General features: G+C 41.5%; 2 protein-coding genes across 6 annotated transcripts in view; one reads left to right on the top strand and one right to left on the bottom strand.

Moving 5' to 3' along the window:
- Positions 1-49,350, top strand: part of LOC117724597 (solute carrier family 5 member 4B-like) — a 50,078-nt gene extending 728 nt beyond the window's left edge. The window contains exons 2-15 of one of the 2 annotated variants that reach the window (XM_034524497.2): positions 35-106; positions 1,323-1,427; positions 3,060-3,119; positions 5,550-5,654; positions 12,911-13,016; positions 13,765-13,845; positions 22,803-23,023; positions 32,523-32,658; positions 34,646-34,753; positions 36,072-36,222; positions 39,038-39,206; positions 40,834-41,049; positions 44,229-44,331; positions 45,629-49,350. In XM_034524497.2, coding sequence (XP_034380388.1) covers positions 35-106; positions 1,323-1,427; positions 3,060-3,119; positions 5,550-5,654; positions 12,911-13,016; positions 13,765-13,845; positions 22,803-23,023; positions 32,523-32,658; positions 34,646-34,753; positions 36,072-36,222; positions 39,038-39,206; positions 40,834-41,049; positions 44,229-44,331; positions 45,629-45,843 — 1,848 coding nt within the window. In that variant the 3' untranslated portion in view covers positions 45,844-49,350. Of the gene's footprint in view, positions 1-34; positions 107-1,322; positions 1,428-3,059; positions 3,120-5,549; positions 5,655-12,910; positions 13,017-13,764; positions 13,846-22,802; positions 23,024-32,522; positions 32,659-34,645; positions 34,754-36,071; positions 36,223-39,037; positions 39,207-40,833; positions 41,050-44,228; positions 44,332-45,626 lie in introns of both variants that reach the window. The other variant, XM_034524496.2, reaches the window with a different exon arrangement.
- A 25,190-nt stretch (positions 49,351-74,540) lies between these two features.
- LOC117724589 (solute carrier family 5 member 4B) lies at positions 74,541-125,422 on the bottom strand. Of its 4 annotated transcripts, none has more exons than XM_034524489.2 (15): positions 125,280-125,422; positions 124,590-124,661; positions 123,269-123,373; positions 121,578-121,637; positions 119,077-119,181; positions 107,863-107,968; positions 107,022-107,102; positions 94,502-94,722; positions 92,366-92,501; positions 90,185-90,292; positions 88,716-88,866; positions 82,382-82,550; positions 80,582-80,797; positions 76,752-76,854; positions 74,541-75,454 (listed from the first exon to the last, which is right to left on the bottom strand). In XM_034524489.2, the coding sequence occupies exons 1-15, from the start codon at positions 125,412-125,414 to the stop codon at positions 75,240-75,242; spliced, it is 1,983 nt and encodes a 660-aa protein (XP_034380380.1). In that variant the 5' UTR covers positions 125,415-125,422; the 3' UTR covers positions 74,541-75,239. The 4 variants fall into 4 exon arrangements, with proteins under 4 accessions (XP_034380380.1, XP_034380381.1, XP_076772608.1 ...); XM_034524490.2 differs by having other exon boundaries at positions 74,541-75,456; positions 76,758-76,854; XM_076916493.1 differs by having other exon boundaries at positions 124,556-124,661; positions 125,280-125,300.
- Positions 125,423-144,179: the final 18,757 nt, after the last annotated feature.

Below are 144,179 nucleotides of genomic sequence, written 5' to 3'. Positions count from 1 at the left end.
CTTTAACCCCCTTCTTTTCTTCCTTCCTTCACAGGCAATGCTGAGAAGCAACAGAGGCACTGTTGGAGGCTTCTTCCTGGCTGGTCGTGACATGGCCTGGTGGCCAGTAAGTGGGCCCGAGATTGCTGGGGATAAATGGGGTGTGTGCGTGTGTGCACATAATCTTAAATACATTAATCAAACCTGCTCAGGCTATGGAATGTCACATGTACGTGTGCTTTCAGAGTTGGTTGGTTGTAATTGGATGACCAATTGCATGGTTTTCCCTGGGGAGAACTATTTCTCCAGATCTCAGCATCTGTTAGTTGCTTGTAGTTCTCTATCCAGGTTCGAGGCCTCATGAGATTTCCTCCCTCCACAATACCATGTCTACTGGTGGTGCCCTTCTTCAGGTCATGTTCAGGAGGCCATGTTGGTAAGATTCCATAAGTATAGGTTCTCTGACATTTCTAGGAGATATATGCTCATAGAAAATGTCTTCTTCCTCTGGCTCTTACAATCTTTCCAACCCTTCTTCAGCACGGATCCCCACGCCTCAGCTGCAAGGATTGGGCTGTAAATGAAGCAGTTGGCCCTGGGCTCTACAACTCTGTATTTTGATCAGTTGTGGTTTTCTGTCATGGATAAGACCTCTCTTGACTTGTGAGTCTTAAGAACAGAAGACAGAACTACATAGAGGGAGATAAATGGAAAGAATGGTCTATGATGGAGGTCGGAGAAGAAGCCCCTCATTCTGGAGTATGAAGTCCTTAAGACTGATTTAAGTTGCAAAGTCTGATAAAGAGCACTAGCAGTTTTGGCCAAAGACAGGCTCCTTTCACAAACCACTGAATAGTCAAAGTGCCCTTAAGGAAGGTTCAATAAGCTTGTCTGATGAGCAAAATTGTAAGTGCATTCATTAGACTGTGTATGCTGCATAATATTCAACAACACAACCCTGCCATTGCAACACGATCAATAGTAAAACCACCAAGCATAATTATCTTCCAAAATGTTACCACTCTTGTCATTTTTTAAAGCAAGTTCCCGAGTCAAAAGCCTTAAGTAACATCCTTCAGGCAGTCATGTTGAAGAGCAATTAGACTTGTTCTGTGTCATGCAAGAATGCACTCTCACCAATAGGGCAACATCAAAATTCATTAGATGCAATAGCTCTAGACATTCCACCCAAACGATAAAGAATCTACATTCTTCTAACCAGCTCATGGGACTTTCTCCAAAACAGACCATATATTCGGATACAAAGCACCAATTTCTATCTATTGTCAGTAAGTCTACTTTGGATCTCTTAACTCCAGCCACAATCTCTGATTGCATTTCAGATGGGCGCCTCTCTCTTTGCCAGTAACATTGGCAGTAACCACTTCGTGGGCTTAGCTGGAACAGGAGCGGCTTCAGGAATCGCTATTGCAGGTGTGGAATGGAATGTAAGTGGTGCCAAAAGGTTCTCCCTTAAACAAAGGCCATATCAAGGTGTTTCAGTCAAATTCATATACTAGATATTCTGAAAGGTGTCTACAGGATGTACTCCTCTTTGATTTTCTTTCTGCTTCTCTTTATGTTAGTCCCCCTTTTCCCTTAAGCATCCCTAACCCGGTGACCACATCACTACCTCCCTGTGACCAGTCTTCTGAAGTTACCCCTCACAAAACCATGGTCTCTAAAACTCAATGTTCTCTATCATTTCCCCATTGATCAACTGTAATAGCAATATTCTCTCTTCTTCCTAGAATCTAAATTTGTAGCCATCAATTATATAAAATACAAAATAAGTGGTTACCCCTTGTAGGAATCTTCTAGATGAACTCAGCAGTGTAGAATACACTGGGAGAAAATTGTGCATATTGTTTAGGTTTTACACCTTGGAGTGTGGCTCATAAATAGTGGAGAGGACCTGGCACATGCTTCAGGAACTTGATCTTATCTCCCCCAACCCCAACCCAGTATTTTCACATGTCGTGTGTATGCATACAGGCACTACAGATGAGAGGAAGACACAAGTGTAGCATAAAGTCAGACCATGGTCGTAGTTTAGACAGACCATCCCTGGGTGGACTTAGGAATGACTAAGGATCATCACAGATACCTTTGCTCTGCCCTTATATATTTCTTCTCATCTTACATCAGTAGCAGGAGATCCTGCAGTGTATATACCCAGCCCCCAGATGTGCCCTTTGGCCAGAGTTTGATCCTGATAGCACCACAGACTTTGCCTCTAGAGTCACGTTTAGATGGCCTTCTTGGGTGTGACTCTTAGGATTCTGCTCAGCTCTTCCCTTTTAGCCTGGCATGTGGCACTGTCCTTGCCTCACCTCTGTGAGGTGTGGTTTCCACCTCTATAAGATAAGGAGAACTGCCTAAAGTAGCCGTCATCACTTGCTGTTGAAGCAACGCAGTCACACCTGTCAAGAACCTGCAAACACATGGTCAATGTTTGGTTGTGTCTTGGCTTTTGTTTTGTCTGGGGAGTTACGATTAACCTCATCAAGAATCATCACAAAGCTTGAAATTTCCTTTTCATTTCTTTATCCACTCAAGAATATCATGTTCACAACTTGCCATCCAAGGCCAATCCTTTCTGATAAAAATTGGATGCATTTGCAGTGGTCCAAGTAGGCCCAGTCTGTCATGTTTGTTGTCTGACAGTCTTTTCTCTCACATCTTGGGTCATGCCTATTTCTGAGAAATTATTGGCTTCTGGGTCATAAACTCAGAGGAAAGGACATGATAGCTGTCCAAAGACCTCAACTGTTTCAGTGGGACAAGATTTAACAAAATAAGTTCTTACTGCAGTGTTTCTATGCCATGGTCCATGTCTCTATCTGCTGACCTCCAGATAATGCAAGGTCTCTCATGATGTTGAGCTTCTGTGTGGTTTCAATGGATCCCAACACTGTCATGTGAGGTGCCAAAGATGAACCTCGTGAAACCTTTGAGAGGCAAATCAAGTCATAGAATTTTGTCCGTGCTGTCTGAAGATGGTGTCTTTCTCATAATATAAATGATGTCTCACAAGCAGTGCCTCTTTAACTTTACTTCCTCTCCCTGGTCTCTTATAGGCCCTGCTTGTGGTGCTACTTCTTGGGTGGGTGTTTGTCCCCATCTACATCAAGGCAGGGGTGAGTATTCACAGGCCTACAAATGAGCCATCTAGTTGGTTTTCTTCACTAACATCTTCGTAGCAAAACTCAATACTCAAACTCCTCATGGCCTACTGCTAAGAATATGCAGGTGACAAAGCCCCCATCCCTCCCCTGGAAGGGCTCAGAGCAGGATGTGGCCACATATGGGTAAGAAATCTGTAAGGCTCTGTGTAATGGCCACTATGCTTGTCTTTACCTGGTCTAGGAGCCTAAATCTAGGACCTTCCATGTGTTTTTAAGGGAAGCTCATTAGAAAAAATCAGAAATGACCTGGCATTATCTCGAGGGACATCACCCTTAGAAGCAGGAAAAAAATCAGTCCCAAGGGGGTAGAGAATCAACACAGAAGCTAAACATCATGAGAGACCTTGCATTATCTGGAGGTCAGCTGAAAGATAGAGAGAAGTGGACCGTGGAGTAGAAAAACTGCAGTAAGAAGCCATTTTATAGGAAGTGGTAGGGGATAGATGTGGGTCTGCATGGGTGGGGGAGGGGAGGGGATGTTCAACTGTAATAGCCATGTATTCTCTCACCCCTAAAAAGTGAGCAGCCCAGGCTTCCACAAATGCAAGGTTCATGACCAGATTGATATTTTAGGAGGCACTACTCAAATCAGTTGAGAGGACACCTCACACGAGCAATAGGCCCATGGTAGACACTCTGAGAAAGACAGACATTATATTCATGATTTTATAGGAATAGGGGAAAAGGGAAAGATAGACTCTCCTGGGTTAAAAGTAACACATTTGATACCAGATTCTAAAAGTAAGGGGTTGAAGAGAGAAGCGTAGGAACAATTTGAAGACTTGATGCTTCCTGTTCAGGCGGTTTGCAGCCTCCATTAGTGGGGCTAGAAATTACAGACAAGAGGCAAGTGATGGGTTAACAGGGAAAAAGTGACTCAATTCAAAAATGGATGTTTGGTGCCTTTTGGAGTACACCTTAGTGAATTTCGTGTACGTATCAAAAGGCCAGAAGGAGAGTCCTTTATAAAGAAAACACGTTTATTTAGATCACAGTCATGGAGGTTAATCACCATTGTACCCAAAATGCTTTAGCCTCCACTGTGTCAAAATATGGTACAGAAATGGAGAAGGAAATGGTTCCCTGGGGGGGGGGAGTCAAGCATGGACCTCATCCTTGCTTTATGACGATCCATCTCTGAAGACCTCAGTCACTCCTATGAGAATAACATAACCCACCTGTGATGGTGGAGCTCCTGTTATCTGTCTTCCCACTCAGCTCTGCCTCATACAGATAGCACAGTCCAACATCCTCATGTGAGGCACTGAAACTGAACCTCCTGAGAACTTTGGGGAAAAACATCAAGTCATAGAATTCTATCTGTGGTCTCCAAAGAGTGTGTCTTTCTCATGATACAACACATGCTCATTCTATGGCAGTGGTTCTAAAGTCTGAGGTCATTTTAGAAGCAGCTCAATTTCCAAAGTCTTATTGGAGACTCTGGGAAAGTCTTAGGGTTGCTGTGACAAAACACCATAGTCGTAAACAACATGAGGAGGAAAGGGTTAATTTCACCCACAGGTCCACAGCACACTCCATCATTGAAGGAAGGCAAGGCAGGAACCTGAAGACAGGAAATAAAGCAGAGGCCATGGGGGAGTGCTGCTTATTTGATTGCTCACCATGGTTTTCTCCAGCCTTCTTGTTTCTATCATCCAGAACCATGGTCCCAGGAGTGGCAGAGCCTGTGGTGGGGTGGACACATCCACATCAATAATTAATTTTAAAAAATATACACAGGCTTGCCTACAGGGCCATCTGGTGGAAGCATTTTCTTGATTGAGGTTGTCCCTCTTCCCAAATGACTCTAAGTTGTATCGAGTTAACATAAAAGTAGCCAGCACAACACATAATGGTGGTTGCTTACTTACAAGTAATGTTGCTCTTAAATGTTGCAACACTATCAGTAAAAACAATATAAATGTGTATCTATCTATAAGTCATTTAGAGTTGTAGGTACTCAATGTCTACATATACATATAGGACAATAAACCCATACTAGGGCTGAGCATGGTAATATAGACCTACAACCCCAGAACTCGGGAATTACAAGCCAGAAGTTTGTGAGTTCAAGATCATCCTAGACTACATTGTTCGATTGTCTTAAGGAAGGTAGGAAGGAAAACTGGCTCACTTGGCAGGCAAGGAAAAGAGATATAAAACTATTTGTCAAAGGTCACAACTTGTAGTAAATGTTAGGAAGACATCATAAGATGGTCTGTCTCCAGTCTGCATGATCATTTTAGCCTGTAACTCTACCATGAAGCTATGCCTTTCTTATGTGGTTATTCCAACATACCTAATGCAAGGTTCTTAATTGTCCATAGGTGTTTAGCAGATGTAGACTCTGTGGAGAATTCCTGTTGATGACTGTCTCTGCAGGTGATGACCATGCCAGAGTATCTCAGGAAGCGGTTCGGTGGGAAGAGACTGCAGATTTACCTTTCTGTCCTCTCCCTCTTCATCATGGTGGCCATTCACATTTCCGTGAGTTCCACACCTCCTGACAGCTCAGCTGTATGAGGTTCCTTGATAGAAAGACAGGATTATAAAATGGGATGTGGTGTTTCAGCAGGCTGGAGCCGTGTAGATGCCTTAACCTCTGTCAGTTCTTTCTACAAAGCATTCATAAGATAAAGGAGAATTTTAGGACTGTTAATAGAAGTATAAACCATCTAATCCTACTAGCCTTCAGCTATGATGACTGGATATACACAAGGAAAATGTTTTCTCTTTAAGTGATAGCTTAAATGTCACTGGAAGTAACAATATAAAGGACGTATCTTACCTTCTATTTATTCCCCTGTATAATATGAACTAGAAACTAAAAATGGGTTAAAAACAGAGACAACCTAATTTAGGTGATAAATGTATCGTGAAATCGGTAGAAACGGGTCCAGTTTGGAACTGATTAAATGCTTCACAGAGACAAGCATGGTTGGCTAATTGGGAAACCAAGAGGGGGCGTGTGGCTCATCATTCTTTGGAGATAAGCAAGGACTGACAGGAATCAGAGTGGTCACAATGTTTGCAGATCTATTGGAATATCTGTGCCAGGGAAAGACTGCTCACTCTGGAATCTGTCTGGGCTAGGTGAATATTTATAAAGTACTGAAAGTTTTACTCACATACCTTATAAAGTACAAAGACTTCCATGAGAATATTTTTACATTCTCTTTAGCCATTGTGCAGACATCTTGAGCTCTGTTTTCTCAGTGATAACCCTTTCATTCTCTCTCATGTTAATATTTCAATCCAGATTAATATTTTTTTCACGTGAACCAGAAGGGAATTACTTTGCCCAATTATACACTTATTTTTCTAAATTCCACCTTGTTCTTTTCCTAAAACTTCCTCTTTAAAATAGATACCACAGTTAAATGTTACAATAGATTCTTTTTTAAAATGTGTCTTTGAAGATAATTGAAAAGAAAGAAGAAAACATTGAGGATTCGGCACCCAGAATAGAATATATGGAAAATGTAGTTTGCCCCATGTGTATTTGTGTCTAAAGATACATTATCAGCGTTACAACCCACTAGGTGTCATAGTTTTTATGAGAGAAAGGCTGGCCTTAACCTTCGCTTTCTGCCTGAGCTGAATCATTGTTACAAGCAAATCAGCCTCCAGGTTAGGGTAACATAAACATCTGCTTACAGATGAATGAAATTGTAAGTTATCCTTAGGGAGACAGCACTGACATCGCTGGCAGAGAAAGACAGTTTGGAGAGAAAGAGGGAAGCCAGTGAGACCAGGGGTGTCAGGGGTGTCAGGAGCCGTGTGCTTCTGCGTTATACAATAAAGGTACCCAGTTCCCCTCCAAGTCTGACAGTTAGAGCTCAGTCTAAATGCAAAGGGCATTGGCTGAAGAATCACAACTTAAGAAGTCCTCACAGGATGTGCATCCCCAAAATGAGGGCCTCCTGATGATGGAAGGGGATGAGGGTGTTAGTGAGCCAACTGGAGGTACAAAGACAAAGAAGCCAAGAACGTATGTGTTGGACTGTGAAGGATCTGTGGTCAGCCACAGTGATGCAACCCCAGGAGTCAGCTTGCCTGCAAGAGTGTGTCTTAAGTGATATCGGTGATGTTCACTTAAGACATGGGTATCTGTGCCCTTGACCTTTTGCATCTCTGTTGCTGTAATGAAGACCATGACTATCATGGTTTGGGTTTTACTGCTGTGAAGAGACACCATGACCAAGGCAAGTCCTATAAAGGACAACATTTCACTGGTGCTGGCTTACAGGTTCAGAGGTTCCGTCCATTATCGTCAAAGCCTTCTAACATTTCTCAGATGCGTTTCTGGTTTTAAATCAAGGTCTTTTATCCAATTGGAGTTGACATGTGCATCGTGTAAGAGATTCAGATTTATTTTCATTCCTCTGAGGATGTATATCCTATTTTCCCAGTACCATTTGTTAAAGAGCATTGTTTTCCTTTTTGGTTTTTTGATGCCCCTGTTAAGATTAGGTGTCCATAGCTTTGTGAGTTTACCTCCCATCTAACATGAGACTTCCCTGGTACGTGCTGTCTTTATTACTGTGGCTTTGTAGTATAGTTGCAGGTCAGGTAATGTGATGTATCTCTCTAGCTGTATTCTTTATGTTTAAAATTTCTTTGGCTACTCATATGGTGTGTGTGTGTGTATGTGTGTGTGTGTGTGTGTGTGTGTGTGTGTGTGTGTGTGTGTATCTGTCTGTCTGTCTGTGCTTCCATACAAGCACTTGGACTGAATTTTAGTTCTGTGAGGAATGTCACTATATTTTGATCAGTATCACACCAGATCTGTAGATTGCTCTTGAGACTATAGCCACGTTCACAGCATTAATTATACTGGTGGAAGAGCACAGAAGGTGTTTGCATGACCAATGTTTTCCTCCACTTATTTCATTCAGTGTCTTAAGGTTTCCCCTATAGAAAGAAGCCTTTCACTTCCTTGGTAAGGTTTAGTTCTAGGGATTTTTGAGGCTATGATGAATGGGGTATTTTTCTCAGTCTCTTTTCACTGTTGGTGAATAGAAAGCTACTGGATTCTATATGTTGGCTTTGTATCTTGTTACTTTCTGAAAGTATCAGGTCCAGTAGATTTTTTCTTGTTAAAGGTGAACGCCATGGAATCTTTTCAGTATGAGACCATGTCATATGCAGATAAAAGTAGATAACTTTTTCCTGTCTTATCTTCATCCCTTTTAGCTGTTCAAGCCAATCTATCTTCAGTGTGATCTAGCACTGAGATGTCTTTTCTGCTTTTGATTTAAAGGATCTGTAGATCTGTAGACTACTGGAGTCCCCCATGATTATTGAGTTTGGGCATATGTGGTGGTTTTTGCCTTAAAGGTTCTTCTATGACACTGAGAGCAAGAGTTGGTATATAAATATTGACAAAGCTATGTGCCTTAATGAATTGTTCCTTTACAATCTGTAGTTGCCTTCTTTATCTTTTCTGATTAGGTTAGGGGTTTAAATTTTCATTATCAGAGATGATCATTGCTATGCCAAATTGCTTATGGCTTCATGCAGATTTATAGATTACTTTCTAACCTTTGACACTCAGTTCATAGATCGATGCATGTTTCTTGGAGTCAGCACATAACTGGGTCAGTGTTTTGTTGTTTTTTAAATCCAGTCTGCTAGTGTGTGTCTTTAAATTGGTGAGTTAAGGCCATTGTGCTCACTATTATGAGCAAGGAGGGTTTTCTGTTGCTTGTGATTTTGTTTTGGTTGTTCTGGCTGATGGCTAATTTAAGTCAGTCATATCCTTCTGTCCTCATGGTGGTTCTGGGTGTTTGCCAGTTTGCTATGTGACTATGACTGGCTCCTCCTCCATTCTCCTTCATTGTCCTATTGCTTTCAGGCACTGTACCATACTCTTGTATATAAAACTTTCTCCTTCCTCTGTGTACAGCATTTGTTCAAGAATTTCTGTACTGCTGATTTGTTTTCAGTTGCCTTAACTTGTGTGTGTCTCCAGATATTCTGATCTCTTCACCTATTTATTTTATTTTATTTATTTTATTTTATTTTATCTGGAAGCCATCAAGCATCCGCGATCTTCCTGCCTCTGTCCTCCTCAAAGCTGAAGTCACCAGGTTTTAACTTAAGAGACCTTTAATACATTCACAGGGCATCTTTTGAAATGGCACCCAGTTTCTTCCAATTCACTGGTGGCTCTTGCAGCCCATTTTAGATTTTTTAAAATTATTTTATTTATTTACATCCCAAATGTTGCCCCCCTTCCAGGTCCTCCTTGGAGAGTTCTTCTCTCCTTTCTCCCTCCCATTTGCCTCTGAGAGGATACCCCATCCCCTCATCCTTCCTCTCTCCCTGGGGTATTAAGTCTCTACAGGATTAGGTGCATCCTCTCCCACTAAGGTCAGACAAAATAGTCCTCTGCTACAAATGTGCAGGGGTTTTCAAGCTCTCTTGCTGTTCCAGGCCCTAAGTGCCCTCCTGACTCCTCAGGCAAATCTGCACTGTCATTCAGATGTGTCCTGTAACTCTGGGCTTGGGTTCCCTGTTGGCTCCCATGCCCTTGTGCCTAGGTGTCTCCACAGGCTCTTCTAGCTTTAGTGTTATGAGAGACCTGCTTTCTGAAACAGCTGCATAGCCTCATGTGGAAACTGCATGCAAGCCTTCCACTTTTCTGAGTCTGCACCTGCATTTGTTACATTTCTCATGCATTTGTTACTTTTCACCCTTTTCTCCTACATTTGTTACTTTTCTCTTGCATTTGTTACTTTTTACCCTTTTCACCTACATTTGTTACTTCTCTCCTACATTTGTCAATTTTCTCCTGCATTTGTTACTTTTCTCCTGCATTTGTTACTTTTCGTTTCTTTCATACTAGCTATTCAGACCTGAACAATATAGCATGTCTGAGTGTGGTTGGGGTTTGCATTTTCCCGCTGATTACCAATGTTCAACTTCTACTTAATAAAAAGGTTTTGTGGGGATGTGCCCTGGACCGCAGGGGATTTGAGGAAGGGGCCGGCAAAAGAGTGAAAGGACAATAGACACAAAGAAGGAGACCAGGACAAGTTTTCTGATCAAAGTCCATCAAGCTGTATTTTCTCAGGCAATTTATACAGGCAGGGAAGGGGATAATTAGTTTGGGGAAATTTCACAGAAGCTGGGCATTCTGCCACAGCAGATATCTTGCAATGGCAGATGTTTTTTGTCTGGCTCAGGGCACAGCGACTGCTGGCCACCTGCTTTCTCAGGAGTAGATAGCTGAGAAAAAACAAAACCTTAAACTGTTCTTTCAAAATGGAGTAAGGTTGGCTCCTGGCAGGAATGGAGAGATGGTTTGTTGGTAAAAAGTACTCACTGTTCAGAAAAACCTGAGTTCAGTTCATTTCCAGGGAGACTTACAAAGATATGTAACTCCCATTGCAGGGAACCTGGGATTCTTTTCTGGCTTCCACTGATGCCAGGCAGGCAGGAAGTAATTTTACTTTCAGACAAAGCATGCATACACATAACAAATAAGTAAAATGTGAAGAGTTAAGTAAATTTCATGTGCTATTAATATCTATCCTTGTAAGAATGATTTTTTAAGATCATTTATCCATTTGTAATCGGCTCCTGTGTACCTTCTGCTGTTGAATTCTTTTAGTGTCTAGTTTGTAAATATTGTCCCTATTTGTCAGGTCTTCCCTTTGTTGAGTTTTTTCCCTTTTGGGGTAGTGGGGTGAAGGTGAGGGCAAAAGCTTTGGTACGAGTTATTTTTAACTGGTGTACAGAGTGTCAGTTTTCCTAGGCAGTTCCACAATACTTTGCTTGGGTTGAATTCACAAACCCCCATATCTCTGTCCCCTATTCGTACCCCTCCCAGGATTCCCCTTGCTGACTTCCTGTTGCATGTGTTCTATTACCCTCTCCTCATAACCCCTTTAGAGCCATTTTTGATGTTTATGAGCCTCTCTCTGCTTTTATAACCTCTATTCACACTCATGCCCATACATATAAACAAACACACTCTCACACATACACACATATACATAGATACACACACACACATATGTGTGTGTGTGTATGGTTATGTATGTGTTATTTTTATTCAAGTTTACTATATATAATATTGATAACATATTATTAACATAACATTTATATTATTTCTATTTGTATATAAATTAGAAGCTGGGATCCTCATATGGCAGATAACATGTGATGTTTATCCTCCTGAGCCTGGGTTGCCTCATTTAGCATATTTTCCAGACATTTCTTGCAAACTTCCTGATTTTATTTTTCCTTATGGCTGGATAAAATCTCACCATGTGTATCTACGACACTTTCCTTATCCATTCATTAATGGGAGGATATTTCGGTCATTCCCATTTCCTGAACTATTGTGAACTGAACACAGCCACTGGGTCAATGCACACAGTTGATCAAGCTCTGTGGAGTGGGACGTTGACTCCTTTGTGGAGATGTCAAGGAGCGGTATGACCAGGACAGGTGGTAGGTTCATTTTTAGTTTTTTGAGAATTCTCCACACTTATTTCTGCAGTGGCTGGTACAGTTTGCAACCCCACCCATGCTGTGCAGCGGGGGTTCCAGTTCCATTTCTCTTCCCCATCCTCTCCATCATTTGTTGTCATTTGTCTTGTTGATCTCTGTCTTTCTGACGGGTGTAAGATGAAATCTCAAGGCTGTTTTGATTTGCATTTCCCTAATCACTAAGGATGTTGAAAAATATTCTAGATCCCTCTTGGTCATTTTTATTTCTTCTTTGGAGAAATCTCTCTTCAGATCTATGGCCCATTTTTTTTAACTGGGTCATTTGTTTTATTGACTCTTTTCATTTTTTTAAGTTCTTCATCGAATCTGAACATTCATATTCTATCAGAATCTACCAGATTCACCCTCTAACACATATGTAGCTGTAAAAGAATGCCCCCAGTTCCGTGTGCTTCGTTTTTGTTTGGTTGACGGTTTTCTTTGTGGTATAGAAGCCCCATTTGTCTATTGTTGACCTTAATTCCTAGGCAAATCGTGTTCTGTTCAAAAAATCCTTTCCAGGGCCTGTATCTTACAGTGTAGTGCCTATGTTTTCTCTAGCAGGTTCAGTATTTCCTGGCTTACCTGTTCCCCCCGGCTAGATTCTAGCTACCACCCCAGCTTCCCTTTCTCTGACCAACTTTGTTCCTCAGAAGAAAAACATTCAGACAGCTTTATTATCTTTGAACTTGCCATATAACACAATTGCTGGGCACAGAATCTCTTACCCTAACCTTATTGGATAGCCTGTATCAGCCATCCACCAGTGGCAGAGGTCGCTGGTTCTAGCTACCCCAAGATCGTACATGGCTGTTGTGTGTTTCTCATTCCAAAGCCTGGCCCAAAAGGCCCCTTGTCTTTCCTCGTGTCCCTTTTCCTCCTAAGTACACCGAAATCCCACCTTTACTTTTTGCCCAGCAATTGGCTCCCACCTTCTTTATTGACCAAGTCAAGAACCAATCAGGGAACCAGACCTTACTAATAGCACCTCCCCCTACAAGGATATGCCACTTCCTTTATGTAGCCTTTGAACAATGAACTACCTGTGGTGAGTATACAGAAGAGATGGTGAAAATTATCAATGACCTACAGGGGAAATTGTGGTGGGGACATCTAAGTGGACTCTTGGAGGAGGAGCAGGTGTCTACCAGGAGAGCGAGGAAAGGAGGTGGATGTTAGAGCAGGAAACTCAGAGACCTGAAATCCATCTTTCTTTCCCATCCCCACTGTCGCTTTCATAGTCGAACATATTTTCCGGAGCCATATTCATCCAGTTGGCCTTGGGACTGAACCTCTACCTGGCAGTCTTCATCCTCTTGGCCATCACCGCTTTTTACACGGTGGCTGGTAAGTCTGCCTCTGGCTTTACTCACCCATTATATGTTCTGTCTGTCCTCCTTGATCTGTGATTACTAGTATTGGTGTTAGCCTTCCGAGGGCCAGCTTAAGGATACTATCCCATTGACACTGTGAGAATAAAGCACAGGACAAGAGCAGCAATTACAAGAAAGACAACAGAATGTTTATTGTTAGATATAAGAAGATTGAGGTTGAGCAGGTTACATATAGAAATATATATGTATATGATGTACATGATGTATATGATATATATGATGTATATGTATATATGTGTACATATATGCAGGTAACAACAATTAGTGGGGAAGAGGTCATGAATCTGAAAAGGAGCAAGGATCTATATATAGATATATAGATATAGATAGATAGATAAAAATAGATAGATAGATAGATAGATAGATAGATAGATAGATAGATATCCCAAATAGGGGTAATTGAATAGATTATTATGGCAAGCTGTCAGTTTTCCCTTACCTAATATTCAAAAACTCACCAACATGAAACTCCACCAATAATTCACAGAACTTTGTATCTTAGTAAGAAAAGAAAATGAATTAAATATGTTAATAAACACTTAGAAGAAAATGATGTCAAGACAAGCCGTGGCTCACATGGGACCTGTGATATGTTGTCTGCTGACTCTTTTCTATGTTTGGGATAGAGGAGAACCCAGAGGTGAAGAGGGAAATCAGGATGTGTGGAAAAAATGTCCTGCTCCATTATTTTCTATCCATAGGGGGCTTGGCCTCAGTGATCTACACAGACTCTCTGCAGACTTTCATCATGCTGGTTGGCTCCTTAATTCTCATGGGGTTTGGTAAGTGAAGAGTGTGTGCTCTACCTTGGGCTGGGGAATTATGGGAAATGTGCCTGTCTGTTTGTTCTGTAATGTTGCCTCCTGGTTTCACTGCATCATACTTCCATTTCATATATAGATCCCTTAATGGGAATGTTAACAGTCCAGTCATCTGGCTGGGCTTCTTTGGCTGTATTAGATAAAGACTGTGGGTAGACAGGGGAAGTAGCTTCAGTCCTGGCAGCGCCAAGCCCATTCATCTGTTGATAGTCATTGTCCCATGAACTTTGCCTGGGCAGATGTGAATTAACATCTAAACAATCTACTTTATCTTGAATGCTGATGTTCCTTTCTTCTTGATTCAGTCTCTTTGTAAAGCTTCCCCTTGAGTTTTCCACTTGGGTTATTGAGCTTTTCATTTTGGCCTGAGTCTTCTTCAAATTTCTGTTTCTTACTACATCTTGAAACCCTGTATTCTTCTCTTCATCACCTCCTCCAGCTTTATGTTGTGTTTTCTTGTGCATCAGCTCAGGCATTTCTCCTCTTTAAATATATTGAGATGCTCCTTGTGTCCTTCTTAGAGGTCTTGAAATTTTTGATGAGTTTATTACTACTGTTTTTAATTTTGTATCTTGGGGTTGTATTGTGAGAAATATTTAAAATGGTGGCATTCAACCTGGCTTTTCTTAATCAACCACCATGTTTCTGACTAGCCTGGGCCTGCGGCCAGGAGCAGCTGTGGCCATACTGCCAGTGCTCAGCTTGGGCCATCCATTCAGGCAGTCAGAGACACCAGCCCTGCCACTCAGGAGACGCCAGCTTGGGAGATGGCTCTGCCAATCTCTCACACTGTCCCCACAATGCTTGGCTGAGCCCAGACCATTGCAAAATCCATGTGGGCTTGGTACAAATGAGACTCCAATGCTTAGATTATCCAAAGGTTTTATATGTTTGGTAATGCTCAGTAACAAGATGCCCACACAATCAGAGGTGTAACCTAATACTCAACCTAGATATATCAACTACCTTTGACTGCTAGAGACATGCACACATCTGCTTCCATGTTCCCCCCCTCTCTCTGTCTGTCTGTCTGTCTCTCCCCTAGCTCTTCCTCTTCTTTCTCCTCTTCCTCTCCTTACTCCTCCCACCTTAGCTTCTCCTATGAGGTTAATCTAAGTAATTGTGTTCAAACAATGCCTGGAGCAATAAGTCAATGGGAAGGAATTAAAAGGATACAAATAAGAAAAGAAATCAAACTATGCCTGTTTGCCAGTGGTGTATTAGACATAAGAAATCCCAAAGATCTATAAGAAAACCTCTAGAAATAATCAACAATGTGGCAGGACACAGAATAAAAATTTAAAACTCAATAGCCTCTCTATATACCAACAACAAACACACAGAGAATGAGACCATGAATACACTCCATTCACAATGTCCTCAAAGGAAACAACATATCTCAAAATAAAGCCAAGCACAGAAATGAAAGACAACACAAAGAAAAACTTTAAACCTCTGAAGAAAGAGATAAAGGCACTGGAAAATGGGAAGACATCCATTGCTCATAGATTGATAGACTTGGCTTGTGAAGATAACCATATTACCAAAAGCTATTTACAGATTTAACACAATCCCAATCAAAGTCCTCATCTAGTTGGGATAGAAAAAACTATCCCAACATTAATATGGAAACACAAAAGAGAACAGATAGGTAAAATAATCCTGAGCAAAAAGAGAAATACTGACCGGATTGCTAGACCAGATCTCCAGATATTATAGGGCTGTAATAATAAAAAAATGTGGTATGAGAACAAAGACAGATGTGTAGATTAATGGAACATGTTGTCTTTTCCTAGCTTGTACTAGGACAGCCCATTACATCCTACTCATAGCATCCAAATGCTTTTATAGTCCCCAAACATTTTACATCCCCACAAAACAAACAAACAGCAACACAACACCATGATCTGGTTTGTCACAGAAACTTCTGTCTTGGTTATTTTTCCCTCACTGTGACGAAACACTAGAGCAAGTCAGCTTTTAGCATGAAGAGTTTATTTGGAGCTTGCAGTTTAAGAGATATAAGAAGTCATGACTGTCATGGTGGAAAGGAACGTGGCAAGCAGGTAGGCATGGTGCTGGAGCAGAATCTTTGAGCTCACAGCCTGATCCACAAGCAGCAAGCAAAGAGTACATTCTCATGGCTTGAGTCAAATCCCACCTACCTTGTTACATACCTCCTGCAAGTCCATACCTCCAGTGTAGTCAGGGTTTCTACTGCTGCAATAGAACATCATGACCAAAAAGCAAGTGGGGAGGAATGTCAAAGTAACTTAAAATCACCTGATGTACTTGTTGTCTTGAAGACTTACTGCTCAGTAAACTCACCCTTTCCAGCTCTTTCTGAATGCTGGCTGGATAGTTCAACTCAGCTGGTCTGGCTCAAACTCCTCTCCAAACTGACTCATTCAAAGTGCCTTCTCTCAGTTTCTGATTGAATTGCTCTGCTTGGTCTTGCAAGGCCCCCACATAGGGAGGACCTCACCCAAGCCTCAGGAATTCATGGCTACCCAATAACTCACAAGACACTGAACTCAATGCAATCAGCAAGAGGTATATTTTGATCAGCATGCTGAGGTCAAGACCCATGACCCATGCATGGGCAGTGGGGTCTGACCCCCCGGCTTTGGAGGCAGAGAAAATTTAAAGGCAAAAACCACAAGGTAAAAATCACAACCCAGGGGGGAAAACTACAACCCAAGTGGAGTGAAGGGGGGTTATTGGAGAGTACCTGTGGAAAGTCCCAGCCCATTATTTAGTTTGTGACAGGGTCCAAGGAACAGTCATGGGGAACATTTTGTATTGGCTATTCTCAAGAGCCTATTCATATTCAACCATCTATCTTGTGGTCAGCCAAGTTCCTGAAACACAAAGCTCACAACCAAGCTGACCTGCACTCTTGGTTCTGCTCAGCCTGTTAGGAGTTTCTGGAAATTTTTAACTCTGTCAATCTCAAACTAACTCTGACAATCTGTTCTAATCTGGCTGCTTTCTCATTCTATGGCTTGCTCTGTTGTCACTTGCAACCTATTTCTGTAACTCTTGGGAAAACTGCATCTACCCTCCTCTCTCTCTCTCTCTCTCTCTCTCTCTCTCTCTCTCTCTCTCTCTCTCTCTCTCTGTGTGTGTGGTGTGTGTATACTGTCTCTTAAGTCACCTCTCTTTCCTGTGCTGTTCTCCTGAGAGGTGTGCATATCCTATTCCTGATTCATTCTGTCAATTATTTCTCTAATTTGTCAGTTTGTCTGCCACTCAATTAGACATCACTCTCAAACATGGTTGCTTCCTTCTACAAATTAATCTAGCCTACATTGTTAGGGATTAAATATGTGTATTATTTACACATAGATCATACTGTAATCCAGGGAGTGTCTGCCTTCCAGCTGAATCACATAGCCTGAGAAGGTCTTTAGATGTGCCCTTGACAGAGCAACCATGTTGATGAATTAAAATTCCTCTACAGGGGAAAGGGATTATTTTGGATTACATTTTCATATCACTGTTCATCATTGAAAGAAATCAGGACAGGAACTCAAGCAGTACAGGAACCTGGAGACAGGAGCTGATGCAGAAGCCATGGCGAAGTGCTGCTTACTGACTTGCTCCTTAATGCTTGCTCAGCCTGCTTTCTTGTAGAACCCAGGAGCACCAGCCCATGGATGGCACCACCCACAATGTGCTGAGCCCTCCCCAAACAATCACTAGTTAAGAAAATGCCTTCCAGGCCTGCCTACAACTCAATCCTATAGAGGCATTTTCTAAATTGAGGTTCCCTCCTTTCAAATGACTTTAGCTTGTGTCAACTTGATATAAAGCTATCGAGAATATCTCCTAATTCTTACAAGCAGTTCTACTAACTATGGACAAAGTTTTAAAGATATGAGCCTATGAAGGCCATTCTCATTCAAAGTGCCACACTAACACTAAAGGCCTTTTGAAAATCCCTATAGAAACCTACTACTGTAGACTCATCCTAATAAATAGAAAGATATAAAATAAGTTTAAATGAAATTACCATATAATGGTAGACTGTATGTCAGTTGGGACAGGAACTCACACAGGGCAGGAATCTGGAGGCAGGAGCTGATGCAGAGATCATGGAGGGGTGATGCTTACTGGTTTCCTTCCCCTAGCTTGTTAAGCTTGCTTTCTTATAGAACCCAGGACTACCAGCCCAGGGATGGCACCATCCACAATGGACTGGGCCCTCTCCCATTGATCATTAATTGAGAAAATGCCTTACAGATGAATCTCATGGAGACATTTCCTCAAGGGAGGCTCCTTTCTCTGTGATAACTCCACAAGTTAACACCGAAGTTCAAGTTGACACCCAAATTCAGCCAGTACGTACGCCAAAGAATTATTTCTAAACAGGTCTACTTCCCCTGCATCCAAATAACCTTTCTTTTCCACTACCTCTGGTGGGTGGTAGGCTAGAGGGGAGGTTGAACCCTTATTAAAATAGATTGTGAAGGGCTGGAAAGATGGCTCAGTGGTTAAGAGCACTGACTGCTCTTCCAGAGATCCTGAGTTCAATCGAAGCAACCACATGGTGACTCACAACCATCTGTAATGGGGTCTGGTGCCCTCTTCTGGTGTGTCTGAAGAAAGCAATGGTAAATACATAAAATATATTTTAAAAAATAGATTGTGAAAAATATATACTAACACTCCTGCTTCAGCCTCCAAAGTTCAGGGCGTTTCTGTGTTCATCAAATATACTTTATGTTAATTCCCTATTGGAGAAATTCTTGGCAAAGATTTTCTAATATTCAATATACAGCCAGTAGCTTTTCTCCTAGATCATTCTGGATCTTGTCAAGTTGGCAAGTGTTTACAACTCTAGAGGTGGTGGGACCTGGGAAAATGGAGCCAGTAAATGAGGCAGACTGAAGTCTCATGCAGTGGCCAACTTTATTCAGAGCATCAGACAATTTATACTCTGAGGGTTAAGGCAAGTCATCTGAATAAAGTATAGAGTCACAAGAACAAGCTGCACATGGCAAAAACATGTTTTTCCATAGAGGTGTATAAACAAATCACAAGAGCAGGTTGAGTCTAACATGAACTCAGTCCTACCCACTATACCTGGGAGAGGCATGAAAACACATTACAAGTTCAATTCTGTGTTTTTGAAGAAATGGGGATCACAAGACTTGTTTTCCTGTTTTCTCACAAACACTCAGAATTATCCTACAATTCCGTTCTAGAATGTATTCTAACAGACAAGTACTGAACCATTGCACCCCCTCCATACTGAGCTACACTTCTCTGAAAGACTCTCCCTTGTGACTAGCCCTTGGCCTTGTTGCTAGCAACACTGACTGTCTGTGGACCTGGTCTTTACAGTGGGTTCCGAGCAAAAAAATGATAAAAGCAATTTTGGTTCTCTCTCTCTCTCTCTCTCTCTCTCTCTCTCTCTCTCTCTCTGTGTGTGTGTGTGTGTGTGTCGTGTGTGTCTCATATATTACATCCCAACCACAGTTTCTCCTCCCTCCTCTTCCTCTAGTCCCCTCTCCTGGCCCCCAACCACACCTCCTCCTTCAGTAAAGTGATATCAACACTTATGTTTAGTTGATATTCCAGGGATATCAACTAAACATGGCGTATTTAGTTACTGTGATTAAAGCTGGATGAGACAACCCAGTGGGAGGAAGAATCCCAAAAGCTCCACCAGTACTCAGGATTTTGATTCTTAAAGCTGCAGACTCAGAATTATCTCAAAATGGCTTCCTGGCATTGTACCATAAGGGAAGAAAAATATTTCTAGTTGCTAGTATGCTCTGAAGACTCCAGTGTTGGGGACTGCTCTGCCAAATGTTGGAACCTGCACTGCCAAAAGCTTAGGGGCCAAAATTGCTAGAGCCCGCACTGCCCCAAGCCTTGGGGGCTAAATTGTCCCAGCTTGTACTGCTGCTCCGGTCCGTGGGTCAGGGTTCAGCAAAAGAGAAAGTGAGGGAGGATGTGAAGAATGGAGACAAGACAGAGTGTGATTTGGTCCCGTTTATTCTCAAGTCTCTCCTCTTCTCTCTGTCCAAGTCTCAAGTTCCTAGTCCCTAGTTCCTAGTCTCTAGTGCCTCCAAGTTCCAAGTTCCAAGTTTTCAGTCCCCTCTTCTGTCTGCCTCTCACCTTTTATAAGTCTCACTTCTTAAGTCACACCTTTAAGTCACACACACCCAAGGGAAAATCCTGGGTATACAAAACAGAGATGTTCTCAGAGTGTGCTCAGCTGTTGTAGGCTGTTGAAAACAAGTCTCTTGTCAGGGTCTGTGGCTCAAGATGGCTGCACGGATGATAGCCGCCTTCTGTCGGCTCTTCACACTCCAGGATTTCTGTAAGGTTGGACTGCAACTCTGCTCACTGTTGAGTCTAGATTGAGTCCATGGGTTAATCATATTTTCCCAATATCCTGCCCTCCCCTCCCCTCATTGGTAAATTGTATTTTCCCAATATCCCCCCTCTCTTTTTCTCTGTGCGTGTGGGGGGTGGGGGGGAGGTGTCCTGCATCTACCCTACCACTGGGTACAGTCAATTAGGGAGCCAGAACACTACACTTATCCCTTGCTCAGGCTGGTACTTTGCTGCAGGGAAATGCCGAGACACTGCTCTGGGGATGGGAAAGCAGTCTGAGATGTGGGAAAGCCAGAGCTGGTTCTGGGGTCCCCGGGGCCTGTGAAGAGGTTCAGAGCTAGTGGGTTCTCTGACTCTTGGACATCCAAGCATCGCTGGGAGTCATAAAAGAGCCAAGAACAGAGTTGGAGGCTGCAGGCTGGGTACAGCATCTAGCCCAGGGCCAGGAGTAAGGGGAGCTCCAGTTTGTCCCAGCAGCGATTGTCCTTAGCTTGGCAGAGGCAGGCTTGGTGGTAGCTGTGTCTGGGAGTGCAGAGAGATCTTCTACAGGAGAATTAAGCTATGGTTCTGTAGCTGAATGCCTCCTCCATGGCTCCTCATGGCAGATCTTGATGAAAGAGGCAGCCCATGGTTCTAAACAGTTGAGTGTCTGTTCATGGTGGGAAATGGATGCATAATGTTCCATACACACTTCTCAGTAGTCCTGTGATTAAACATCTTTTGCAGGGAGGAATTTCTGGGAAAGGAAGCTTATTGTCTAACCCCTCCAGGCCTCTAGGCACCTCATTAGCATGGAGAACTGTTTTAAGCCTGCATGACCATGGGACACGTTTCTCTCTCTCTCTCTCTCTCTCTCTCTCTCTCTCTCTCTCTCTCTCTCTGTCTCTCTCTCTCTCTTTCTAAAGATTTCTTTAATTTTTATTTATATGAGTACACTGCAGCTATCTTCAGACACACCAGAAGAGGGCACTGGATCCCATTACAAATGGTTGTGAGCCACCACATGGTTGCTGGGAATTGAACTCAGGATCTCTGGCAGGGCAGTCAGTGCTCTTAACTGCTGAGCCATCTCTCCAGCCCAGACATGTTTCTTTTATATGAGAAGCATGGCTTGTGTTCCAGGCCAGGAGTCTGGCAAGGAGCAGGGAGTCATCTAAGTCTTAGGTGTGTGCTCACCGAGTCTCCAAGTATCAATCTGCTCTACCTTACTAAACTTCCTGGCATGGAAGTTTACCATCCAACCTCAGCATGTGTGTGTGTGTGTGTGTGTGTGTGTGTGTGTGTGTGTGTGTGTGTGTGTGTATGGCTATCCCTTTGAGTGTATCTGTCTCCCTCTGTTGTCTTTCTCTCCCTTCCCCATCTTCACTCCTTCTTTCTTCTTCTGTGTGTCTTTCTCTGTCTCTGTCTCTGTCTGTCTCTGTCTGTCTCTGTCTCTCTGTCTCTGTCTCTTTGTGTGTGTGTGTGTGTGTCAGTGTATCACCATTTATGTGTTTCCATCTCTGTCTCTCTCCCATCCCCCTCTCTCCTTTCCACCCTAATCCAGAGGCCTTTGTTTCCCCCACACACACTTGTTCATATAAAATTGTAGCTCCTACTTGGGTTTTGAACTAGAAAACCTGACTACAGTGAAACATATATCTCTAGGGCTTCAAGGTGGGAATGGAAGCCATGTATGCCTGTTCTCCTACTTCATCAGGAAGTTTGCAGAAAAAGCTGTGGCCACAGAAAGTATGACACTAAGCAAAGTGACTCAAGCCTAGAAAAATCAAACAGAAGACAAACATCGAATGTTCTCCTTCAGTGAAGATCCTAGCCTGCGATGTACACATGTATACATGGAAACATTGTAAATGTGGGTAGGGTGTAACTTAGAAATGTGATGGAGAAAGGTGTGACCTCAGTGATAGGAAGTAGAGAACACAGGAGTGAAGGATAGAAAGGTACTTTCTTCTGGTTTCAGCTGTCATGGTTCTGTGTGTGCATGTGTGTCCATACATTTGTGTCTGCATATGCGTACATGTTTGTGTGTGCATGTGTCTGTGCATTTGTGTATGTATGAGTATGTGAGTGTCTGTGAGTGTGTGTATGAATGTGTATACACATGTGTGTGCGTGCCCTCCTCTGTGTGTGTTTGTGTGTGTGTTGAATAAAAATGTAATTGACAGAGAACGTGTAAAACCATAACAAAGTTCTTTTGCTTCTAAATGGCCATTTTGTAACTGTGAACAGTCTAGTGAGATGTGTAGAGTTTGGTACTGGGCAAATGTTATTAAGTGGTGACCTTAATTGAACTGCATAAGTATTTTCTTATGTATGAGTTCATCGCTTTGCTAGGTGATTTACTTAAGAAATAAGAAAGAAACAATATTAAGGAATTATTTTCTTTGAATGCTCAGTGGAAGCCAGTATTCTATCATGGATGACCCCACAGGCATGCACCCGCCATTGCGGAAAGCACTGAAGCTGTGACCATGGTAACAGGAAGCACTCAGGTGCCTTCGCTGCAGTGGAGCTTGTGAACATGCGCTCTTTGAAATCCTCACACATTCTATCTGATGCCTTTCTAGCATTTGCTGAAGTCGGAGGCTACGAGAGCTTTACAGAGAAGTACATGAATGCCATCCCCTCTATAGTTGAGGGGGACAACCTGACGATCAGCCCCAGGTGCTACACTCCTCAGCCGGACTCCTTTCACATCTTCCGAGACCCTGTCACTGGAGACATTCCATGGCCAGCATTGATGTTTGGAATGACCATTTTATCCATCAGGTACTGGTGTGCAGATCAGGTGAGCATAGACATTTGCAGGTGTGACTGTGTTTATTTTATTTGTCTTGTTTGATGTAAAAGCATCTAGCTTTTCCTATTTTGTGCACATTGACCATATTTAAAGTGTCAGATACTTTTCTATGTCTTGTCTTGTAGAAAACAGATGACTTGTTCCCTCCTCACCACATTATGTTTTCTCCCCTCAGAGACACATTCAGCTCTTTCATTTAAGTTTTTTTAGACTTCTTTTCTAGTCTCTAAACTACTGTGTTTGGTATATTTTGTGACACGTCAGAACTGATATAATTTTTGACGGCAATAGGAATAGATACTCACCAAGTGTATCTCACATCAAATCAGGATCTTAAACTTAACAGGCCCCCAAATGACTCAAAGGTTTATATTTCTCTCTTCAGACTTTTTAGTTTTAGTGTTTTTCTCTTAATTGGGAATTTACCTTTCTTTCTTCAGTTCCCCATCTTCTATTGTCCCGACCTTTCTGCAGCTCTTGATCACAATTTTAGAGCATTCAGTCTATAGTTTTTGTCATTATATGAAAGTAATTATTTGCTATCACACACACACACACACACACACACACACGGATGCACATGTTTTGGCTCTGTGTGTGTGTGTGTGTGTGTGTGTGTGTGTGTGTGTGTGTGAGTGTGTTGCGGTTTTCTTTTTCTATTAACAATTCTTACTTTAACCTTAAAGTTTCTTGGCAATCACTACTTGTTATGTATCAAAACATCTGCAGATTGGTGGAACACCCTCGCAGTATTTTTTTTAACCAAGCTTTGGCGTCAGTCATATACCAGAGTAGGAGACTCCACTTCTATTCTATCTCTGTAAACAAAATAGCAAGACTTCACACTGTGGTTTCTTAGAAGCTGCTAAGAACAAAAACAGTGGGTGTTACAAAGAACCCAGGGGTGCACCTGGAATGAAAGGGTGAAAGGGAGAGGGGGGGTGCTCCCACTCAAGAACAGTTTACAGAAATCTGGAGACCTGACTCCTTTTTAAATACACAGAAATGCACAGAGGGTTTGAAAAAAAAAAAAACATGTAGAAACTGGAAAATCTATTCCAACTGACAGAAGTAAAATCTCCATAAACTCTCCATATTGAAATGGAGATATGAGATTTACCTAACATAGTATTCAAAAAGGATGCCTACAACCAAACTCAGGGAGGAGAGGAAGGCAATATATTGACAGACTGGGAACTTCACCGGATATCTAAAAGTGACAAGTCATTTAGGGGAAGGAGGCATAATTGAACCAGAAAGTCAGTGGAGGAACACAGCAGCAGATACACCAAGCAGAAACAAATAACAAACTTGGGGGGAAGAAAACCATTCAGAGAAATAGTGGTGGAAACGTCTCAAGTCTGGGAAGGGAACCAGAAATGCAAAGCCTGGAAGCTAACTGAACAGCCAACAGGATGATTCAAAAGATGTTCACAGGAAGACATGTTACAGTCAAACCATCAAAACTTAAATGCAAAGACAAAATACTGGAAGCTGCAAAGAAGATTTCCACACATGACGGGAACCCTCTGAGGCCGAACTGATTTTTTTTTTTTAAATGGAACTCCTGAAAAGCAGAAAAAAGTAAAATTTTTGTGTTTATAAATGCTAAATCAACCAAGAGCATCATAAATAAAGTTGTTGGGTCTCCAGATTTCTGTGGACTGTTCTTGGGTGAAAGCTCTCCCCCTCCACCCCTGCCTTTCATTCCAGGTGCCCCTGGGTTCTTTGTAACGCTCACTGGTTTTTGTTCTTAGCAGCATCTAAGAAATCACAGTGTGAAGTCTTGCTATTTTGTTTATGGAGATAGGATAGAAGTGGAGTCTCCTACTCTTCTAGACTATTGATCCCACGGTGCCCCAGCCTGCAGGGATTCAATGAGTCCCTAGGGAAGGGGTTGAAAGAATGAAGAGACAAGAAACACAAAGAATGAGAGCAAGTCTGGGGTTCTGATGAAGCTCTGCAACTTTAATTTCAGGGGCAGGTTGTAAAGACACAGCAAAAACGAGAAGTTTAGGCGAGGGTCGTTGCTTAGGGCTATCCCAATATTGAATTCTCCTTGTCTAAGACCATCCCACTGTCATATCCTCATTGCCCAAGACCATCCCACTGTCAGAACCAGCTCCCAGGAAATGCCAGATGTTCTTTGAGTTCCTGGGACCTGATATTTGTGAAGGTCCTTTCTTAAGCTTGTACTGACTAGGCTTTTCAGAACAGCAGGTAATTTATTGGGTTTGGCTCCCGTCATCTCCTCCCTTTTAACAATTTTAAAGGAGCCTGGCAGGCAAATGAGGACATTAAGAAATCTCATTAAGAGATGAGTGGGCATTAACCAGAGGGGGAATATATTGACCTGACTCTCCCAGTATCATTTGAAATGGCATCTTTTTTCGGGAGGAGAGGGTTATTTGTCTCATGGGCCACATAGGATATCAAGGGTCCTAGTTGGCTGCATTGAGACACAAGAAATCAGCACCAACCTCTATGCAATCAGGATTCCTTTTGGGGGGACTCAGAAGTGGACAATTTGGGTCCTCCCCTTGCAGTACCACATCATGCACCCCTTGTAGGTACCCACATTTGTCCTGGTTCACAGGTCAGGGTCTAGCAAGAGAGAGAGTGGGGATGAAAGGGAAGAGACTTGAAGAATGGAGACAAGACAGGGGTTCTGATCAAGTTCCAAGTCTCCTTTATTGAAGGGAAAATCCGGGGTATTTATACTCTTTGCCACGTGCCTTGCAGGCATGGATAACACATGTGCCCTGCAGCTGGGGGCACTAAACAGCAAAACAAGATATGTGAGAAAAACAAGATATATATCAGAGTGCGCTCAGCTGTTGTAGGCTGTTGAAAACAAGTCTCTTGTCAGGGTATATGGCTCAAGATGGCTGCAAAGTGATAGCTGATTTCTGCTGAGTTGGCTCCCAACACACATTGTGTCCATGCCATGCCGAACCAATGTCCACAGGTCTGAGTTCTATGCAGCTCCTAAAAGAGATATGTCATCACAAGGCTCAGCCACGCCTCTATCAGCCAGATCAAGTTTATGATAATGTACTTGTAGAGGTTTAGATGCTGTGGAGTCAATTTGTTGTTTTACAAAGCCAGTGAGTCTGTTAACAGCCCAAGGGCTGAAAGCCAAAAGGAAAAGGGGTCTGACTACAGGGCCCAGAATGAAAGGGAGAAGAATGGTAAGACAAGGAGAGGCAGAAAATCAGTTTCTCTTGTTCTTGATGTTTCTTTTGCCATTCTAATAATCTCTCTCTGATCTTGGCCACACTATCTCCAACTACCCCAGTGTGGTCAGTATAAAAACAGCATTCCTTCTTGAGGGTGGCACAGAGCCCCTCTTGCTGAAGGAAAAGCAGATAAGGAATTTTTCCAGATTAGTGATGCCAATCTCTAGCTGTTCGATGTCTTTGTCAATGGCCCATTGAAGTTCTGACTAATACAAGTCCTGAGGCCAGCATCAGGATCAGAACCTCCAACAGCAAACACCACGGGTAACTCATTTTTATTTGGTAAGGAAAAAGAAGGGAATTCTCAGGGAGATCTCTCTCCCCTGGATCTCAGTTGTTATCCATTTTATCTACAATTGGGTCTGGCTTTGTGGAGGTATCTGTTTGTTTCACTAATCTTTCTGGCAGCCATCTAGCCACGCCTTCTTTGGTGTCAAACAGACATATCAATCCTTGGCCCCATATGAGAACTGGGTCTGGGCCATTTAAAGGTAAGAGGGTCCTTTCACATAACTGTGGCATAATTTTTAATTAGTCTCAGGGTGCCAGAGGCGATCGGCAGCCGATTTGCCATGAACGGCCAGATTTAGAAAATTCAGAACAAAAAAGGCATGATGGAGGAGAATATTTTTAAGAGACCCCTTCTGGGGGTATAACTCACCCCCTTTAGTTTTTAAAAGTCAATTTTTAGAGTTCCTTGCAAAATAGAGCAGAAGCACCAGTAACTGCTCCTCCCACACTCGGAGAGTTATGAAGATATTATTTTAAAGTTCCACAATATCTGCTTCACAATACCTTGTCCTTGAGGATTATAAGAAATCCAGTAATATAGGTAATATTAAATTGTCAACAAAACATCTCAAATGTCTTACTACAATAGCCAGTTCCATTATCTATCTTAATCTGATATGGAATGCCACGCATAGAAATATAATGTAGGCAATAACTAATTACATTTTTAGTTGCTTCTCCTGTTAAAAGCAGTTGCAACTAGACAGCCTGAAAAGGTGTCAAGTCACATGAACATGTTTTAATTTTCTAAAATCAGAAATGAGTAACATCCACTTGCCATTATTGATTAGGTATAAGTCCCCAAGGATTAACACCATTATAAAAAAAATTGAGGATGCAGAGAACAAGTTTTTGCAGTTTGTCTTACACATTCTCTAGAAATACCAAATAATTGTCTCAAGCTATTATTATTTTGATGATGTAAAAAATAAGTTTGTATGACCAATTATTTCTATAAGGCTTATAATCCGCCTGGTAAACAAATCTGATGTGGCATTGTCCTGGGGTCCAGGCAATCCAGTATGAGGTCTTAAATGTCTTATAAAGTTAAGGAAGGAACAGTACATGTCTCTTAAATTAAGCTGTATTTGTAAAATCTGAGAATTACCGATATCTAAAAGAGGAACAATTTCAAGCAATTACAAACCATGAGCTACATACTGGCTATGAGTATACAAGTTGAAAGCTTGATTTTTCACATCTCAAACAGTGTCTACAGCATGTAATTCAATTATTTGTGCTGAAGCAGGGGGACACTTAAGAAAATGAACATGTGATCCAATTATATATACTGTCTTCCCATTAGGTGAGCTGTCTGTAAATATTTTCTGCCTTTGAATATTTTCTGGAACAACAAGCACTCCCCAGAAATTTAAAGCTCATTATATGAGTGTGAAGGCTTGCATTAAATCTCCTTCAGAGAGATCAACTAATAAAATACCATACAATGGATAATATACACTGAAAGATTCAAACTCTTAACTTCTTGTATTAAAGCAACAACAAATTTTGTACATAATGTGAGGCTATTGGTCATTCCTTGAGGCAAAACTTTCTAGTGATATTGCTTCATAGGCTCTGAAAAATTACAAGCAAACTTACTGAATGCAAACCTCCCACCTTCACCAGGATGTGTAGGAATGGTATAAAAACACTCTTCCAAATCTATAATAATTCTATGTGCATTTTATGGAATGACAGCTGCAGTAGGCATGTCAGGCTGTAATACCCCACAAGTTTCATAAATCTTAAGTTTGAACTTAGTTTTTGGATTGATTGACTAACCAATCCCCTGTAGCTGAGTGAGAATATCAGATAAAGGCCAAGTTGAAAGCCAATCTTGTCCTCTCGTACTCTTTGAGCAATTCTTTTATTAGCAGGCACAGCTATGCCATGGAAGGAAACAGGCATAATTTTAATTTCTTCAGCATAGTTATTATCTATAACTCCTGGCCCATGAGCTGTCTGTTGTGAATGTCTTTGGGTCTGAGGCTGACCTCTCCTCTCCAAGGAAGAAGCAAAGCCATAAACTAATTCCAGAAAACACCTTTCTAGGGGTTTGTCAGGGTGACCATGATGAAAGAATTGTCACACAAACTTCTGCTGAGCCCACTCTGAGCTTTGTCTTAAATGTAAATGTTCTTAATCTGGACCTATTTCCTGAGGCCTGGCCCAACGATTGTCCTTTCTGCACTGAGGACAGATTACAGGGGAGTGATTCTGCTGTCTGTCTATGCCTCTATTTTTTGGAAAATTTTTCCTAAAATGACCTATGTCCCCATACTTAGAACATTCCTTATCACCTCAGCACTGTGAAAACATGGCTTGGACTGTAGTTAGCATTCTCATAAGCCAATTGTGTAACAACAACAAAAAAAAACACCTGCCTGAGGGTCTCTAAAAATTCTGCCAGCCCTTTTAGCAACCTATCCTGAAGTGGTTCATCTGGGACTTGTTGGGTCTCAGATAAAACTCCCACTGAGATCTCCTTTTCAATCTTGGCGGTCTAAATTTGCCTCTACCAACTGTATCTAATAAAGCTGTAAAAGTGGCAGCAGGGCTGTACTGTGCTACAGCTGTTTTTAACTCTTTTATTACTCTTGCAATCATCTCCTGTTGTACTAATTATTTTTAAATGGCCACTGGTGAAGCTGACTATCTAAGCTGTGGCAGCTCTGCCTAGCTCAACCACATGGCCAGAGGCCACATGCATGCCACAGCTAGAAACAGCCAGCAGAAATACCAGCCCTGACACCCACAAGACACAAGCATGGGAGATGGCTCTGCCAATCTTCCACACTGTCTCTGCAAGGCTGGGCATTGCCCAGACCATCCCCCCAAACATGCAGGCCAGGTAGAAAACTGAGACTCTAATGCTTAAATATTAATCAAAGGCTTATATATTTGGTAATGATCAAAAACAAGATGCTCTTACAATCAAAGATATAACCCAATACCCAACCTAGATATACCAACTACCTTTGATTGCTACAGAGAAGCAAACATCAGCCTCCATGCCTCCTGTCTTGTTCTCCTCTCTTTCCTAGCTCCACCTCTTCCTTCGCCTCTTCCTCTCTTTACTCTTCCCACCTTAGCTCCTCCTACAATCTCCACCTGCTTTATCCTCTTCTCAACAATATACATGGGTGACTCAAAAATTCTTGAGCTCATGATTGAACTGCCAACTGCAGCCAACAGAACATTGGCAATTTAACTATATTTTTAAGTTTCTTTTTGTAATATTAGATTATAACCATAATTTTGAGAAACAAAACCAATTTTTAACAATGCAAACAATTCATTTTCTCTAGAATCAACACCAAGTGCATTCTTACAAAGTTTGGCTGCCAGTTCTTATATATGAATGTATGCTAGTGCAGCATTTGAGATCTAATTAAAGAGACATTGTTTTAAATCCTCTCCTTTATATATCTGGTTTCTGAATGATTCCAATCCTGAGTTACCAGTTTCAAGCCAACTTTCTGTTACCAAAGTTGGAAATTTTTAATCATACCCAATTACTTATAGACAAATAATCTATAACCAAGACATGCAGAACACATTTATACTTTTAAAACCAGTCAGAAACAAAAATGAAGTGGCTACACATCTTATATATTTTATCCAAACAAAATTTTCTTACTTTTTCCAGCTGGAATTTCAGGAAACATGCACTTTGTTTAACCATTTTTTTAACATGAAACATAGAACAACAATCATTCAAACAATGAAACAAAAACAGACAATTGATATATGTGGAGAGATTGATGCGCCAAGGACAGACAATAGACAAAAAGAGCAGACTAAGGATCTCTCCAAGTAGAAGCCAGAGAAAATGCAGGATGTCTTCTTATTTTTTCCTGCTCCCAGGAGGTCTCTAAAATAGCCTTTTCCTTCTCTTTTGTTAACATGGCCAAAGATCGGACAACTGCTTTAGCCCTTTCTCTCTTTTGTCTTCAAGGTTTAAGTTTTTATCTCCTCATTAGGAGGTATACCATTTTTTCATCGAGAGTCTCCTCTTGGGGAAATATCACCAATGAAATCAAAGAATTTTTTTAAGATCCTTTTTTTAACCCTTAATCCTCATGTCTTGAGGGACTCCTTGAGACCCTTTAAGAGCAAATCATGTTTGCTTAATGCTTGTCCCAACGACTGGGTTGCTGTATCTTACTTTAACCGGATCAATCTCAAAGGCGGGTGACTCTGTGGCGATCACAATGTGGATCTTCTCTCTTTACATGCCTTTACAGTAAAGCATTGATCCTATGCTTGAGTCCAGATGGGAGCAGCATTTGATTGGACCCCAACTCAAAGGCCACATGTCAGGAGCCAACTGCTCCAACCTGCAGGGATTCGAGGGTCATTGCTTAGGGCTATCCCACTATTGAATCATTACTGCCGGGAAGCATGGTAGCAGGCAGTCATATAGAGTTAAGAGCCCAGAGCTAACATCTTACACCCCAAACAGGAAACAATAAAAGCAAACTAGGAATGGTACAAACAATGGTCTTTATGGAAACCCACAAACAACCCAGGCTAGGGCCAAGGTTATTGGTTGTTCTACACAAACTAATGGTAAGAGCCCCTTGCTGACGACAACACCGATACAACTCAATGAACAGAGAAGGTGAGCTGGTAACTAACTAAAACCTTCACTCCCACAAACTAATGTTCATGGTACTGGAAGGAAAAATACCAGAGGAGAAAGGTAAACACCAGCCTAGCTGCAAACCCTTTGCTCTACAGTAGCCACCAGCCTACAAGATCTGCTGGTGCAACAGTGGAACAAAGCTTGTGAAAGTAACCAAGCAAGATCTGATTTAAGGCTGACACCATGAGAAGGAACCTACAGCCAGCAATGGTTGGGTGGCCAAGAACCTAAGACTAGAACATCCAGGGACCTGGGGTAAAACAAAATACTACTATTCTGTTAAAACTAAAATAATGGGGAAAAAAGAAAAAATCTAGCAATTTAAAGACTCCTGGCAACATTCTCCTTTACTCATACATCAGTGTCTCTCATTCCCATCCTCAGAAGCTTCCTCCTGAAGCCAATGGGAATACAGAGATCACAGCCAGACATTATGCAGAGAGTAAGAGACCTTGGAACACTTGACCCTAAATGGGATGTCTCCATTGAACCCTTCCCCTCAGGACCACACCAATTCTATCACTTTGACTTCCTAACTAGATGAGTTTTCAGGATAGTTCAAAGAATTCTAGAAATGAATGTCTCAATGTTCTATTGTCATGATTTCCTAATTATGGCATTTCCATGGAAACTGGCTTGACAGCCTAGAAGGAAGTTACTTGATAATTAGAAGGAAGATGTTGAGGATATATATGTACAACTTTCAAGACAAGAGCACACAGCTTGTACAGCACCAGAAGTGGCTTGAGGAACATGCTGCCCTACTGTGCTGCAATGTGGGTGTGACAACCATGCTTCAATAATAGAGATGTATATATTCTATGTACAAGGCTCATTTATATCTTATATGAAATGTTGAGAATATCCTATAAGAGATATTTCTACTTTAGGGATGAGAAACAGGAGATTTATAGAGGTAAATTAAATAGTAATACAAATCCTGATACTGCTATAAAGCCCATTGGTTTCCACTAAGCATTGCTTTTTTAAATGATTTTTTAATTTAATTTTATTCTATACATATGAGTGTTTTGTCTGCAGGTAAGTATGTGAACAATCTGGGTGCTTTGTGTCCAGGGAGGTCAAAAGATGGTATTAGATTCTTTCAAAACTGGAAATATGCTGGGAACTGAACCCTGGTCCTCTGCATGAACAATATCAAAAGCTTTCCATCTGCTGAGCCATGTCTTCAGCCCTGACCATAGGATTTCTTATTATATATAATATGAAGCCTTGAAAGTGTATTCTCACCCTCCTTAAAGTCACTAGCAGATTGTTGCACTAATATGCTGTGTTTCCCTGGCAGGTCATCGTACAGCTCTGCTTAAGTGGCAAGAACATGTCCCATGTGAAGGCTGCCTGCATCATGTGCGGCTACCTGAAGCTGCTGCCCATGTTCCTCATGGTGATGCCGGGGATGATTAGCCGAATTCTGTACACAGGCAAGCCGTGGATATATGAGTCCTCTTTTCTGTGCTTGATGTCTGTAGTTTTTAAGATAGGAAAAACTTTGATAGGTTAGAAGGAGAAATCGAGGGATGTAGCAGTAATTTTAGCTAGACCAATTTGTGTTCCTGGAGGGTCACGCTCCTGCCCACCTACCAGAGCACTCTGGATTTGCAAATGAAACACACACACACACACACACACACACACACACACACACATATGCACCAGGTAATTTTTGACATGCCCTGACTAGCTCAAAGGCTAGGCACTCCTAAATCTTCCCTGGCTGGCAAATGCTACCCTCTGGTACTCCTGAAACTCCTAAACCTTCCCATGCTACCCTAGGCCTAATAAGAGTAGTGGCCAATGGCCACTTATCTGCATTCTTACATGGTTGCTTGGCTTTCATCCTTGCAGCATTTATGACTCATTCTTCTCCCCTGAGTCATGGTGATCTCCCTCTCTTTCTTTCTCCTAGTTCCTAGCCCACACAAATCTAAAGGTCTATCTGCCCTCCCTTTAGCTGTTAGCTCTTTATTGATTGATTGAAAACCAATTGGGGACAAGGATCTTTAGCATTTGGACAAACAGATTCCCGAATTGGGGGCCTGATTAATTCAAAGCATTGGAACCAATCCCCAACAGAGGGAGGCACTTCTGAGACAAGAGTCTGAAGGAGAACATTCAGCAGATTTGGCACTCTTCTGTATCACTTTTGTACATCCTGTTCCAGTGAGTGGATCTGATGGAAGATAGTCCAGAAGCTCCCTGGGTGTTGAGGTGGAACTGAGCAAGGATGTGATAGCTGACTGTGGTGGTTGGAATACACTTGGCCCAGTGAGTGGCACTATGGGGAGGTGTGGCCTCACTGGAAGAAGTGAGTCACTGTGGGAGTGGGCTTTGAGGCCCTCCTCCTAGCTGAAGTCAAGGCTTCTAACACTTGTTAAAGGATGCTTTCCTCCCCTATAAGGCACATGGAAGAAAGAAGCTTCACCAAAACATCATAAGAACAATCTCCAGAGTTCAAATCACCCTCCACACCAATGAATGCCTTTCATCTTCCTACTAGGATGGCCCATTAAGTACCACTGATAGCATTCCATTGCTTTCCATTCCAAAGTCCCAAAATCTACATTACTCCAACCAAAAGCATGGTCAGGCCTAGCACAGCAATGCCCCAGTCCCTGGTACCAACTTCTGTCTTAGTTAGGGTTTTATTGCTTTGAACAGACACCATGACCAAGGCAACTCTTATAACATTTAACTGGGGCTGGTTTACAGGTTCAGATGTTCAATCCATTATTATTAAGGCAGTTAGTATGGCAGTGTCCTGCCAGACATAGTGCTGGAGAAGGAGATGAGAATTCTACATCTTGTTCCTTCTTGTCTTTCAGGCAGCCAGGAGGGTCACAGAGCCCACCCCCACAGTGACATGCTTCCTCCAACAAGGCCACACCTACTCCAGGAAGGCCACATCCACTCCAGCAAGACCACACACACTCCAGCAGGGCCACACCCACTCCAACAAGGCTGAACCTCCTCATAGTGCCACTCCTAGGCCAAGCATATTCCAACCACCACAGAGACCTCTTGGAGGCACACATGCACATCTTGGTCTCTGAGAGAACTTTGAAACTGAATCAATTGTCAATATTTGGGGAAAATTAATTTCTGAGTCAGATGAGGATAACTACTGCTGATTATTTTTCCTTGAGAAATTACTTTTTCTTGGTTAGGAAAGGTAAGGAGACAAGGCCAATCATTACTAAGGAACAGAAGACACATTTCTAGTGTTAATCCCATCACACAACATTCACTGTGTTTTCCCAACAAGGCATAAGTTTATCAAGTTCAAAGCTCAGCCTCCAATTTCTAGGCAAATATATCTTCTCCCATCTATGACCTTACATCTTCCCTGTGTCACAAGCTTGCAGATTGTACCTAGTCGTGTCCTGACCAATGAACTGTATCTCCCCTTAGATAAGGTGGCCTGCGTTGTGCCTTCCGAGTGTGAGAAACAGTGTGGCACTGCAGCCGGCTGCACCAACTATGCCTACCCCACCATGGTCCTGGAGCTGATGCCTGATGGTGGGTAAACATCCATAGCATGTCTAGAGGGATGCGGGGCCATGGGGGATCCATTGGGGAGGACTCTGGCAATACTTCCATTAATTCAGTCCTACTCATCACATGGTTCTTGAGAGTCAGTCACAGTATAGCAGTCACGTGTTGTCCGGGTCTGGAGATGGCAGACGTGAGCTAATTTCTGTTAGAAGAACACTGCTTAGGGTGAATGCTGTCTTCTGGCACAGTTAACATCAAAATGACTTGTTAGCCAAAGAAGAAGTTGTGATGCTACAAATGCATAAACCCAGAAGACTTGAAGTTAACTGTTACCTTGACTTTACAATATCTCAGTCTGCATGCTTTGTACCTAAGGATACACCATTCCTCCTGTGTTTCTTTGGCTCTTAAGATTTACCTGTAAAGTGACCATGATTGCCCTCCACCTCGAAACTCACTGTAGCTTTACAGTCTAGATAACAAGCTTTACTGTGAAGTCCTGATTATTAGAATCTCAGAAAGTGATCATTGCTGTGGGGACCATACACAGAGCACATACGGAGATGAAAAGTTTAAGTGGTCTGGGGTCTCGGTGCACACTTCTGTGCCATTTTTCCTCCTTGATATACACAAGGTCATTCAAAATTAAGAAACCCACAAACTCAATGTAGAATGCGTGTCGTCTTTATACTCTACTGGGAGGCCTGGAGCCATCACCAACGGGGGTTAGGAGCAGAAGTGTGAAGCTCTCACAATGATTGAAAACTTTCAGCTTTGCCCATGAAGTTTTCTCACCAGTATCGTCTTCCAGGACTCTAGTTCTGCAATTCTCAAAGTGTTCACAAAGCCAAGAGTTTCTTCTCCAAAGAAGGATGGTACCAGGTTCTTCCTTCTCTTACAAAGTTCCCAGAATGTGACCTCTAAGAAATATTTAGCTCTTAAGCTAATACTAAGCTGAACCAGAGGAAGAACCTCAGAAAATGTTTGCATTATAAATCCAGATAGTAACGTTCCTTAAGCTGATTTTAAGCCATAGAAGCTAACCAGCCACGTGATAGCTTTGTATTTTTAAAACTAAACTCCCAGATTAAAAGACAAGTTTTTCACTGCCACATCCTTTACCTTCAAATATGATGAATTTCACGAAACCTTGTTCTATTGTGGATTGATGTATTCACTGACTGAATCTGCAAGAAAAGTTCAGCACTGGCGTACACTGACAGCTGCATTGGGTAATTACTCTGTAATAGACAGTTTTATCCTCCATTGGCTCTTTGATGTAGCAAATCACTCATAAGCCACGACATCCACTCTGACCACAGCTTGCTCCCTCTGACCGCAGGACTTCGAGGCCTGATGCTGTCGGTCATGGTGGCTTCTCTCATGAGCTCCCTGACTTCCATCTTCAACAGTGCCAGCACCCTCTTCACCATGGACCTGTACACCAAGATAAGGAAGAAGGCGTCAGAGAGAGAGCTCATGATAGCTGGACGGTGAGGGAGCCTGGTGTCTGCCTAGAACCTCTCTGAGGAGGGGGCTAGAGACAGGAACTACAAAGCCATGCTTTTAGATTAGATTTTAGATTTAGATTAGATTCAGAGAAACTAAAAATGTTCTTCTACAATGGGGAAGAGTCATTAAGAGATATTCAACTCAACCTTTCTCTTCACAGACCCAAAAATTATAGCCATAGTTTTAAACAAAGTAGTTTAGTTTTTCAGACTCCCACTGTCTGATGGTTATTCATTTCTTCCCCTTATGATTATGCCTGCACCACTGCTTCACAAAACTCAGTCCATGTTTAACGGGATATACCTCACACTGTAAGTCTTATAGCTGAATGTCTTTCCTTTAACAGTTTCTGTACGTACCATACGGAAACAGTCAGTTACCTCACCCATGTTACACAGAGAAGTTTAACAACTGCATTCTCTAAAGGATGAACCATGCTAGACAGAGACAGAGCCTCAAGAGGAGACAAAATCCAAGAGACATCTTGGAGAGTTAGGAGATTCTGGGCAGACTCTGGGCCTTGAAGATGGTGAGATGGAAGGAAACAAGAGATAGCAGCCAATATGGTGTCCTCTTCTTCACTTAATTTTCAGGCAAAATCTATCTGCCATTTTGTACATTGCTTTAAAAATGAAAGTGTAGAACTTAGAGGGAGAACATGAAACATAAATAAATGGATAAGTTCTGTTTTAAAAAACTGAACGCTCAGGGCAAGAGAGATGGCTCAGCAGTTAAGAACACTGGCTGCTCTTCCAGAGGCCCAGAATTTCCTGAGGCTCAGGATGGAATAGTTCCAGTAAAAACTCATGTTGGAGAACCCCGCTATTAAGATTGAAGTCTCCCATGACCTGATAGCTCTCTGAGCTTGGTGCAGAATGAAGGACCCTTCTTTCTCAGCAGGGCTTCCCTCTCTCTGTCTGACTTTCTTTGGAGAGCATCCCTGAACACAGACAGGTGCCTGGTTTTATCTGAAGAATGACCTTGTGCTTTGCTGCATAATTTGGCACATAAATCCTTCTCTGTCTTCCCATCACATGGTAATTGGGAGCTGTATTATGACCAATTACCTCTTTCCACCTGTACCCCTAGAAGCCACTATGTACCCTACTCCTGGAAGAGTAGGTTTATCTCACTGCAGCAGTCTCTGTTTCCATCTGGTCCACCCTATGCTCCACCTCTGTTCCCTTTGTCCTCACTGGCCAGCCAGTGGCCAATGACCCCTGGGGAGAAGGGAGACCCCACAAACTCATAGGCATAAATGCTGTTAACATTTCAGCCATTATGTTAATAAGTTTTCCACCTATGCTGCCTAAAGCTTACAATTTATCATAACTAAGATATGAAAAAACCAACCATTGATTTTTTAAATTTATTAATGAGATTTATGAGTTTGTGCAGGAAATAAATAATTAACAACTACATTCTGTATCCTACAGCCATAAGTTCTAAGAATAAACTCAGAACAGGATAAAAAGATGTATCGAAGTATACAGTTACCTAAAGTGGTTTGAAATGGGTGTAGTGTGGGGTCCCTCAGCTTTCTAGGGAAGAACAATAATGAATCTATTCTTCTGGTAGGATCAGCGTTCATGAATCTGTTTTTACTTAATATTCAAATCATTTTCCTATCTCGCTACTTGTTATTTTCCTGTTTGCAGTGAGCTTCAAGTGACCCACTAGTACGATGATCCCATACTAGTGGGTCACATTTTTCCATTACCCAGGATCAGTTTCCAGATACTTTCAGGCCCCTGTGTGCATCTGTCTTCTGCTGGGCATCTGCTTGTACAGAGTGTATGAATGGGATGCAGTACTTTGGTCAACAAGACAGTCATATTAGGGCAGAGGAGTGTGTAAGAGACAACAGCTTAGGAGGATAGCCAGGAGGAGTGAAGCAGGCTCAGTTACCTACAACAGGAATTTTGATTGGGTTGGACTTGTGACAGAAGACACTGAGGCAGAGAGAGAGGCAGAGGGTGTAATTTATTTTTCAATGATAACAGTGTGCAGTGGGGATGGGTGGTCAAATTTTTAGTCCTTGAGGCATCACACTGAGACTGTTTGGTTTTCCCAATACTTGTGAGATCAGAGCAGCTTATAAAGCTAAAACGCTTGTCCTTTGACAGACTCTCAGTGACATGTCCAAAGCTCCCACCCACCACATTTTCTCAGGAAATCACAACGATTAGTAAACTTATTTACAATCATTTAAGATACTGGGTGTCGAATTGCAACTCATCTCCCATGGACCACAGATACCTCTGAAACCTTTTTACCTCCTAACAGTATTTTAACAAATTCATTTTAGCTGGTGAAATACTCGAGTTAAGAAATGTACATTACTGTTTCTTACCATGCCACACAACATCTGAGGTGTTTGATATTTTCATTCCAATCTCTGTAAACTGACTCAGTTTCCCTCAACTTGGAAAAAAGGAAAAGGAAATATCTGGCTTATTTATCATATAAATTATTAGGAATGGAGAGAAGAAGTTTAAGGTTTGTTTCTAATTTATCCATACCTTTAAAAGTACTCATCAATAGCCACAATTTGAGTTGATTTCGTGAATACATAGTTAATCTCATGAATTAAAAAAAATTACTGCTAATTTGGAAAATTTTATTCATTGACTTTTCTACTACCTGATATTCTACAGGCACCACATGGGTTCATACAAGGTCAACCAGCTTGCCTTTCTGGAAATCCAAGGGAAGAGCAGAAGATTCATGTCAGGAATGGTGGAGCTGGGCATACTGCTTTTGTTTAACCTTTAAATCACAGTGTTTTCCTGACAGGATATTTGGCATCATCCTAATTGTCATCAGCATCCTGTGGGTCCCACTGGTCCAGTCGTCACAGAATGGACAGCTCTTCCACTATATTTCCTCATTTGCTAGCTACATTGGGCCTCCTCTTAGCGCTGTCTTCACTCTTGCCATCTTCTTCAAAAGGGTCAATGAGCAGGTAAAAGTAACTTAAGGAATACATTTGCAAGAATGAAGTGAAATTTAGAAATTCCTCTGGAATAGAAAAGGACATTCTTTTACTTAAGCACAGTTGGCTAGAATATTATTCAAGGATATTATTCAGGAGCTTGTCTCAGGAAGACATCTTAAATCTAGACATTCAAGACCAACCAGGGCAACACAATGACAGCCCATCTCAAAAGTAATGCATTCTGTCCAATCTATGTCTGTCACTTAAGGCCTATTTCAACTTCACTTGTGGTAAGCTACAGTTTACAATCCTAACAAAAGTATGTGACCATGAATGGAACACACAATCATATTAACTTCCTAACATTTTTAACAAAGTATGTACATTTATTGCAGAGTACTTAAAAAAACACTAATTTTCAAAACAGGACTTCAACATCCAGTCGTAGTTCTACCATATAATAATATTGACATCAAGTAAATCAAACAACTCTGTCATATAGAAACAACTGTGTACCTACCTTATTTGAGTGCCAAGAGGTTGGAAATAGAAGACATGTAAAATGTTTACAAGAAAAAAGTCTACCACAGTAGTACTACCTGAAATACATTAAATCCTATTATTCTATAGGTGATTGATTCTTGTAGACCATTATTTTAATCCACCAACTCTATAATTATTCTATTGATATAGTCTCTGGTTAGGAACAGGTATGAAGAAGCTGATGTCCTGATGTCTGTTCAGTCTGCCATGTCATAGTAAGCAGGGCATTGAAATTCAGATGTAGTTTCCCACAGTCTAAAGCTCCTGTTTCTGGTCCCCTTGCCATGCCAGTTCCAGAAAGGAGAACTGAGAGCATGTGTTTCCAACACCATAGATCTCTAGAAAAAGAAAAGCATTGATTTGTCAAGCATACCTCTTATCAACCCTGAAAATTGTGAAAGTCATAGATCTACCTATTGGGCAAAATAAATAGTGAGTGTTTAAATCTATAGACAGGAAAACATAAACGAAAAAGAAAAAAACTTAGCTTTAGTCAGAGTGGACCACAGAGCTCTGGGATTCAAAAAAAAAAAAAATCACCATGTGATATCTAAGATGTGGAAATTAAGTAATTGCAATCATTCTGTAATGTGTACATCATAATATAAGCTAGTTGTACCCATAAGTGTATACAAACAGCATCGGTCAATAATGAATAGAATAAAATAGAAAGAAATGCACCGGTCAATAATGAATAGAATAAAATAGAAAGAAATGCACCATGTATACCTGGAGAGATGGCTCAGAAATTACGGGCACTTACTGCCTCTGTAGAGAACCCAGGTTGATTTCCAGCACCCACACCTGCTCTCAACCACCTGTAACTAGGTTCTGGGGCTCTAGCTCCCTCTTCAGGCCTCTGCATGTACTTCATACATGTGGTGCACATACAAATAAGCAAGCACATACACATAGACATAAATCAAAATAAATAGGTTTTAAAGGGCTCAGGTGTCTGAGAAACAAAGACAGCAATAGCTTACTAATAAAGACATATTTTCAACTTTCCTTACTCTGAAAACATGTGTTCTTGACTGTCCCTTATTGGAGCCAGCAAGCAGGGTGGTAACCTTTTTTTTTTCTTTTTTTTCTTGTTTGTTTTTTCTTGCAGGGAGCATTCTGGGGGCTAATGTTTGGACTTGTAGTAGGCCTGATCCGTATGATCACTGAGTTTGTATACGGAACAGGAAGCTGCTTGGCTCCCAGTAACTGCCCCAAGATTATCTGTGGAGTTCATTATATGTACTTTGCCATCATTCTCTTCTTTGTGTCCATAATAGTAACCCTGGGAGTCTCCTTCCTAACAGAGCCGATTCCTGATGTTCATGTGAGTAATGGTAGCTGCTATCCAGGCTTAGGCAATGGAAACATTGTAACTTACACTAGAGCTAGGATCCACTAAACGACTGCTTTGTGCCCAGCTTATACCAAGTGGCAGAGAATGAAGATGTGTGAGATTAGGAAATGAACTGGGAATTCACAGTTTTCCTAATACAAATGGGGGATAACTCCAGGCCATCCCACTGTTCCAAGATACCAGAATGACAGCACCTGGTGTTGCCTAAGAGACCAGGAAACATCAGAGAGCAGAAGAGGCACCTGGGATTAGCCAGGTTAGGAGCAAATCAAATATCATCCACAGTATGAAAGAGATGAGAACATGGAACATATGATGTTCATTTTGTCATATGGTATTTAAATTGACCAAAAGAGTATTAAATACTGTTCAGTGTTGGTAAGAAAGTGGGAAAATTCCTACATTCCACAATTGTTGGTGAATATGTGAATCTCATGATTTCTAAGAGGCCAAATTGTAGTTGCCAATTTATTAATTCTTAAATCTATGAGTAAAAAAAATATACTTTTAGTAGCTTATTTAAATATATGCAAATTAGGAAAATATTAATTTTTTCTTATCACAACAAGAACAATGCAGATTTTTTATCACTAAAAGAATAAGTATAATGGGGAAGCACTAGTATATATTTAAATGTCGATAACATGGTTGAATCAGGAAAAAGACCTGCAGAATCTAATAATATGCTATACTATCATTTTGGGACATATAAAACCAGGGAGACAAATACATTTGTGTAAGCATAGAAAAAAATTTTAAAACATGGGTCTGAGCTGTGCATGGTGGCACTCAGGAGATAGAGGTAGTTTGATCTCTAAGAATTCAAAGCCAGACTGCTCTATGTTCCAGAATAGTCAGGGCTAAATAGAGAAACACTGTCTAAACCAATAAATAAATAAATAAATAAATAAATAAATAAATAAATAAATGGACATGTAATTTTTGACAAAATTACCTGTAGAAGAAGACATAGTGTGGGAGATCAGAAAATGCTACTCTTTTTTTTTAAAAAAATATGCATACTAATCATTTAGTAACATTGTTTCAATTTATTGATAGCATGTAATAATACTTCTATGTATTTTGTGTTTATCATTCACATTCTTTAATGTTGTTCCAATTTGCATGGATATATATATGAAGTAGCTAGTACAGGATGTCTACCTTGAGAAATTGAAACATAGGGCAACTGAGAAAAATTAAAAACTTTATTAATGACACCTACCATAACTCATTACTAAATACTTACATTTGGTAGCAGAAATGAACAAAAGAACACAAGAAAGCACATATCAACAAAGGAAAATGTAATATAAAATTATGTGACTACAAGAATAATTATAGCTTACTACTAATTCTTAAGGAACTAACTTCCTCAAGGATCAATGAGATCATCATTGTGTTTCAATAAATTAACTGGGAGTCTTTAACTTCTGAAGTAGACCTATTAGCATTGATTAGCATTAAGAGCTATTTTAAAGATATTCTTGAAACCTGTTGTGAACTCATGTAGCAAAGCAGCACTGAAACAGGCCAGGTAAAAGTTTGGGGAATGAACACGAAGAAAGCTAATGCAAGTTAGGGTCAGAATTCAAGGACTCTGAAGAAAGAATTGTTAACAACAGTGCAAGGGAGAATTCTGGAATATTAAAAATTCAGGCACATTCTAAGAATGTGTTTTCCTTTGAAATCTAGGTATGGGATATGAGGCTGCTTCAGATCATCCACAGCAGCTGACTGTGATTTGTTTTGTGCTCTAGCAGGGGTGGGATTTTGCCAGCTGCAGAGAGTTTCTGCAATTGTGTGACATTTGGAATTCTAGGGACACTTCAGAGGGTATATATATAAATGCTAAGGCACTAAGAGTCTGTTGAGGGTTGGTGTTTGGTTGGAATTTGTTAAATAGACATACACAAAGAAGAAACAAGAACTCCATGTCCATAATCAGCGGATGTAGTCTAACTATAATGTCATCCTCTTTCCCCTCCACCCTTTTTTTCTCTCCTGCTTAGTGTTAGGGCGTTGAAAGGGTGGGATAAATGGGAAAAGAAAAAAGAATCCATGAAGTAGTTAAAAGTCTGGCTACAGACAACAAACAGACTCATTATGAGACATGCTGTTTTAATAGTATGTTATAACATAGCACATACAGTTTTTATGTCAATAGAAACAAAGAAAGATAAATCTTCACCAACTGATGGAAGACAGCCATGGATATGATTTGCATGGCTGAAAATACTATAATTATAAGTTGTTTTTTTTTTCCCACAAGACGCGGGAGCGGGAGGACAGGATTCGAACGCACGCACCAAGAGACTTGCGCCCTCTGCAGGCGGGTGCCTTAAGGGCCAAGCCACCGGCAGTTTAATTATAAGTTTTAAACCCATGGATACTCGACTCAGTGTCCTTAGAATGGCCCAAGACTAGTATTTATGGGAGTTAAATCTGTGGCAAAAAAAATTTAAAATAATGTTTTTGCTATTTACTTTCAATTTTTTAAATCATTTTTGAGGTGGGGTTCTTGCTACACAGTCCTAGTAGTCTGAACTTTGTTATTCAGAACGGGCTGGTTTTTCAGCTTCACGGATCTCTGCCTACCTCTGCCTCCCAAGTGCTGGGATTAATCAACAAGCACGAAGATATAAATTATATCACATATAACAATCAAAATGATATCCAACAGTTATAATATCAGTTTTTGCAGGTGAGGTTGGAAAGGTGTAAATCAAGAACAGCTCACAGATAACTGTCTAAGGATGATGCATCCTGAAAGACAAATTAATACAAACGTTTTAAAGAATAAAAGTAACTATTAGACTGAATAAAGTAATCACAATGTATTGCTCACACAAGGAGTAAGATAGCAAGTGTAGCCAAGGTTCTCTGTAGGACAGCTGAATCTATGCCCTTCCTGACATTGCAAACCCAGAAGTAGAAGTCTCAAAATACCACTTGGAGTTGTGGGCAAATACCAGAGTTAAAAACAGAAATAATTCAAAATGATTGATATGTTTTGGTGAGATCTTTCCTTTTAACCTATACCGCCCTGGCACAGTTATATTTTTAAAACCATACATTAACCAAGGTATTGTTGAGTCATTGTAAATATCTCCCCATCACCAGTGAACTTGTGCATTGTCTCTGGTTAGCTATACCGCCTGTGCTGGAGTCTTTGGAACAACACAGAGGAACGGATTGACTTAGATGCGGAAGAGGAAACTCAAGAAGAAGTTGATGGTGCTCTTGAAGGAGGTAATATCTGCCTTACATTTGCTTTAATGTAAAACACTGTGTGTGTTTGGCTTTGATGGCTTATGTTTGTTTTTAATCCCAGTAAATTCAGCTCCTGAGATTTACATGTATGTGTACAAAACTAAAAAATTTGAGGCATGTCCTCAACATCCTGATCATTTAATATGAGATCCACTTACTTATTCATCTCTAGTCCATCTGCTCATCCATCCATCCATCATCTACCCATGAAACTGAGTGCCAGCTGCCAAAATAACAATTACAGATTGACCCATCTCTACAGACTGTGCTCAACAGATCAGTCTTGATTGGTCATGTCTGAGTGTCTGACACAATCTCCTCTCCACTCTTATTCCCCACTATTCTCCCTAATATCTCTTCTCCTCCAGACTAAGCTAGTTGATTTGTTATCAGTGAACTAACTTTCAGGTTTGTTTCTCTTCTTTTTTGTCCTTCTTTGGTGATCTTTTCCCCTTAGTATACCCTTCCATTTACAGTATTTGAGGTTACTCTATTAAATATGATGTCTACATTAGGTTAGATGATACTTGGGTATTTCATTAATTTTCAGCTTCTTTTAGACACAAAGGTCATATACTTTCTACCACCACCGAAATACTTTTGTTATGTTTCACAGTTTTCTGCTTTATCTTCAATTATTTTTCATAGACTACTGTTTAGAAACATGTCTTAAATTTTCCAATGCCACCATGAAGAGCTTTGCACCAAATTCCTTGGTATGCGATCTACTGTACCATTGGGACGTATTTTTAAAAGTCTGACCAAAGGCCATGAGCATTCTCCATGGTCCCCTACTTGGGAATTAAATGCCCTTGCAACAACATTTAGCAGTTCTGTTTGCATGCCAACTTCCTAACACGAGTATTAAAAGGTTTTCAGTATTTACAAATGATGGATGCAAACTACTATTTCAAAGTAACTTAGTGCAAATCTTTCTTTTCTGAGTATTTTAATAAAGCACCTGTTACTGCTGTTTGAACTATTTCCTTCTTGCATGTTTACGTGAGGAGGCTGATGGTCTTTTCTTCTAATTATAAAATCTTATTGTGATATGTCAGTGTCCGCAACCCCAGTCTTTGATTCTTTTTATTTTGTTTATTGAATTCTTAACATGCAGAATTTTTGTTTCAGATAATCAAATGTAAGCATTTTCCCGTGGATTACCCTGACACTTGCAAGTGGTGGTGACATTGCTCACAGACATTTATACTGCACCAACAGTGATTTCTATTTCCTGTCTTTGGTGATAATTTATTGATGCCTTTTCTTGTTTCAGATGATTCTGAGCAATCTGGTGGATGTCTTAGGAGGGCATGCAGCTTATTCTGTGGTCTGCAGAATACAGGGCCCAAGCTGACCAAAGAAGAGGAGGCAGCTCTGAGGCAAAAATTCTCAGACGCATCTGAGAAGCCTTTGTGGAGAAGTGTTGTGAACATCAATGCAATCATCCTCCTGGCTGTCGCTGTCTTCGTTCATGCCTATTTTGCCTGAACCCTGAATGAGGCAAAGATTATTTGTATTGAGTTGGTTTTTATATATAAATTTGACTGTGTGACAAAGGTAAATGACCAGTTGGAAATGTTTTATTGTAGCCGCCTGTGGCCATGGACCAACTGGGTTCTCCTTAAAAGGGGGCTGGGAATAAAGAAAGGGACAGAGGGCAAGGGTAAGATGAAGCCAAGACAACGTTCTCTGATCAAGGCTCAAAGACTAATATTCAGTTCTTCAATTTAAAGGGAAAGCCCCACTAACCCACTTCTTGTTTCAGCTGTAGATGGGTGGGAGAACCCATCCTTAGTCACTGTTGGAGATGGGGGGGGGGGACCAATCCTTAGTCACAGCTGAAGATGTCTCAAGGCAAGCTCAGTGGGCAGTCTATTCTTCTAAGTTCCTATAGCATGTTGTACATGCAGCCAAGGTGGGTAACTCCACCTAGGTCCTATTATTTGGTCTGTTGTAAACAAGGTCTTTCAAGCCTGCTCAAGGCTGGGGGAGGGTAAAAGTCCTCCTTTTTAGTTTTTTAAGATGAGCAGTGCCAGCAGCTAAACAGGACACAAGATTTCATTCTATCTAGGGTAAAGAGTGGCTGGGCGACCGTGCCTTCCTTAGGTTGGCATCTATATTGCTCCTTATTACCTGTCATGAAGAACATACACAGCATTATTGATGTATGCCTCTGTCTTAGGTCTACAGGAGCTCAAGAACACTCTTACCTGTCTTTGACTACTGACCATCTTTGATGCACTCTTTCCCATACAGACCAAAACCACATATATACCAAAGGACTTGTGAATATGCACTCACTGCATTTCTTCATATTGATAGATAACTGCCATGATGAATAGCTGAGCTTGCTAAGAGTGATCCTGTGTAAAGGCAACCAATCTTTTTGAGATACAAGGTTCAAAGGTTAAAAGCAACAAGATTATCCAAGCAGTGTAGAAAACAAAGTTATAAGTGGGAATGTTCCAGGTATCTAATCCAGCTGCTAATTGGCAGGAATCAGACACAAAGTCTGGCCACCAGGTATATAGTGGGTGGCTTTAAGTATTGATAAAAAAAATACTTACTCTGCAGCAAGAGTGGAGACTATATGCCAAGTTAAATCAGTTGTCTGATAAGGATTTTGAGTCATCTTCATCATTAGAATCATAATCATTAAACTCAAGATCTGTGTCCACTTGACAGACCAATCTTTTAGGCAGCTATCAGGCTCCATTTATTTTGTGATAAAACACACAGAAAAATGGCCCCAAATTAAAACAGGGTTGGGACCATCCCATGTATTAGTTAGAAGTGTCTCTACATTTGACCCTGGCAAATGAGCTGGAAGGGACTGGATGCCAGTGGCTATCTGCTGTAGACTGACCTTTAGCATCAGCTTGCAAAAAATTTAAAACAAATAAGACAAAAGCAAAGTGTGCTATTGATGACCTTGGAGGTATAATTCCCCCTTTTATTAGTTATTAAATGCAAATTTTTCAGAGTTCCTTGCAGAACCAGGGCAGAAGCACCAGGAGCTTCTTCTCCAACACTCAAAGAGTTATGAAGATATTATTTTAAAGTTCCACAATATCTTGTCCTTGGGGATTATAAGGAATCCTGGTAATATGGGTAATATTAAATTGTCAACAAAACATTTCAAATGTTTGACTGCAATAGCCAGTTCTATTGTCTATAATCTGATATGGAACACCAAGCATAGAAAAATAATGTAGGCAATAACTAATTACATTTTTAGTTGCTTCTCCTGTTAAAGCAGTTGCAACTAGAAAGCCTGAAAGGTGTCAAGTCACATGCACATATTTTAATTTTCCAAAATCAAAAATGAGTAACATCCATTTGCCAAAATTGATTACGTATAAGTCCTCAAGGCTTAACACCTTTATGAAAAAATTGAGGTTACTGAGAAAAAGTTTAAGCAATTTGACTTGCACACTTTCTAGAAATACCAAATTATTGTCTCAAGCTATTACTATTTTGATGGTGTAAAGAATAAGATAGTATGGCCAATTGTTTCTGTAAGGCTTATAATCTGCTTGTATACAAATCTGATGTAGTGTTTGCCTGTGTCCAGGCAATCCAATATGAGCTTTTAAATGTCTTATAAAGTTAAGGAACAGTACATATTCCTTAAATTAAGTTGTATTTGTAAAATTTGAAAATTAGCAATATATAAAATGGAACAATTTTAAGCAATTATAAACCCTGAGCTATATACTGGCTATGAGTATACAAGTTGAAAGCTTGATTTTTCAGCATTTCAAACAGTGTCTATAGCACGTAATTCAGTAATTTGTGCTGAAGCAGGGGGAAACTCAAGAAAATGAACATGTGATCTAATTACATATACTGCCTTCTCAATAGATAAGCTGCCTGTAAATACAGTAAACACCTTTTCTATGTACTGCATGCATAGATTTACAGGAAATATAAAAGCATGCATAGAAGAAAACTGTAACAGCTTGTCTTTTTGATAATGATTATCAAATTAGCCTAAAAAGTTTACCATGTAATAGGCCAAATATCAGTATTTTTCAATAACCAATTTAATTGCTATTTGGAATAAGGAATAAACATATCATCCAAAATACTTTCAGGATTCTATCTTACAATTCTGTATTAACACAGCAACATTTTCATAATAGGATATCCAAACTTTACTTACAGATGAAGAAAGATGAATCCACATTAATGGTTTCTTTTGCCAAAGGACTGCTGTGAGCCCATGAGTAGGAATAACGCAAACAGCCAACAATTGAACATAGTTTATATAATGTATCTGTTGATAACTAACAACTTACTCAATTTTCTGCAAAGATATTCCTCCTTCATCAGTTAATTGTTGAGGAGAATTAGGACGTGCATTCCCCTTGAGAATATCAAACAAAAGCTTAAGACCTCTTGTGGTGGGTTTATTAATATCTCCTAACAACTTTTGAAAATCATTAAAAGTAAACCAATTTTTTTTGCATGTGCACCTGCAATCTAGAAGAGGGCATTAGATCCCAATACAGATGGTTGTGAGCCACCATGTGGTTGCTGGGAATTGAACTCTTATATTTTTAGTTGTGAGCCTAGCCTTTAATGGCTGAGCCATCTCTCCAGCCCCAATTGTCTATTCTTATTGGAATTTTCTATGCCAGAATCTGCTTAGGATATAACTGAGGCCCCGAGTATTGAAAAGATATTCCCTTGAATCTTTTTTGGAGCAACAAGCACTCCCCAAAACTTTAAAAGCTCATTGTATGAGAGCAAAGGCTTGCAGAAAAAAACTCCTTCAGGGAGATCAGCTAATAAAATATCATACAATGAATAATATACACTGAAAGATGCAAACTCTTCAGTTCTTGAATTAAAGCAACAACAATTTTTTTATATAAGGTAAGGCTATTAACCATTCCTTGAGGCAAACCTTTCTAATGATATCACTTCATGGGCTCTCAAAAATTACAAGCAAATTCACTGAATGCACTGAACCTCTCGCCTTCACCAGGATGTATAAAATGGTAAAAAAAAAAAAAAAAAAAAAAAAAAAAAAAAAAAAAAAAAAAAAAAAAAAAATTTATAGATCTATAATAATTTTATATGCATTTCTTGGAATGGCAGGTGGAGTAGGCAAGTCAGGCTGTGATGCCCCATAAGTTTCATAAATCTTAAGTTTGAACTTAGTTTTGGATTAATGGAATAACCAATCCCTTGTAACTGAGTGAGAGTATTAGATAAAGGCCAAGCTGAAGGCCAATCTTGTCCTCTCCTACTCTTTGAGAAATTCTTTTATTAGCAGGCACACCTATAATGCCATGGAGGTAAGCAGGCATAATTTAAATTTCCAGCATAATCATTGTCTATACTGCCTGGGCCATAAGCTTTCTGTTGTGAATGTCTTTAGGTCTGAGGCTGATGGCTCCCCCAAAAGAAACAAGCAAGGCAATAAACAAATTCTGAAAAACACCTTTTTAAGGGTTGGTCAGGATGACCATAACAAGCTTCTGCTGAGCCCACTCTGTGCATTGTCTTAATTCAAATGTAAACATTCTTAATCTGGGCCTTGTTGTGGCCCAAGCTGCCCCACGCTTGGGGGCCAGAAATGTTGAGAACTGCACTACCCCACGTTTGGGGGCCAAAATGTCTCGGACCATTCTGTCAGTGTTTGAACCCGCACTGCCAAAAGCCTTGGGGGCTAAGTTGTTGGCCCCCACTGCCCCAAGCAGCTCCAGTCTGTGGATTGGGGTTCAGCAAGAGAGAGAGTGAGGACGGACTCGAAGAATGGAGACCAGACAGAGTGTGATTCAATCCCGTTTATTATTTAGTCTCTCTTCCTAGTCCAAGTCCCAAGTCTTGAGTTCCTAGTCCCTAGTTCCTAGTCCCTAGTACCTCCAAGTTCCAAGCTTCTTTCCAAGTGCTAAGTGCCTAATGTCTAATAACTAACTCCAAGTTGTACTCTCTAACCTAATTCCTAGTTCCAAGTTGTACTCTCTAACCTAATTCCTAGTTCCAAGTTGTACTCTCTAACCTAATTCCTAGTTCCAAGTTGTACTCTCTAACCTAATTCCTAGTTCCAAGTTGTACTCCAAGTTGTACTCCAAGTTGTACTCTTCTGTCTGCCTCTTGCCTTTTATATGTCTCACTTCTAAGCCATGCCTCTAAGTCACATCTTTAAGTCATGCCCTTAGGCCTTATTTCTAAATCTGATCTCTAAGTCATGCCCTTAAGTCTCAGCTCTAAATCACAACTTTAAGTCTCACATACCCAAGGGAAGATCCTGAGTATCTAAAGCAAGATGTTATCAGAGTGTGCTCAGCTGTTGTAGGCTGATGTAATCAAGTCTCTCATCAGGGTACATGGCTCAAGATGGCTGCAAGGATGATAGCCACTTTCTGTCGGCTCCCCACAAGGCCTATTTCCTGAGGCCTGGCCCAAAGATTATTCCTGCAGGCCTGTACTGTGCCACAGCTGTTTTTAACACTTTTATTTAACTCTACCTGCTCTATCCTCTTCTCTATAAACATGGGTGACTCAAAAAATCCCAAGTTCATGATTGAACTGCCAACTGCAACCAATGGAATACTGGCAGTTTAACTATATTTTTAAGTTTCTTCTGAAATATTAGAGTATAAACATAATTTTGGGAAACAGAACCAATTTTTAACAGTGTAAATAATCCATTTTTTCTAAAATCAACACCAAGTACCTTACTTTTATGTTACAAAGTTTGGCTGCCAGTTTTTATATATGAATGCATGATAGTGCAGCTTTTAATATATCACTAAAGAGATATTGTTTTTAAATCTTTTATACATCTGATTTCTGAATGACTCCAACCCTGAGTTACCAGTTTTAAGCCAACTTTCTGTTACCAAAGTTGCAAATTTTTAATCATACCCAATAACTTATAGGCCAATAATCTATAACCAAGACATGCAGAACATATTTATACTTTTAAAGCCAGTCAGAAACAAAAATGAAGTGGCTACGCATCTTATTTAGACTAAAAAAAAATTTCTTGATTTTTCTAGCTGTACTTTCAAGAGAAAAGCATCTTGTCACAGAAATTTTTCAAGGAAAAACAACTCTCAGCTTCCTTATCATAGAAGCCAAAAAGCTGCTGGTCCCTTTAAAAGCAGCTTATGCAGCCAATCAGTTCCTGGAAAGGCTTCTCCAGCTGAGGTTGAACCCTGGATACAGTGCAGGGTAACTTATCAGCTTCTGCTGTGCACATTAAGACTGCCTTTAAAACAAAGTTAAACTAAACCAAGGGGTAGACTCCTAGCAGTTTTAACCATTTTATCTTTTCAACATGATACATGGAACACCAATCATTCAAACAATGAAGCAAAAACAGACAATTGACACATGTGGACAGATTGGCACACCAAGGACAGACAATAGACAGAGAAAGCAGAACTAAGGATTTCTCCTATAGAAGCCAGAAAAACTCAGGAAGTCTCGTGATTTTCTCCTGTTCCTAGGAGAGCTCTGAAATAGCCTTTTCCTTCTTTTTTGCTGATACAGCCCAGAGAGAGGACAACTGCTTTTCTGAAACCCTTTCTCTCTCTCATATTCAAGGTCTATCTCTTTCTTTAGGAGGTGTAGCATCAGCTATTGATAGTTACTCCTCAGTGTCCTGCTTTCTTAATTTCCCAGTTCCTTCTAGCCCTGCTCCTCTCTCCTGAGTTAGCTCTTGGGTTCAGACAAATGCCTGTTTAGAATTTTCCTGTCCCATGTTTTGCTGTCACTCAATAGATGGAGTTGGCATCAGGTCAACACTTATTCAGCCTAGACCATTTCCCCTTAAATACACTTCCTACAAACACAGCATCCAAAAAATAATTAGTGCTAGTATCAATGCTATCCATTGCTTACTGAGTGTGGAATACTCTTCTTCTTCCCTTTTTCATGGTGTTCCACCAAAGACGGCATTTCTCAGTCAGTCCTCTGTTTTCAGGTCACTTGTTGGGGTACCATCTATAGCTGCCTGCAGCCACAGATCAACCGGGTTCTCCAGGGGCTAGAAATGAAGAAAGAGACAGAGGATGAGAAAAAGATGAAGCCAAGACAAAGTTCTCTGGTCAAGGCTAGAACGGTAATATTCTGCTCTTCAATTTAAAGGGCAAGCTCCACCGAACCCCTTCCTGTTTCAGCTAGAGATGGGTGGGGGAACTCATCCTTAGTCACTGCTGGAGATGGGTGGGGGAACCCATTCTTAGTCACAGTAAGCGATGCCTCAAGGCAAGCTCAGTGGACAGTTTATTCTTCTAAGTTCCTATAGCATGTTGTATGTGCAGCCAAGATGGGTAACTCCACCTAGGTCCTATTATTTAGTCTATTGTGGTAAACAAGGTCTTTTAGGCCTGCTCAAGGATGGGGGGACACATTGTATAATTAGATTTGTATATACATCATTTGTTGCTTTTATCATATCTATGTGATTAGTTTAAAATTCTTTTTCTCTAGCTCTATCTAGATACAAATGACAATGTATATATTTTTAAGTTATACACTATGATGATTTGATATGTACACACTTTGGAATGATTATCATGATCAGTTTAATTGACTCAACTTCTGATTTGGTCATGCTTTGTATGTTTATGGTGACAACATCTAAGATGTCCTCACCTAGTAAATGTCAATTATACAACAGATTTTTTTTAAAAGTGTAGTCACCATAATGTACATGAGTTCCCAGAATTATTTTTTAATCAAAATTTTATGCCCTTTGATCAACATCTATTTCAAAACTTACAATGTATGAAAACTCAATATTCATTGGAAATTATGGGACATCCCAATGAATGAGCATCATGTGACTGACTACAAAGCAACCTCGACTTCTTCTATGCACATGTTCCAGGATGTTGTGTCCTTATCAATGGTTTCTGTGGAGCAAGCTTCCTTTTGTATCCATATTTACAAGGATTTGTAATGCAGTTGTATGTTGGTCTTGTATCTTTTCTACCTCCCTGAAAAGAAACTACAAATATAACAAACTAAAAGGCTTGACCTTGTGTTTAATGGAAATCTGTACCTCATATTCATTTCTCTCTCTCTCTTTCTCTCTCTCTTCTCTCTCTCTCTCTCTCCCTCTCTCTCTCTTTCCGTGTGTGTGTGTGTGTGTGTGTGTGTGTGTGTGTGTGTCTTGTCTCAGTCCGAGAAAGCATATGTGGCTTATTTATATTCACAGAGCCTGTAAATGGGCAGAGTTTGGTAATCAGTTTTTCTATTCTGCGTAGTTGCCTTTATGCAAAACCTCATGGTTCATCCTTAGTGTGGGTCTCAATATTTAACTCTATCAGAATCAAATGGGTTAAGCTGCTTATATTACAATTTGGTAAAAAGATGGTCTGTGCCATTACTGTGTAATTGATCTGTACTAGAACATTACAATTTAATCAAAAGGCTATGGATGCCTGAAACACACATAGGAGCCCCTCTCTCATCCACTCCTACCACCATCACCACACCCACTAGCCTCCCTCCAGATCCACAGCTCCTGAACTGGCCTTGTCTATTAAGTGCAGCTTCCCCTCTCCCATCTGAGTGACATCCAAAAAAATATAAATATCCAGCTGCGTGAAAAATAAAGACAGTCCAAGATTTGAAATCTGGATTCAGTAAAAAGAAAGCAAATATTTTAAAAAACAAAAACCCAAGTGAAAATGGAGGTACATTTGAAAAACTCAAAACCCCTTAAGAGGAAAATTTCACCAGACCTCTCCTTTCCTGGAAGAGAAAGGTCATATGTGTCCTACCCCTAGCCTTGAGCAGGCCTAAAAGACCTTGTTTACCACAATAGACCAAATAATAGGGCCTAGGTGGAGTTACCCACCTTGGCTGCACTTACTACAGGAACTTAGAATAGACTGCCCATCGAGCTTGCCTTGAGACAACTCTGATTGTGATAAAGGATGGGTTCCTCCACCCATCTCCAGCAAGTGCAAAGAATGGGTTCCCCCACTCATCTCCAGCTGAAACAAGAAGGAGTTTGTTGGGGCTTTCCCTTTAAATTAAGAGCTGAACATTAAACTTCAAACCTTGATCAGAGAACTTTGTCTTGCCTTCATCTTTCTCTCACCCTTCATCCCTTTCTTCACTTCCAGCCCCCCTTTCAGGAGAACCCAGTTGGTCCATGGCTGCAGGTGATGCCCCAACAAGGAACCTGAAAATGGGGGACCCGCTGAGAAAGGCTGTCTTTGGTGGAGCTCCATGGAAAATAGAAGAAGACTATCCCACACTATGTAAGAAATGAACAAACTCTGATACTTGCGCTAGTGATCTTTTAGAAGCCATATTCCAAGTGTGTTTTTAGTGGATACAGTCTAGGTTGAATAGGTGTTGACCCAACACTGACCTCACCTAGGAGGTGACAGCAAAACATGGGACAGGAGAATTCTAAACAGGCATTTTCCCACAGCCTAAAAGAGCTGCTCCAAGTGGGAGAAGCAGGGTTTTCAAATCGTATGTTAGACAAATTCTTGGCTCAAATAGATTCATGCTGCCCATGGTTCCCACAAGAAGAAACCTTAAATAAGAAAACCTGGGTAACAGTCGGAGAAGTTTTGAGAACCACCCAGGCAGATCCTAACACCCTCTGCCTTTGGGAGCTTATAAAAGGTGCTATTGATACTAAAATAGATAAAGAGACCTTGCAGGCATTAGCTGCTGCCCAGGCACAACTTGAAGAGATTCAAGAACAACTATCAGAGAGCACTTTTACAGAAAAGGGCCCTCTCAACTCTAAATCAGAGAAGTAGTGCTAAGACCTGTTGGGAGCCAAGACTCCTTTCTGCCTGAGAGCAAATGTCAGTTAAGTAAACAGCCTGAGTTAAGGAATACGTTCTTGCTCTTCTGCCTGGAAGCAAATATCAATTAAGTAAATAGCCTGAGTTAATGAATACTTTATTGTGTTCCTGCCAGGGAGAAAATATTAATCAGATAAGCAACTTGAGCTGAGAAATGTTTTAATTGCCTTCTTGCTTGTGAGAAAATATTTAGATAAGTAATTTGGGCTAGGAATTCTTGTGGGCTTATGGAACTTTATGATTATGGGATGACCCTGGACCCTGACTGTTAGATTACCCTCCTGCCTGCTTGCCTTTATGACTACAGCCTGAACAATAAAGTGTAAGCATTCGATCAGACATTCAGACCTGTGCTGCTTCTTTGTGTCTCTTGTCTCTTCATTCTTTTGCTCACTTCCCTAGGGTCTTGTTGAATCCCTGTGGGCCAGGGCAGAGACCTAATACACCTTTTACAGCTCAGATTAAAGAAGTTGGAGATTCTGATGATGAATGAGACCCAGAGGAGTTGATGTAAAAGAAAGGGCTGCCAAATATCACAATGAGGATTGACCTCCTAATGCACCTTCCCCTCCACCTATAGTCTTTGATGCAGCAGATGCTGCCCAGATGGACATAAAGGTATATAAATTAGAGATGGGAATTAAGCTGCAGAAATTGACTAATGAGCTACAGGAGTTAAAATGTCTATCAGGTGCAAAACAGAGCAATGATTTTGAGATGTGCTAATCGCCGTTAGAAGAGCTGTGAATCAGGCTCGCAGGAATGGGAAAGATACATCTGACGTGTTAGCTTTTCCTGTAGTTGATATAATTGACCAGCAGAACAAAGAAGTCAGACAATATCAGGCATTGGAGTTCAAAGTGATAAAAGAATTAAAAACAACTCTGGCACAGTGTGGGCCTACTGCCTTCTTCACACAAGCTTTATTGGATACAGTGGTAGAAGCAAATTCAGTGCCCCAAGATTGGAAAACTATATGTAAGGCTACCTTGTCAGGAGGATACTAACTACTTTGGAGCTCAGAATGGCGTGATATAAGTAAGAGAACCAGCATGATGAATGCTGAGGCAGGCAACACAGATTGGGCTATTAACATGCTTCTAGGAAAAGGTGGATATGAAGGTAATGCTAATCAGGTTGAGCTACCTGCAGGAGTGTATACACAGATTGCAATGACTGCCCGCCATGCTTGGAATCACTTACCTACTAAAGGGGATCTTAGTGGGAATTTATCTGGTATTAAACAAGGCCCTGATGAACCTTTTCAGGAATTTGAAGACAGGCTGCTGAAAGCAGCTGGTAGAATTTTTGGAGATTCTCAAGCAGGAGTTCCTTTTGTTACACAATTGACTTATGAGAATGCTAATGCAAGCTGCCAAGCAGCTATCCAACCATACAAAGCAAAGATAGACTTACATAGATACATTTGTCTTTGCACTGAAATTGGGCCCTCATACAATCAGGTTCTGGCCATGTTTGCTGCCTTACAAGGTACCACTGTGCAAGCAATGCTTTCACAGAACTGTAAAGATAAAAGATGTTTTAAATGTGGAGATTTAGGTCATTTTAAAAATGACTGTCCCAGGAACAAAGGCACGAGCAAACAATCAGGTCACATGCCAGAAATTTGTCCTCAGTGCAAGAAGGGTTATCATTGGGCCAAGGAATGCAAATCTAAAAGAGATAATCAAGGCTGTCCCTTGTCAGGAAATGAGTAGTGGGGCCAGCCATAGGCCCCCAGGAATCCACAGCCTATAGCTTATGGGGCCATGAAGCTGTTGCCAAGCCAGGGAAATCCATTTCTGAACTTATCCGAGCAACCCCAGGAAGTGCAGGACTGGACCTCAGTTTCACTACCTATATGGTACTGACACCAGAAAATGGGAGTTCAGATACTGCCTACAGGAGTTTGGGGGGCCCTGCCTCCAGGGACATAGGGATTACTACTGGGCTGAAGCAGCAGTATTGTAAAAGGATTACAAATCTATCCAGGTGATATAGATAATGATTATGAGGGAGAAATTAAAATTATGGCTGCTTCCCCCCATGACATTATAACTGTACCTGCTGGCAAAAGAATTGCTCAACTTGTTTTAGTTCCTTTGCATCCACTTCCTTCCAAATTTGTTAAGAATGAGAGAAGACAAGATTGCTTTGGTTCCTCTGATGTGTATTACTATTGCTAGCAAGAGACCTAATCTTAAGCTAATAATTGAAGGACAAAGTTTTGAAGGATTAATAGATACTGGGGCTGATGTAACAATTATTAGAGGACAAGATTGGCCTTCATCCTGGCCTTTATCTGATACTCTCAACTTCAGGGGATTGGTTATGCCAATAACGCAAAACAGACTTCTAAACTTCTAACTTGGAGAGATGAAGAGGGCAATTCAGGACAAATTCAATCCTATGTCATGCCACACTTGCCTATAACCCTCTGGGGAAGAAATCTCTTGTCACAGATGGGTCTTATGATGTGCAGCCCTAATAAAGTAGTGACTAAACAAATGCTAAGACAAGGATTTTTGCCTGGCCAAGGATGAGGAAAAGAACAACAAGGTATTACAACATTTGAAGTGCCTAAGCCTCATTCTAAAACTAGAGGTTTGGGGTATTTCCCATAATAGCCACTGTCTTGCCTGCACCCCATGCTGATAAAATTCAATGGCTTAATAATGTACCAGAGTGGGTTGATCAGTGGTCTTTGTCTAAAGAAAAAAAAATAGAAGCTGCCTCATTGCTTGTGCAGGAGCAATTAGAGAGAGGGCACATAAGAGAATCTCAGTCACCATGACTCCAATATTTGTTATCAAAAAAATCTGGAAAATGGAGATTGTTACAAGATCTAAGAAAGGTTAATGAAACCATGGTACCTATGGGAGCTGTACAACCTGGGCTTCCATCTCCAGTAGCCATTCCTAAAGGATATTATTAAAAAATAGTAGATTTGAAAGACTGTTTATTTACTATTCCCTTGCATCCTCAGGATTGTAAAATATTTGCTTTCAGTGTTCCTTCTATTAATTTTAGAGAGCCAATGAAGAGGTATCAATGGGTAGTTCTTCCTCAGGGCATGGCCAGTAGTCCTAGATTATGTCAAAAATTTGTGGCACAAGCCATTCAGCCTGTAAGACAGCAATAGCCAATGATGTACATCATACATTACACAGATGATATTCTAGGAGGAAAAGATCCTCAGGACTTGCTTTTGTGTTATAGAGATTTACAGCAGGTATTAGCTGATAAAGGACTACAAATAGCTCCTGAAAAGTTACAAACTCCGGATCCTTTTAATTATTTAGGCTTTAGGCTTACAGATCAAGCCATTTGTCCCCAGAAGACAATCATCCGTAAGGACAGTTTAAAAACTTTAAATGATTTCCAAAAACTGTTAGGTAATATCAGTTGGCTTTGCCCCTATTTAAAGCTTATTACAGGGGAATTGACACCCTTATTTGATATTCTCAAAGGGAGTGCTGATCCTACCTCCCCTTGATCTTTAAATCCAGAAGGGTTGCTGGCCTTACAACAGGGAGAAAGAGCTATTGAGAAACAATTTGTTACTTACATAAATTATTCCTTGCCTGTTCATTGTTGTTTTTAATACAACCTATACACCTACAGAATTGTTGTGGCAAAGGCTCCTCTCATGTGGATACATTCAAAGATGTTCCCTAAATGTAACATCCTGCCATATTATGAGGCAGTAGCTCATATGATTATACTTGGAAGAAAACAGGTACCGATTTATTTTGGCAAAGAACCAGACATCATTATTCAGCCTTTTAATGCAGATCAGAATACTTGGTTGAAGCAGCATAGTACAGATTGGTTGCTTGCTCAAATAGGATTTAATAGCATTAAAGACAATCATTATCCTCCAGATAGATTGATACAATTTTTAAATGTTCATAAGGTTATATTTCCTAACATGACTTCTTTGCAGCCTTTACATGATGCTCTTTTAATCTTTACTGATGGCTTCTCTAAAGGATGAGCAGGGTATCTCATAAATAATCAACAAGTAGTCATAGAGACTCCTGGACTCTCTGCTCAACTAGCAGAACTGACAGCAGTACTGAATGTTTTTCAGTCTGTAAATGATGCTTTTAATCTTTTTACTGGTAGTCTATATGTGGCTCAGTCTGTCCCCTTGTTGAAAACTTGAAGTATATTTCATTTCTATACACCAGCTGGATCTCTGTTTTCACAACTACAAAACTTCATTCTTACCTTTAAAAAATCCCTTTTATATTGGCCATATAAGAGCTCATTCTGGTCTTCCTGGACCTTTAGCTGGAGATAATGATTTTATTGAAAGAGCTTTAATAGGAGAAGCCTTCATTTTGGATCCAGTTGTGCTGGATAGATGTGATCATAATAAATTTCATCTCTCTAGTCACACCTTAAGGCTCTGACATAAGATCACTAAGGAGCAGGCTAGAATGATTGTAAAACAATGCCCTAACAGTCTTACTGTATCTCCAGTTCCCCATTTAGGCATTAATCCAAGAGGCTTTATGCCCAATCATATTTAGCAAATGGATGTGACTCATTATGCAGAATTTGGAAAATTGAAATATATACATGTCTGTATTGACACTTGCTCAGGATTCCTTTTTGCTTCTCTACATACAGAAGAAGCTTCTATAAATGTAATTGATCATTGCTTATAAGCCTTTAATGCTGCGGGATTACCTAAAGTCATCAAGACAGACAATGGGCCAGCCTATACTGAAAACAACTTTACATCATTTTGTAAGAAATTTGGTATTGAACATAAAACTGGAATTCCTTATAACCCAATGAGACAAGGAATTGTTGAACTATGCATCGCACTCTGAAAAACTGGCCTTTAAAAACAAAAGGGGGGGAATTATACCCTCCAGAGTCACCAAAGGCACCACTTATAGACCACTCATAGACCATTTAGGCACCCCTCCCCACCAGAAGAAATAGACTAATTAACATTCCTCAGACCACAGGGGGTGGGAACTGACCTGTGGGGATCAGGATGGGGGGCCCAGAGCACATGGACAATGGACCATTGGCCATGCACAATCAAGCGGGGTCCTTGCCACCTCATTCCCTGAAGACCAATCAGTTTTAAAAGTCACACTGTTCTGCCAATCACATAGTGCCTAATGGCTGCTGACCTAAAGACTGTATAAAAGCTCACTGAATGGGCCGCCTCTCCTTTTGGGATGCAGGATGGCTGCAGCATGCTGAAACATTAAAATTCCACTTGTTTTTTGCAGAGATTCTCGTCTCCTTGAGGTTTACTCAGGGGGTGTCCAGTAAACTAAAGTTCTGCTCACTAGAGTCTTACAACCCAACTAGAAAACTCGAGGGAAAATTTTACAAATAGAATGGGTCAAGTCAAAGGTAGACTATCAGGACTTGACGATGAGGTAGAGAAGTTAGACCAAACAAGCAAAGAATATGAAAACACACGGGGGTGGGGGGAGGAACGTGCAGAAACTATGGTACACCATGAAAAGGCCAAATCTTCACATTATAGACATAGATAAAAGAGAAGAATCCTAGGTAAAAGGCAAAGACTAGACCTTCAGCATTGTCGTGGTTGGTTTGATGCTGTTTTGTTGTGTCAACTGACACAAGTTAGAGACATCTGGGAAGAGGAAATCCCTTCATCAGATTGCCTGTAGGCAACTCTGAAGTACATTCTCTTGATGAATGATTGATAGTGAGTTCAGCACATGGCAGGGGGATGATGCCATTCCAGGGCAGGTGGTCCCAAGCTGTATAAGAAAGCAGAATGGAGGGATGACTGGGGTTGGGGGGGAGAAGCAGAATGGCCAGCCAATGAGGAATTTTCCAATACTCATTTTGTCTCTGTGGTCTAGGCTTCAATCTCTGCCTCTAGGTTCCTACTGACATCCTCCAGCATTGAAATGTGACCTGAGACTTGTAAGATAAAATAAACCCTGTACTACTCCAGTTGTGGTCACTCTGGATGTTGATTATCACAACAAAAGAAACCCTAATTAAGACAAAGTTAATAGAATAAGATTCCCTCAAGTTATTTTTGATAGCAGACTTTCCCCTCCCCCACTAATTTATGCATTTACTTAGTTTACATCCCTATTGCACCTCCCCCTTCCAGGACTTCCCTCACATGGAGCCTCCCCTTCACCTCTGAAGCCACTGCAGGACTAGGCACATCTTCTCCCACTGAGGCCAGCCAAGATAGCCCAATTAGGGGGACAGGATCCACAGGCAGGCAGGCAACAGAGTCAGGGACAGCCCCTTCTCCAGTTGTTGAGAGACTCACATGAAGACCAAGCTGCTCATCTGATACATATGTGCAGGGGTCTGGGTCTAGCCTGTGCATGCCTTTTGGTTGGTGGTTCAGTCTCTGGGAGCCCTCAAGTGTCCAGGTTAGGTGACTCTGTTGGTCTTCCTGTGGAGTTCCTATTCACTTCAGGTTCCTTAATCCTTCCCCCCAGCTCTTTCACAGACTTCCTGAGCTCTGTCTAATGTTTGGCTATGGGTCTCTGTGTGGGGAGCCGACAGAAGGCAGCTATCATCCTTGCAGCCATCTTGAGCCATATACCCTGACGAGAGACTTGATTACATCAGCCTACAACAGCTGAGCACACTCTGATAACATCTTGCTTTAGATACCCAGGATCTTCCCTTGGGTGTGTAAGACTTAAAGGTGTGATTTAGAGCTGGGGCTTAAAGGTGTGACTTAGAGATCAGATTTAGAGACAAGCCCTAAGGGCATGACTTAAAGGCATGACTTAGAGGTGTGGCTTAGAAGTGAGACATATAAAAGGAGAGAGGCAGACAGAAGAGTTCAGTACAACTTGGAACTAGGAATTAGGTTAGAGAGTACAATTTAGAGTACAACTTGGAGTAGGAATTAGGCATTGAGGAAGAACAGATATTAGGCACTTAGCACTTGGAAGAAGTAACTTGGAACTTGGAGGCATAGGGACTAGGAACTCAAGACTTGGGACTTGGAGAAGAATAGAGACTGAAGAATAAATGGGATTGAATCACACTCTGTCTGGTCTCCATTCCTCACATCCATCTGTTCTCTCTCTCTCTCTCTCTCTCTCTCTCTCTCTCTCTCTCTCTCTCTCTTGCTGAACCCCGGCCCACAGACTAGAGCTGCTTGGGGCCCTGTGGGTTAACAAGTTAGTCCACAAGGCTTTTGGCAGTGTGGGTCCCAACATTGACAGATATTTTTGGCCCCCAAACTTGGGACAGCTTGAGCCACAACATTTTTGGTGCCCAACGTGGGGCTAGAGCGGCTCGCAACATCTCTGCATCTGTTTCAATCAACTGCTGGGTAGAGCCCTCTCAGAGGATAGTTATGTTAGGCTCCTGTCTGCAAGCATAACAGAGTACCATTAATAGTGTCAGAATTGGTTCTTGATCATGGTCTTTCTAATGGCAGTAGAAAGCACCTCAGTCCCTTCTGGGAGGGGTGAGGGTGAGGCTGAAAATAACATTAACTATCAGTTTATACAACCAATAATACCATTAAAATCAGAGACAAAAAAGCCCTACACTGAAAATTACAAAACAATGATAAAAGAAATTTTAAGAACACATATGCATACATATATTGGGGAAAAAATAATTTTTAGTTCTTTCCAAAGCAATGTCTATCAAACCACTAATGAGGTGCTTCAAAAAATGGGGGGGGGGGGATTCCAAAAATGTGTATGCTACCAGAAAGCAAATAACTGCTAGAGTCAAACCTAACTTGAGTAAAATTAGCAAAGCAATGGGCGTTATCCTTTCTAATTCCCATCCGTATTACAAAGCTGCCATAAAGTGCCATAAAATTCCGTAGAACTAGTCATCTAGGCCAAAAGAGAACCTGAAAGTAAACTGACCCACAGGGGAGAGGAATTTCAGCTCTCTCAGCCTCATCCAAAGCTCTTGGAAACCATCCCTCTAACTTTTTAGTTAGAGGTGTGTGTGTGTGTGTGTGTGTGTGTGTGTGTGTGCGCGCACGCTCACACACACACTCTCACATGTGCAAGAGAGACAGAGAGAGAGAGAGACTTGTCTGCTCTTCAGTTTGGTTTCAAAATTTTGTACACTTCAGTTTTTACACTGCATTCATTCTACTGAAGAATGAAAAATTATAAAAATCATATATATATATATATATATATATATATATATATATATATATATATATATATATGCTTTTTAAGTTCTTTTAGGGACATGGAAAATTTTCTCTGAAGCAAGCCAGGCCAGTTTCAGGAACTGGCTGTAAAGAATGAAAGTCATTCAGGTGCAAAACACAATGACAGGGCTGTGGCTCTATGGCTGGAACAAGTGAGAAAAAGTTAATAAATAGTTGGTAAATGACAGGGTAGGGCACAGTGACATGGTAAAACCACATTTTTGAGAAGAATAAGTGTACTGAGTAATTTCCATGGCTATTAACCATTCAGGGTGGGTTTCTCTGGAATGTTTCCACTATTCTTATGTTATGTATCCTTGGCAACCCCTCACCCCCTTTCCCACTCCCCTGGTTTGTGGTCTACCCCTTTAAAAACCCTCCTCAGACTGACTGGCTTTGTCAAACTCTACTCCTGCATGAGTGTGCAGTTTGACCGCTGGCTGCCAGCTCTCTTCCCTAATAAACCTCTGCTGATTGCATCCAGGTACGGTGTCTTGGAGTTTGTGGGTGGTCACTACTTGCTGAGACTTGAGTAAGGGTCTCCCGAGTTTGGGGGTCTCCACTACCATTAAAACTTATTTTTGTTTGGTTCTGGATCAGGACAAAGGATTGTATATTTTACATACCAAGGGTATATTTTACATACCAAAGCAGACCTGCCCTCCAGATTTTCCCAGAATGCCTCAGTCCCTTCCTAGCTTGCCCTGCCCCCAATCCTGAACTTTCCAGCAAAGGAGCTGAGCTGCCCTCCCCCCCCAAAAGGCTCCTCCCTAAATAATCCAGACTTTTGGTCTCCTGGGCCCCACCTCTCCCTCCCCCACTCCCCTCTCTTTTCTTCTCCTCTTCTCTCTGTACACACCTCCTTTCTTTCGTTCTCTCCCCTCCCCCATCCTCCCACTCCCCATGGTTACTTCCCCTACCTTGGTCCATGGGGCCAGTGAGTTTGCCAGAGAGCAGCTTCCCAATAATCCTGTATTTAATATAATACAATCTGGCTTGAGTTGGCTCATTTCACCAGAAGAGAAATAAGTTTACTAAATCCAGAGTTCAAATCTTGGACTGTCTTTTTCACGCAGCTGTATATTTGTATTTTCTTGGACGTCGCTCAGATGGGAGAGGGGAAGCTGCACTTAATAGACAAGGCCAGTTCAGGAGCTGTGGATCTGGAGGGAGGCTAGTGGGTGTGGTGATGGTGGTAGGAGTAGATGAGAGAGGGGCTCCTATGTGTGTTTCAGGCATCCATAGCCTTTTGATTAAATTGTAATGTTCTAGTACAGATCAATTACACAGTAATGGCACAGACCATCTTTTTACCAAATTGTAATATAAGCAGCCCAACCCATTTGATCCTGGTAGAGTTAAATACTGAGACCAACACGAAGGATGAACCATGAGTGTCGGGCCATGGAAGGGTATCTTGGTTCTTGGGTGGGCATGGGCCTAGAACCCCGAGACTCCAAGGAAGAAATGGCAGATGTTCAGCCACCACAACCCCAGAACCCAGGGTCCTGATATGTGGTCTAATCTCCATTTGAACTGCACCATTCAGTCACATAGGACATAGGTAGAGAGCATGGCTACAGGCCGGAGTCTTGAGAGATTTCTATATTAATGAGTTACCTAAAGGCCAGAGGGCATAGATAATTAAGTTACTCCCTCCCAGATCCTCCCCTCTTCCCCCTTCCTATTTAAGCCAGGCCTCTGGCTTAACTGGGGGTGCACCCAGACAATCCACACACACCATGAGCAATAAACCTTTGGAACCACTTTGGACTTTCTCGGGTCATTGGGACCGCTGGTCCATGAGGACTTCCCCACCACTCCTGCCTGCGGCGCAAGGACGCTCTGTAGGAAGCTGAACTGACAGACCTGACGGCTGGAAGGCACCGCAGGTCTGTCATCTTGAAAAGCGGCGGCACTGCCGCTGCTGCCGTTTTTTCTTATGGTGCAGCCGCTGCTTCAAAGCGGCTGCCCGTTTTTTCTTACGGTGCAGCCGCCGACTCAAGGTGGCTGCCCGTTTCTGCTCTCGGCGCCACAGACTAAAAGCGGCTGTGGCTGCCAGCCGAGAGAAGCAGCACCGCAGCCTCAAAAGCGGCTGACAGGCTGACATTCGCCCGTCAGCCGCTGAGGCGACTATCCAAGATGGCGGCTAACTCAAGGCTTTCAGGGAAAACCATCAGTGCACTGCGCATGCGCAGTGCATTTAGGAACTTGACTCCAGCCCCTCCCAAACGGGGCATGCAAATAAGGTACAATTAGGGTACCACGAACCTGGCCAATCACCCCGCCCGGGCGGGGTATGCTAATGAGTATGCTAATGAGTCATTGCAAATTGACCAATCGGACACCTCCATGTGCTTTGCCACGCCCAGGGCTGGGGGTATATAAGTAGCCCATTCTGAGCATTCCAGTTAGTCTCTCCCAGAAACCTAAAAGAGCACTTCCAATAAAGGCTGTTGAGAAGAATCCGGTTTGTCGCGTCTTCCTTGCTGGACAAGCGGGGCGCGACAAAGTGGTGCCGAAACCCGGGAAGAAGAAAAGAAGAAAAGAAGAAAAGAAGAAAAGAAGACAGAAGAAAAGAAGACAGAAGAAAAGAAGAAAGAAGAGAGAAGAAAGAAGAAATCCGGGACAGAAGAAAGAAAAAAGAAGGCATCTGAGAACGGGGGACCCGAGGAGAAATTCTCGCGGATTCAGAACTCTTCACCCTGAGAAGCGGCGGTACCGGTAAGTTCCCTGATCAAATGGGATAAAAGGTCCTCAGAAAGAGAGGATTTGAAAATCTGCAGATTCAGAAAGACCTCGGTAAAGAGGCACCTCAGAAGACCTCAGAAAAGAGGCAGTTCAGAAGTCCGCAGTCTAGCGGCAGTTTGCCCAAGGGAAAGTTCCTGAGGGAACGGGACAATATAAGCCCAATTTTTGATTAGGACAAGACGGGGTTAGACCACTCCACCTGTCCACCCGTGTGTAAACCTCACATAGCTAAGTGAGTAACATGGGGAATACTCAATCCAGCCAATTCTTGAGTGCGTTGCAAGAGCTCCTTGAGCAACGACACCTTGATATAAAAAGAAGAATCCTAGAGGGCTTTCTACGTGAGATAGAGCGAGTAGCCCCATGGTTTGCGCTCACAGGGTCTCTAACCATTAGCTCATGGGAGAAATTGGGTCGAGAGCTTGATAAGGAGGCTGAGGAAGGGTCAGTGAAACCTGCGGTGAGGCCTCTTTGGCGCATAATACGTGCCTGCTTGGAGGATAAAAGATGTGTTGAGGGTGTGAAAGCAGGACAGAAATTGCTTCAAGAGCATCAGGAGAGCATGTCAGAAGAGGAAAGGGCCTTTAAGGAGAAAAAAGAGGATAAGGGGTACAAAGATAAAGAAAAGGGAAAAGCTAGCATAACCAAAGACAGGTCTAAACGACCTGAAAAGGATAAAAAGGAGAAAAGGGAAGAGGGATCAAGAGGGATTTACCCCTCTTTGAAAGAATTAGAAACTTCAGATGAGTCGGGGTTAGCTTCTGAGGAAGAAGCAGAGCTGGAAAGGGGAGCCGCTAAGAATAGACAAAAAAGATGTGATTTTGGTCGGGGAAACATCAGTAAGGCCAAGGATAAACAGGAAGAGGATAAGTTAGACAAAAGGGATGAGGAGCTGAAGGAGTTCCTAGCCGAAATGAGATCAATGACTCTTTCAAGAAAGAAACAGGAAGAGGGGAGAAAAGATGGGAAAAAGGGATCTTCTTTTTTCCCTCAGACATGGAAGGAGGCAGCAGGGGCCTTTCCTATTTTTGAGGATGATAATAGGCAGAGATTTTATGAGCCTTTAGAGTTTAAGCAACTAAAGGCCTTGGCTGAGTCCGTCCAGGCGTATGGGGTTAATGCGTCTTTTACTCAGGCATTGTTGGAAAGACTAACCTTGCGTGCTATGACCCCATCCGATTGGATGAGCACAGTCAAAGCCTGCTTAACTATGGGTCAGTATTTGAACTGGAAGGCCCTGTATATCGAGTACGCTCAAAGCCAGGCTCGGGCCAACCAAATTGATGGCCAAGATGCCTGGTCCTTTGACATGTTAATGGGTCAGGGTCAATGGGCCGCAAATCAGACAGGTTATCCCATACCAGTTTACAACCAGATTAATGCCATGGCCATAAAGGCATGGAGGTCCCTGCCCAACAAAGGAGAGGTATCAGGAAACCTAACAAAGGTCATCCAGGGGCCCACGGAGCCATTTTCTGACTTTGTGGCAAGAATGATAGAGGCAGCAGAGAGGATTTTTGGTGACCCAGATACAGCCATGCCATTGATAGAACAGCTTGTCTATGAGCAGTGTACGAAGGAATGTAGGAATGCTATCACTCCATGGAAGGCTAAAGGATTGCAGGCATGGATGAAGGCATGCAGGGAAATAGGAGGCCCTTTGTCCAATGCAGGATTAGCAGCTGCTGTCCTACAAGCTACAAAAGGAATAGAGAGAGCCAAAACCTGCTTTATTTGTGGGAAGTCTGGACACTTCAAAAGACAGTGCCCCCAGAGGAGTAACAGTGCGGGACAACACGGACAGGGCCCTGGGCCTTGTCCCAGATGTAAGAAGGGGAATCATTGGGCAAAAGAATGTCGCTCCTTCAGAGATATTAATGGACGTCCCCTACGTAACAACTATGGTGGTGTTTGTCCAAAAAACGGGCAGAAGGGCCCACGACCCCAGGGCCCGCAAATATATGGGGCCATTCAGAGTCCATCTCTGCAAGCCCCTCGGAACCAAGGAGGGCCACTCCGGGTTCTGCAGGACTGGACCTCAGTGCCACCATTAGAATTGTGCTGACACCGCAAATGGGAGTGCAGCCTATAGAGTCTAATTTTTCAGGACCATTGCCCAAAGACACTGTAGGCTTACTTTTAGGACGATCATCCTCAGCTCTGAGGGGATTACAGATCGTTCCAGGAGTTGTAGATGCAGACTATACGGGGAAGGTCAAAATATTGGCCTCCTCTCCAAAAGGAATTACGGCTATTTCCCCAGGAGATAGGATAGCTCAGTTGTTACTACTGCCCAGTTTGCATAGCTATTTTCCATCCCATAACAAGACTAGAGGTAATAGCGGGCTCGGGTCTACCGGGTCTCGCTTTGCCTATCTTTCTTTAGAATTACGAGATCGTCCTATGACGACACTATGGGTAGAAGGTCGATCTTTTTTGGGACTGTTGGACACTGGGGCAGATCGTAGCATCATATCTGCCCATGACTGGCCTGCCAAATGGCCGACCCAGAGGTCTGCCCAAAACATCCGGGGATTAGGCTATGAATCCTCCCCCATGATGAGCTCTAAGGAGCTGGTGTGGAAAAACCAGGAAGGGAAAACAGGAAGGTTTACTCCGTATGTTCTGGACCTCCCGGTCACCTTGTGGGGAAGAGACGTACTAGTACAATTAGGCATGAAACTCACAAATGATTACTCTGCTCAATCACAAAATATGATGCAGGGCATGGGCTATAGGCCAGGCAAGGGACTGGGAAAGAATCTGCAAGGCAGCCCAGATGTGATAACTACACTTCCCAAACATGATAGGATTGGGCTGGGTTTTTCTTAGGGGCCACTGAGGGAGGTACACCTATCACTTGGAAAACGGGGGACCCAGTGTGGGTCCCTCAGTGGCCATTGCCTATAGAAAAGTTACAGGTGGCAAGAGCCTTAGTGCAAGAACAATTAGAGGCAGGACATATAGAACCATCCCAATCCCCCTGGAACACTCCAATCTTTGTAATAAGAAAGAAATCGGGTAAATGGAGATTGTTACATGATTTGCGGGCCATCAACGCCCAGATGCAACCTATGGGCCCCATTCAACAAGGCCTTCCTTTACTTTCTAGTCTACCAAAGGAATGGCCTATCTTTATAATTGACATTAAGGATTGTTTCTTTTCTATACCATTGGCCCCCACCGATTGCGAGCGGTTTGCTTTTACTGTCCCCGCAATAAACAATGAAGAACCTGATGCCCGCTACCAATGGCGGGTACTACCACAAGGAATGGCCAATAGTCCTACTATGTGTCAGCTGTATGTAGGGCGAGCTTTGCTGCCAATTAGGCAGACCTTCCCAGAGATTAGAGTTTGTCATTACATGGATGACATTTTACTGGCCGCTCCCACCAGAGACCAGTTGGATTCTGCTTCTGCAGCATTGATTAAACGACTGAAGAAAGCACAATTATATGTGGCTCCAGAGAAGGTACAGACAGAAACGGTAGGACGATTCCTGGGAGCAGTAATATCTCCCAGGGACATTAGACCTCAAAAAATAAATATCAGAAAAGATCATTTACGTACGCTAAATGATTTTCAACAATTGTTAGGAGATATCAATTGGATTAGACCCTATTTAAAGATCCCCAATCATGAGTTGGTTCCTTTGTTTGACATCTTGAAAGGGGATCCTCACCTGACCTCCCCCAGGAGCCTCACACCAGATGCTAGGTTAGCCCTGCAAAGGGTAGAAACTGCTCTAAGTAAGGCACAAGTTACTCGCGTCCGCGATGTGCATACCATCCTTTTATGTATTTTACGGACACTGAGACAACCTACTGCGGTACTATGGCAAGAGGGCCCCCTATTATGGATACATCCTCATGTTTCTCCTAGTAAAACTGTGGAACACTATCCCACGGTCATCGCACAGTTAGCTTTAATGGGCCTTAAATCGTGCTTGGCACACTTTGGTGTGCCTCCAATGAGGATTATTACCCCTTACACTAGTCAGCAGATACAAACTTTGTGTGCTGTGATAGATGATTGGACTATTCTCAGATGTAGCTTTGATGGGGATTTTGATAATCATTTCCCCAAGAGCCCTATCCTGCAGTTTTTTACCAATCACCCCATTATATTTCCAAAGGTTACAGCCTCATTACCTATACCTGAGGCAGTGGATATATACACGGATGGCTCCAAAACAGGAGTTGGCAGTTACGTTGTTGGCTCTGAACCCCCAGTACAAATTCAGTTTACCCCTGGAACTCCACAACTCGTGGAGTGCCAAATTGTGTTGGTAGTCTTTCAAACCTTCCCTGGTCCATTTAATTTGGTATCAGACTCCAGGTACGTAGTTAATGCTGTAGCTTCTTTGGAACTTGCAGGACCTATTAAGTCAAATAGTCCTGTTTGCCACCTTCTCCAACAAATCCAGAAGCTTATTTGGCTAAGGGAAAATAAGTTTTTCGTCCAACATATGAGAGCCCATACTATGCTGCCAGGTCCCATGACAGAGCGTAATGCTCTGGTGGATGCAGCCACCCGCATGGAATTTGTCTTCCACACGGATGCAATTACTAAAGCCTCTGCTTTTCATAAGCAGTTTCATGTACCATCCACCACACTCCGCCATATGTTTCGCTTGCCACGAGCAGCAGCCAGAGATATTGTAACCAATTGTCCAGATTGTGCACAGTTTCTTCATCCGCCTCATACCGGCATTAACCCTAGAGGCTTGTTGCCTCTCAAACTGTGGCAAATGGATGTTACCCACATATCCCGCTTTGGGACTCTTAAGTATGTCCACCTTTCCATAGATACATGTTCAGGCATCGTCTATGCCTCTCCCCTAAGTGGGGAAAAAGTCCGCAATGTGATAAGCCATTGCCTTGCGGCTTGGGCGGCATGGGGAAAGCCCGATGTCATTAAAACGGACAATGGACCGGCCTATGCATCTAGGCCTTTCGCCACATTTTGTCAACACATGAAGGTGAAACATATCACTGGTTTACCCTACAACCCTCAAGGTCAGGGTATTGTGGAACGTGCCCATCGCACACTAAAGGAACTGTTAATAAAACAAAAAGGGGGAGTAGCTCATGGGCACTCCCCAAAAGATCAACTTTCTTTAGCCCTCTTCACTCTAAATTTTTTGACATTGGATTCGGACGGACGCTCAGCGGCCGACAGGCATTCACTGTCCACCCCAACTGTTAAGCAAGAAGTAAAATGGAAGGATGTCTTAACAGGCTCATGGCATGGTCCGGATCCGGTCATTTCCAGATCCAGGGGAGCTGTCTGTGTTTTTCCACAGGACCAGGAAGATCCGATTTGGGTCCCTGAACGCCTCACTAGACGTATTGAACCACCCCAGGACCAGAACGATGCGGAAGACATACGTGATGATCCAGATGATGAGTCTACTGCTGATGGTAACCCAGGGATTAGCCATTCAACTATGGGCAATAGCCAAAACCTGGCCGGTTCCCATGCCCATTCATAGCAATTCCCCAGTTCTGCCCACCTTTTTCTCCACCTCTTGTGACCAAGATATGCCCTGCACTATTCCCACTCAGGAGGCCCCTGAAAGATATACAGCCACTAATTACACCTTGGCAGGCACCTTATGTTTCACCTTTAATAGGAATGTTGCTCCATGCATTTTTCTAGCATCCCGGTATTTGGTGAATTGGCTAGATCCCATAGATATAGGGGGAACAAGCACCGGAGTATTACACGCAGCTCTATCAAAGCTGAGCTCCGGCCTTAGCCAGGGTTCAGGAAAGACAGGCACTAATTCTAGTGCCTCCCTCAATATCACCACCTTTCTTATGTCGCAATATTTAGTTATACCCTCTAATGGTAATTCCACCCAAGCCAAGTCCACTAAGCGTAAAATCCTGCCTATTTGTCCACCATACCAAGAGTTTCCCCCCGATTTCTCTCCTTGCCAGAGTCCCGATCACCGGCACACTCAGATATCTTCTGGGTTTGAATTTAGCCCCCCGTTGTTTAAAGCAAAGTATACCAATAACTTAAGGATTCCATCCAGGCTAGGTAACATCTGGCCCTGGTATCAATGGCTACTCTCTAATAACAAGTCAGCCTTTACTTCTCTCACCCCATTCTCTAGGTTGAGAGGGGGCAATTTCTCATTGGTTAACATTACTGCCATCAGGCACCCCAATGTGAGTTTGTCAGATATCAAGATTAAGGGGCAATTACAGAATCTTTCTTATGCAGAGGCTCCCGTTTGTGTGAAGCCCCCCTTTTTCTTCATTCTGACTAACTCCTCAGGGGTAGTGCTAAGTTGCAATGCCTCTGGGGTTGCCTGCTTGATATCTGAGTGCTGGGATGGGACAAGTACCACAGCTCTGGTGGTGCAGTTACCAACCTTTGTACCCGTCCCTGTTGAAGCTGATCCTGAACAATTTCCAATACTTACCCTGTTGCGCCAGAAGCGTGATTTTGGTATCACGGCAGTGATAGTAACTGCTGTTGTAATAGCTGCTGCCGCGGCCACAACTGCTGCGGTCGCTATGACCTCTCAAGTACAGACGGCAGAGACAGTCAATTCCATAGTAGAGCAGACAGCTACTGCACTGACTACCGAGAGAGAGATTAATGCCCATCTTACCTCTGGAATACTACTGGCTAACCAACGCATTGATATAGTCCAAAACCAAGTAGAGGAACTATTCAGAGTCATTCAGGCCTCCTGTGTGTACTCCATGAGAGGCCTCTGTGTCACCCCCCTACAAACTAACTTTTCTCAGTCTATCAATCAATCTAGGATGCTGTCAGAATACCTGCGAGGCAACTGGTCGTTGCAAGCAGAAGAGATGGTGACCAGATTGTTTGTCCAGGTTGCCCAGCTGAACGGGACCAGACTGCAGCCTCTCTCCCTCAGTGACCTCACATCCTGGATGGCCAATGCCTTTTCCTTCTTTAAAGAGTGGGCGGGAGTCCTGGTTTGGGGAGCCATGATGTTGGCCGGTTGTGTCTTTTGCATATGGCTTCTATGCAGACTAAGGAGAGATCATGCCAGGCACAAAACCGTAGTCTACCAAGCCTTAGCCACCCTCGAGAATGGTGAATCTCCCCATGTTTGGCTAGCAACCCTGAAGGAAATATGAGCGGGTTTCATAGATACGAGCCCTTAAGGAGTACTCTACTGGCAGTTTGAGGTGTTTGCGAGTGGGTACTCGACAGGGAATGTTCCACGAGTATGGATAGATTTCCCGAAAGTATGCCTGATTGCATAAAGGTTTGATGCCAAAAACCTCCTCTCCTGGTGGCGCCCCAGGGTGAAGGCTCCCTTTCCCCGTCAAAAGGCATCGAGATGGGTATGGGAAGTATTCAAGAGAAGAAACCCATTACAATATCTCATTTTGCACAGGGGATCAGGCCTCTGCTTTCCCTCACTGTACAACTATACTCATAGGGCAACTATCGTGTACCCGTTCTATGACTCAGGGTTTGCAAATAAAACAAAAAAGGGGGAGATGTAGGAAGCTGAACTGACAAACCTGACGGCTGGAAGGCACCGCAGGTCTGTCATCTTGAAAAGCGGCGGCACTGCCGCCGCTGCCGTTTTTTCTTATGGTGCAGCCGCCGCTTCAAAGCGGCTGCCCGTTTTTTCTTACGGTGCAGCCGCCGACTCAAGGCGGTTGCCCGTTTCTGCTCTCAGCGCCACAGACTAAAAGCGGCTGTGGCTGCCAGCCGAGAGAAGCAGCGCCGCAGCCTCAAAAGCGGCTGACAGGCTGACATTCGCCCGTCAGCCGCTGAGGCGACTATCCAAGATGGCGGCTAACTCAAGGCTTTCAGGGAAAACCATCAGTGCACTGCGCATGCGCAGTGCACTGCGCATGCGCAGTGCATTTAGGAACTTGACTCCAGCCCCTCCCAAACGGGGCATGCAAATAAGGTACAATTAGGGTACCACGAACCTGGCCAATCACCCCGCCCGGGCGGGGTATGCTAATGAGTCATTGCAAATTGACCAATCGGACACCTCCATGTGCTTTGCCACGCCCAGGGCTGGGGGTATATAAGTAGCCCATTCTGAGCATTCCAGTTAGTCTCTCCCAGAAACCTAAAAGAGCACTTCCAATAAAGGCTGTTGAGAAGAATCCGGTTTGTCGCGTCTTCCTTGCTGGACAAGCGGGGCGCGACAACGCTCCTCGTGTTTTCGGACCTGGCAGCATGAAAACCACCCCCAAGAGGTTCCCTAGTGAGTTTTTTCTCACACGTGAGGTTTGTGCATAAAGGCAACTATGTGGAATAAAAATTCTGATGACAAATTCTGCCCATTCACAAGCCCTGTGAATGTAAATGAGCTACATACCCTTTCTACAACTGAGATAAGAGAGAGAGAGAGAGAGAGAGAGAGAGAGAGAGAGAGAGAGAGGAATAGGAGGTACAGATTTACAATAAACACAAGGTCAAGCCTTTTAGTTTGTTAACATATTTATAGTCCCTTGTCAGGGAGATAGAATAAACACAAGACAAACATACAACTACATTACAAATCCTTGTGAATATGGATACAAAAGGAAGCTTGCTCCACAGAAACAATTGATAAGGAGACAACATCCTGGAACATGTGCATAGAAGAAGTTGAGCTTGCTTTGTAGTCAGTCACATGATTCTCATTCATTGGGATGTCCCATAATTTCCAATGAATATTGAGTTTTAATACATTGTAAGTTCTGAAATAGATGTTGATCAAAGGGCATAAAATTTTGGATTAAAAAAATAATTCTGGGCTGGAGAGATGGCTCAGTGGTTAAGAGCACTGACTGCTCTTCCACAGGTCCTGAGTTCAATTTCCAGCAACCACATGGTGGCACACAACCATAAACATACAAAGGATGACCAAATCAGATGATGAGTCAAATAAACTGATCATAGTAATCATTTCAAAGTGTGTACATATCAAATCATCATAGTGTATAACTTAAAAATATATACATTGTCATTTGTATCTAAATAGAACTGGAGAAAAAGAATTTTAAACTGATCACAAAGGTGTGATAGAAGCAACCAATGATGTGTATACAAATCTAATTATACAACATTTCCAACTGGTCATTTACCTTTGTCACACAGTCAGATTTATAAAAGAAAACTCAATACAAATATTCTTTGCCTCATTCAGGGTTCAGGCAAAATAGGCATGAACAAAGACAGCGACAGCCAGGAGGATGATTGCATTGATGTTCACAACACTTCTCCACAAGGGCTTCTCAGATGTGTCTGAGAATTTTTGCCTCAGAGCTGCCTCCTCTTCTTTGGTCAGCTTGGGCCCTGTATTCTGCAGACCACAGAATAAGCTGCATGCTCTCCTAAGACATCCACTGGATTGCTCAGAATCATCTGAAACAAGAAAAGGCATCCATAAATTATCACCAAAGACAGGAAATAGAAATCACTGTTGGTGCAGTATAAATGGGTGTGAGCAATGTCACCACCACTTGCAAGTGTCAGGGGAATCCATGGGAAAATGCTTACATTTGATTATCTGAAACAAAAATTCTGCATGTTAAGAATCCAATAAACAAAATAAAAAGAATCAAAGACTGGGGTTGCGGACACTGACATATCACAATAAGATTTTATAATTAGAAGAAAAGACCATCAGCCTCCTCACGTAAACGTGCAAGAAGGAAATAGTTCAAACAGCAGTAACAGGTGCTTTATTAAAACACTCAGAAAAGAAAGATTTGCACTAAGTTACTTTGAAATAGTAGTTTGCATCCATCATTCGTAAACACTGAAAACCTTTTAATACTCGTGTTAGGAAGTTGGCATGCAAACAGAACTGCTAAATGTTGTTGCAAGGACATTTAATTCCCAAGTAGGGGACCATGGAGAATGCTCATGGCCTTTGGTCAGACTTTTTAAAATACGTCCCAATGGTACAGTAGATTGCATACCAAGGAATTTGGTGCAAAGCTCTTCATGGTGGCATTGGAAAATTTAAGACATGTTTCTAAACAGCAGTCTATGAAAAATACTTGAAGATAAAGCAGAAAACTGTGAAACATAACAAAAGTATTTCGGTGGTGGTAGAAAGTATATGACCTTTGTGTCTAAAAGAAGCTGAAAATTAATGAAATACCCAAGTATCATCTAACCTAATGTAGACATCATATTTACTAGAGTAACCTCAAATACTGTAAATGGAAGGGTATACTAAGGGGAAAAGATCACCGAAGAAGGACAAAAAAGAAGAGAAACAAACCTGAAAGTTAGTTCATTGATAACAAATCAACTAGCTTAGTCTGGAGGAGAAGAGGTATTAGGGAGAATAGTGGGGAATAAGGGTGGAGAAGAGATTGTGTCAGACACTCAGACATGACCAATCGAGACTGATCTGTTGAGCACAGTCTGTAGAGATGGGTCAATCTGTAATTGTTATTTTGGCAGCTGGCACTCAGTTTCATGGGTAGATGATGGATGGATGGATGAGCAGATGGACTAGAGAGGAATAAGTAAGTGGATCTCATATTAAATGATCAGGATGTTGAGGACATGCCTCAAATTTTTTAGTTTTGTACACATACATGTAAATCTCAGGAGCTGAATTTAGTGGGATTAAAAACAAACATAAGCCATCAAAGCCAAACACACACAGTGTTTTACATTAAAGCAAATGTAAGCCAGATATTACCTCCTTCAAGAGCACCATCAACTTCTTCTTGAGTTTCCTCTTCTGCATCTAAGTCAATCCGTTCCTCTGTGTTGTTCCAAAGACTCCAGCACAGGCGGTATAGCTAACCAGAGACAATGCACAAGTTCACTAGTGATGGGGAGATATTTACAATGACTCAACAATACCTTGGTTAATGTATGGTTTTAAAAATATAACTGTGCCAGGGCGGTATAGGTTAAAAGGAAAGATCTCACCAAAACATATCAATCATTTTGAATTATTTCTGTTTTTAACTCTGGTATTTGCCCACAACTCCAAGTGGTATTTTGAGACTTCTACTTCTGGGTTTGCAATGTCAGGAAGGGCATAGATTCAGCTGTCCTACAGAGAACCTTGGCTACACTTGCTATCTTACTCCTTGTGTGAGCAATACATTGTGATTACTTTATTCAGTCTAATAGTTACTTTTATTCTTTAAAACGTTTGTATTAATTTGTCTTTCAGGATGCATCATCCTTAGACAGTATCTGTGAACTGTTCTTGATTTACACCTTTCCAACCTCACCTGCAAAAACTGATATTATAACTGTTGGATATCATTTTGATTGTTATATGTGATATAATTTATATCTTCGTGCTTGTTGATTAATCCCACCACTTGGGAGGCAGAGGTAGGCAGAGATCCGTGAAGCTGAAAAACCAGCCCGCTCTGTATAGCAAAGTTCAGACTACTAGGACTGTGTAGCAAGAACCCCACCTCAAAAATGGTTTAAAAGATTGAAAGTAAATAGCAAAAAACACATTTGTATTTTATTTTATTTGCCATTTAACTCCAATGAATACTAGTCTTGGGCCATTCTAAGGACACTGTGTCGAGTATCCATGGGTTTAAAACTTAAAATCATATTATTTTCAGCCATGCAAATCATATCCATGTCTGTCGTTCATCAGTTCGTGAAGATTTATCTTTCTTTGTTTCTATTGACATAAAAACTGTATGTGCTATGTTATAACATACTATTAAAATAGCATGTCTCATACTGAGTCTTTTTGTTGTCTATAGCCAGACTTTTAACTACTTCATGGATTCTTTTTCCCCCTTATCCTACCCTTTCAATGCCCTAACACTAAGTAGGAGAGAAAAAAAGGATGGAGGGGAAAGGGGATGACATTATAGTTAGACTACATCCTGCTGATTAGGGGGATGGAGTTCTTGTTTCTTCTTTGTGCATGTCTATTTAACAAACACCAACACACAACAGATTCTTAGGGCCCTAGCATATATATATATATATATATATATATATATATATATATATATCCTCTGAAGTGCCCTAGAATTCCAAATGTCACACAATTGCAGAAACTCTCTGCAGCTGGCAAAATCCCACCCCTGCTAGAGCACAAAACAAATCACAGTCAGCTGCTGTGGATGATCTGAAGCAGCATCATATCCCACACCTGGATTTCAAAGGAAAACATATTCTTAGAATGTGTCTGTATTTTTTTATTGGATATTTTATTTACATTTCAGATGCCATCACCTTTCCCCATTCCCCCACCCCCCAGAAAACCCCTATCCCCCTTTTCCTTTTTGCTTTTATACACTTTTTAAAAATGTTAATCAAAGGTTCTATAAGTTTGGTAATGCTCAATCAGAAGTGTATCCCAATACCCAACCTTGATATATCAACTATCTTTGACTGGTGGGGACACGTGAACATCTGCCTCGATATCCCTCTTTCTTTCTCTCTCTTTCTCTCTCTCATCACCTAGCTTCTCCTCTCCTTCTCCTCCTCTCCTTACTCCTTCTCTTCCTCTCAGTACTCCTTCCACCTTAGCTCCTCCTACATATCACCCTTCCTGTTAAAATAAAACTTTTCTCTCAAAATACAATTAGAGCATACATGTGTCTGTATTTTTAATATTCCAGAATTCTCCCTAGTGCTGTTGTTACCAATTCCTTCTTTGGAGTCCTTGAATTCTGACCCTAACTTGCATTAGCTTTCTTCAAGTGTTCATTCCCCAAATTTTTACCTGGCCTGTTTCAGTACTGCTTTGCTAGATGCCTTCAGAACAGGTTTCAAGAATATCTGTGAAATAGCTCTTAATACTAATGAATGCTAATCGGTCTGCTTCAGAAGTTAAAGATTCACAATGTATTTATTGAAACACAATGATGATCTCATTGATCCTTGAGAAAGTTAGTTCCTTAAGAATTAGTAGTAAGTTATGCTGGGCAGTGGTGGCACACGCCTTTAATCCCAGCACTTGGGAGGCAGAGGCAGGCGGATTTCTGAGTTCAAGGACAGCCTGGTCTACAGAGTGAGTTCCAGGACAGCCAGGGCTACACATAGAAACCCTGTCTCGAAAAAACAAATAATAATAATAATAATAATAATAATAATAATAATAATAATAAGTAGTAGTAGGTTATGATTATTCTTGTAACCACAAAATTTTATATTACATTTTCCTTTGTAAATATGTGCTTTCTTGTGTTCTTTTGTTCATTTCTGCTACCAAATATAAGTGTTTAGTAATGAGTTCTGGTACATGTCATTAATAAAGTTTTTAATTTCATTTGCCACATGTTTCAAATTCTCAAGGTAAACACCTTGTACTGGCTGCTTCATATATATATATATATCTCCATGCAAAATAGAACAACATTAAAGAATATGAATCATAAGTACAAAATACATAGAAGTATTAAAATAATACTTGATAATATTAATTATGTAATAATATTGATAGCATGTAACATGCTATCAATAAACTGAAACAAAGTTACTAAATAATGAGTATAGATATTTTTTAAAAGATTAGTATTTTCTGATCTCTCACAGTATGCCCCCTTCTACAGGTAATTCTGTCAAAAATTACAGGTCCATTTATTTATTTATTTATTTATTTATTTATTTATTTATTTAGACATGGTTTCACTATTTAGCCCTGACTATTCTGGAACTTACTGTATAGGCCAGTCTGGCCTTGAACTCTTAGAGATCAAGCTATCTCTGTCTCCTGAGTGCCACCATGCCCAGCTCAGACTCACGTTTTAAGATGTATATCTATGCTTACACAAATGTATTTGTGTCTCTCTTTTTATATATCCAAAAATGATAGTATAGCATATTATAATATCCTGCAGGTCTTTTTCCTGATTCAACCATGTTATCGACATTTAAATATATACTAGTGCTTTCCCATTATATACTTATTCTTTTAGTGATAAAAATCTGCATTGTTCTTGTTGTGCTAAGAAAAAAAATAACATTTTCTTAATTTGCATATATTTAAATGAGCTACTAAAAGTATATTTTTTTTAACTATAGGTATAAGATTTAAAAAATTGGCAACTACAACCTCTTAGAAATCATAAGATTCACATATTCACCAACAATTGTGGAATGTAGGAATTTTCCCACTTTCTTACCAACACTGAACATTATTTAATACTCTTTTGGTCAATTTAAATAGCATATGACAAAAATGAACATCATATGTTCAATGTTCTCATCCCATTCAAACTGTGGATGATATTTGATTTGCCCCTAACCTGGCTCATCCCAGGTGCCTCTTCTGCTCTCTGATGTTTCCTGGTCTCTTAGGCAACACCAGGTGCTGTCATTCTGGTATCTTGGAACAGTGGGATGGCCTGGAGTTATCCCCCATTCATATTAGGAAAACTGTGAAATCCCAGTTCATTTCCTAATCTCACACATCTCCATTCTCTGCCACTTGGCATATTCTGGGCACAAAGCTGTCGATTAGTGGATCCTAGCTCTAGTGTAAGTTACAATGTTTCCATTGCCTAAGCCTGGATAGTAGCTACCATTACTCACGTGAACATCAGGAATCGGCTCTGTTAGGAAGGAGACTCCCAGGGTTACTATTATGGACACAAAGAAGAGAATGATGGCAAAGTACATATAATGAACTCCACAGATAATCTTGGGGCAGTTACTGGGAGCCAAGCAGCTTCCTGTTCCGTATACAAACTCAGTGATCATACGGATCAGGCCTACCACAAGTCCAAACATTAGCCCCCAGAATGCTCCCTGCAAGAAAAAACAAACAAGAAAAAAAAGAAAAAAAAAAAAAAGGTTACCATCCTGCTTTCTGGCTCCAATAAGGGACAGTCAAGAACACATGTTTTCAGAGTAAGGAAAGTTGAAAATATGTCTTTATTAGTAAACTAATGCTGTCTTTGTTTCTCAGACACCTGAGCCCTTTAAAACCTATTTATTTTGATTTATGTCTATGTGTATGTGCTTGCTTATTTGTATGTGCACCACATGTATGAAGTACATGCAGAGGCCTGAAGAGGGAGCTAGAGCCCCAGAACCTAGTTACAGGTGGTTGAGAGCAGGTGTGGGTGCTGGAAATCAACCTGGGTTCTCTACAGAGGCAGTAAGTGCCCGTAATTTCTGAGCCATCTCTCCAGGTATACATGGTGCATTTCTTTCTATTTTATTCTATTCATTATTGACCGATGCTGTTTGTATACACTTATGGGTACAACTAGCTTATATTATGATGTACACATTACAGAATGATTGCAATTACTTAATTTCCACATCTTAGATATCACATGGTGATTTTTTTTTTGAATCCCAGAGCTCTGTGGTCCACTCTGACTAAAGCTAAGTTTTTTTCTTTTTCGTTTATGTTTTCCTGTCTATAGATTTAAACACTCACTATTTTGCCCAATAGGTAGATCTATGACTTTCACAATTTTCAGGGTTGATAAGAGGCATGCTTGACAAATCAATGCTTTTCTTTTTCTAGAGATCTATGGTGTTGGAAACACATGCTCTCAGTTCTCCCTTCTGGAACTGGCATGGCAAGGGGACCAGAAACAGGAGCTTTAGACTGTGGGAAACTACATCTGAATTTCAATGCCCTGCTTACTATGACATGGCAGACTGAACAGACATCAGGACATCAGCTTCTCCATACCTGTTCCTAACCAGAGACTATATCAATAGAATAATTATACAGTTGGTGGATTAAAATAATGGTCTACAAGAATCAATCACCTATAGAATAATAGGATTTAATGTATTTCAGGTAGCACTACTGTGGTAGACTTTTTTCTTGTAAACATTTTACATGTCTTCTATTTCCAACCTCTTGGCACTCAAATAAGGTAGGTACACGGTTGTTTCTATATGACAGAGTTTTTTGATTTACTTGATGTCAATATTATTATATGGTAGAACTATGACTGGATGTTGAAGTCCTGTTTTGAAAATTAGTGTTTTTTTAAGTACTCTACAATGAATGTACATACTTTGTTAAAAATGTTAGGAATTTAATATGATTGTGTGTTCCATCCATGGTCACATACTTCTGTGAGGGTTATAAACTGTGGCTTACCACAAGTGAAGTTGAAATAGGCCTTAAGTGACAGACATAGATTGGACAGAATGCATTACTTTTGAGATGGGCTGTCACTGTGTTGCCCTGGTTGGTCCTGAATGTCTAGATTTAAGATGTCTTCCTGAGACAAGCTCCTGAATAATATTCTTGAATAATATTCTGGCCAACTGTGCTTAAGTAAAAGAATGTCCTTTTCTATTCCAGAGGAAGTTCTAAATTTCACTTCATTCTTGCAAATGTATTCCTTAAGTTACTTTTACCTGCTCATTGACCCTTTTGAAGAAGATGGCAAGAGCGAAGACTGCGCCAAGAGGAGGCCCAATGTAGCTAGCAAATGAGGAAATATAGTGGAAGAGCTGTCCATTCTGTGACGACTGGACCAGTGGGACCCACAGGATGCTGATGACAATTAGGATGATGCCAAATATCCTGTCAGGAAAACACTGTGATTTAAAGGTTAAACAAAAGCAGTATGCCCAGCTCCACCGTTCCTGACATGAATCTTCTGCTCTTCCCTTGGATTTCCAGAAAGGCAAGCTGGTTGACCTTGTATGAACCCATGTGGTACCTGTAGAATATCTGGTAGTAAAAAAGTCAATGAATAAACCTCTCAAAATTGGCTGTTATTTTTTTATTCATGAAATTAGCTATGTATTTATGAAATCAACTTAAATTGTAGCGATTGAGTACTTTTCAAGGTAAGAATAAATTAGAAACAAACCTTAAACTACTTCTATCCATTGTTAATAATTTATAGGATAAATAAGGCAGATTTGTCCTTTTCCTTTTTTCCAGGTTGAGGGAAACTGAGTCAGTTTACAGAGATTAGATTGAAAATATCAAACACCTCAGATGTTGTGTGGCATGGTAAGAAACAGTAATATACATTTCCTAACTCGAGTATTTCACCAACTAAAATGAATTTGTTAAAATACTGTTAGGGGTAAAAAGGTTTCAGAGGTAGCTGTGGTCCAAGGGAGATGAGTTGCTATTCGACACCCAGTGTCTTAAATGATTGTGAACAAGCAATTTACTAATCATTGTGATTTCCTGAGAAAATGTGGTGGGTGAGAGCTTTGGACATGTCACTGAGAGTCTGTCAAAGGACAAGCGTTTTAGCTTTATAAGCTGCTCTGATCTCACAAGTATTGGGAAAACCAAACAGTCTCAGTGTGATGCCTCAAGGACTAAAAATTTGACCACCCATCCCCACTGCACACTGTTATCATTGAACAATAAATTACACCCTCTGCCTCTCTCTCTGCCTCAGTGTCTTCTGTCACAAGTCCAACCCAATCAAACTTCCTGTTGTAGGTAACTGAGCCTGCTTCACTCCTCCTGGCTATCCTCCTAAGCTGTTGTCTCTTACACACTCCTCTGCCCTAATATGACTGTCTTGTTGACCAAAGTACTGCATCCCATTCATACACTCTGTACAAGCAGATGCCCAGCAGAAGACAGATGCACACAGGGGCCTGAAAGTATCTGGAAACTGATCCTGGGTAATGGAAAAATGTGACCCACTAGTATGGGATCATCGTACTAGTGGGTCACTTGAAGCTCACTGCAAACAGGAAAATAACAAGTAGCGAGATAGGAAAATGATTTGAATATTAAGTAAAAACAGATTCATGAATGCTGATCCTACCAGAAGAATAGATTCATTATTGTTCTTCCCTAGAAAGCTGAGGGACCCCACACTACACCCATTTCAAACCACTTTAGGTAACTGTATACTTCGATGCATCTTTATATCCTGTTCTGAGTTTATTCTTAGAACTTATGGCTGTAGGATACAGAATGTAGTTGTTAATTATTTATTTCCTGCACAAACTCATAAATCTCATTAATAAATTTAAAAAATCAATGGTTGGTTTTTTCATATCTTAGTTATGATAAATTGTAAGCTTTAGGCAGCATAGGTGGAAAACTTATTAACATAATGGCTGAAATGTTAACAGCATTTATGCCTATGAGTTTGTGGGGTCTCCCTTCTCCCCAGGGGTCATTGGCCACTGGCTAGCCAGTGAGGACAAAGGGAACAGAGGTGGAGCATAGGGTGGACCAGATGGAAACAGAGACTGCTGCAGTGAGATAAACCTACTCTTCCAGGAGTAGGGTACATAGTGGCTTCTAGGGGTACAGGTAGAAAGAGGTAATTGGCCATAATACAGCTCCCAATTACCATGCGGTGGGAAGACAGAGCAACATTTATGTGCCAAGTTATGCAGCAAAGCACAAGGTCATTCTTTAGATAAGGCCAGGCACCTGTCTGTGTTCAGGGATGCTCTCCAAAGAAAGTCAGACAGAGAGAGGAAAGCCCGGCTGAGAAAGGTACTTCATTCTGCACCAAGCTCAGAGATCCATCCATTTATGGGAGACTTCGACCTTAATAGCAGGGTTCTCCAAAAGGAGTTTTTACTGGAAATATTCTATCCCGAGCCTCATGAAATCCAGGTCACCAAGAAACTCAAGCCTTATTTCTCTGTCTGTTGTCATGAGTCATCATAGGACAAGCTGGTAACTATCAAGTGTTCTTCCTGAGATGACTTCACTTTAGATTATACCTACAACGAAGCTCCGAAGTGCAAGGCCCAGGAGAAAATCATTTTAGGAAAGATGCCTGTTATTAATATGCATTTCCTGTTATTATTAAACTATATGACAATCAATAGTTATTGTGATTTGATCTGCAGATCTGATATTCTGTCTTGTAGTGATGCTATATAGACAAATAGATAACTTCTTTATTCTTAATAATGATCCTATAAGAATACCTAAAATTATATCAGTGATTATTAAGCTCTTTTATAGTGGGACTGCTATTAGGTCCTTTTTGATAGTCTAACCTGCAATGAGAACTCTGTCAGTCTCTCATGTGTCACCTCTTAGACAGTAACCAGACTTTCTACTACTCAGGGTACATTCCAAGAAGTTGTAAAACAATTAACCAAAGGTCGTAAAAAGGAAACTAACAATTTATTATAGGTGATAGGACAAAAGATAAAATATTGACTAGGTTTATCTATATAAAACTTCACTAATAACTTAGTTATGTTTTTAACTTTCAGTGAACTTGTGGAGCTGTGACAGGTGATGTTTAGCCAGATAATTACTCCTAATAGATATGTATGTAAACATTCTCTGTTGTAAATTTCTATTTCAATTTATGATTTGATTTCATGTGTGAACTTGTGATGAACTTTTTTAACATGCGATCATGTAGTCTGAAAGATGTATACTGAGGACAAAGAAACAAGAAGAAGTTTTTTTCCCTTTCTGCTTTCCCCTTTTCTTAGCTTTCATAGGAAAATTTTTACAACTTAATAGTAAACACTATAATCACTTTTCAAAGGGTCCCTTTCTCTTCCTGTGACTTCTGACTAGCAGGGTGAAAGTTTCTGCTGAGATAGAACAAAAAGGCCACATTGCCTGATTGGCTGTTAGGCTACAGGTGTTAATCGCCTAAGCCAACAGCTATCTACCCTCAGAAAGAGCAAGAAAAATTTTAGGACTTTCCAGAAGTTATCCTCAGCATTTCAGTATAGCTAGAGAGCTAGAATGGCTGGAGACCTTCAGACTTTAAAGCCACACCAGTGTGGGGAGCCGACAGAAGTTGGCTATCATCCTTGCAGCCAGCCATCTTGAGCCATATACCCTGACAAGAGACTTGATTACAATAGCCTACAACAGCTGAGCACACTCTGATAACATCTTGCTTTAGATACCCAGGATCTTGCCTTGGGTGTGTGAGACTTAAAGGTGTGTGACTTAAGGGCTTGACTTAGAGATCAGATTTAGAGATAAGGCCTAAGGGCATGACTTAAAGGCGTGACTTCAAGGCATGGCTTGGAAGTGAGACATATAAAAGGTGAGAGGTAGACAGAAGAAGTAAGTAGGAATTAGGCATTGAGGAAGAAGACACTTGGACTAGAGAACTCGGAAGAAGGATTATTAAGTATTAGGCACTTGGCACTTGGAGGAAGAACTTGGAATTAGACATAAGGCACTTAGCACTTGGAAGAAGTAACTTGGAACTTGGAGGCACTAGGGGCTAGGAACTAGGGACTAGGAACTCAAGACTTGGAACTTGGACTAGGAAGAGAGACTGAAGAATAAACAGGATTGAATCACACTCTGTCTGGTCTCCATTCCTCGAGTCTGTCCTCACTCTCTCTCTTGCTGAACCCCGACCTGCGGACTGGAGCAGCTTGGGGCAGTGCACGATCTAACAATTTAGCCCCCAAGGCTTTTGACAGAGCTATCCGAGACATTTTGGCCCCCAAATGTGGGCCAGCTCGGTTCTCAACATTTTTGGCCCCGAAGCAGGAGGTAGCTCAAGCCACAACACACCAGAGTCCTACTCTGTGCCCTGTCTCTACCATCTCCAGGCTGGGAGGCTCCTGGGAGTCTATCTCTCTCTGTGTCTATCTCTGTCTCTCTCTGTCCCTCTATCTCTGTCTCTCTGTCCTCTGTGTCTCTGTATCTCTGTATCTCTGTCTCTCTCTGTCTCTGTCTCTATGTCTCTGTCTCTGACTCTGACTCTGACTCTCTCTCACACACACTTCATTTGTACAGAGTCAAGATCTGGAACTAGGAACATTTTCCAGTTTGTATGCCAGGTGGGTAATGTGTTAATTGTTGTTGCTATTCCGCAAAAGCACACCATTTTACACCTCGTCTCTTCCCCTTGCACCCAATGTGGGTGTAAACTTGGTCAAGCTCTTCTGAAGTGCTCTCCATAGACACTGTACTCATTTGCCAGATGGAGAGTCTCCACCTCTGAAAAACTAAGCACCAACCCCCAGGTTTCCTCTGTGTGCCATCTACAGAGAAGGAGACTTCAGTTCCCTAATGGCTTCAGAACAAACCTCACCTATCTGCCAACCCACACAGAGAGAGGGAATTGTTTTCACTATACGAGGCCCACATGGATATATGCTATAAAGGAAAAAATGATACGCCTGCTATTTTGTCAGTTCATTCAGAGTTACTCTTACCATTGATTTTTGCAAATGTCATAATGCCTTTTCTTTCAAAATCCCTTCCCACATTTCTTTTTAATTGAGACTACTGAATATTCTTTAATATTAATTAAAATGAAATGCATGCACACACACACATACACACACACACCCTCCAATATCCTTAATAGAATTACATGTTCATATAAGCTAACCGATAGAAACACTCCAGTCAGATGCCCATGAACAGTACATTCTAATATATTCCTATAATGGATACACACACACACACACACGCACACACATATATATATGCATGTGTATATAATTATATACTTATATATTATATAATTATATGTGTGTATATATACTTATATTATTATATAATTATATGTGTGTGTATAATCATGAATATAAATTTATATAAATACATATATGTATACACATGTTTCTATCTATCTGTCTGCTGTCTGTCTGTCTGTCTGTCTATCTATTCATCCAGTGATTAAATGAATAAACTATCCCAGAGCAACGTAACATAACAGGTCAAGGATGAATTAAAAATCCCACTGTGTTATTCTGCTCATCATATGCTAACCTGGGAAGGTTTGAAATGCCTGTTGCATTACCAATAGCAGTTGTTAGCTCTGGAAATATGGAACCCAAGATGAGGTTTGGGAGTCCTAACAATTTCTACTTCTTGAAAAAATTATGGTTATAGGAGTGTTCAATTTTTTTAAAAGATTTTATTTATTTTATGTGTATGAGTGCTCTATCTGCATATACATCTACATACCAGAAGAGGGCATCAGATCATATTGTAGATGGTTGTGAGCCACCATGTGGTTGCTGGAAATTGAACTCAGGACCTCTGGAAGAGCTGTCAGTTCTCTTAACCACTGAACCATCTCTCCAGCCCCAGTGTTCAGTTTTTCCAAACAGAATTTTGCCATTTATTTATGTTTTATGTTCTCCCTCTATGTTCTATACTTTAATTTTTAAAACATCGTACAAAATGGCAGATAGAATTTGCGTGAAAATTAAGTGAAGAAGAGGACACCATATTGGCTGCTATCTCTTGTTTCCTTCCATCTCACCATCTTCAAGGCCCACAGTCTGCCCAGAATCTCCTAACTCTCCAAGATGTCTCTTGTCTCTTGGACTTTGTCTCTTCTTGAGGCTCTGTCTCTGTCTAGCATGGTTCAACTTTTAGGGAATGCAGTTGTTAAACTTCTCTGTGTAACATGGGTGAGGTAACTGACTGTTTCCGTATGGTACGTACAGAAACTATTAAAGGAAAGACATTCAGCTATCAGACTTACGGTGTGAGGTAAATCCCGTTAAACACGGACTGAGTTTTGTGAAGCAGTGGTGCAGGCATAATCATAAGGGGAAGAGATGAATAACCATCAGACAGTGGGAGTCTCAAAAACTAAACTACTTTGCTTAAAACTATGGCTATAATTTTGGGGCCTGTGAAGAGAAAGGTTGGGTTGAATATCTCTTAATGATTCTTCGACATTGTAGAAGAGCATTTTTAGTTTCCCTGAATCTAAAGATCAGAGCTCTGTAGTTCCTGTCTCTAGCCCCCTCCTCAGAGAGGTTCTAGGCAGACACCAGGCTCCCTCACCGTCCAGCTATCATGAGCTCTCTCTCTGATGCCTTCTTCCTTATCTTGGTGTACAGGTCCATGGTGAAGAGGGTGCTGGCACTGTTGAAGATGGAAGTCAGGGAGCTCATGAGAGAAGCCACCATGACCGACAGCATCAGGCCTTGAAGTCCTGCGGTCAGAGGGAGCAAGCTGTGGTCAGAGTGGATGTCGTGGCTTATGAGTGATTTGCTACATCAAAAAGCCAATGAAGGATAAAACTCTCTATTACAGAGTGATTACCCAATGCAGCTGTCAGTGTACGCCAGTGCTGAACTTTTCTTGCAGATTCAGTCAGTGAATACATCAATACAGAATAGAACACGGTTTAGTGAAATTCATCATATTTGAAGGTAAAAGATGTGGCAGTGAAAAACTTGTCTTTTAATCTGGGAATTTAGTTTTAAAAATACAAAGCTATCACGTGGCTGGTTAGCGTCTATGGCTTAAAATCAGCTTAAGGAACGTTACTATCTGGATTTATAATGCAAACATTTTCTGAGGTTCTTCCTCTGGTTCAGCTTAGTATTAGCTTAAGAGCTAAATATTACTTAAAGGTCACATTCTGGGAACTTTGTAAAAGAAGGAAGAACCTGGTACCATCCTTGTTTGGAGAAGAAACTCTTGGCTTTGTGAACACTTTGAGAATTGCAGAACTAGAGGCCTGGAAGATGATACCGCTGAGGAAACTTCATGGGCAAAGCTGAAAGTTTTCAATCATTGTGAGAGCTTCACACTTCTGCTCCTAACCCCCGTTGGTGATGGCTCCAGGCCTCCCAGTACAGTGTAAAGATGACACGCATTCTACATTGAGTTTGTGGGTTTCTTAATTTTGAATGACCTTGTGTATATCAAGGAGGAGAAATGGCACAGAAGTGTGCACCGAGACCCCAGACCACTTAAACTTTTCATCTCCGTATGTGCTCTGTGTATGGTCCCCACAGCAATGATCACTTTCTGAGATTCTAATAATCAGGACTTCACAGTAAAGCTTGTTATCTAGACTGTAAAGCTACAGTGAGTTTCGAGGTGGAGGGCAATCATGGTCACTTTACAGGTAAATCTTAAGAGCCAAAGAAACACAGGAGGAATGGTGTATCCTTAGGTACAAAGCATGCAGACTAAGATATTGTAAAGTCAAGGTAACAGTTAACTTCAAGTCTTCTGGGTTTATGCATTTGTAGCATCACAACTTCTTCTTTGGCTAACAAGTCATTTCGATGTTAACTGAGCCAGAAGACAGCGTTCACCCTAAGCAGTGTTGTTCTAACAGAAATTAGCTCACGTCTGCAATCTCCAGACCCGGACAACACGTGACTGCTATATTGTGACTGACTCTCAAGAACTATCTGGCGAGTAGGACTGAATTAATGGAAGGATTGCCAGAGTCCTCCCCATGGATCCCCCATGGCCCACGCATCCCTCTAGACATGCTATGGATGTTTACCCACCATCAGGCATCAGCTCCAGGACCATGGTGGGGTAGGCATAGTTGGTGCAGCCGGCTGCAGTGCCACACTGTTTCTCACACTCGGAAGGCACAACGCAGGCCACCTTATCTAAGGGGAGATACAGTTCATTGGTCAGGACACGACTAGGTACAATCTGCAAGCAGGGGACAGAGGGAAGACGTAAGGTCATAGATGGGAGAAGATATATTTGCCTAGAAATTGGAGGCCGAGCTTTGAATTTGATAAACTTATGCCTAGTTGGGAAAATACAGTGAATGTTGTGTGTCTGGATTAACACTTGAAATGTGTCTTCTGTACCTCAGAAATGATTGGCCTTATCTCCTTACCTTTCCTAACCAAGAAAAAGTAATTCCTCAAAATAATAATAATAATAATCGGCAGTAGTTATCCTCATCTGACTCAGAAATTAATTTTCCCCAAATATTGACAATTGATTCAGTTTCAAAGTTCTCTCAGAGACCAAGGTGTGCATGTGTGCCTCCAAGGCCTTATTGGTCAAAGATGTTGCCTGACCTGACCATAAAAGGTCTCTGTGGTGGTTGGAATATGCTTGGCCTAGGAGTGGCACTATTAAGAGGTGAGGCCTTGTTGGTGTGGATGTGGCCTTCCTGAAGTGTGTGTGGCCTTGCCAGAGTGGGTGTGGCCTTGTTGGAGGAAGCATGTCACTGTGGGGGTGGGCTTTGTGACCCTCCTGGCTGCCTGAAAGACAAGAAGGAACAAGATGTAGAATTCTCATCTCCTTCTCCAGCACTATGTCTGGCAGGACACTGCCATACTAACTGCCTTAATAATAATGGATTGAACATCTGAACCTGTAAACTAGCCCCAATTAAATGTTATAAGAGTTGCCTTGGCCATGGTGTCTGTTCAAAGCAGTAAAACTGTAACTAAGACAGAAGTTGGTACCAGGGACTGGGGCATTGCTATGCTAGACCTGACCATGCTTTTGGTTGGAGTAATGTAGATTTGGGGACTTTGGATTGGAAAGCAATGGAATGCTTTAAGTGGGTCTTAATGGGCCATCCTAGTAGGAATATGGAAGCCATTCATTGGTGTGGAGGGTGATTTGAATTCTGGAGATTGTTCTTATAATGTTTTGGTGAAGCTTCTTTCTTCCATGTGCCTTGTAGGGGAGGAAAGCATCCTTTAACAAGTGTTAGAAGGATGACTTCAGCTAGGAGGAGGGCCTCACAGCCCACTCCCACAGTGACTCACTTCCTCCAGTGAGGCTACACGTCCCCATAGTGCCACTCACTGGGCCAAGTGTATTCAAACCACCACAGTCAGCTATCACATCCTTGCTCAGTTCCACCTCATCACCCAGGGAACTTCTGGACTATCTTCCATCAGATCCACTCACTGGAACAGGATGTACAAAAGTGATACAGAAGAGTGCCAAATCTGCTGAGTGTTCTCCTTCAGACCCTTGTCTCGGAAGTGCCTCCCTCTGTTGGGGATTGGTTCCAATGCTTTGAATTAATCAGGGCCCCAAATTGGGAATCTGTGTGTCCAAGTGCTGAAGGTCCTTGTCCCCAATTGGTTTTTGATCAAACAATAAAAAGCCAACAGCTAAAGGGAGGGCAGGTAGACCTTTAGATTTGTGTGGGCTAGGAACTAGGAGAAAGAAAGGGAGGGATATCACCATGACTCAGGGGAGAAGGATGGGGCGTAAGTGCTGCAGGAGAAAAAGCCAACCAGCCATGTAAGAATTCAGATAAGTGGCCACTGGTCACTTTCCTGATTAGGCCTAGGGTGCATGGGAAGGTATAGGAGTCTCAGGCATGCTAGAAGGAAGCTTTTCCTAGCTGGGGAAGATTTAGGAGTGCCCTGATTTTGAGCTAGTCAGGGCATGTCAAAAATTACCTGGTGTGTGTGTATGTTTCTGTGTGTGTGTGTGTGTGTGTGTGTGTGTTTCTGTGTGTGTGTGTGTGTGTTTCTGTGTGTGTGTGTGTGTGTGTGTGTGTGTGTGTGTGTTTCATTTACAAATTCAGAGTGCTCTGGTGGGTGGGCAGGAGTGTGGCCCTCCTGGAACAGAAATTGGTGTAGCTAAAATTACCACTACATCCCTCGATTTCTCCTTCTAACCTATCAAAGTTTTTCCTATCTTAAAAACCACAGAAATCAAGCACAGAAAAGAGGACTCATATATCCACGGCTTGCCTGTGTACAGAATTCGGCTAATCATCCCCGGCATCACCATGAGGAACATGGGCAGCAGCTTCAGGTAGCCGCACATGATGCAGGCAGCCTTCACATGGGACATGTTCTTGCCACATAAGCAGCGCTGTACGATGACCTGCCAGGGAAACACAGCATATTAGTGGAACAATCTGCTAGTGACTTTAAGGAGGGTAAGAATACACATTCAAGGCTTCATATTATATATAATAAGAAATCTTATGGTCAGGACTCAGCAGATGGAAAGCTCTTGATATTGTTCATGCAGAGGACCAGGGTTCAGTTCCCAGCATAATTCCAGTTTTGGAAGAATCTAATACCATCTTTTGACCTCCATGGACACAAAGCACCCAGATTGTGTACATACTTACCTGCAGACAAAACATGCAAATGTATAGAATAAAATTAAATTAAAAAAATCATTTTAAAAAGCTATGCTTAGGGGAAACAATTGGGTTTTATAGCAGCATCAGGATTTATATTACTATTTAATTTACCTCTATAAATCTCCTGATTCTCATCCCTTAAGTAGAAATATCTCTTATAGGATATTCTCAACATTTCATATAAAGTATAAATGAGCCTTGAACATAGAATATATACATCTATACATAGACTATATACATAGTATACATAGAATATATACATCATCTATTATTGAAGTGTGGTTGTCACACCCACATTGCAGCACAGTAGGGCAGCATGTTCCTCAAGCCACTTCTGGTGCTGTACAAGCTGTGTGCTCTTGTCTTGAAAGTTGTACATATATATCCTCAACATCTTCCTTCTAATTATCAGGTAACTTCCTTCTAGGCTGTCAAGCCAGTTTCCATGGAAACGCCATAATTAGGAAATCATGACAATAGAACATTGAGACATTCATTTCTAGAATTCCTGAACTATCCTGAAAACTCATCTAGTTAGGAAGTCAAAGTGATAGAATTGGTGTGGTCCTGAGGGGAAGGGTTCAATGGAGACATCCCATTTAGGGCCAAGTGTTCCAAGGTCTCTTACTCTCTGCATAATGTTTGGCTGTGATCTCTGTATTCCCACCTGCTTCAGGAGGAAGCTTCTGAGGATGGGAATGAGAGACACTGATGTATGAGTATAGGAGAATGTTGCCAGGAGTCTTTAAATTGCTAGATTTCTTTTTTCTTTTTCTGTTTCTTTTTTCTTTTTTTTTTTTTTTCTTTTCTTTTCTTTTTTTTTTTTTTTTTTTTTTTTTTTTTTTTTTTTTTTTTGAGACAGGGTTTCTCTGTATAGTCCTGGCTATCCGGAAATTTACTCTGTAGACCACGCTGGCCTCGAACTCAGAAATCTGCCTGCTTCGGTCTCACAAGTGCTGGGATTAAAGGTGTGCACTAGATTTTTTTCTTTTTTCTTCTTTATTTTAGTTTTAGCAGAACAGTGGCATTTTGTTTTACCTCAGGTCCCTGGACTGTCTAGTCTTAGGTTCTTGGCCACCCAACCATTGCTGGCTGTAGGTTCCTTCTCATGGCGTCAGCCTTAAATCAGATCTTCCCTTGGTTACTTTCACAAGCTTTGTTCCACTGTTGCACCAGCAGATCTTGTAGGCAGGCGGCCACTGTAGAGCAAAGGGTTTGCAGCTAGGCTGGTGTTTACCTTTCTCCTCTGGTATTGTTCCTCCCAGTACCATGAACATTAGTCTGTGGGAGTGAAGGCTTTAGCTGGTTACCAGCTCACCTTCTCTGTTCATTGAGATGTATAGGTGTTGTCGTCAACAAGGGGCTCTTACCATTAATTTGTGTAAAACAACCAATAATCTTGGCAATAGCCTGGATTGTTTGTGGGTTCCCATGAAGACTTTTACCATTCCTAGTTTGCTTTTATTGTTTCCTGTTTGAGGTGTAAGATGTTAGCTCTGAGATCTAAAGTCTAAAAAAACTTAAATGAAAGAGCTGAATGTGTCTCTGAGGGGAGAAAACATAATGTGGTGAGAAGGAAACAAGACATCTGTTTTTTACAAGGCAAGACATAGAAAAGTATCTGACACTTTAAATATGGTCAATGTGCACAAATTAGGAAAAGCTAGATGCTTTTACATCAAACAAGACAAATAAAATAAACACAGTCACACCTGCAAATGTCTATGCTCACCTGATCTGCACACCAGTACCAGATGGCTAAAATAGTCATTCCAAATATCAGTCCTGGCCATGGGATGTCTCCAGTGACAGGGTCTCGGAAGATGTGGAAGGAGTCCGGCTGAGGAGTGTAGCACCTGGGGCTGATCGTCAGGTTGTCCCCCTCGACTATAGAGGGGATGGCATTCATGTACTTCTCTGTAAAGCTCTCATAGCCTCCAACTTCAGCAAATGCTAGGAGGGCATCAGATAGCATGTGTGAGGATTTCAAAGAGCGCATGTTCACAAGCTCCACTGCAGCGAAGGCACCTGAGTGCTTCCTGTTACCATGGTCACGGCTTCAGTGCTTTCCGCAATGGCGGGTGCATGCCTGTGGGGTCATCCATGATAGAATACTGGCTTCCACTGAGCATTCAAAGAAAATAATTCCTTAATATTGTTTCTTTCTTATTTCTTAAGTAAATCACCTAGCAAAACGATGAACTCATACATAAAAACACTTATGCAGTTCAATTAAGGTTGCCACTTAATAACATTTGCCCAGTACCAAACTCTACACATCTCACTAGACTGTTCACAGTTACAAAATGGCCATTTAGAAGCAACAGAACTTTGTTATGGTTTTACACTTTCTCTGTCAATTGCATTTTTACTCAACACACACACAAACATGCACACACATGTGCGCACACACAAATGTGCATACACACTCATACAGACACTCATACACACACTCACACACTCATACATACACACACATGTACATACAGACATGCACACATGTGCATGCATGTGTGGGTGGGTGTGCTTGCACACACACATACACATACACTCACAACCATGACAGCTGACACCAGAACAAAGTATCTTTCTATCCTTCATGACTGTGTTCTATACTTTTTATATCACTGATGTCACTCCTTTCTCCCGTTCTCTGTGTCTCCACACTGACACACGGAGAGACAGAGAAAGACACACAGAGGAAGAAAGAAGAAGTAAAAGTGGGGAGAGGAGAGAGACAGAGACACAGAGGGAGACAGAGAGACACACAGAGGGACAGCCATACACACACAGAAAGAGAAACACCAGAAGAGGGCATTGGATCCCATTACAGATGGTTGTGAGCCACCATGTGGTTGCTGGTAATTGAACTTAGCACCTCTGGCAGGGCAGTCAGTGCTCTTAACTGCTGAGCCATCTCACCAGCCCACATACATTTCTTTTATTTGAGAAGCATGGTTTGTGCTTCAGAGAGAGAGAGAGAGAGAGAGAGAGAGAGAGAGAGAGAGAGAGAGAGAGATTGGGAAAATACAATTAACCCATGGACTCAAGCTAGACTCAACAGTGAGCAGAGTTGCAGTCCAACCTTACAGAAATCCTGGAGTGTGAAGAGCATACTAGAAAATAGAAATATTTTTCTTCCCTTATGGTACAATGCCAGGAAGCCATTTTGAGATAATTCTGAGTCTGCAGCTTTAAGAATCAAAATCCTGAGTACTGGTGGAGCTTTTGGGATTCTTCCTCCCACTGGGTTGTCTCATCCAGCTTTAATCACAGTAACTAAATATGCCATGTTTGGTTGATATCCCTGGGAGGCCTGCACTTCACTGAAGGAGGAGTGCTTGGGGGCCAAGAGAGAGGGGAATAGAGGAAGAGGAGGAAGGAGAAACTGTGTTTGGGATGTAATATATGAGAGAGAAATTGAGACACACACACACACAGAGAGAGAGAGAGAGAGAGAGAGAGAGAGAGAGAGAGAGAGAGAGAGAGAGAGAAGCCCAAATTGCTTTTATAATTTTATCACTGGGAACCCACTGTAAAGACCAGATCCATAGACAGTCAGTGCTGCCCCCAAGGGCTAGCAATAAGGCCAAGGGCTAGCCACAAGTGAGAGACTTTCAGAGAAGTGTAGCTTAATATGGGGGCGGGGAGTACAATGGTTCAGTACTTGTCTGTTAGAATACATTCTAGAACAGAGTTGTAGGATAATTCTGAGTGTTTGTGAGAAAACAGGAAAACAAGAGTCTTGTGATCCCCATTTCTTCAAAACCACAGAATTGTTCTTGTAATGTGTTTTCATGCCTCTCCCAGGTATAGTGGGTAGGAGTGCGTTCATGTTAGACTCAACTGGCTCTTGTGATTTGTTTACACACCTCTATGGAAAACATGTTTCTGCCATGTGCAGCTTGTTCTTGTGACTCTACACTTTATTCAGATGACTTGCCTTAACCCTCAGAGTATAAATTGTCTGATGCTCTGAATAAAGTTGGCCACTGCATGAGACTTCAGTCTGCCTCATTTACTGGCTCCATTTTCCCAGGTCCCACCACCTCTAGAGTTGTAAACACTTGCCAACTTGACAAGATCCAGAATGACCTAGGAGAAAAAGCTCCTGGCTGTATATTAAATGTTAGAAAATCTTGCCAAGAATTTCTCCAATAGGGAATTAACATAAAGTATATTTGATGAACACAGAAGCTCCCTGAACTTTGGAGGCTGAAGCAGGTGTGTTACTGTATATTTTTCACAATCTATTTTTTAAACTATATTTTATGTATTCACCATTGTTTTCTTCAGACACACTAGAAGAGGGCACCTAACCCCATTGCAGATGGTTGTGAGTCACCATGTGGTTGCTTGGAATTGACCTCAGGAACTCTGGAAGAGCAGTCAGTCCTCTTAACCACTGAGCCATCTTTCCAGCTCTTCTCAATTTATTTTAATAAGGGTTCAGCCTCCTCTCCAGCCTACCACCCACCAGAGGTAGTGGAAAAGAAAGGTTATTTGGATAAGGGGAAGTAGACCTGTTTAGAAATAGTTCTTTGGGGTGTGTACTGGCTGGTTTTGTGTATCAACTTGACAGAAGCTGGAGTTATCACAAAGAAAGGAGCCTCCCTTGAGGGAGAGCTCCATGAGATCCAGCTGTAAGGCATTTTCTCAATTTATGATCAATGGGGGAGGGCCCAGTCCATTGTGGGTGGTGCCATCCCTGGGCTGGTGGTTCTAGGTTCTATAAGAAAACAAGCTGAGCAAGCCAGGGGAAGCAAGCCAGTAAGTAGCACCCCTCCAAGTTCCTGCCCTTTGTGAGTTCCTGTCCCAACTGATGTATAGTCTACCATTATATGATAATTCCACTTAAACTCCTTTTATATTTTTCTAAAATATCAAAGTAGTAGGTTTTTATAGGAATTTTTAAAAGGCCTTTCATGTTAGTATGGCATTTTGAATGAGCATGGCCTTCAGAGGCTTTTATCTTTGAATACTTATACTTTGTTTTGTGAGAACAAAATTTGAAAGCAGCATTGTAACAATAACAAAAATTCATGGTCAGCAAAGACCACCAACAATTTGTTAAATATAGTCATAATAAAAATATTAAGCCCCTGCAGGGGCAGGGTGACAAAAATAAAGGCATACAAGGGCATGCCCAGACAAGTCCAAACAAGCCCAAGTGAGTAATGGGCTATCTGGTGTTTACTTTTCTCTCCCTCCCTTTTCTGGGAGGTCCGAATTTCTGCAAGTTCTGCCAGTTCTGCAAGTTGCTGATGTTTGAAATATCCAATCATATGTAACCGTGCCAAATTTTCCCGCTCTCCCCAACCCCTACCGATAAATATCCCAAGTTCCCTGGGTCCGGCGCGCTGAACCTCTATCTCCTGTGTGAGATATGTTCCAGCCCGAGGGCCCTCGTCATTAAACCTCCTCTGCAATTGCATCAAGAAGGTCTCTCGTGTGTCCTTGGGGCGTGCAGGTCCGGACTTGGGTGAGGGTCCCCTTGCGGGGGGGGGGGTGTCTTACAGAGGGTCCCCTTGCGGGGGGGTCTTACATTTTGGTGCATTGGCTGGGAAGTGCGCGACCCCAGGACTCACGACACAGACCTCTTGGAGGTAGGTCTGTATGAGTGGAGTGTGTCTGAGTGCAGCGCTGCTGTCTGTGTCTCTGTGTTTTGGTTTCTGTGTCTGTGCCATGGTTTCGGTTTTGGGCAGCGGTCACCACAGGCCATCAGGACTTAGTGACCAGTGGTAGCTGCAACCTTGGGGGACGCCCTAGAAGAGCTGGGAGAGCCAGCTAGGTCAAGGGATTTGACCATCTGACGGTCGAGGGATTCGGCCGGGCGGTTGAAAGATTCAACCGTTGAGTTTCTGAATCTGGGAGACGGAGTTCTCCATCTGGAGGAGAAGACGTGGTGTGCTTCTCCATCTGAGGTCGCGTTTGGCCGATGTGGCCAGGTGTGTTTGTCTGTGTTTTCTGTCCCACCCGTGGCAGGGGTGCGATATCTGTGTTGTTTATGCCACCCGTGGCAGGGGTGAGCTATCTGTGTTATTTGGTTTATATGTTCTTGGACTCTGACTGACGATCGTTGTTTCTTTTCTTTTCTTCTGGACTGAAATTACTGTGTAAAACATCCTAAGTTTAAAAAGAGATAACATGACCACCAGCAGAAAAAGAGATAGAACAGCTGGTGAGTGCTGCTGCAGAACAGTGAGACAGGCAGGTCCTGTCCCACAGCTTGTAGCCAAGAGAAAATTCTGTTTCTCTGCTGTTAGCAGAGGCTACGGAGGAGGTAGGACATGCAGGTCTTCTGCCCGCTGTGGTCTGAAAGGCGAGACGAGTTCCCAGCCTCCCACCAATAATGAATTGAAGGTGTGGGCAGCAACGCGGGCTGAGAGTGATCGATGAGCGTGTGGGGGTGAGCTATCTGTGTTTTTTTGTTGTTGTTGTGCCACCCATGGCAGGGGTGAGCTATCTGTGTTTTATGTACCACCCGTGAGAGGGGTGAGCTATTTGTTTTGTTTTTTATATGTGTGTGTCTTTTCTTGGCAAACCATCTGTGTGTTAGCTGTTAATCTACTGTGTTAAACATCTTGAGTTAAAAATAGGTAACATGATTGCCGGCAGAGAGGAATGAAGCTGCCGGTACAAAAATACAGCTGCAGAAAGGAGGGCAGGTCCTTTAATAAGGGGCGGCTACCTCGGTTCGTGCTCGCGGTTCGTGTTCCTACAGCCCGCCTACCGCATATAGGGTATACTCCAGGTAACAGCACATGGAGGGTGCCCTCACCCAGCCCTCACTTGGCGGGCGACAACTCATGGTTCCCCAGCACAGCAACAGCGTGCAACAGCTAACTGATAATTCGCCCTGCTCTGTGGCCAGGAGAAGGGCACCAGCAAAAAGCAGAAAAAGGGGGCCAGCAGTTTTTTGGCTTCTGTAATAAAAAAGTTGATAATGATTTTTCCCAGTTTAATATGTGAAAGAGTGCTTTTTTCTTAAATTACAGCTAAAAAGTTACAGGTTGTCCTGAGTCAGAAAAATATATATATAGGCTTCCGTTTTGAAAAAAAATGCCATTGCTGTTTGAGACAATTTCATTATTTATATGAGACTTTCATTAAGATTTGGTTCAAAGATGAGAGTTCAGACAAGATAAAATTAAAAAAGTGGTGAAGACTTGTGCTCTTACGTTAGACATAAAAATGTTTACTTTATTATTCTTGTTGTAATCAGAAATAACTCTTTAAAAGGTTTTTATAGAACTATGACCAAAGTTTCTATTTTGTTAAAAGTTAAATTCAAATAAGTGTCAAATGTAACTCAAGTTGCCTTTTAAAAATTGTTAATAACTGTATGAACCTTCAACATCTTAATAATCCTTGCTGTGAAATGCTATAGATAAGGCTATTCATTCTGATTTGGTTTCTTTCTTAGAGCTTCAGAGGTGAGCTCACATTACACCTGTGGACAAGGTACTGTTTGCAGACTGAATTAGGTTATGGTCTCTAGTGTGATGTGAACAGCAGTCATGCAGCCTCACAAATGCATCAGTCTACACAGAGTTCAAAGCAATAAATAAGGTAAAAGCCTTGCTTTCACAAGACCTTTGCAGGTTCTGGTCTTCAGATTGGGGACCCCATCAATTGATCAGGCCGTGGTCAGCAGCAGGTCAATTTGGAGCAGATGTGACTGAGACCTCCATGTGACAGAAGGTAAGGGACACCCAAAGGCCCATGCCAGATTCCGCTGATAGATCTTGAGAGAGAGGGTTATATGAGACCCCACTAATTTTGATCAGGACACATGAGGTTAAGCAGAGATCAGATAAGTTACCCACAGCCTTTCTAGACTAGCTCATAGAGACATTCTGTCAGTGTAGACAAGGCTCCAGAGGCTACAGAGACTACAAGATAAGTCATTGAAAGATTTAGGAAGTATACTACATATTAAAATGATTGATGGTAATAGCAAGTGAGAGAAGATTTAAAAGAAAGGAATAGAGAAGAGGAATAGAGAAGGTTTAGTGTAAGTCTAGAAGAAAGGAATAGAAAAGAAGAATAGAGAAGGTTTAGTGTAAGTCTAGAAGAAAAGAGTAGAGAAGAAAAATAGAGATAAGTTGCTGTGAGTCCAGAGGAATAGAGAGGAATAGAGGAGACTAGAGAGAGGTGAAGAAAGAGAAAGGTGACAGGAAAGAATTTACAGAAAGCAGAAAAAAGGGATTCCAATCAAAGAGAGATAAAACTCTTTGAAAAAGACCAGTGTGTGCATTGCAAGTAAAGGAGCCAGCTTCAGGGTCCAAGAGGGCCCTAACAAATAGAAGCCAGGGCCAGAAAATCCCAGGCCTCGAAAAACACCCCCAAGTGGCGAAGATAACAGCTCTGTGTGAAGACGGCTATTGAGATAGACGGAGCAGCTTGGAGCCACCCAACTTTTGATAGACACAGGGGCTTCCTCCAGGCCAATGGGTCAAAAGATATTCATGGACTACCCGAAAATGGTGGACTAAGAGATGGGCTGGATATCCCATTCATTTATGGTCATCCTAGGCTGCTCCTATCCCCTGTCTGGTTGAGGGGATACTCCCTAGGATGGACATCCAGATACAACACTTCCTGGGCTGTAACTAGCTGACAAGAATTCAATGGATAGAAGACTGACTTCAGCCAGGAGCCAAGGTAACCTGCTTTACAGACAGGAGCAGTTTTCTCCATGCTGGTCAGAGACAAGCCAGCACTACTGTGGTGGACACATGCCATCTGAACTGACTCCCCACCCCTGAGATCATCGGTGCAGAGAACAACCTTGGAACTTGGGGCTGACAAGAAAGCCAACATCTGCATGGACAACAGGTATGCTTTTGCCACAGTCCATGCCTGCAAGGCTATATGCCAAGAGAGGAAACCCTGATGAAACCGGAAGCTGTAAATATTTGTTGCCCAGGATACCAAAAAGGGAGGAGACTCCAGCCTGAGGCAATAACCTGACAGATCAAGTGTCTTGATACGGCAGCCTGTTCCAGTTGTCGGCCTAAGAGATGGCCTCACTTAAAACACAGAGTAAGAAAAAAAACTCAGATTGCTAGTCATCCTGCCAGATACTATCTAGAGAAAAAGAGACAATGGTGCACACAAGAAGGGAGAACTATATTCCCCAGAAAGCAAAGGATTTACCAGGCTAAATACACAGATGGACTCTTAAGATATGAGTGCAACCAAGCAGCCAAGAGACTTAAAGCGTATAAGGGACCTTAGGTTCTGAGCCAGAAAAATAATAAGACTTAGAGTAGATAAGAAATACCTAGGAGAAAACAGCCTAGAATAGGGACCTTCTCGAGGTTTCAAGTGTCCTAGGTAATTAGATCAGATAGCAGTTTTAAGGTAAGTCAGGAATTGTCAGAGATATTAAAAGCTTCACTGTTTATACTGTCTCCAAAGCTCAGGACAGGTAGAGAGAATATACAGAACCCCAAAATTAAACTACCTTTGGAAACTGGCGCTGGCTAGAGTGTCCTTTGTTCTTGCTCCATACCCAGAATGCCCATTTTGTGTGAGAAATGATTTTTCAGGCTACTAAAAGACTGTTCCTGGTGCTGTGGACCATCCGACCTCCTTGAAGTTCACCATCACCACCTGTGACTGATGCCAACTGGAGAAGATCCAGATGCCTGAACAACCCCCTACTCTTTAGCTCCAGGTCTTCTGCTATTCTACAAGGCTAAAGAAGCAGCAGGCCTTGACTCCTGAGACCACCCCAGAGGCACAGGGAAAATGCTGCCTTGAAGGGTGGGACTTAGTGTGTGTACACCCAAGGTTAAATGACAGCTTGTGATTACAAGATTGAAGTTAAAATGTGAATCTAGAGTTATATAGATTTGTTCCTTTTGCAATTTCTCTTTATTATATATCTGATTATATATATATATATATATATATATATATATATATATATGTCAGAGGACAACTTTAGAAGTGTGTTTCAAAGAAAAGAAAATGTTTTGAGACCCCTAGTCAGTAAAATAGAGCCCAAGGAGTCCTGATAACAGAAACTTAGTGCCTAATATTGATAAATGGTGAGTTTACAGTTCAAGATTAACCCTTTATTTATCTACTTCTGTCTTTGATGAGGTCAAAGATTATTGTGTACTTGTCTAGCTAGTCTCCTAGGTTTATTACCACCCTGAAGACACTTTTATATGTGAGTTTGAGATACGCCCTAGACACTTCTGCAGAGAGCCTATTTCTTTGACCCTAGCTATCATACTGGGACTTGGAGTGGCCGCAGGAATAAAAACAGGTACTGCTACACTAATACAGACACCCTGTTATTTCCAATAGCTAAGAGCTGCCATTGATATAGATTTGAGAGCCTTAAAACAATCAGTACTTCCCTTTCAGATATTGTTCTTCAGAACAGAAAAAAAGATTAGACTTGCTGTTTCTTAAAGATAGAGGACTATATACAGCCCTCAAAGAAGATTGTTGTTTTTATGCTGACCACACTGGGGTAGTCTAAGACTCAATGCAGAGACTTAAAAAAAGGTTAGACCAGAGACAGAAAGATAGAGAGACACAACAAAGTTGGTTCAATAAGTGCCCTTGAGGTTGATGACCCTACTCTGCTGTGGCCGGTCTCTTGATAATAATTATTTTTTTACTTTTGGGTTTAGGCCCATGTGTCATAAATAGATTGCTAGCTTTTGTTAGAACTAAAAATAGATACTGTTCAATTAATGATGTTAAGACAAAGAGATGAGATTATAAGAGACAAGATAAAAGATACTGATCTTTAACTTTAAGATTAAAGTTATTCCAAACAAAAGGAGTAGGAATGTGAGAACAAAATTTGAAAGCAGCATTGTAACAATAACAAAAATTCATGGTCAGCAAAGACCACCAACAATTTGTTAAATATAGTCATAATAAAAATATTAAGCCCCTGCAGGGGCAGGGTGACAAAAAATAAAGGCATACAAGGGCATGCCCAGACAAGTCCAAACAAGCCCAAGTGAGTAATGGGCTATCTGGTGTTTACTTTTCTCTCCCTCCCTTTTCTGGGAGGTCCGAATTTCTGCAAGTTCTGCCAGTTCTGCAAGTTGCTGATGTTTGAAATATCCAATCATATGTAACCGTGCCAAATTTTCCCGCTCTCCCCAACCCCTACCGATAAATATCCCAAGTTCCCTGGGTCCGGCGCGCTGAACCTCTATCTCCTGTGTGAGATATGTTCCAGCCCGAGGGCCCTCGTCATTAAACCTCCTCTGCAATTGCATCAAGAAGGTCTCTCGTGTGTCCTTGGGGCGTGCAGGTCCGGACTTGGGTGAGGGTCCCCTTGCGGGGGGGGGGGTGTCTTACAGAGGGTCCCCTTGCGGGGGGGGTCTTACAGTTTGTAGTTAGTGGAACTGCTTGTAAGAATTAGGAGGTATTCTTGATAGCTTTATGTCATGTTGACATAAGCTAAAGTCATTTGAAAAAAATGAACCTCAATTTAGAAAATGCCTACATAGGACTCAGTTGTAGGCAGGCCTGAAAGGCATTTTCTTAATTAGTGATTGTTTGGGGAAGGCTCGGCACATTGTGGGTGGTGCCATCCATGGGCTGGTGCTCCTGGGTTCTACAAGAAAGCAGGCTGAGCAAGCCTTGAGGAGCAAGTCAGTAAGCAGCACTTCTCCATGGCTTCTGCATCAGCTCCTGTCTCCAGGTTCCTGTACTGCTTGAGTTCCTGTCCTGATTTCCTTTGATGATGGAAATGTAAGCCACCATATGGAAGTGTAACTCAAAATAAACACTTTGCCCTATAGAGGAATTTTAATCCATCAACATGGTTGCTTGTCAAGGGCACATCTAAAGACCTTCTCAGTCTATGTGATTCAGCTGGAAGGCAGACACTCCCTGGATTACAGTATGATCTAGCTGGAATACACAGACATCCTTAAAATACATATTTAATCCCTAACAATGTAGGTTAGGTTAATTTGTAGAACGAAGCAGCCATGTTTTAAAGTGATGTCTAATTGAGGGGCAGGTGAACTAAAAAAAATCAGAGAAAGAATTGAGAGAATAAATCAGAAATAGGATATACACACCTTTCAGGAGAACAGCACAGGAAAGAGAGGTGACTTAAAAGACAGGAGAGAGAGAGAGAGAGAGAGAGAGAGAGAGAGAGAGAGAGAGAGAGAGAGAGGATGCAGTTTTCCCAAGAGTTTTACAAAAATAGGTTGCAAGTGACAACAGAGCAAGCCATAGAATGTGAAAGCAGCCAGATTAGAACAGATTGTCAGAGTTAGTTTGAGACCAAGCAGAGCAATTCAATCAGAAGCTGAGAGAAGCCACTTTGAATGAGTCAGTTTGGAGAGGAGTTTGAGCCAGACCAGCTGAGTTGAACTAGCCAGCCAGAGTTCAGCAAGAGCTGGAAAGGGTGAGTTTACTGAGCAGTAAGTCTTCAAGACAACAAGTACATCAGGTGATTTTAAGTTACTTTGACATTCCTCCCCACCTGCTTTTTTGGTCATGATGTTCTATTGCAGCAGTAGAAACCCTGACTACACTGGAGGTATGGACTTGGAGGAGGTGTGTAACAAGGTAGGTGGGATTTGACTCAAGCCATGAGAATGTACTCTTTGCTTCCTGCTTGTGGATCAGGCTGTGAGCTCAAAGATTCTGCTCCAGCACCATGCCTACCTGCTTGCCATGTTCCTTTCCACCATGACAGTCATGACTTCTTATATCTCTTAAACTGCAAGCCCCAAATAAACTCTTCATTCTAAAAGCTGACTTGCTCTAGTGTTTCGTCACAGTGAGGGAAAAACAACCAAGACAGAAGTTTCTGTGACAAACCAGATCATGGTGTTGTGTTGCTGTTTGTTTGTTTTGTGGGGATGTAAAATGTTTGGGGACTATAAAAGCATTTGGATGCTATGAGTAGGATGTAATGGGCTGTCCTAGTACAAGCTAGGAAAAGACAACATGTTCCATTAATCTACACATCTGTCTTTGTTCTCATACCACATTGTTTTTATTATTACAGCCCTATAATATATCTGGAGATCTGGGATGGCAACCCAGTCAGTATTTCTCTTTTTGCTCAGGATTATTTTACCTATCTGTTTGTCTTTTGTATTTCCATATTAGTGTTGGGATAGTTTTTTCTAACCCAACTAGATGAGAACTTTGATTGGGATTGTGTTAAATCTGTAAATAGCTTTTGGTAATATGATTATCTTCACAAGCCAATTTTATCAATCTATGAGCGATGGATGTCTTTCCCATTTTCCAGTGCCTTTATCTCTTTCTTCAGAGGTTTAAAGTTGTTTATTGTGTTGTCTTTCATTTCTGTGCTTGGCTTTATTTTGAGATATCTTGTTTTCTTTGAGGACACTGTACATGGGAGTGTGTCCGTGATCTCATTCTCTGTGTGTTTGTTGTTGGTATGTAGAAAGGCTATGGAGTTTTACATTTTTATTCTGTATCCTGCCACATTGTGGATTATTTCTAGAGGTTTTCTTATAGATCTTTGGGATTTCTTATGTCTAATACACCACTGGCAAAAAGGCATAGTTTGATTTCTTTTCCTATTTGTATCCTTTTAATTCTTTCCCATTGCCTTATTGCTCCAGGCATTGTTTGAACACAATTACCTAGACTAACCCCAAGATACAAAATTGAAATTAGTAGTAATAAACTCATCAAAAATTTCAAGACCTTTAAGAAGGACACAAAGGAGCATCTCAATATATTTAAAGAGGAGAAATGCCTGAGCTGATGCACAAGAAAACACAACATAAGGCTGGAGGAGGTGATGAAGAGAAGAATACAGGGTTTCAAGATGTAGTAAGAAACAGGAATTTGAAGAGGACTCAGGCCGAAATGAAAAGCTCAGTAACCCAAGTGGAAAACTCAAGGGGAAGCTTTACAAAGAGACTGAATTGAGAAGAAAGGAACATCAGCATTCAAGATAAAGTAGATTGTTTAGATGTTAATTCACATCTGCCCAGGCAAAGTTCATGGGACAATGACTACCAACAGATGAATGGGCTTGGCGCTGCCAGGACTGAAGCTATTTCCCCTGTCTACCCACAGTCTTTATCTAATACAGCCAAAGAAGCCCAGCCAGATGACTGGACTGTTAACATTCCCATTAAGGGATCTATATATGAAATGGAAGTATGATGCAGTGAAACTGGGAGGCAACATTACAGAACACACAGACAGGCACATTTCCCATAATTCCCCAGCCCAAGGTAGAGCATACAGCATTCACTTACCAAACCCCATGAGAATTAAGGAGCCAACCAGCATGATGAAAGTCTGCAGAGAGTCTGTGTAGATCACTGAGGCCAAGCCCCCTATGGATAGAAAATAATGGAACAGGACATTTTATCCACACATCCTGATTTCCCTCTTCACCTCTGGGCTCTCCTCTAACCCAAACATAGAAAAGAGTCAGCAGACAACATATCACAGGTCCCATGTGAGCCACAGCTTGTCTTGACATCATTTTCTTCTAGGTGTTTATTAACATATTTAATTCATTTTCTTTTCTTACTGAGATACAAAATTCTGTGAATTATTGGTAGAATTCCATGTTGGTGACTTTTTTAATATTAAGGAAAGGAAAACTGACAGCTTACCATAATAATCTACTTAATTATCCCCATTTGGGTTATCTATATATCTACATATATTTTTATATATCTATCTATATCTATATATCTATATACCTATCTATATCTATATATCTATATATAGATCCTTGCTCCTTTTCAAATTCATGACCTCTTTTCTACTAATTGTTGTTACACGCACATATGTATGTGTGTGTGTATATATATATATATATATATATATATATATATATATATATATATTTCTATATGTAACCTGCTCAGCCTCATACTGTTGTCTTGATCAATCTTACATCTCACGACGAGCATTCTGTTGCGTTTCTTGTAATTGTTGCTCTTGTCCTGTGCTTTATTCTCACAGTGTCAATGGGATGGTATCCTTAATCTGGCCCTCGGAAGGCTAACACCAACACTAGTAATCACAGATCAAGGAGGACAGACAGAACATATAATGGGTGAGTAAAGCCAGAGGCAGACTTACCAGCCACCGTGTAAAAAGCAGTGATGGCCAAGAGGATGAAGACCGCCAGGTAGAGGTTCAGTCCCAAGGCCAACTGGATGAATATGGCTCCGGAAAATATGTTCGACTATGAAAGCGACAGTGGGGATGAGAAAGAAGATGGATTTCAGGCCTCTGAGTTTCCTGCTCTAACATCCACCTCCTTTCCTTGCTCTCCTGGTAGACTCCTGCTCCTCCTCCAAGATTCCACTTAGATGTCCCCAATTTCCCCTGTAAGTCATTGAATAATTTTCACCCTCTCTTCTGTACACTCACCACAGGTAGTTCATTGTTCAAAGGCTACATAAAGGAAGTGGCATATCCTTGTAGGGGGAGGTGCCATTAGTAAGGTCTGGTTCCCTGATTGGTTCTTGACTTGGTCAATAAAGAAGGTAATTCTGGGCGAAAGGTAAAGGTGGGACTTCGGGGTCCCAGGAGGGAAAGGGGACATGAGGAAAGAGAAGGGGCCTTTTGGGCCAGGCTTTGGAATGAGAAACACACAATAGCCATGTACAATCTTAGGATAGCTAGAACCAGCGACCTCTGCCACTGATGGATGGCTGGTACAGGCTAGCCAATAAGGTTAGGGTAAGAGATTCTGTGACCAGCAGCTGTGTTATATGGCAACTTCAAAGATAATAAAGCTGTCTGAATGTTTTTCTTCTGAGGAGCAAAGGTGGGCAGAGAAAGGGAAGCTGGCGTGGTAGCTAGAAGCTAGCCATGAGGAACGTGTAAGCCGAGAGTGGGACTGGCGTTGGGAAAAGAGAAAGCATATTTTTTTAAAATTACATGCAAAATGTCCTGTAACCTTTTTCTGTACCATAAAACTTAGAGAGGCTCAATAATCACCTATAGTAACTCTCTTGAGAAAGGCATTTCAAAGAATACATTATTAGCATTAGTATTCTATCAATGAAAAAATTAGGATTCTAATTGGTTTCTTTTTATATAATCACATACTGCTTCAAAAAAAAGCGATTGAAGGGATAATTTTTTTAAAAAATGATTTAAAAAATCTCTTTTAGAAATGTTTTAACGTCTAAGGATGTATTTTATCTATTTATTTATTCATTCATTTTTTGAGAGTATAACATAATGTTTCTCCCTTCCCTTATTTATATTGGTGTCAATTGTAGGTACCATAGTAGAGAGAGTTTACCAAGATGCTACGCCTTCATTTTCTGAGGGAGCAGAGGGGTTCAGCCTTCTTGGAAAAGACTGATACTCAGTTAGCTCACTTGTTGTTACCTTATTCAAACATAATATAAGGTTAACTGGGGTTGGGAAAGGTTCCAGTTACCAAGGTTACCTTGCCCTTACTGATGGTGAGAGCAGACAACCCACACAAATCTCAGTCCCTTCTGACCATGGCTAGCCAGAATCAAAAGTAAGAACTCCAGGTTTAGCAGGAGTGTATTAGGACCAACGTTGGTGGAGCCGCAAGCTCTCATGTCACACCAACTGCAAATTCTCTAGAGAGATATTTGTTCGAGGTTCAAATAGTCTCAAAACATTTTCTCAGCCTCTACTGATTGACCCAATCATAGCAAAGGCTTTGCTGAAAACTTTCCATTAAAGCCCAACACAATGGCTTTACTCTACATTTCACTTAAAGCCAGACATAAAGGCTCTAGTAGACATGTTACTATATTTCATTTCTTCTCTCTAAATTCTCTCATATACCCCTCTCTACTCTTTATTAAATTTAAGGCCCTTGTCCCACAAATTGTTATTCTGTATATATATATATATATATATACACATATACACATATATATATACACGTATATATACGTATATATGTATATATATGTATATGTATGTATATATACATATATATATGCATTGTATTTAGGAATATATACACATGTATTCCTAAATATAATCTATTTAGTCCATATGTTACCTTACCTGTATGCATGTTTTCAGGGTTAACCATTTGATAAAGAACAAACCATTGGTTTACAATTGTAAACAATTTACCCGGGGAAAGACAACCTCCCTTGCTCCCAGCTTTTTTTAGTTACCTATAGTTCTTTGTGTAGCGTTGAAGGCTGGTGGGCTTTGCCATGTCCAGTGTGAAAGGGCGTTCTCTTTTTTCAACTCAAGTTTGGGCAGTCATGTGGATGAGACTGTAACATCGTGGCTTCTGATGTGACTATCTTCCTAGAACTCTTGAAAGAATTCACAAATTCTCACCTTACTTCCCCTGAACTACCTCTAAGGCAGGTCTTGCTATTATAATTATTTTGTTGCTAAGGACACTGAGGCCTAGGTACACAGACAGAAGCTTATACGCCATGAGCTTGAACCTATATGATATCACTCTAAAGCCCAGACTTATTAAATACTGTTTGAATGCTGGGGTGGTGCTTTACTTAATGAGATACAGAGATATCATTCTCAAAAGCTGTGATTAAGACAACCTTAATTGATTACTGTAGTAGACAGTAATTTTACAGTCAAACTAACAAGATAATTATTGATAAGTTATTTCTCTCCCCCCACCCCCATCCCCAATGAAATGAGCCAATTCAAGCCAGATTAGAGTATATAAGTGCAGATTTATTGGGAAGCCAGGGAAGTCGCCCTGGGGAGGGAGAGAGGAGAGAGGAAAGAGAAAGGGAAGACTGAACACAGGTAGAAAGAAGAAAAAGGAGGAGGAGGAGGAAGAAGAAGAAGAGGAGGAGGAAGAAGAGGAAGAAGGGGAGGAAGAGGAGAAAGACAGACAGACAGACAGACAGACAGACAGACAGACAGACAGGTGCAATAAAGAAATTGAAAGGGGAAAACCAAAATGTCTGGATTACATAGGGAGGAGCTTCTGGGGAAAGGGCAGCCCCCCCCCCCAATGGAGAGTTCAGGGTTGGGGGCGGGGCGTGCCAGGTAGGGACTGAGGGATGCTGGGAGAACCTGGATGGCAGCTCTGCTTTGATATGTAAATATGCACCTCAGCCCTTTGTCCCAGGGTCTGAAACCCAACAATTATAAGCAGTAAAACTGCAAGACAGTAAGAAGTCAACTTCAGCCTTAATGTGCTATGTAAGATCTGGACGGGTGAGAGACACAACCTTTATGATGGACATTAGAATTAGACATTCTCATCTGGCCAGCGTGTAATAGCTGGTAAATTATGGAGCAGGCTTAAGACTGTAGATAAAACTGGGAAAAAGTTTCTCTAACTAACAGGGAAGTTAGTAAGTTCTGAACAAAGCCAGACTAATCTAGAGAAATTCTCAAACCAAGTCACCTAATCCCCTTTGACAGCAGGGCTTTTCACTGGAGTACCTTCAGAAGTGAATTAAACTTTAACAAAATTATGAAGGCTTAGTTGTTAATGAATATTAGTCTCCTGAGTTCTGAAGACTGACTAACCCTGAGTTTCAGAGTTAAGTTTTTGGTATGGTTAGGCATCATAAAAAATATATTTCAGATGCCGTATAAGAATCTTGATAACATGGAAAACCAGGTTACTCAGTTAGAAAAGATGGAACACACACACCAGCGGAGAGCTGAGGGAAAGGAAACTCTTCAAAGATTGACTATTGTTTCAGATATTTGTATTTAAAACATCAGTATGATTTCTGAGTAAGAATGCAGAGAAGGCCATAGAGCAGATTCCAGGATAGCCTAAGCTAGACAGAGAAACCCTGTTGGGAAAGATCAAAACCAAAAACCAAACCAACCAACCAAACAAACAGAAAACCAAAACAAACAAAAGAAGAGAAAAGAAAGAAAAAAAAAAAAGAAAGAGAGAAGGAAAGAAACAGGATGTGTGGCATTCAAGCTTTTCATCCCACTGGGAGGTAGATAGACAATTCAAAGCCAACCTGATTTATACAGTGAGTTCCAGGACAGCCAGGGCTATACAGAGAAACCCAGCCTTGAAAAAAACTTAAAAAAAAAAAAAATGTATAGAAGCTTCCCCCAGATCAGGATAAAAAAGAACAGGCTATTGCAAGAGAAGAAAAAAAAAATGCACAAAAGCAATGAGAGAGAGATAAGGCATCTGAAAACATAACAAATATCTGCAGAGTATTCTACCCAAACTCTAGAGAATATATACTCTCTGTGTAGCCCACCAAAGTTTCTCTATAATAGACCACATCCTGGGGTGGAAGCTTTGAGAAACCCTTATTAAATTAGGTTTTGAAAAACCTAAGCCTACAATGGATAAAAGACTTCAGTATAAATGAAGCATGAAATACTGAACCTGCTAGGGAAAACATAGTCACTACACTGTAAGATACAGGCCCTGGAAAAGATTTTTTGAACAGAACACCATTTGCCTAGGAATTAAAGTCAACAATAAATGAATGGGGCTTCTTTACCACAAAGGAAACTGTCAACCAAACGAAAAGAAAGCTCACAGAACTGGAGGCCTTCTTTTACAGCTATATATGTGATAGAGGGTGAATCTGATAGATTCTGATAGAATATGATAGAATATGAATGTTCAGAGTGGATGAAGAACTTAAAAAAAATCAAAAGAGTCAATAAAACAAATGACCCAGTTAAAAAATGGGCCATAGATCTGAACTGAGAGTTCTCCAAAGAAGAAATAAAAATGACCAAGAGGGATCCAGAATAGTTTTCAACATCCTTAGTGATTAGGGAAACACAAATCAAAACAGCCTTGAGATTTCATCTTACACCCATCAGAATGACAGAGATCAACAAGACAAATGACAACAAATGATGGAGAGGATGGGGAAGAGAAATGGAACTGGAACCCCCGCTGCACAGCGTGGGTGGGGTTGCAAACTGTACCAGCCAGTGCAGAAATCAGTGTGGAGAATTCTCAAAAAACTAAAAATGAACCTACCACATGTCCTGGTCATACCACTCCTTGACATCTCCACAAAGGAGTCAACGTCCCACTCCACAGAGCTTGATCAACTGTGTGCATTGACCCAATGGCTGTGTTCAGTTCACAATGGTTCAGGAAATGAGAACGACCAAAATATCCTCCCATTAATGAATGGATAAGGAAAGTGTCGTAGATACACATGGTGAGATTTTATCCAGCCATAAGGAAAAATAAAATCAGGAAGTTTGCAAGAAATGTCTGGAAAATATGCTAAATGAGGCAACCCAGGCTCAGGAGGATAAACATCACATGTTATCTGCCATATGAGGATCCCAGCTCCTAATTTATATACAAATAGAAATAATATAAATGTTATGTTAATAATATATTATAAATAAAAAATAACAAATAATATATTGTAAATACTATATATAGTAAAACTAAATAAAAATAACACACATGTACATGACCATATGTATACACACTTATATATTTGTGTGTATCTACGTATGTGTGTGTGTATATGTGAGTGTGTATGTGTATGGGCATGAGTATGAATAGAGGTTATAAAAACAGAAAGGGAATCACAAACATCAAAAAAAAATGGCCCTAAATAAGTCATGTAGAGAGGGTAATAGAACACATGCAACAGGAAGTCAGCAAGGGGAATCCTGGGAATGGAGGGGTACGAATAGGGGACAGAGATATGGGAGTGTGTGAATTCAACCCAAGCAAAGTATTGTGGAACTGGCTAGGAAAAATGACATTCTGTACACCAGTTAAAAATATCTCTTATAAAAGCCTTTGCCCCCACCGCCATCACCCCAACCCAAAAGGGGAAACAACTCAACAAAGGGAAGACCTGACAAATAGGGACAATATTTACAAAGTAGACACTAAAAGAATTCAACAGCAGAAGGCACACGAGAGCTGATTACAAAGGGATAGTCGATCTTAAGAAATCATTCTTACAAGGAGAGATATTAATAGCACATGAAATTTACTTAACTCTTCACATTTTGCTTGTTATGTGTATGCATGCTTTGTCTGAAAGTAAGTGTATTTCTGGCCTGCCTAGCATCAGTGGAAGCCAGAAAAGGATCCCAGGTTCCCTGCAATGGGAGTTACATATCTTTGTAAATCTCCCTGTGAGTGAACTGAACTCAGGTCTTTCTGAACAGTGAGTACTTTTTACCACCAAACCATCTCTCCATCCCTGCTGGGAGCCAACCTTACTCCATTTTGAAAGAATAGTTTTAGGTTTTGTTTTTTCTCAGCTATCGACTCCTGAGAAAGCAGGTGGCCAGTGGTCGCTGTACCCTGAGCCAGACAAAAACATCTGCCATTGCAAGATATCTGCTGTGGCAGAATGCCCAGCTTTTGTGAAATATCAACAAACACATTATCTCCTTCCCTGCCTGTATAAATTGCCTGAGAAAATATAGCTCGAGGACCTTGACCAGAAAACTTATCCTGGTCTCCTTCTTTGTGTCTTTTGTCCTTTCATTCCTTTGCCCAACCCCTTCCTAGGGTCTCCTCAAATCCCCTGCGGTCCAGGGCACATCCCTACAAAAACTTTTTATTAAGTAGAAGTTGAGCATTGGCAATCAGCGGGAAAATGCAAACCCCAACCACACTCAGACATGCTATATTGTTCAGGTCTGAATAGCTAGTATGAAAGAAACGAAAAGTAACAAATGCAAGTGAAAAGTAACAAATGCAGGAGAAAAGTAACAATACAGAAGAAAATTGACAAATGTAGGAGAAAAGTAACAAATGTAGGTGAAAAGGGTAAAAAGTAACAAATGCAGGTGAACAGTAACAAAAGCAGGAGAAAAGTAACAAATGCATGAGAAATGTAACAAATGCAGGTGCAGACTCAGAGAAGTGGAAGGCTTGCATGCAGTTTCCACATGAGGCTATGCAGCTGTTTCAGAAAGCAGGTTTCTCATAACACTAAAGCTAGAAGAGCCTGTGGAGACACCTGGGCACAAGGGCATGGAAGCCAACAGGGAACCCAAGCCCAGAGTTACAGGACACATCTGAATGACAGTGCAGATTTGCCTGAGGAGTCAGGAGGGCACTTAGGGCCTGGAACAGCAAGAGGGCTTGAAAACCCCTGCACATTTGTAGCAGAAGACAGCCTTGTCTGGCCTTAGTGAGAGAGGATGCACCTAATCCTGTAGAGATTTATTGCCCCAGGGAGTAGGGGAGTTTTCAAGGATGGGGTATCCTCTCAGAGACAAATGGGAGGGAGAAGAGAGAGAAGAACTCTGCAAGGGGGGACCTAGATGTGGGGCAACATTTGTGATGTAAATGAATAAAATAATTAATTAAAAAAAATCTAAAGTGGGCTGCAAGAGTCACCAGTGAATCGGAAGAAACTGGGTGTCATTTCAAAGATGGACTGTCTCTTTAAAAGTCTCTTAAGTTAAAACCTGATGACGTCAGCTTTGAGAAGGATGGAGGCAGGAAGATTGCTGATGCTTGATGGCTTCCAGATAAAATAAAATAAAAATGAAATAAAAATAAAATAAATAGGTGAAGAGATCACAATATCTCGACACACACACAAGTTAAGGCAACTCTCAACAAGTCAGCAGTATAGAAATTCTCAAATGCTGTACACAGAGGAAGAAGAAAGATTTATATACAAGAGTATGGTATAGTGCCTGAAAGCAACAGGTCAAGAAGGAGAATGGAGGAGGAGCCAGTCATATCCACATAGCAAACTGCCAAACACCCAGAACCACCACGAGGACAAAAGGATATAACTGACTTAAATTAGCCATCAGCCAGAACAACCAAAACAAAATCACAAGCAACAGAAAACCCTCCTCGCTCATAATAGTGAGCACAGTGGCCTTAACTCACCAATTTAAAGACACACACTAGCAGACTGGAGTTAAACAAACAACAAAACACTGACCCAGTTATGTGCTGACTCCAAGAAGCAAACATCTGTACACTGAGTGTCAAAGGTTAGAACGCAATCTATAAAATGGCATGAAGCCATAAACAAGTTGGCATAGCAATGGTCATCTCTGATAACAAAGACTTAAACCCCTAACCTAATCAGAAAGGATAAAGAAGGCAACTACAGATTGTAAAGGAACAATTCATTAAGGCACATAGCTTTGTCAATATTTATATACCAACTCTTGCTCTCAGTGTCATAGAAGAAACTTTAAGGAAAAAAATGATCACATATGCCCAAACTCGATAATCATGGGGTATAACGCGGCGCCCCACGCCCGTGGAAGAGAAACACGAGAGACGCAATTCGGGTAGTTACTGCAAAACGAGGACTTTTACTGTGTAACACACACGTGGAAAACACAGAAGACGCGGAAGGGCAGAAGGGCTGAGATCCGGAAGGGGCCTAGCCTAAATACAGCCTGGAGTGACGTATTCACTTCTGATTGGCTGTTTGCTCACCACCCAATATTATGCCTCGGGATTGGCAGTGACTTTGGTGCACTTCCTGCCTTTGCAACTGCACAGATAATTGTTTACATCTGGAGAAGACACGCGGCCAGCGCCATCTTGAAATGAAAGATTATATCACCGTTAACAGCGGCTTCCTACAATGGGGCACTTCAGTAGTCTACAGATCTACAGATCCTTTAAATCAAAAGCAGAAAAGGTATCCCAGAGCTAGATCACACCAAAGATAGATTGGCTTGAACAGCTAAAAGGGACAAAGACAAAACAGGAAAAAAGTTATCTATTTTTATCTGCATTTGACAGGGTCTCACACTGAAAAGATTCCATGGTGTTCACCTTTAAAAACCACTGGATCTGATAAATACTTTCAGAAAGTAACAAGATACAAAGCCAACATCTAGAATCCAATAGCTTTATATTCACCAACAGTGAAAAGAGACTGAGAAAAATCCCTCATTCATCATAGCCTCCAAAATCCCTAGAACTAAACCTTACCAAGGAAGTGAAAGGCTTCTTTCTATAGGGGAAACCTTAAGACACTGAATGAAATAAGTGGAGGAAAACATTGGTCATGCAAAGACCTTCTGTGCTCTTCCACCAGTATAATTAATGCTGTGAACATGGCTATAGTCTCAAGAGCAATCTACAGATCCAGTGTGATACTGATCAAAATACAGTGACATTCCTCACAGAACTAAAATACAGTCCGCGTGCTTGTATGGAAGCACAGACAGACAGACAGAAAGAAGACAGACAGATAGACAGACAGATAGACACACACACACACACAAAACATATGAGTAGTCAAAGAAATTTTAAGCATAAAGAATACAGCTAGAGAGACACATCATATTACCTGACCTGCAACTATACTACAGAGCCACAGTAATAAAGACAGCACATACCAGGGAAGTCTCATGTTAGATAGGAGGTAAACTCACAAAGCTATGGACACCTAATCTTAACAGGGGCATCAAAAAACCAAAAAGGAAAACAATGGTCTTTAACAAATGGTACTGGGAAAATAGGAATTACCTCCTCAGAGGAATGAAAATAAATCTGAATCTCTTACATGATGCACATGTCAACTCCAATTGGATAAAAGACCTTGATTTAAAACCAGAAACGCATCTGCAAAGTGTTAGAAGGCTTTGATGATAATGGACTGAACCTCTGAACCTGTAAGCCAGCACCAGTGAAATGTTGTCCTTTATAGGACTTGCCTTGGTCATGGTGTCTCTTCACAGCAGTAAAACCCAAACCATGATAGTCATGGTCTTCATTACAGCAACAGAGATGCAAAAGGTCAAGGGCACAGATACCCATGTCTTAAGTGATCATCACTGATATCACTTAAGACACACTCTTGCAGGCAAGCTGACTCCTGGGGTTGCATCACTGTGGCTGACCACAGATCCTTCACAGTCCAACACATAGGTTCTTGGCTTCTTTGTCTTTGTACCTCCAGTTGGCTCACTAACACCCTCATCCCCTTCCATCACCAGGAGCCCCCCATTTTGGGGATGCACATCCTGTGAGGACTTCTTAAGTTGTGATTCTTCAGCCAATGCCCTTTGCATTTAGACTGAGCTCTAACTGTCAGACTTGGAGGAGAACTGGGTACCTTTATTGTATAACACAAAAGCACACGGCTCCTGACACCCCTGACACCCCTGGTCTCACTGGCTTCCCTCTTTCTCTCCAAACTGTCTCTGCCAGCGATGTCAGTGCTGTCTCCCTAAGGATAACTTACAATTTCATTCATCTGTAAGCAGATGTTTATGTTACCCTAACCTGGAGGCTGATTTGCTTGTAATAATGATTCAGCTCAGGCAGAAAGCGAAGGTTAAGGCCAGCCTTTCTCTCATAAAACTATGACACCTAGTGGGTTGTAAAGCTGATAATGTATCTTTAGACACAAATACACATGGGGCAAACTACTTTTTCCATATATTCTATTCTGGGTGCCGAATCCTCAATTGTTTTCTTCTTTCTTTTCAATTATCTTCAAAGACACATTTTAAAAAAGAATCTATTGTAACATTTAACTGTGGTATCTATTTTAAAGAGGAAGTTTTAGGAAAAGAACAAGGTGGAATTTAGAAAAATAAGTGTATAATTGGGCAAAGTAATTCCCTTCTGGTTCACGTGAAAAGAAAATATTAACCTGGATTGAAATATTAACATGAGAGAGAATGAAAGGGTTATCACTGAGAAAACAGAGCTCAAGATGTCTGCACAATGGCTAAAGAGAATGTAAAAATATTCTCATGGAAGTCTTTGTACCTTATAAGGTACATGAGTAAAACTTTCAGTACTTTATAAATATTCACCTAGCCCAGACAGATTCCAGAGTGAGCAGTCTTTCCCTGGCACAGATATTCCAATAGATCTGCAAACATTGTGACCACTCTGATTCCAGTCAGTCCTTGCTTATCTCCAAAGAATGATGAGCCACACGCCCTCTCTTGGTTTCCCAGTTAGTCAACCATGCTTGTCTTCATGGGGCATTTAATCAGTTCCCAACTGGACCCATTTCTACCAATGTCACGATAGATTGATCACCTAAATAAGGTTTTCTCTGTTTTTAACACATTTTTAGTTTCTAGTTCATATTATACAGGGGAATAAATAGAAGGTAAGATAAGTCTTTTATATTGTCACTGGAAGTGACATTTAAGCTATCACTTAAAGAGAAAACATTTTCCTTGTATATATCCAGTCATCATAGCTGAAGGCTAGTAGGATTAGATGGTTTATACTTCTATTAACAGTCCTAAAATTCTCCTTTATCTTATGAATGCTTTGTAGAAAGAGCTGACGGAGGTTAAGGCATCTACATGGCTCCAGGCTGCTGAAACACCACATCCCATTTTATAATCCTGTCTTTCTATCAAGGAACCTCATACAGCTAAGCTGTCAGGAGGTGTGGAACTCACGGAAATTTGAATGGCCACCATGATGAAGAGGGAGAGGACAGAAAGGTAAATCTGCAGTCTCTTCCCACCGAACCGCTTCCTGAGATACTCTGGCATGGTCATCACCTGCAGAGACAGTCATCAACAGGAATTCTCCACAGAGTCTACATCTGCTAAACACCTATGGACAATTAAGAACCTTGCATTAGGTATGTTGGAATAACCACACAAGAAAGGCATAGCTTCATGGTAGAGTTACAGGCTAAAATGATCATGCAGACTGGAGACAGACCATCTTACGATGTCTTCCTAACATTTACTACAAGTTGTGACCTTTGACAAATAGTTTTATATCTCTTTTCCTTGCCTGCCAAGTGAGCCAGTTTTCCTTCCTACCTTCCTTAAGACAATCGAACAATGTAGTCTAGGATGATCTTGAACTCACAAACTTCTGGCTTGTAATTCCTGAGTTCTGGGGTTATAGGTCTATATTACCATGCTCAGCCCTAGTATGGGTTTATTGTCCTATATGTATATGTAGACATTGAGTACCTACAACTCTAAATGACTTATAGATAGATACACATTTATATTGTTTTTACTGATAGTGTTGCAACATTTAAGAGCAACATTACTTGTAAGTAAGCAACCACCATTATGTGTTGTGCTGGCTACTTTTATGTTAACTCGATACAACTTAGAGTCATTTGGGAAGAGGGACAACCTCAATCAAGAAAATGCTTCCACCAGATGGCCCTGTAGGCAAGCCTGTGTATATTTTTTAAAATTAATTATTGATGTGGATGTGTCCACCCCACCACAGGCTCTGCCACTCCTGGGACCATGGTTCTGGATGATAGAAACAAGAAGGCTGGAGAAAACCATGGTGAGCAATCAAATAAGCAGCACTCCCCCATGGCCTCTGCTTTATTTCCTGTCTTCAGGTTCCTGCCTTGCCTTCCTTCAATGATGGAGTGTGCTGTGGACCTGTGGGTGAAATTAACCCTTTCCTCCTCATGTTGTTTACGACTATGGTGTTTTGTCACAGCAACCCTAAGACTCTGGGAACAGAGTCTCCAATAAGACTTTGGAAATTGAGCTGCTTCTAAAATGACCTCAGACTTTAGAACCACTGCCATAGAATGAGCATGTTTTGTATAATGAGAAAGACACACTCTTTGGAGACCAGAGATAGAATTCTATGACTTGATGTTTTTCCCCAAAGTTCTCAGGAGGTTCAGTTTCAGTGCCTCACATGAGGATGTTGGACTGTGCTATCGGTATGAGGCAGAGCTGAGTGGGAAGACAGATAACAGGAGCTCCACCATCACAGGTGGGTTATGTTATTCTCATAGGAGTGACTGAGGTCTTCAGAGATGGATCGTCATAAAGCAAGGATGAGGTCCATGCTTGACTCCCCCCCCCCCAGGGAACCATTTCCTTCTCCATTTCTGTACCATATTTTGATACAGTGGAGGCTAAAGCATTTTGGGTACAATAGTGATTAACCTCCATGACTGTGATCTAAATAAACGTGTTTTCTTTATAAAGGACTCTCTTTCTGGCCTTTTGATAGATACATGAAATTCACTAAGATGTACTCAAAAGGCACCAAACATCCATTTTTAAATTGAGTCACTTTTTCCCCTGTTAACCCATCACTTGCCTCTTGTCTGTAATTTCTAGCCCCACTAATGGAGGCTGCACACCGCCTGAACAGGAAGCATCAGGTCTTCAAATTGTTCCTACGCTTCTCTCTTCAACCCCTTACTTTTAGAATCTGGTATCAAGTGTGTTACTTTTAACCCAGGAGATTCTATCTTTCTCTTTTCCCTACTTCCTATAAAATCATGAATATGATGTCTGTCTTTTTCAGAGTGTCTACCATGTGCCTATTGCTCGTGTGAGGTGTCCTCTCAACTGATTTGACTAGTGCCTCCTAAAATATCAATCTGGTCATGAACCTTGCATTTCTGGAAGCCTGGGCTGCTCACTTCCCAGGGGTGAGAGAATACATGGCTATTACAGTTGAACATCCCCTCCCCTCCCCCACCCATGCAGACCCACCTCTGTTTCCAACCACTTCCTGCATATGCTCTCTATTTTTCAGTGACCTCCAGATAACACAAGGTCCCTCAAGATGTTTAGCTTCTGTGTGGATTCTCAACCACTCTTGGGTCTGATTTTTTTTCCTGCCTCTAAGGGTGATGCCCCTCGAGATAATGCCAGGTCATTTCTGATTTCTTCTAATGAGCTTCCCTTAAAACACATGAAAGGTCCTAGATTCAGGTTCCTGTGCCAGGTAAAGACAAGCACAGTGGCCATTACACAGAGCCTTACAGATTTCTTGCCCATCTGTGGCCACATCCTGCTCTGAGCCCTTCCAGGGGAGGGATGGGGGCTTTGTCACCTGCATATTCTTAGCAGTAGGCCATGAGAAGGTTGAGTATTGAGTTTCACTACAAAGATGTTAGTGAAGAAAACCAACTAGATGGCTCATTTGTTGGACTGTGAATACTCACCCCTGGTTTGATGTAGATGGGGACAAACACCCAGCCAAGAACCAGCACCATAAGCAGGGCCTGTAAGAGACCAAGGAGAGAAAGCAAAGTTAAAGAGGCACTGCTTGTGAGACATCATTTATATTATGAGAAAGACACGTTCTTCAGACAGCATGGACAAAATTCTATGACTTGATTTGCCTCTCAAAGGTTTCACAAGGTTCAGCTTTGGTGCCTCACATGACGGTGTTGGGATCCATTGAAACCACACAGAAGCTCAACATCATGAGAGACCTTGCATTATCTGGAGGTCAGCTGATAGAGACATGGACCATGGCATAGAAACACTGCAGTAAGAACTTATTTTGTTAAATCTTGTCCCACTGAAACAGTTGAGGTCTTTGGACAGCTATCATGTCCTTTCCTCTGAGTTTATGACCCAGAGGCCAATACTTTCTCAGAAATAGGCGTGACCCAAGTTGTGAGAGAAAAGACTGTCAGACAACAAACATGACAGACTGGGCCTACTTGGACCACTGGAAAAGCATCCAATTTTTATCAGAAAGGATTGGCCTTGGATGGCAGGTTGTGAACATGATATTCTTGAGTGGATAAAGCAATGAAAAGGAAATTTCAAACTTTGTGATGATTCTTGATGAGGTTAATCATAACTCCTCAGACAAAACAATAGCCAAGACACAACCAAACATTGACCATGTGTTTGCAGGTTCTTGACAGGTGTGACTGCGTTGCTTCAACAGCAAGTGATGACGGCTACTTTAGGCAGTTCTCCTTATCTTATAGAGGTAGAAACCACACCTCATAGAGGTGAGGCAAGCACAGTGCCACATGCCAGGCTAAAAGGGAAGAGCTGAGCAGAATCCTAAGAGTCACACCCAAGAAGGCCATCTAAACGTGACTCTAGAGGCAAAGTCTGTGGTGCTATCAGGATCAAACTCTGGCCAAAGGGCACATCTGGGGGCTGGGTATATACACTGCAGGATCTCCTGCTACTGATGTAAGATGAGAAGAAATATATAATGGCAGAGCAAAGGTATCTGTGATGATCCTTAGTCATTCCTAAGTCCACCTAGGGATGGTCTGTCTAAACTAAGACCATGGTCTGACTTTATGCTACACTTGTGTCTTCCTCTCATCTGTAGTGCCTGTATGCATACACACGACATGTGAAAATACTGGGTTGGGGTGGGGGGAGATAAGATCAAGTTCCTGAAGCATGTGCCAGGTCCTCTCCACTATTTATGAGCCACACCCCAAGGTGCAAAACCTAAACAATATGCAGAATTTTCTCCCAGTGTATTGTACACTGCTGAGTTCATCTAGAAGCTTCTTACAAGGGGTAACCACTTATTTCATATTTTATATAATTGATGGCTAGGAATATGGGTTCTAGGAAGGAGAGAGAATATTGCCATTACAATTGATCAATGGGGAAATGATAGAGAACATTGAGTCTTAGAGACTATGGTTTTGTGAGGGGTAACTTCAGAAGACTGGACACAGGGAGGTAGTGATGTGGTCACTGGGTTAGGGATGCTTAAGGGAAAAGGGGGACTAACAGAAAGAGAAGCAGAAAGAAAATCAAAGAGGAGTACATCCTGTACACGCCTTTCAGAATATCTAGAATATGAGTTTGACTGAAATAACTTGATACGGCCTTTGTTTAAAGGAGAACTTTGGGCACCGCTTACATTCCATTCCACAGCTGCAATAGCGATTCCTGAAGCCGCTCCTGTTCCAGCCAAGCCCACGAAGTGGTTACTGCCAATGTTACTGGCAAAGAGAGAGGCGCCCATCTGAAATGCAATCAGAGATTGTGGCTGGAGTTAAGAGATCCAAAGTAGACTTACTGACAGTAGATAGAAATTGGTGCTTTGTATCCTAATATGTGGTCTGTTTTGGAGAAAGTCCCATGAGCTGGTTAGAAGAATGTAGATTCTTTATCGTTTGGGTGGAATGTCTGGAGCTATTGCACCTAATGAATTTTGATGTTGGCCTATTGGTGAGAGTGCATTCTTGCATGACATAGAACAAGTCTAATTGCTCTTCAACATGACTGCCTGAAGGATGTTACTTAAGGCTTTTGACTCGGGAACTTGCTTTAAAAAATGACAAGAGTGGTAACATTTTGGAAGATAATTATGCTTGGTGGTTTTACTATTGATCGTGTTGCAATGGCAGGGTTGTGTTGTTGAATATTATGCAGCATACACAGTCTAATGAATGCACTTACAATTTTGCTCATCAGACAAGCTTATTGAACCTTCCTTAAGGGCACTTTGACTATTCAGTGGTCTGTGAAACGAGCCCGTCTTTGGCCAAAACTGCTAGTGCTCTTTATCAGACGTTGCAACTTAAATCAGTCTTAAGGACTTCATACTCCAGAATGAGGGGCTTCTTCTCCGACCTCCATCATAGACCATTCTTTCCACTTATCTCCCTCTATGTAGTTCTGTCTTCTGTTCTTAAGACTCACAAGTCAAGAGAGGTCTTATCCATGACAGAAAACCACAACTGATCAAAATACAGAGTTGTAGAGCCCAGGGCCAACTGTTCCATCTACAGCCCAACCCTTGCAGCTGAGGTGTGGGGATCCATGCTGAAGAAGGGTTGGAAAGATTGTAAGAGCCAGAGGAAGAAGACATTTTCTATGAGCATATATCTCCTAGAAATGTCAGAGAACCTATACTTATGGAATCTTACCAACATGGCCTCCTGAACATGACCTGAAGAAGGGCACCACCAGTAGACAGGGCATTATGGAGGGAGGAAATCTCATGAGGCCTTGAACCTGGATAGAGAACTACAGGCAACTAAGAGATGATAAGATCTGGAGAAATAGTTCTCCCCAATAAAAACCATGCAATTGGTCATCCAATTACAACCAACCAACTCTGAAAGCACACGTACATGTGACATTCCATAGCCTGAGCAGGTTTGATTAATGTATTTAAGATTACGTGCACACACGCACGCACCCCATTTATTCCCGGCAATCTCGGGCCCACTTACTGGCCACCAGGCCATGTCACGACCAGCCAGGAAGAAGCCTCCAACAGTGCCTCTGTTGCTTCTCAGCATTGCCTGAGAAGGAAGGAAGAAAAGAAGGGGGTTAAAGAGCAGCAGGTGCATCTCAGGCCCCAGCCACACGGGCCAGGGTGTGAGCAGTAGACACACTCTCCAGGAAGTGCTGCATGGACCAATTTTCAGCCAAGTACAAGGACCAGGAGGAGTTTAAGACACCATCCTCTCTGAAAAGCAGCTGGTTTCTGTCAGCTGTGGAAATGATAAGAAATGTGCTGTCGAGTGTTGGGTGAAAATTTGCAGCACAGAATTCAATACTGAAAACGAACGGAGAGAAGACAAATGACTTAAGTGGCCAACTCACCAAGTCAGAAACTCAAGCAATAAATAAAATAAAGAAAATGAGATCATATGTTTTTCCCTCTCTTTGCCAGATGCTGAAGATGCAAACAGACTGTATCTGTTATTCCCGGCCCTCCCTCTATTCAAATAACTAAGTGTGTTGCCTTAGAAATGAGCCCACTTGGCACTTCTACCAGAAGAGCATCCAAACAGAAAGACAATGATGTTAGTAACAACCTACCACCGTCTCAGTTTATCATGACACACCTCTTGCACCCTAAGACACTGTCCCCCAAGCACCGTGCCCACCCAGAAGCTGGTGTGGTTCTCACATACCCACAGCCCCACAGCTAGCACCGCTGTGAAGTAGATGACAATGACAGAGATGTCAGCAGCATTCCGAATGCGCTCTGACACTACAGGAGGCTCCTCAGTCCGAGACGTGGTGCTGGGACTTAATGTGGTAGCCATGGCTTCAGGAGGTTCTGGTCCCTTCCTAAGGATGCCTCCTCCTGTCTTTATGTAGGCACTGGATTAATGATCAACCCTCAGGCAAATGGAGCAAGGTGTCAGGGCAGGTCTTGGATGCATGGACCTTAAACCTCTGCTCTGTATTCAAGCTCTGGGACCTTGGCCCTTCATCAGTTGTGTTATTGGTAGTGTGTAAGAGTAAGGGATAAAAATCAGAAATAGGGTGCAAATTGAAATTGATGTACAGAGTGTTCACTGACGGGAAAGACTGCGCATTCAAGACTGAACAGGTTCAGCTGCAGACTAGGAAGAGAGTAAGGAAGTGAAGGGAAGACACAAAGAGCAGAACAGAGCAGGCACTGGGCAAAGGCTCCTTATAAAACATACAGTGTTCTCTCTGGCAAAAGAGTTATCTCTTGAAAATAAAGTTAATTCTTTATTTATTTCAAGGTTTCCAACATACTATATTTCTCTTATATTTTGAATGAAATTTATATCATAGTTGAAGACCGTGCTGTTGTGGAATTCTGATTTTTAAAAAATGGGACTTCAATGCTCTTTCCAGGAACAACTTGTATGTACGGTGGCACATTCATTGGCCAGTTCCCACGCTCAAAAGAACCAGAGGACTCGTAGGCTGTAATAGAGCTTTTTAACTGTGATTTTTTGCTACTTTGCCTCCGTACATGATAACTCATAATTTCATTAGTTATTCTTTTATATGTTGACTTTTTAAATTTATTTCTTATATGTATGTCTATGAGTACACTGTAGCTGTCTTCAGACATACCAGAAGAGGACATTGGATCTTATTTCAGATGGTTGTGAGCCACCATGTGGTTGCTGGGAATTAAACTCAGGACCTCTGGAAGAGCAGTCAGTGCTCTTAACCACTGAGCCATCTCTCCAGCTTTCATTAGTTATTTTTAAACCCCAGTGTGTGATAAAAAAAAAAAAAAAAAAAAAAAAAAAAAAAAAAAAAAAAAGGCCTGGATGTGGAAGAAGAGAGGGCTATTGTCAGTCTAACAAGGTCTCACATAAACATTATGGCAGAGACCAGGTCACCTGGCAACTGCATTTTCCTTCTTTCAAGGTCTCTGGAAAAGCCTACTAAACAAGGTGGAGGAGGCTTACAGGAAAGATGGAGTCAAGTTTATGGACATTGTTCAGTTGGTGTGGCTGTTTCCCGGTTTTTCTTTTCTTTTGCTGTCCAAGGAGCCCCACTGGAGTCCATCCTTTGGTGGTCCAAGAACATCATCCTGACTTGGGGCTATTGTTTTCACAGCATCTTCACATGAGTATTTGGTTTCAACAGAGGTCTCAATAAAGCTGAACACAGACCTCTTGACCGAGGGAACCACACGGGGAAGAACCAAACAAGTCCCTAATGTTAAAAACATGACACTTTTCAGAATCTTGAATCTTCCACAACTTGAAAAACATCCTCCCAATGATCTAGCTGGGCTCTAACCATTCCAAGCCTGAATGGGGGCATCCAAAACTTTTAAAATTTGGTCTATGGCTTATTCTATATCTTTTTTTTTTAATTATTGTGGGCAATCATTGTTCAAGTTTAATTGATGGATATGCAGACATCAGAAGATGATATTGGCTGTCTGGGTTAATGATACGAGTCGAGGAAATAGGAATCCTCTCCTATAAGAGCTCAGGACTTCTAATCATTTTTCAAAACAGATTTGTTGGACGTGTGTGTGTGTGTGTCTGTGTGTGTGTTTGTAGTTGACTATATATATTGGATACATGTGGTTGAATATATTTAAAGCATATATACATAAATCACGCAAGTGTAGATAGATAGATAGATAGATAGATAGATAGATAGATAGATAGACACACACACCCAAACACACACACATAGGATTGTCTCTTCAATGAAACATATAACTTGCTTTTCCACCCATAAGCCTGGGAATGGAAGTGGCTAATAGCCTGGTGATCTGTGCTCTCTAAAGGGCCAGATCATAACAAACTCCCATGAGTCGAACTGGGGATGGCTAATGGTCTAGATGACTTTTGCATTATCTGTACAGCCATGGCCTCCCCCAAGCTCCCAAAGCAGAGGCCACTAAGAGCCCAAGTGACCTCCACTATCAGTGTGACTGGCATCACACCAGATTGTCCCCTAAACCCTTAAGACAATGCATGTAGCCCATCTCGAGAACCCATCTTCATGGAAGACGTAACATCTACTTTGAGAAGTGTTCATGTTCAGTGTACTTATGCCTCCTTGTTCAGGGAGGATTGTGTTACATCAGGAAACTTTCCCCCAAAGTTTACTACACTTGAATATATCTAAAATAAGCTGCCCAGGGTCACACTCTAGAAATTTGAACCAACACATTCTACCAAACCATGTTGAATGGATTTTCTTTTTGCCACATGTGGGTCATAACTCTGCTGGCCTTGGAATTTGGAGAGATGTTGGGAGCCGACTTTTAGCAGAAAGCGGCTAGATCAACTTTGCAGCCATCTGGAACCATATACCCTGATGAGAGACTTGTTTTTCAAAAGCCTACAACAGCTGAAGCACACTCTGATAAATATCTTGTTTATCCCACATAGTTTGTTTTGCTGTTTAGTGACCCCAGCTGCATGGTGCATGTGGTAAAATGTTTTCATCTGTGTTCCCCTGCTTGTGCTTATAAATACCCAGGATTTTCTTGTAATAGGGAATAGGGAAAATAAAGGAGTACCCAGACTTGACCACACACCCGGTCTTGTCTCCATTCTTCGAGTCTCTTGCCCTTCCATCCCCACTCTCTCTCTTGACGAGAGCACTTAGCCCCAAAACGTGGGGCAGTGTGGCTCTCAACAGAGAGAGACACCTACATATATGTATAAATGTATATAAAGCATATATATGACATATAGAAACCCTTCCCTAGCTAGAGAAAGGAGTGTGGTGACATCCACCAACTAATTGAGTGAAAGCAGACAGCCTGTGAAGTCACAAGAGGGGACTGGTCGGTAGTGACATTCAAAAGTTACACTTCCTAGCCAAAAAATATAGAAGCATACTAAGGGAAACCTTTTATCACAAGTTCCAACAGCAGGGGGCAATCTCTGACAGTGTCATGGTAAGGGCAGCATCCAGGCAGACATGGTGATGGAGGAGCTGAGAGTTCTACGTCTTGATCTGAAGGCAGCTAGGAAAAGACTGTTTTCAGGCAGCTAGGAGGAGGTCACAGCAAGAGATAAAGGCAAGTGGTGACACTGCATTGGAATGGGAGGATTAATAAGAAAGAGTCCATGTGGTGGTCTGAATAGGTTTGATCCCCATACATTCATGGGTTTCATGCTTGACCATAGGGAGTAGCACTATTAGGAGGTGTGGGCTTGTTGGAGAAAGTATGTCACTGTGTGGGTGGGCTGTTAGGTCCCATGCTCAACCTCCACACACCATACCCAGTGTGGATTCAGAGCCTCCTTCTGGCTGACTTCAGATCAAGATGCAGAACTCTCAGCTCCTCCAGCACCATATCTGCCTGCATCCTGCCATGCTTCTCTCCATGATGATAATGGACTGAACCTCTGAAACTAAGCCAGCCCAGATGAAATGTTTTCTTTTATAAGAGTTGCCTCGGTCATGTAGTCTCTTCACAGCCATGAAAGCCTAACTAAGACAGTTTAGTTACTCAGTAGGTGGTTGATGAAAGCTGATGCAGTCTGTGTATCAGTCAGCTTCCAGAGCTTCTAGGGAAAGGATGTAGAAGTCCTCCTCATCCACTTTGAGTCCTCAAAGACATCTAATGGGTTGAATCTTTCTTTACCGTCATTTGATGCCTAGCCATCTGTGGTGGTTTGAATATGCTTGGCCCAGAAAGTAGCACTGTTAGGAGGTTTGGCCTTGCTGGAGGAAGTGCTTCATTGTGAGAATGGGCTTTGAGGTCTTCCTCTTAGCTGCCTGAAAACAGTCTGCTCCTGACTTCCTTCAGATGAAGATGTAGAACTCTCAGCTCCTCTAGAACCATGTCTGCCTGGATGTTGCTGTGCTTCTTGCCTTGGTGATAATGGACTGAACCTCAGAACCTGTAAGCCAGCCCCAATTAAATGTCCTTTATAATAGTTCTTGGTTGTTGTTGGGAGCTGACTTTTAGCAGAAAGCGGCTATCATCTGCAGCCATCTCAAGCCATATACCCTGATAAGAGACTTGTGTTTCAACAGCCTACAACAGCTGAGCACACTCTGACAAACATCTTGTTGATCCCACATAGCTTGTTTTGTTGTTTAATGCCTCCAGCTGCAAGGTGTACATGGTAAAGGGTCTTCAGCTGTGTTCTCCTGCTTGTGCTTATAAACACCCAGGATTTCCTTGTAATAGAGTCAATAGGAGGTGAATAGGAGGTGTGAATATTGTCTATGGGAGACAGTAAGCCTTAAAGGGTCTCAAGGAGTCCCTCAAGTCATGAGGATTAAGGAGTAAGAAAAAAGATCTTTAAAAAATTTCATTGGTGATGTTTCCCCAAGAAGAGACTATTGATGAAAACATGCTACACCTCCTAAAAAGGAGATAAAAAATTAAACCTTGAAGATGAGGGAGGGAAAGGGCTAAAACAGTTTTCTGTTCTCCAGCTGTGTTAGCAAAAGAAATGAAAAAGGCTATTTTAGAGCCCTCCTGGGAGCAGGAGAAAAGCAGGAGACTATCCTGCTTTTTCTCTGGCTTCTATGGGAGAGATCCTCAGTTCTGCTTTCTCTGTCTATTGTCTGTCCTTTGTGCACCAATGTGTCCACCTGTGTCAATTGTCTGTTTTTCTTTCATCACTTGAATGATTGTTGTTCTATGTTTCATGTTCAGAAAAAAATGGTTAAACAAGGTGCTTTTCTCTTGAAATTCCAGCTAGAAAAAGTAAGAAAAATTTGTTTGGATAAAATATATAAGATGTATAGCCACTTCTTTTTTTAAACTGGTTTTAAAAGTATAAAAATGTTCTGTATGTCTTGATTATAGATTATTTGCCTATAAATTATTGGGTATGATTAAAAATTTGCAACTTTGGTAACAGAAAGTTGGTTTAAAACTGGTAACTCAGGGTTGGAGTCATTCAGGAACCAGATGTATAAAGGATAAAATTTAAAACAATGCTCTTTAATGAGATATCAAAAGCTGCACTATCATACATTCATATATAAGAACTGGCAGCCAAACCTTGTAATGCATTTGGTTTTGATTTTAGAGAAAACAGATTGTTTGCATTGTTAAAAATTAATTTTGTTTCACAAAATTATGGTTACACTCTAATATTGCAAAACAAACTTTAAAATATAGTTAAACTGCCAACGTTCCATTGGCTGCAGTTGGCAGTTCAATCATGAGCTCAAAAAAATTTGACTCACTCATGTTTATGGTTGAGAAGAGGATAGAGCAGGTGGAGATGATTGCAAGAATAATAAGAGTTAAAAACAGCTGTAGCACAGTATAGCCCTGCTTCCACTTTTACAGCTTTATTAGATAGAGTGGTAGAGTCAACTTTAGCTCCCAAGATTGAAAAGGAGATCTCAGTGGGAGTTTTATCTGGGATCAAACAAGGCCCTATGAACCATTTCAGGAATTTGTAGATAGGCTGCTAAAAGGGCTGGTAGAATTTTTAGAGACCCTGGAGCAGGAATTCCTTTTGTTATACAATTGGCTTATGAGAATGCTAACTACACTCCAAGCCATGCTTTCACAGTGCTGAGGTGATAAGGAATGTTCTAAGTGTGGGGACATAGATCATTTTAGGAAAGACGGTCCAAAAAATAGAGGCATAGACAGATAACAGAATCATTCCCCTGGAATCTGTCCTCAGTGCAGGAAGGATAATTGTTGGGCCAGGCATCAGGAAATAGACCCAGATTAAAAACTTTCACATTTGAGTTAAGACAAAGCTCAGAATGGGCTCAGCAGAAGCTTGTGTGACATTTCTTTTGTCATGGTCACCCTGAGTAGCCCTTAGAAAGCTGTTTTCTGGAATTAGTTTATTGCCTTGCTTCTTCCTTGGGGAGGAAAGGTCAGCCTCAGACCCAAAGACATTCACAACAGACAGTTTATGATTCAGGAGTTATATAATGATCATGCTGGAGAAATTAAAATTATGCCTGTTTCCCTCCATGGCATAGCTGTGCCTGCTAATAAAAGAATTGATCAAAGAGTAAGAGAGGACAAGATTGGCCTTCAACTTGGCCTTTATCCGATTCCCTCACTCAGTTACAAGGGATTGGTTATTCCATTAATCCAAAACAAAGTTCAAACTTAAGATTTATAAAACTTGTGGGGCATTATAGCCTGACTTGCCTACTCCAGCTGCCATTCCAGGAAACACATATAGAGTTATTATAGATTTAGAAGAGTGTTTTTATACTGACCCTTTACATTCTGCTGAAGGTGAAAAGTGTGCTTTCAGTGAGAATACTTCTAATTTTTGAGAGCCCATGAAGCACTATCACTAGAAAGTTTTGCCTCAATGAATTACTAATAGCCTTTCATTATGTAAAAATTTGTTGTTGCTTTAATACAAGGAGTTAATAGTTTGAATCTTTCAGTGTAAATTATTCATTATATGGTATTTTATTAATTGATCTCTCTGAAGAAATTTTAATGCAAGCCTTCACACTCATACAATGAGCTTAAAATTTTGGGGCATGCTTGTTGCTCCAGAAAATATTCAAAGCAGAAAATATTTACAGACAGCTCACCTAATAGGAAGACAGTATATATAATTGGATCACATGTTCATTTTCTTAAGTTTCCCCCTGCTTCAGCACAAATAATTGAATTATGTGCTGTAGACACTGTTTGAAATGCGAAAAAAAAACAAGCTTTCAGTTTGTATACTCATAGCCAGTATATAGCTCATGGTTTGTAATTGCTTAAAAGTGCTCCATTTTTAGATATTGCTAATTCTCAGATTTTACAAATACAGCTTAATTTAAGAAGCATGTACTGTTCCTTCCTTAACTTTATAAGACATTTAAGAGCTCATACTGGATTGCCTGGACCCCAAAGCAATGCCACTGCAGATTTGTATACCAGGCAGATTATAAGCCTTGCAGAAACAATTGGCCATACAATCTTATTCTTTACATCATCAAAATAATAATATCTTGAGAAAATAATTTGGTATTTCTAGAGAATGTACAAGACAAACTGCAAAAACCTGTTCTCTGCATCCTCAATTTTTTTCATAATGGTGAGGACTTATACCTAATCAATTATGCCAAGTGGATGTTACTCATTTCTGATTTTAGAAAATTAAATCATGTACATGTGACTTGACACCTATTGAAGCCTTCTAGTTGCAACTGCCTTTAACAAGAGAAGCAACTAACAATGTAATTAGTTATTACCTACATTATCTTTCTGTGCTTGGTGTTCCATATCAGATTAAGATAGATAATGGAACTGACTATTATAGTAAGACATTTGAGATGTTTTGTTGACAATTTAATATTACCTATATTACTGGATTCCTTATAATCCTCAAGGATAAGGTATTGTGAAACAGGTATTGTGAAACTTTAAAATAATATCTTCATAACTCTCTGAGTGTGGGAGGAGCAGCTAATGGTGCTTCTGCCCTAGTTTTGCAAGGAACTCTAAAAAATTGTCTTTAAAAAAAAAAACAAAAGAGTGGGAGTTATACCCCCAGAAGGAGTCTCCTAGAAATATTCTCCATCATGCCTTGTTGTTCTCAATTTTCTAAATCTGGACGCTCATGGCAAATCTGCTGCCGATCACCTCTGGTACCCTGAGACTAATAAAAATTATGCCACAGTTATGTGGAAGGACCCTCTTACCTTTAAATAGAACAGCCCAGACCCAGTCCGTATGTGGAGCCGAGGATCAATATGTCTGTTTGACACCAAAGAAGGCACTGCTAGATGGCTGCCAGAAATATTGGTAAAACAAATAGATACCTCCACAAAGCCAGACTCAATTGTAGATAATATGGATAACAATTGAAATCCAGGGAAGTGAGATCTCCCTGAGAATTATGTTCTTTTTCTTCTTTTTCCAGATGAAAATGAGTCACCTGTGGTGTTTGCTCTTGGAGACCTTGATACTTGGGACTCATAAGAGCAAGTGATAACAATCCTCATCAACCCTTTAATTTGACCTGGCAAGTAATTAATGGAGAAGGTGACAGTGTATGGAGCACTTCTCAGGTCTCACACCCTGGTACTTGGTGGCTCAGCCTTTACACTGATCTCTGCAAATTAGCCATAGGTGCCCCTGTTAATTGGGATCTGGAAGGGCATACAGACTTTCAAAAAGCTCCCTCCTCACTCTCTCCACCTGACAGACAAGGCCTTGACCCTTGGGGTGAGTGTGACACAAAAGATAAAAGGAACATGTTAAGAGTGCTTCCCTTCTATGCTTGCCCTGGCTATCACTGAGACTGCTCTTTTGAATCCACAGTGTGGGGGTAGAAATGAATTATTCTGCAAAAATTGGGGGTGTGAAACAACAGAAGACACCTACTGGCATCCCTCCTCCCCCTGGGACTTTATCACGGTCACTGCTAATTATACTGTAAGAACCCCACAAAGGGAGGACCTCCCTCAAGCCTCAGGAATTTGCAGCCACCCAATAACTCACAAGACACCATTCTTGATGCAACAGCAAGAGGTATATTTCGGGATCAGTCGACTGAGGCCAAGGTTCGTAACCCATGCACAGGCAGAGGAGTGTCAACCCTGAGGTAGGGGAGTACTGGATATATAAAGGAAAAAAACCACAAACGGGGGAGAAGAGGAGGGGTGTAAGAGGGAAACCAAGGAAACATAACATAAAAACAGTAGAAAGTCTTAAAAAGTCCCAACCCATAATTCAGCCAGAGTCATTCAGAAACATCTTGTACACTCATCTTTCAAAAGAATGTAAACTTGCCCAACCATCTGTGCTTTGGGCCTTCCCCACTTGCAGGTCGTTTCTCTTCCCTGAAGTCTGAGGAATGTTAATCAGCCCCTCCCTTCCTCTCCTGAATGTTAATCCAACAAGTGTCCTCTGACTCAGGGATAATGTACCCCTCCCGGAATGTAGAATGTATCCCAGGGCAGTGAAAGCCTAAAATCTTACATTTGGTTCCGCTCTCTTGGGGGAACTAGTATTTTTCTTAAGTTTTCTATACCTTTCAATATACATCATAAAACAAGAAGCCAGGGAAACCCAGATTGGACTAATATTTCAGAGTGCTCAGGCTGGGGTCACCCACTTCATATTCAATTTACTGATCTAGGAAAAAAGAATAATAAATGGAGCAGTGGCCATTCTTGGGGGGGGGGGGGCGCTAAGGCTTTACAAGGAGCACTCTGATGATGGCCTACTATTTACTATAAAACTGTTGAGACAACCACCTGGGGTTGGTAGGCTGATGGTGCCTATTGGATCAAATCTTGTCTTAAATCCCTTGCCCCCACAAAAACAGCCAGCTAATCTTGTTCCTACCCCTTTCCCCACTACTCCTCCTCCTTCTGATGATGCCTTTAAACCTGATACTCGACATTTTATTCTTGAGGTCGTTAATAGGACTTTTTCAGTGCTAAATCATTCCCACCCTGAACTCACCAAATCCTGTTGGTTATGTTATAATTCTACTCCACCCTTTTATGAGAGAATTGCTGTGAGTTCCGAAGTGAAGGCACTGAGACCCAAGAGGCCTCCCTATGCAGGTGGAATCAACGGCAAGATGCAAAACTAACACCAAGCTTGGTCTCAGGCCAAGGACGGTGTGAGAGAAGAGAAGGAGAAGTAAAGAGAGGGGAGTTGGGGGATCGAGAGGTGGAGCCTAGGAGACCAAAATATCTGGATTATTTAGGGAGGAGCTTGTGGGGGGAGGGCAACTCAGCTCCTTTGCTGGAAAGTTCAGGATTGGGGGCAGGGCAAGCTAGGAAGGGACTGAGGGATTCTGGAAAAACCTGAAGGCCAGGTCTGCTTTGGTATGTAAAATTATACACTTTGACCCCTTGTCCAGATCTAGAACCAAACAAAAATAAGTTTGTTTGTTTGTTTTTCAAGACAGGGTTTCTCCCCTTTGCTCTCTGTCTCTCTCCTGGTTCAAATCCCGGTTTCCCCGTGTGACTCTGCCGGAGTCTCATGGGGGGGGGGGGGGTAGACAGGTTTATCTGTGTAGCCCTGGCTGTCCTGGAACTCACTCTGTAGACCAAACTGACCTTGAACTCAGAGATCCACCAGCCTCTGCCTCCCAAGTGCTGGGATTAAAGGTGTGCACCACCACTGCCGAGCTTTATCCTTTCTTTCTTTCTTTCTTTCTTTCTTTCTTTCTTTCTTAAGATTTGTTTTATTTTATATATGTGAGTATGCTGTTGCTGTCTTCAGACACACCAGAAGAGGGCATTGGATCCTATTACAGATGGTTGTGAGCCACCATGTGGTTGGTGGGAATGGAACTCAGGACCTCTGGAAGAGCAGTCAGTGCTCTTAACCGCTGAGCCATCTCTCCAGCCCTGCATTTCCACTTTTAAATCAAGGTCTTTGATCCAACTGAAGTTGACCTGTGCGTCATGTAAGAAATACAGATTTATTTTCATTCCACTAAAGATGTGTATCCAATTTTGCTAGTACCATTTGTTAAAGACCTTTTTTGTTGTTGTTGTTGTTTTTGGTTTTTTTGGTTTTTTGGTTTTTTGGTTTTTTGATGCTCCTGTTAATATTAGGTGTCCATAGCTTTGTGAGTTTATCGCCCATCTAACATGAGACTTCCCTGGTATGTGCTGTCTTTATTACTGTGGCTCTGTAGGATAGTTGCAGGTCAAGTAATATGATGTATCTCTCTAGCTGTATTCTTTATGTTTAAAATTTCTTTGGCTACTCATATGGTGTGTGTGTGTGTGTGTGTGTGTGTGTGTGTCTATGTGTCTGTCTGTCTGTCTGTCTTCTTTCTGTCTGTCTGTCTGTCTGTGCTTCCATACAAGCACATGGACTGAATTTTAGTTCTGTGAGAAATGTCACTGCATTTTGATCAGTATCACACCAGATCTGTAGATTGCTCTTGAGACTATAGCCATGGTCACAGCATTAATTATACTGGTGGAAGAGCACAGAAGGTCTTTGCATGACCAATGTTTTCCTTCACTTATTTCATTCAGTGTCTTAAGGTTTCCCCTATAGAAAGAAGCCTTTCACCTCCTTGGTAAGGTTTAGTTCTAGGGATTTTTGAGGCTATGATGAATGGGGGATTTTTCTCAGTCTCTTTTCACTGTTGGTGAATATAAAGCTACTGGATTCTAGATGTTGGCTTTGTATCTTGTTACTTTCTGAAAGTATTTATCAGATCCATAGGTTTTTAAAGGTGAACGCCATGGAATCTTTTCAGTGTGAGACCCTGTCAAATGCAGATAAAAATAGATAACTTTTTCCTGTTTTGTCTTTGTCCCTTTTAGCTGTTCAAGCCAATCTATCTTCGGTGTGATCTAGCTCTGAGATGCCTTTTCTGCTTTTGATTTTAAGGATCTGTAGATCTGTAGACTACTGAAGTGCCCCATGATTATCGAGTTTGGGCATATGTGATTGTTTTTTTTTTTTCCTTAAAGGTTCTTCTATGACACTGAGAGCAAGAGTAGGTATATAAATATTGACAAAGCTATGTGCCTTAATGAATTGTTCCTTTACAATCTGTAGTTGCCTTCTTTATCTTTTCTGATTAGGTTAGGGGTTTAAGTCTTTGTTATCAGAGATGACCATTGCTATGCCAACTTGTTTATGGCTTCATGCCATTTTATAGATTGCGTTCTAACCTTTGACACTCAGTGGATAGATGTTTGCTTCTTGGAGTCAGCACATAACTGGGTCAGTGTTTTGTTGTTTGTTTAACTCCAGTCTGCTAGTGTGTGTCTTTAAATTGGTGAGTTAAGGCCACTGTGCTCACTATTATGATCGAAAAGGGTTTTCTGTTGCTTGTGATTTTGTTTTGGTTGTTCTGGCTGATGGCTAATTTAAGTCAGTCATACCCTTTTGTCCTCATGGTGGTTCTGGGTGTTTGCCAGTTTGCTATGTGGATATGACTGGCTCCTCCTCCATTCTCCTTCTTGACCTGTTGCTTTCAGGCACTGTACCATACTCTTTATATAAAACTTTCTCCTTCCTCTGTGTACAGCATTTGTTTGAGAATTTCTATACTGCTGACTTGTTGAGAGTTGCCTTAACTTGTGTGTGTGTCGAGATATTGTGATCTCTTCACCTATTTATTTTATTTTTATTTCATTTTTATTTTATTTTATCTGGAAGCCATCAAGCATCAGCGATCTTCCTGCCTCCATCCTTCTCAAAGCTGAAGTCATCAGGTTTTAACTTAAGAGACTTTTAAAGAGACAGGCCATCTTTTGAAATGGCACCCAGTTTCTTCCGATTCACTGGTGGCTCTTGCAGCCCACTTTAGATTTTTTTTCTTAATTATTTTATTTATTTACATCTCAAATGTTGCCCCCCTTCGAGGTCCCCCCTTGCAGAATTATTCTCTCCCTTCCCTCCTCCATTTGCCTCTGAGAGGATACCCTATCCCCTCATCCTTCCCCTCTCCCTGGGGCATTAAATCTCTACATGATTAGGTGCATCCTCTCTCACTAAGGCCAGACAAGGCAGTCCTCTCCTACAGAGGGTTTTAAGCCCTCTTACTGTTCCAGGCCTTAAATGCCCTTCTGACTCCTCAGGCAAATCTACACCCTCATCATGATCTGTTCAGTAACACTGGGCTTGGGTTCCCTGTTGGCTCCCAAGCCCTTGTGCCCAGGTGTCTCCACAGGCTCTTCTAGCTTTAGTGTTATGAGAAACCTGCTTTCTGAAACAGCTGCATAGCCTCATGTGGAAACTGCATGCAAGCCTTCCACTTCTCTGAGTCTGCACCTGCATTTGTTACATTCCACCTGCATTTGTTACTTTTCACCTACATTTGTTACTTTTTGTTTCTTTCATACTAGCTATTCAGACCTGAACAATATAGCATGTCTGAGTGTGGTTGGGGTTTGCATTTTCCCACTGATTACCAATGCTCAACTTTTACTTAATATAAAATTTTTGTGGGAATGTGTTCCGACCTATGGGGGATTTGATGAGTTTCCAGCAAGGGGGAGGGGGGCAAAAGAATGAAGGGACTAGAGACACAAAGAAGGAGACCAGGACAAGTTTTCTGATCAAGGTCCTCAAGCTGTATTTTCTCAGGCAATTTATACAGGCAGGGAAGGGGATAATGAGTTTGGGGAAATTTCACAAAAGCTGGGCATTCTGCCACAGCAGATATCTTGCAACGGCAGATGTTTTTTGTCTGGCTCAGGGCACAGCGACCAGGCCACCTGCTTTCTCAGGAGTTGATAGCTGAGGAAAAACAAAGCCTAAAACTATTCTTTCAAAATGGAATAAGGTTGGCTCCTGGCAGGGATGGAGAAATGGTTTGGTGGTAAAAAGTACTCACTGTTCAGAAAGACCTGAGTTCAGTTCACTCACAGGGAGATTTACAAAGATATGTAACTCCCATTGCAGGGAACCTGGGATCCTTTTCTGGCTTCCACTGATGCCAGGCAGGCAGGAAGTACACTCACTTTCAGACAAAGCATGCATACACATAACAAATAAGCAAAATGTGAAGAGTTAACTAAATTTCATGTGCTATTAATATCTCTCCTTGTAAAAATGATTTCTTAAGATCAATTATCCATTTGTAATCAGCTCTCCTGTGCCTTCTGCTGTTGAATTCTTTTAGTGTCTAGTTTGTAAACATTGTCCCTATTTGTCAGGTTTTCCCTTTGTTGAGTTTTTCCCCTTTTGGGGTGGGGTGATGGCGGTAGGGGCAAAGGATTCTATAAGAGTTATTTTTAACTGGTGTACAGAGTGTCATTTTTCCTAAGCAATTCCACAATACTTTGCTTTGGTTGGATTCACACACCCCCATATCTCTGTCCCCTATTTGTACCCCTCCATTCCCAGGATTCCCCTTGCTGACTTCCTGTTGCATGTGTTCTATTACCCTCTCTACATGACTTATTTAGGGCCATTTTTTATGTTTATGGGCCCCTCTCAGCTTTTATAACCTCTATTCACACTCATGCCGATAAATACACATACACACACATACACACACATACACTCACACATACACACACACATAAATAGATACCCACAAATATGTGTGTGTGTATATATATATATATGTATGGTTATGTATATGTGTGTCATTTTTATTCAGTTTTACTATATATAATATTTATAATATATTATTTCTATTAATATATAAATTAGAAGCTGGGATTTTATTTTTCTTTACGGCTGGATAAAATTTCACCGTATGTATCTACCACACTTTCCTAATCCATTCATCAGTGGAAGGATACTTCAGTGCCCGCCTGTGTGTGTGTGTGTTTGTGTGTGTGTGTGTGTTTGTGTGTGTATCTGTATGTTGAGTAAAAGTAAAAATGTAATTGACAGAGAAAGTGTAAAACCATAACAAAGTTCTGTTGCTTCTAAATGGCCATTTTGTAACTGTGAACAGTCTAGTGAGATGTGTAGAGTTTGGTACTGGGCAAATGTTATTAAGTGGCAACCTTAATTGAACTGCATAAGTGTTTTTTTATGTATGAGTTCATTGCTTTGCTAGGTGATTTACTTAAGAAATAAGAAAGAAACAATATTAAGGAATCATTTTCTTTGAATGCTCAGTGGAAGCCAGTATTCTATCATGGATGACCCCACAGGCATGCACCCGCCATTGCAGAAAGCACTGAAGCCGTGACCATGGTAACAGGAAGCACTCAGGTGCCTTCGCTGCAGTGGAGCTTGTGAGCATGCGCTCTTTGAAATCCTCACACATGCTATCTGATGCCTTTCTAGCATTTGCTGAAGTCGGAGGCTACCAGAGCTTTACAGAGAAGTACATGAATGCCATCCCCTCTATAGTCGAGGGGGACAACCTGACCATCAGCCCCAGGTGCTACACTCCTCAGCCGGACTCCTTCCACATCTTCCGAGACCCTATCACTGGAGACATTCCATGGCCAGGACTGATATTTGGAATGACTATTTTAGCCATCTGGTACTGGTGTGCAGATCAGGTGAGCATAGACATTTGCAGGTGTGACTGTGTTTATTTTTATTTTTCTTGTTTGATGTAAAAGCATCTAGCTTTTCCTATTTTGTGCACATTGACCATATTTAAAGTGTCAGATGTCTTGTTTCCTTCTCACCACATTATGTTTTCTTCCCTCAGAGACACATTCAGCTCTTTCATTTAAGTTTTTTTAGACTTCTTTTCTAGTCTCTAAACCACTGTGTTTGGTATATTCTGTGACACGTCAGGACTGATATAATTTTTGACGGCAATAGGAATAGATACTCACCAAGTGTATCTCACATCAAATCAGGATCTTAAACTTAACAGGCCCCCAAATGACTCAAAGGTTTATATTTCTCTCTTCAGACTTTCTAGTTGTAGTGTTTTTCTCTTAATTGGGAATTTACCTTTCTTTCTTCAGTTCCCCATCTTCTATTGTCCTGACCTTTCAGCAGCTCTTGATCACAATTTTAGAGCATTCAGTTTATAGTTTTTGTTTGAAAACATATAGTTTTATATGAAAGTAATTATTTGCTATCACATACATACACAGAGATGCACATGTTTTGGCTCTCTCTCTCTCTCTCTCTCTCTCTCTCTCTGTGTGTGTGTGTGTGTGCGCGCGCGTGTGTGTACATGCACATGTGTTCATGTATATGTGTGTTTTTCTCTTTGCTATTAACAATTCTTACTTTTATTCTAAAGTTTCTTGGCAATCACTACTTGTTATGTATCAAAACATCTGCAGATTGGTGGAATACCCTTGTAGTATTTTTTTTTTTAACCGAGCTTTGGCATCAGTCATATACCAGAGTAGGAGACTCCACTTCTATTCTATCTCTGTAAACAAAATAGCAAGACTTCACAACAAAATAGCAAGACTTCACACTGTGATTTCTTAGAAGCTGCTAAGAACAGTGGGTGTTACAAAGAACCCCAGGGGCACCTGGAATGAAAGGGAGAGAGAGAGAGAGAGAGAGAGAGAGAGAGAGAGAGAGAGAGAGAGAGAGATCCCACCCAAGAACAGTTTACAGAAATCTGGAGACCTGACTCCTTTTTTTAATACACAGAAATGCACAGAAAGATTGAAAAAAAAAAACCATGTAGAAACTGGAAAATCTGTTCCAACTGACAGAAGTAAAATCTCCATAAACTCTCCATATTAAAATGGAGAGATAAGATTTACCTAACATAGTATTACAACCAAACTCAGGGAGGAGAGGAAGGCAATATATTGACAGACTGAGAACTTTACAAGATATTTAAAAGTAACAAGTCATTTAGGGGAAGGAGGCATAATTGAACCAGAAAGTCAGTGGAGGAACACAGCAGCAGATACACCAAGCAGAAACAAATAGCAAACTTGGGGGGAAGTGTGACACCTGTTAAAGATAGCTTGGTTCCTGGCTGGGCACAGGTCTCGAATCCTGACCCCAGTGGGGCAATGGCTTCTGACACGAGGCCTTCCCCCCCAACTCCATCAACCCTTGCCTTCCAGCCACATAGGATGCAGCCCCTCCCTAAGAGGTTTATGTCACTCTACACAGGTAGAGGGCGTGACTACAGGCTTCAGCCTCAAGAGATTTCCATATTAATGAGTTACCTAAAGGCCAGAAGGCATAGCTAATTAATTGACCCTCCTCCCCCTCTCCCTCACTATTTAAGTCAGGTCACCCGTGGCTTAACTGTGTGTGTGGGGTGTGGGGGTGCACATCCAGACCATCTATCATCCTCCATGTCAATAAAGCTCTTGGAACCTGGGACTTTCTCATGTTATTGGGGCCTGCCATAGTGCTGCCATTGTGGAGGAAGTCTTTGTGTTCCAGCCACGGAAGCATCATTCAAGCCAAGTGAGTAGAATAAGCAAGCACTTCCCATGGGACACTGTCAGAGGCCTCTCTTTTCCCCTCGTCTCTCTTGGCATGGGGGCCAGCACAGCACCTGCACACTCCTCCTCTCCATTTTGCTGTGGCCTTCCAGAGTCCCAGAGCTCCTGGAATCCCAGAATTGAGATCAATCAGCTTCCTCTGGGCCCAGGGGTCCCACTCGAGAGTCCTGCACCCCTGAGGAATCAGACTGAGATCACTCCCCACCTGGGGGCATCCCAGCAACCTCTCATGGGCCAGCACCCGCATGCTATCTCACAGAACTACTCAGTTAAGGTTCCTAAACTCCAGGAGCAGTGGGAATCACCAACCTACCAACAAGATTCAGAGAACTCAGGCTCACGAGTATGCGTGTGGTGCGCAGGCCTTCATTTTTTTGTTTTTTTTGTTTTTTTTCCTACAGGAAAGAAAACCATTCAGAGAAATAGTGGTGGAAACTTGTCAAGTCTGGGAAGGGAACCAGAAATGCAAAGCCTGGAAGCTAACTGAACAGCTATCCGGATGATTCAAAAGATATTCACATGAAGACATGTTACCATCAAACTGTCAAAACTTAAATGCAAAGACAAAATATTGGAAGCTGCAAAGAAGCTTTCCACACATGATGGGAACCCTCTGAGGTGGAACTGATTTTTTTTTTAATGGAACTCCTGGAAAGCAGAAGAAAGTAAAATTTTTGTGTTTATAAATGCTAAATCAACTAAGAACATCATAAATAAAGGAGTTGGGTCTCTAGATTTCTGTGGACTGCTCTTGGGTGGGAGCTCTCACCGACTCTGCCTTTCATTCCAGGTGCCCCGGGGCTCTTTGTAACATTCACTGGTTTTTGTTCTTAGCAGCATCTAAGAAATCACAATGTGAAGTCTTGCTATTTTGTTTATGGAGATAGGACAAAAGTGGAGTCTCCTGCCCAGCGGTGGTGGCCCACGCCTTTAATCCCAGCACTTGGGAGGCAGAGGCAGGTGGATTTTTGAGTTTGAGGCCAGCCTGGTCTACAGAGTGAGTTCCAGGACAGCCAGGGCTACACAGAGAAATCTTGTCTCAAAAAAACCAAACAACAACAACAACAAAAAAGAAGTAGAATCTCCTACTCTGGTACATTATGATCCCACAGTTCTGTTAAATCCTTCAAAAACAACAGGGTGAAAACTCCTGGGAAAAAATGTAGGGAAACTTTATATATTGTCAAACTATAGATAATAGATACTTTCTAGAGCAGTGATTCCCAACCTTCCTATCACTGTGACCCTATAATACAATTCCTCATCCCAAACCACCAACCATAAAATTATTTTCATTGCTGTTTACTAACTGTAATGTTGCTACTGTTATGAATTGTAATGTAAATCATTTTGCAGAGAGGTTTGGCTGAGGGGTCGTGAGAACCACAGGTTGAGAACCACTGTCTAATGAGTCTGCAGTAGTCCAGGAAATAATAACAAGAATCGATAAATAAGACTGAGTGACATTAAAAGGCTCTTTTCACAGTAGAGAAACAATTGTCATAGTGAAGAAATATAAGATATAACAAGAGTAAATCTTTGCCAGTTAACATTCTGACAGGGGGACTAATACCTAAAATATACAGAGAAAATAAATAAAATAAAAATGTGCCAAGCAAGCAAACAATACTCAAAGGAACAAAATCACAAATAGGTAAGTAGGTTCCCAAAATAAGAAACACAGAATATATATATATATATATATATATATATATATATATAGAGAGAGAGAGAGAGAGAGAGAGAGAGAGAGAGAGAGAGAAAGTTCAATATTCTTAACTGTCATGGAAATGTAATTTTCTGCCACCTCACGATCAGAA

The sequence above is a fragment of the Arvicanthis niloticus genome, chromosome 20 (assembly GCF_011762505.2).
Source record: "Arvicanthis niloticus isolate mArvNil1 chromosome 20, mArvNil1.pat.X, whole genome shotgun sequence".
NCBI lineage: Eukaryota > Metazoa > Chordata > Mammalia > Rodentia > Muridae > Arvicanthis > Arvicanthis niloticus.
Note: the sequence above shows the minus strand (reverse complement) of the source record. Positions and strands in the feature narration are given on the sequence as shown.

What these genes read in the sequence shown, in the direction of transcription:
- LOC117724589 (XM_034524489.2), bottom strand. Translation starts at nt 125,414, where the DNA reads ATGGCTACCACATTAAGTCCCAGCACCACGTCTCGGACTGAGGAGCCT. An exon ending in GTGACATGGCCTGGTGGCCA is followed by an intron (nt 123,374 to 124,589) that starts GTAAGTGGGCCC and finishes ATTGCATTTCAG; the next exon opens with ATGGGCGCCTCTCTCTTTGC. An exon ending in TCAAAAGGGTCAATGAGCAG is followed by an intron (nt 80,798 to 82,381) that starts GTAAAAGTAACT and finishes TTTTTCTTGCAG; the next exon opens with GGAGCATTCTGGGGGCTAAT.